Here is a 140,452-nt window from a genome sequence, read left to right on the forward strand (position 1 = left end):
GTCCCAGACTTGTACAGTCGTGGCCAAAAGTTTTGAGAATGACACAAATATTAATTTTCACAAGTGTGCTGCTTCAGTGTCTTTACATATTTTTGTCAGATGTTACTATGGAATACTGAAGTATAATTAAAGCATTTCATAAGTCTCAAAGGCTTTTATTGACAATTACATGAAGTTGATGCATTGTGTGAATATTTGCTGTGTTGACCCTTCTTTTTCAAACCTCTGCAATCCGCCCTGGCATGCTGTCAATTAACTTCTGGGCCACATCCTGACTGATGGCAGCCCATTCTTGCATAATCAATGCTTGGAGTTTGTCAGAATTTGTGGGTTTTTGTTTGTCCACCAGCCTCTCGAGGATTGACCACAAGTTCTCAATGGGCAATGGGATTAAGCAGTTCTCCTTTTATGGGATCAAAGAGAGATTCCCCCCCCCCCCCCCCCCCCAGCACTGAACACACCCAGGTCCCACAACTGCACTGCTCCTCCATCATTGAGAGGGATACATTCACAGAGATGGAGAGAGAGCTGGTCCACACAATCCAGACCCGGAGAGCAGAAGGTGGAGGTGGACGAGAGAGAGAGGAGGTGTCTGAGAGAGCTGGCTGCACTCTGAACTGAGGAGAGAGAACTTAAGGAGGAGAGAGAGGAACACGTGGCACACCTAACAGCAGTGACGGAGGAGAGAGAGACACATGGCACAGCTAACAGCACTGAAGGAGGTGGTGAGAAAGCTAAGGTGTGACAGAGAGCAAGCCAGCAGAACAGCCCACCTCAGACAGGCCAGCAGAACAGCCCAACTCAGACAAGCCAGCAGAACAGCCCAACTCAGACAAGCCAGCAGAACAGCCCACCTCAGACAGGCCAGCAGAACAGCCCAATTCAGACAAGCCAGCAGAACAGCCCACCTCAGACAGGCCAGCAGAACAGCCCAACTCAGACAAGCCAGCAGAACAGCCCACCTCAGACAGGCCAGCAGAACAGCCCAACTCAGACAGGCCAGCAGAACAGCCCACCTCAGACAGGCTAGCAGAACAGCCCAACTCAGACAGGCCAGCAGAACAGCCTACCTCAGACAGGCTAGCAGAACAGCCCAACTCAGACAGGCCAGCAGAACAGCCTACCTCAGATAGGCCAGCAGAACAGCCCACCTAAGACAAGTCAGCAGAACAGCCCACCTCAGACAAGCCAGCAGAACAGCCCACCTCAGACCCGGACCAAACTGCCCTGGAGCTGTTGTCAGAGGACAGACTATGGTCCCCCAGCCACATTATAATTCACACAGGCACAAATGACCTGAGGGCCCAGCAGGAAAGGGAGTGATGGAAAAAGCTTCTTCCACAACGCACAAGTGGTTATCTCCACCCTGCTACCACGAAAATGCATTCACCTTGCCACCATACAGCCGGTGAATGCAAGCATTTCCCGGGACTGTGCCTAAAAACCTGATGTCTACCTGGCCCACCTCTCCACCCTGGACTTGAACAGCCTTTATGACCAGTAATGTCTACCTGGCCCACCTCTCCACCCTGGACTTGAACAGCCTTTATGACCAGTAATGTCTACCTGGCCCACCTCTCCACCCTGGACTTGAACAGCCTTCACGTCCAAGTCCACCTCTACAAGGCAGCAATCAATGCCAGGACCCTGAAGGACTTCACCCTCAACCGTAGCCCCAGCACCTCACATAGGAGCAACAGAGCAACGGACACCCCTCCCGGACCAGCGTGACATCCTCCCAGACCTGTAAGACCCCCTCCTGAAGGACCTGCACCGAGAGAACCCACGCCAAGAGGACCTACACTCAGACCACAGCTTCACCAGCCACACCCCAACCAGCTGAGACCACCCCCCCAAAAACCTGGCCACACCCTATATAGGCCCCCCAGATCAGACCTATGCCCCTTCTGCCCCCCCATGCCCCTGCCCCTGCAGCAAGGACCTCAACATGACAGCAGGACATATGCCCAGGCTGTGAGCAGAGCAACAGGTCCAATCGCCACTAATACACCCAACCAAGCCCCATCCTGCAACCCAAGAGGTATGTATCAGATGCTCAACATGCTCTGCTCACACCTACTGTGACGGTCCGGGGCCTAAACCAAGCGAAAACAACACTAAACAATATGGAACACAAAGCTGAAGTGTCTAAGGTCTGAGGTCATCTGCCTTTGGCCTAAAGAGTAGGAACCCAGACTTCATCGAAGACATTGGGAATACAGACATTGTCATCCTACAAGAAACATGGTATAGAGGAGACCCACTGGTTGCCCTCTGGGTTATAGAGAGCTGGTAGTCCCATCTACCAAACTACCAGGCAGTGGTGGGGAAAAGTATTCAAAAGTAAAGATACTTTAGTAGAAAATGACAAGTAATTCAAATATTACTTGAGTAAAAGTCTAAATGTATTTGGTTTTAAATATACTTAACTATTAAAAGTAAATGGAATTGCTAAAATATACTTAAGTATCAAAAGTAAAAGTATTAATAATTTCAAATTTCTTATATTAAGCAAACCAGACGGCACAATTTTCTTGTTTTTAAAATGTATTTATGGATATATAGTAATAGTACTGTCATGTCTACACCTGCTCCTCCCCTCCAGTGTTCTACGTCGCTGGTTTACTAACCACCGCACCTGGCATCCATCAATAGGCACACCTGGACACCTGGACTCCACACCTGGACTCCATCACTAGGCACACCTGTGCACACCGTGCTTCTACACCTGCATTGCTTGCTGTTTGGGGTTTTAGGCTGGGTTTCTGTACAGCACTTTGAGATATCAGCTGATGTACGAAGGGCTATATAAATAAATTTGATTTGATTAGATTTGACCTGGACTCCATCAATAGGCACACCTGGACTCCATCAATAGGCACACCTGGACTCCATCACTCTACTGATAACCCCCCCTATATCTGCCACTCCCTTAGTTCGATTCCCCAGGCAATATTGACTATTTGTTGCATGTCTGTACGCTACTTGTATTTATTGTATTGTTCAGTTTATTATTAAACTCACCACTTGTACTTGCTTCCCAGCGTCCACATTACAGAATACTGTCTCACCAAATAGAGACAAGGAAATCAGGACATCTCCCAGACGTTCAACGAACAGTGGTACCTACTTCGTAAGCACCACAACCAGCTGCCGCAACTGGGTACGGCTATGGAAGAGGTTCTTCGCAGTCTTCAATGTCTCAAACATGCCCAAGAGGCGTTGCCTTCCACTAGCGGAGGATACTCTGCCACCAGTCGACCCAGCGAGCCAGCACATCAGTCCATTCAGCTCGGCGATGCCCAATTGTCCCTCCCGGATAAATATGACGGAACCTCATCTAAATGCCGTGGCTTCCTAAACCAGTGCTCCCTCTACTTTGCGCATCAGAGGGAGTCTCCACCACCGAGAGGTCCAAGATTGCTGCGGTTATTTCTCTGCTGACTGGGCGAGCGTTGGAGTGGGCTACGGTCGTCTGGGGGAGTGGAAGAGCTGGCTTTGTTTGAGGGGTTCATGGCTCTGTTAAGAGGTATTTTTGATCATCCACCAGAGGGCAGAGAGGGGGTGAGCGCCTACTCCAACTACGGCAGGATGACCAGACTGGTGCCGAGTATGCGCTCCCCTTCCAGACAGTAACAGCATCTAGCGGAAGGAATGAGCCGGCTCTCAGTACGCCGAAGAGGACTACGTGAGAAGGTTCAAACAGAACTGGCATGTCGGGATGACAACCTCTCCTTGGACGCACTCATCGCGATAGCCATCCGGTTGGATAATCTACTTTGGGAACGTCGGTACCCATAACGCTTCTCTCCCTCCCGCAGTGATCCATCTGTAGCAGAGCCTGAAACTATGGAGGTAGGGGTCACATGCAGTAGGGGTCACTCCGCGGCGGAGTTAAGCAGACGGAGATAGCTGAGGCTCTGTCTCTATTGTGGTCAGGGGGGACACCAGCTTCAGCAGTGTCCGGTACATCCCATCTCGGGATCCACGAGAGCAGAGCGACGGTCACGTGATCTTCCACCTCCTGGGGCAGGTGTGAGTATCCCATCTTCATCCGTTTCTGCTAAACCCTTTTTTAGTGTCGATCACACTAGCTGGATGTCCCTTGTGCTGTTTCTACAGTGCTAGTGGAGTTCATTGCTGGTGGGGAACTTTATTGACCAGACCATTGCCTCCTCTCCGTTTCTGGTTCAAGCCCTTGATTATTGGCCACTAGGATCCGGCACCATCACACACATCACCACACCACTCATACTCACCGTGGAGTCCATTCGTCAGGAAAACATCCCCTTCGTCATCACTGCACCAGCTCACAAGGTCACCCTCAGCCTCCCATGGCTCCCGCACCATAACCCCACCATCTCATGGTTGAGGATGAGAATCATGGACTGGTCACCTGAATGCCAGAGGACCTGCTTTCCTGTTCCCGCTTGTATCGCAGCCCCTGTGGTCTGGGACGTAGATGTGGACATTCGCCAGGCTCTGGAGAGGGAACCCGCTCCCACTACCTGTCCTCCTGAGCACATCTATGTTCCCACGGGGTTAAGTGAGTGGCCTGGGCACACACAGCTGTCATCGCTGGTCTTCTTGGGATCACCATACTATACAATCACTCTTTAAAAAATATTGGTGGCCCACCTTGGTGCAGGATGTTACTCACCATGTCAACTCCTGTTCTGTGTGTGCCCAAACTAAGTCTCCCCAACACGCTCCAGCAGGGAAACTCCTTCCCGTGCCTCAGCGTCCCTGGTCTCATCTGTCCATTGAGTTTGTTACCGATCTCACGTCTGCTGGTTTCACCACCATTCTTGTGATTGTGGACAGATTTTCTAAATCATGCCGGTTTATTCCTCTCTCTGGTCTCTCTACCTCTCTCTAGGTCACTGAGGCACTGTTCCAGCAGGTCTTCCGGCACTATGGCCTTCCGAAGGACATCGTCTCCGACCATGGACCCCAATTCATGTCACGGGTTTTGAGGGCTTTCATGGAGAAACTGGGGGTCACGGTCAGCCTCACTTCTGGGTACCAGCCTCGGTTCAATGGGCAGGTGGAGAGGATGAACCAGGACATTCTGGACCCCAACATTATCCTTGATTTCCATCGTTGCCGACCGGCCCGCTCCTCGTCCTCCGGGTCGTCCTATTGGCCGGCGTCGTCCTGCTGCTGTAGCCTCTCGTCGGGGGAGGGGGGTACTGTCACGTCTACTCCCGCTCCTCCCCTCCAGCGTTCGACGTTGCTGGTTCACTAACCACCGGTCCTAGCATTCATCATTACTCCCACCTGGAATTCATCATTACTCCCACCTGGCATTCATCATTACTCCCACCTGGTATTCATCATTACTCCCACCTGGCATTCATCATTACGGGCACCTGGCATTCATCATTACTCCCACCTGGCATTCATCATTACTCCCACCTGGCATTCATCATTACGGGCACCTGGCATTCATCATTACTCCCACCTGGCATTCATCATTATGGGCACCTGGCATTCATCATTACTCCCACCTGGCATTCATCATTACTCCCACCTGGCATTCATCATTACGGGCACCTGGCATTCATCATTACTCCCACCTGGCATTCATCATTATGGGCACCTGGCATTCATCATTACTCCCAACTGGCATTCATCATTACGGGCCCTTGGCATTCATCATTACTCCCACCTGGCATTCATCATTACTCCCACCTGGCATTCATCATTACGGGCACCTGGCATTCATCATTACTCCCACCTGGCATTCATCATTATGGGCACCTGGTATTCATCATTACTCCCACCTGGCATTCATCATTACGGGCCCCTGGCATTCATCATTACTCCCACCTGGCATTCATCATTACTCCCACCTGGCATTCATCATTACGGGCACCTGGCATTCATCATTACTCCCACCTGGCATTCATCATTACGTGCACCTGCGCTTCATCAATAGGCACACCTGGACTCCATCACTCTACTGATTACCTCCCCTATATCTGTCACTCCCATAGTTCCCCAGGCAGTATTGACTGTGTTTCATGTCTGTACGCTACTCGTGTTTCTTGTATTGTTCAGTTTATTATTAAACTCATCACGTGTAATTGATTCCAGGTGTCCACGTTACAAGTAAATTATTTTCTTTAGGAATGTAGTAAAGTAATCAAACATATAAATGGTAAAGTACAGATACCCCCCAAAAAAACGACTTAAGTAGTACTTTAAAGTAGTTTTTTACTTAAGTACTTTACACCACTGCTACCAGGTGTGAAACAGGGAAGAGACTCAGGGGGTATGCTAATTTGGTATAGAATCCCCATACTTTAACGATGACAGCTTCTCCATGCTGGAGGGGGAGATCAGCCATTTCCAGGCCCAGGGACATGTCTGTGGCGACCTAAATGTCAGAACTGGACAACAAACGGACACTCTCAGCACACAGGGGGACAAACACCTACCTGGAGGTGACAGCATTCCCTCCCCCATATGCCCCCCCCCCCCCTAGGCACAACTAGGACAACATAACAAAAACGGGTCACAACTCCTGCAGCTCTGTTGCACGGGGGAGGGGGGTACTGTCACGTCTACTCCCGCTCCTCCCCTCCAGGAGAAGCACAAGCATTTCGCTACACTCGCATTAACATCTGCTAACTATGTGTATGTGACAAATAAAATTGTATTTTATTTTATTTGATTTAGACAATGGTAGGCTTTGAGGGGACTCCTATGGTAGTTACACCTATAGCTCATCTCTTGGCAGTAGTACTGTAGACTACTTTATCACTGACCTCAACCCAGAGTCTCTCAGAGCGTTCACAGTCAGCCCACTAACACCCCTATCAGATCACAGCAAAAACAGTCTACCTGAACAGAGCAATACTCAATCATGAGGCATCAAAAGAATTGCACAATATTAAGAAATGCTATAGTGTCACGTTCTGACCATAGTTCTTTTGTGTTTTCTTTGTTTTAGTGTTGGTCAGGACGTGAGCTGAGTGGGCATTCTATGTTGTATGTCTAGTTTGTCTATTTCTATGTTTGGGTTTGTTGTTTGGCCTGATATGGTTCACAATCAGAGGCAGGTGTTAGTCATTGTCTCTGATTGGGAACCATATTTAGGTAGCCTGTTTTGTGTTGGGTTTTGTTGGGTGGTTGTCATCTGTCTTTGTGTCTATGCACCAGATAGGACTGTTTCGGCTTTTCCACATTTGTTATTTTGGTATTTTGTAGTGTTCACGTTTGTGGTCTTTATAAAACATGTTGAACTCTAACCACGCTGCGCTTTGGTCCGATCCTTCGTCCGCAGAAGAAAGATGTTACATATAGATGGAAGGAAAGTCGTGTAGAAACCTACCAAAATCAAAAAGGAAACAACAAATTCCATCCCATTAGGACAACTTCCTGGACAAAACGTTCCACTGTAACAGTGAAGGTGTAAACCTGGCAGTAGAATGTTTAAACAGTATATTTGACCTTTCAGCTTCCCTATCAAATCTAAACATTTCAAGTAGACAACCTAAGAAAATTAACAATTATAACAAATGGTTTGATGAAGAATACAAAAACCTAAGAAAGAAATTGAGAAACCTGTCCAAACAAAAACATAGAGACCCAGAAAACCTGAATCTACGCCTTCACTACGGTTGAATCACTACAACAACACAGAATTACACTACGGAGAAAGAAGGAACAGCACTACTCTGACTCTAGCCACCTCAACCTGAGTCTCTCTCCGGACACTTCCGATCCCCAGCAACGTGGACAGTTCAAAAATTCCAGACACAAAAACGGAATGGGGGGGAAAAAAATGACTGGAACCGTTACTGGGTTTTAACGCTAGGTTTTATGGGTATTATGACGTGTCCACAGTTTAACAGCGGTTGGCATCCAATATGTTGCATTACCGCTCACAACTGGACTATAACATAAATCCATTTAACTTTGTGATACAAAAGGGGAAAAGGAAACACTAAAAAAACTAAACGAATACTAAAAATACCCAACTAACCCCACACTCGTTAAAAATCAACTATCCCATTCCATTACTTTGACCCTATCTGCTCCTGCACCATGCCAACGGCCTGGGAGGACAGGACACCACCACTCAACACACCCTGTCACTCTTGCAACAGGACAATGACCCTAAGCACACAGCCAAGACAATGCAGGAGTGGCTTCGGGACAAGTCTCTGAATGTCCTTGAGTGGCCCAGCCAGAGCCCGGACTTGAACCCGATCTAACATCGCTGGAGAGACCTGAAAATAGCTGTGCAGCGACGCACCTCATCCAACCTGACAGAGCTTGAGAGGATCTGCAGAGAGGAATGGGAGAAACTCCCTAAATACAGTGGTGCCAAGCTTGTAGCGTCATACCCAAGAAGACTCGAGGCTGTAATCATTACCAAAAGTGTGTCAACAAAGTACCGAGTAAGGGGTCTGAATACTTATGTAAATATTATTGAAAAAAACAAAGAAACATTTACATTTGCAAAAAAATCTCTCTTTTTGCTTTGTCTTCATGGGGTATTGTGATGTCATTATGGGGTATTGTGATGTCATTATGGGGTATTGTGTGTAGATTGATGAGGGGAAAAAACATTTAATCCATTTTAGAATGATGCTGTAACGTAACAAAATGTGGACAAGGTCAAGGGGTCGAAATACCTTCCGAATGCACTGTATATCACCTGTTGGCCTCTGTGCTCGAACAGATCTACTACTCCTCTCAGGATCCCTCACCCTTGACCCCATCCTCCTCTACCTTCTTCACTGCCTCAGCATACGACACCTTCTGCACTACTCTGACTCTAGCCACCTCAACCTGCGTCTCTCTCTCTCTCTCACCGGACATTTCCGATCCCCAGCAACATGGGCACCCCTACTGTTGACATGACACACAAACTTTATCCACTGAAACGACACAATCCTCTATCCCAATGCCCTCTGTCGTAGCTGAATCAGAATTAGTTAGGTAATATTGATAAATAAGATGCTTTATTTACTTTCATAATATGCTTTTGTGAGATACTTGTCATTAGGATGTTTTTTTTGGACTATACTGTCGGCAGTTGCATTTTCCTCTCTTCTCTCTGGAAAAGTCACTTGGGGCCCAGAGAGGGGAGAGGTCAGGCTTGTCTTTTACATGTCTGGTAATAGGCAGAATATCAGAAAGGGAGAAGTCAGGTTTGAACACTGTCTTCATTATGAATATATCTGTGAAACCATGTGAAGGGCTCCACAATGTCTGTACTCCAGTCACTCCCTCCTTTTCCCATTGGGGGGAGGAGTATGGCAGTGTCTGGAACCATTGTATGTCCCCTCTGATGTTGAAACTTATCTTGACCTAGTATATGACCTAGAGGCTCACTCCCCTCAGTGAGCTTGTCCAGGAGTGGATTGTATTTGAGATGGGAGTATCTAGAATTGACAATTGATATATGCCATTGGATGAGGTAATGATTTTGGTAATAGGAAGTACCAAGAACGAGAAGTAGAACCTTGTCTTAGAGAGCAAATTGAACGATAATTTATAGCTAATGCTATCTGGCTATGGGATACTCCTCTCTCAAGTATAAGGCCTTTGTGCAGTTTTCCTATCATCTGTGTTTTGTCATGTCGACTAGGGGGTGGATCTTTGCTATAAAAGATCTCAGTTACCATTATGTTGACACAATAATTAATTTATAGACACTGAATTGATCTGAGAGTCAAAGGGCTATGGTGAAGATCATATTATTAAAAGATGAAGTTTAAAGTATAACTCTGACTTGTGTGTGGTTTGTAAATTCTCCTTTCACTTAGTAATGCAGGAAATTACCACGACACCTCCTGCACACTTCCCAACCTCTTGGAATCTCCGTCCTACACACCGCGAGGACACGACTATAAACGTGGCACCTGAAACACTGCTGTGGATTCGGCACAAAAGCTCCAACAGGATAACTGATATATCCTAAAGTGACACTGTCTGGTAGAGACTGACTTAAAAGGCCTGATAGTGACTCCTCTGTATTTCACCACACTCACCACCACGTCCTTGTCACACCAAACACCAGGAATCTTCAACTTCAATGGCTCCACCTCCACACTTAACACTACCCCAGAAAGCACTGCTTCCAATGGTACCCGCTCCTTCTGGTCAGAAGAAACATAAACAAATATCACAAATCAAATTACAGGTTACCTAGGTTACTTTCACTGATTCAACTACACCCAACTTCCTTTCTCATCCCGCCTGAAACCACAAATGGATCCGCCAAAAGGCAAGGATCCACTTTGTCCAAAAATGTCTGGACCAGATTCTTCTCATGTCCATTGAGGCTCAGGTGCCGAGTTCTTCACCACACCTTCCACCTCACTTAACTCGTCCTCATTCCCTTCCACGTCCAGAACTCAGTCTGGCTCACGGCTCATTCTGTTTGCACTTGACAGCAATCTTCTTTAACACCCCATCTCCATACCTACCTCTATAGTTGAGTTCAGCCATTGTGCTTTGACTGCCACCTTGTGGCCAGTAGAAGACATGACATGCAGCAACATTCTGGTAAATCTACAGTTTAAATGGCATAATGGTTCATTTTACCATGGTCACATGGTTAGGACTCCATAGCCGTTTCCACTAGATAGCCAATTTCGACTTTGTGGCTGTGCTATCGTAAAAATGAATAAGGTTAGGTTAGGATTATGCATATGATTTGCAGTGTGGTTAGGGTTAGGTTTAAAATCCGATTTTAATGAGAGAAATTGTAGAAATAGGCAGGGTTTATGACTTTGTTGCTGTTGTTACTAGGGACAACCCTCCAGAACCTTCTGCCTCAGTGGAATATCAGATTACTAAAACATTGACCCGGATACGGTGGTGTTTGACTAAGTGATCTTGCCTAGGAAGTGAGTGACCTAGCCTAGGGAGTGAGTGAATGACTGAGTGACCTAGCCTAGGGAGTGAGTGAATGACTGAGTAACCTAGCCTAGGGAGTGAGTGACCTAGCCTAGGGAGTGAGTGAGTGACCTAGCCTAGGGAGTGAGTGAGTGAGTGAATGACTGAGTAATTTAGCCTAGGGAGTGAGTGACCTAGCCTAGGGAGTGAGTGAATGACTGAGTGACCTAGCCTAGGGAGTGAGTGAATGACTTAGTGACCTAGCCTAGGGAGTGAGTGACGTAGCCTAGGGAGTGAGTGACCTAGCCTAGGGAGTGAGTGACCTAGACTAGGGAGTGAGTAACCTAACCTAGGGAGTGAATGAATGACTGAGTGACCTAGCCTAGGGAGTGAGTGACCTAGCCTAGGGAGTGAGTAACCTAGCCTAGGGAGTGAGTGACCTAGACTAGGGAGTGAGTAACCTAGCCTAGGGAGTGAGTGAATGGTTGAATATGTGTAAAACACAGTGGGGGCAGATGCATAAATAATAGCCCTGTACATAATTAACAAGGGATAATTGATCCTCCAATGATAATTGAGTGAATGGATTTGAATAACTACTTTGAAAACAAATCTATAATTGCACTGGACACGTTTTTAAAAAATTATATCACTGAGTGATTTTCTATCCTGTTGGTCTGCTGCTGTCTGGTTTGTGCCACACACACACACACACACGCACGCACGCACGCACACGCACACACACGCACGCACGCACACGCACACACACACACACACACACACACACACACACACACACACACACACTGTTGTTTGAGTTGTGCAAGACAGGTCTAATGGGCTTTGGTTGGGCATGTGACTATGGTAGAACACCAACCTTGTTGGGATGGGATTTATTGAGTCCCCTAGGGACATATTGGTGTTTGTGAAGGTTTATTTGAAACACACACTCAGAGAGAGAGAGAGAGAGAGAGAGAGAGACAAAGAGAGAGACAAAGAGAGAGAGACAGAGAGAGAGAGAGAGAGAGAGAGAGAGAGAGAGAGAGAGAGAGAGAGAGACAAAGAGAGAGAGACAGAGAGCGAGAGAGAGACAGAGAGAGAGAGACAAAGAGAGAGAGACAGAGAGAGAGAGAGAGAGACAGAGAGAGAGTAGATAAGCGGTTTGTGTGGGTTGATAGGGTATGTAGTAAGCCCAAACCAGAGGTGTGTTCCGTTGCAACAAGCCAGAGGAAACATTCCAAACATTTCAGCTAGAAATGCAACGAATAGAGCTGACAGGATTCCTGATTCTACCTGATCTGTTCTACTCAAATTCATTTTTCATTTCTCAGACCCCAGAATACCACCACACCCAGGGGCTAGTCTGGACACGTCACTGCAATCCTGTCTGTCTCTTTGACCCAGGGATGATTCACATTAGATAGCCTGGTAAAACCAGAAGAGTGAGAACAGCTTTCAGTCTGGTTTAAACAGGGTTTAAACAGATACACAGCACATCTCCACCACAGCCTCGTTTTTTTTGATACAACTTTTTTTTTTAAATTTTGTTTAACTAGGCAAGTCAGTTAAGAACAAATTCTGCCTGTTCAGGGGTAGAACGACAGATTTGTACCTTGTCAGCTCTGGGATTTGAACTTGCAACCTTCCGGTTACTAGTCCAACGCTCTAACCTCTAGGATACCCTGCCACCCCTTTGAGTTCAGTGTTTAGTTTTTGACTGGATTTATCAGAACAAATATGTCTGATTGAACTTTGATTCAATCTCTTGACAGTTTACAGTCAGAGTTTGAAACAACAACAAAAAAAAGCACAATTTCCACATAAAGCCGGATGGACATTGTTATCACTTCAACTGGAAAACCATTGTTTTCCCTGATTTACACACTGTAGCCTCTCCTGGGGGGTATGTAGCCTCTCCTGGGGGTATGTAGCCTCTCCTGGGGGTATGTAGCCTCTCCTGGGGGTATGTAGCCTGTCCTGGGTGGTATGTAGCCTCTCCTGGGGGTATGTAGCCTCTCCCCTGGGGGTATGTAGCCTCTCCTGGGGGTATGTAGCCTCTCCTGGGGGTATGTAGCCTCTCCTGGGGATATGTAGCCTCTCCTGGGGGTATGTAGCCTGTCCTGGGTGGTATGTAGCCTCTCCTGGGGGTATGTAGCCTCTCCTGGGGATATGTAGCCTCTCCTGGGGGTATGTAGCCTCTCCTGGGTGGTATGTAGCCTCTCCTGGGTGGTATGTAGCCTCTCCTGGGTGGTATGTAGCCTCTCCTGGGGTATGTAGCCTCTCCTGGGTGGTATGTAGCCTCTCCTGGGGGTATGTAGCCTCTCCTGGGGGTATGTAGCCTCTCCTGGGGATATGTAGCCTCTCCTGGGGGTATGTAGCCTGTCCTGGGTGGTATGTAGCCTCTCCTGGGGGTATGTAGCCTCTCCTGGGGGTATGTAGCCTCTCCTGGGTGGTATGTAGCCTCTCCTGGAGGGTATGTAGCCTCTCCTGGGGGTATGTAGCCTCTCCTGGGGGTATGTAGCCTCTCCTGGGGATATGTAGCCTCTCCTGGGGGTATGTAGCCTCTCCTGGGGGTATGTAGCCTCTCCTGGGGGTATGTAGCCTCTCCTGGGTGGTATGTAGCCTCTCCTGGGGGTATGTAGCCTCTCCTGGGGGTATGTAGCCTCCTGGGGGTATGGATATTTAATTGGCCAATTCTATATTTTATATGTAGTTTCGGTAGAGGAGCCAGAGATGTTTTTGGTCTGTAATAAACGGCGCCCTGCACTCAGTCAAGAACTAAGATGCCGAAAGATCGTGTCTTAGGAAAAGTACAGTATAACTGTTAACAGACACGAGGCAGTGGTGGTGGTGATGTATTGAGGCGACGCCATTCAGTCACAGAGGAAAAAAATATTCTTATGTTCAAATGAAGACAGTGGGTTTGGTATAAAGTCCCCCCCCCTTCTCACTGTTGTTGAGGGGGCGTAACGTAACGTATTTTCTATGAGTCTATAGCCGCATTCAGAACAACTGGGAACTTGGAAAAGAAATGGGCCAGTCTGGGGGGCCTGGAGGAAAGAAATGGGCCGGTGTGGGGGCCTGGAGGAAAGAAATGGGCCAGTGTGGGGGGCCTGGAGGAAAGAAATGGGCCAGTGTGGGGGGCCTGGAGGAAAGAAATGGGCCGGTGTGGGGGGCCTGGAGGAAGGAAATGGGCCGGTGTGGGGGCCTGGAGGAAGGAAATGGGCCGGTGTGGGGGGCCTGGAGGAAGGAAATGGGCCGGTGTGGGGGCCTGGAGGAAGGAAATGGGCCGGTGTGGGGGGCCTGGAGGAAAGAAATGGGCCGGTGTGGGGGGCCTGGAGGAAGGAAATGGGCCGGTGTGGGGGCCTGGAGGAAAGAAATGGGCCAGTATGGGGGGCCTTAAGGAAAGAAATGGGCCAGTGTGGGGGCCTGGAGGAAAGAAATGGGCCAGTATGGGGGGCCTTAAGGAAAGAAATGGGCCAGTGTGGGGGCCTGGAGGAAAGAAATGGGCCGGTGTGGGGGGCCTGGAGGAAAGAAATGGGCCAGTATGGGGGGCCTTAAGGAAAGAAATGGGCCAGTGTGGGGGCCTGAAGGAAGGAAATGGGCCAGTATGGGGGGCCTTAAGGAAAGAAATGGGCCAGTGTGGGGGCCTTAAGGAAAGAAATGGGCCAGTATGGGGCCTGGAGGAAAGAAATGGGCCAGTATGGGGGGCCTTAAGGAAAGAAATGGGCCAGTGTGGGGGTTTGGAGGAAAGAAATGGGCCAGTATGGGGGGCCTTAAGGAAAGAAATGGGCCAGTGTGGGGGGCCTGGAGGAAAGAAATGGGCCAGTGTGGGAGCCTTAAGGAAATAAATGGGCCAGTGTGGGGGGCCTGGAGGAAAGAAATGGGCCAGTGTGGGGGCCTTAAGGAAATAAATGGGCCAGTGTGGGGGGCCTGGAGGAAAGAAATGGGCCAGTGTGGGGTCCTAGAGGAAAGAAATGGACCAGTGTGGGGGCCTGTAAGAAAGAAATGGGCCAGTATGGGGGGCCTTAAGGAAAGAAATGGGCCAGTGGGGGGCCTGGAGGAAAGAAATGGGCCAGTGTGGGGGGGGGGGGGACCTGGAGGAAATAAATGGGCCAGTGTGGGGGCCTGGAGGAAAGAAATGGGCCAGTGTGGAGGGCCTGGAGGAAAGAAATGGGCCAGTGTTCTGTCTGTCTTTTGTTGAATGTATTTAACAACATTACAACTTTGCTTATCTAGTCCAATTGTGGCATGATTCCACTATTTTCATCAGTTTCAACGGGGGACTTTTATTTTGATGGCAACCCGCCGATTCCACTACTCTGGTCACGCTAATGTTGTTCATGACACACGTGTAGAGCAGGGGGACATACTGAACTGAGAGGGAGAGTGTGTCGGAATCTGGACATTTTTCGACGGAGCTTCAAAAAGCCGTCAGACGACAGCTAGACGTTTGGTTCTGGGAAACGGAGAACGTTTCAGCGGTCGGGGGAAAATAACGGGTGTCGTATTTCGCTCGTGTAAGTGTATTTATATTGCTCTGTGTGTGTCCGATTTTATCGTGTTGGTTTTCTGCTAAGGGTAAATTCTCTGAATCATATCCATCCACATGGTGGTCGAGCCTACAGGGCGATGCCTTCCACAACAGGCCTGGTAAGTGTCAACATTCGTAACAACAACAATAATCATACCATTATTGGGCACAATGTTGCCCATATAGCCTCAACTGGGCTACTCCGGAATACACGGAACGAAACTATTGATACATTGGTAGGAACGACATTGTTGCGACCAGGGTGAGTTATGTTGGCTATAATAGAGCCACTAGTCCTAATGATAATTAAGTCTATTCGGTAAATGGCTATAACACGTGTTCGGTTGTCATAGTCTACTAGTCTCATTCCCGCGGCTCTCTTTTTCTCAGCCGGATGGATATGGGCTGCTACCTGCTACTGTTATGCTTTAGGCTACTAATGTACCATTTTCTAAACTAGCGTAAACTAAACATTACACAAATGGCGACCGGGGACATTTTAAGTTGCCTAGTCATTGACTGGTCGGGTACGTAACTCCGTGGTGCGAGTAGCCATGATTTCCCGAGTGGAGGTGATCTGTTGTCGAGATGAGCTTTCAGCGTTTATGTGGCGATGCTCTTTCGACGGTCGACCGGACCTGCGCACTGGACTCCCCGGAGTGGCGATAACCCAGCGTTTCCCAAACTCGGTCCCCAGGACCCCAAAACCAAATGCACCTTTTAGTTCTCTACACAGCTGATTCACATGATCAAAGCTTGATTGTTGATTAGGTGACGTTGCTCGTCCATATATTTATATATTCTTAATTCCATTCCTTTACTTAGATGTGTGTATTGTGTATATGTTGTGAAATTGTTAGATACTACGTGTTAGATATCTTACAAGGAGGTAGAAACGCAAGCATTTCGCTACCCCCACATTAACATCTGCTAAACGCGCGTATGTGACCAAGACCATTTTATATAGATTTGAATCAGCTGTGTAGTGCTAGGACAACCTAAACGTTCACACCTCGGGGTCCCGAGGACCGAGTTTTGGGAAGCGCTGCGATAGCCTATCTCCAAATGTGGTTGACGCATGTGTATGCTTCAAATCACTGCCACCAGCTGGCCTGTCTCTCTGCCTGTGCCATCATTTGACGCCCAGCTGCGAGGTACAGACCTTGTCACTGGATCTCAATCTCTGCAGGGCAACTGGGGGTCCTTATTGTATATTCTATTGTACAGACTACTTCCCCTACGGTCTCTCTTTTTTAACTCACCCATGATTGAGTGCTTATTATCAGCCTTTGTGTGCATCTGGTGTGGCAGGTAGCCTAGTGGTCAGAGCGTTGGGCCAGTAACCGAGAGGTTGCAGGATCGAATCCCCCGAGCTGTCGTTCTGCCCCTGAACTAGGCAGTTAACCCCACTGTTCCCCGGTAGGCCGTCATTGTAAACAAGAATTTGTTTTTAACTGACTTGCCTAGGTCAATAAAAAAAACTCTGGGAGTTAATTGATAGAGATCCAATGTAAACATATGTTTCTCATGCCAATAAAGCCCCTCAAATTGAAATAAAAATGGATGGTAGACAGAGAAAAGAGGGAGATAGATGGGGGTTCTAATAGTGATGTAGGTAGCAAGAAGACAACCTAGTTAACGGTTTAACTGGCAGTGATACGATAGAGGGAGAGAGGGAATGATACGATAGGGAGGGGGAGAGAAGGAGATAGAGGGGGAATGATACGATAGTGAGAGAGGGGGGAATGATACGATAGTGAGAGAGGGGGGAATGATACGATAGTGAGAGAGGGGGGAATGATATGATAGGGGGAGAGGGGGGGAATGATGTGAGAGAGGGGGAATGATATGATAGGGGGAGAGGGGGAATGATATGATAGGGGGAGAGGGGGAATGATACGATAGTGAGAGAGGGGGAATGATATGATAGGGGGAGAGGGGGGGAATGATGTGAGAGAGGGGGAATGATATGATAGGGGGAGAGTGGGGGAATGATACGATAGGGGGAGAGTGGGGGAATGATACGATAGGGGGAGAGTTGGGGAATGATACGATAGTGAGAGAGAGGGGGAATGATACGATAGTGAGAGAGGGGGAATGATACGATAGTGAGAGAGAGGGGCAATGATATGATAGGGGGAGAGTGGGGGAATGATACGATAGGGGGAGAGTGGGGGAATGATACGATAGTGAGAGAGAGGGGGAATGATACGATAGTGAGAGAGGGGGGAATGATATGATAGGGGGAGAGGGGGGGAATGATGTGAGAGAGGGGGAATGATATGATAGGGGGAGAGTTGGGGGAATGATACGATAGTGAGAGAGAGGGGGAATGATATGATAGGGGGAGAGTGGGGGAATGATGCGATAGGGGGAGAGTGGGGGAATGATACGATAGTGAGAGAGAGGGGGAATGATACATTAGTGAGAGAGAATACTATAGGTGGAGAGGGAGGTAGGGATACGATTGGGAGAGAGGAGAGGGAGGTTTCACACAGTCCTGTATTACTGAGTAACCTATGGGAGCTGGCAAAAGGAGTGTGCTAGTATGCAAGGAATGAAGTGTTATTTAGGATGCTGACATAGTGTTGTGTCGGAGTTGCATGTAGGGCCAGTAATGACTGTGGGAGAGGATAGCTCAGGGCAATGCAGAGCTCGGCTGGTTTTCCTCTATGCGGAGTCCTAATGAATGAAGGTATGACCGGCATTATGATGAGATGGTAGATTAACTTTTCTGTTTACTACCATACTCTCTCTTAGTCGCGCACACACACACACACACGCCAGGGTTTCCGTTGGCCTATAAATGCTTGTTTTTGGCAGATTTTTAAATTAAAAGTTGCTAGATAAATTGTCCGGGGCTGCCTATCATACACCCTGAATTCGCACTTTTCTCTCACTCCTTGTGTGCATGCTGCTGCTGAGAGGGGGAGCCTTGGCCTAGGCTACCATTGATTGCGAAGACGATGGCCTTTTCCACTGAAGTTAAAACAAAAGTTAGAGAATATGGTCCTATATGTAAAAAAAAAAAAAAAAAAAAAAAACCTACAAGGGGAATTCCCTTCGTTTTTATATTGTAGTGGACAGAAATGAGAAGACCGTTGGCAAGGCTGCATGCAGGCTACTGCAACTCGCTATTCAAGTAGGATGCAATTTTGGAACTTTAGTTTATAATAATTTATTATTTGTTATTATTTATTATTGTTATTGCATGTCTATTTAATTGTTCTTAACCAGTTCTTTAAATATGCTAAACGTGTTTTTGTTTCATTCTGCTGAGACATTTTCGTAGGCTAAATTAAGTTCCATCTTGTCTTTTTTAATTGTGTGTCTCCGTATTTAGAGGCTCGAGAGGCTTTGAAGCCATTGGTCGGCCATATTGGCACATTATCATTATTATTATTATTATATACAGTATTTCAATTCAATGTTTCAAAGACAAAATTACATGCATTTCTATTGTTGTATGATATTTGAAGGAAAAAGTTTTTATAGACTTTATATATTTTGTTTAGCTAATATAATTTAAAAGTATGCATTAAAGTCTCTGTACTATAATAAATGTGGCAAAAATGAATGCAGGCGTTAATAAATTAATTTCTATAGATTCCACTTTTTTTTTTTTTTTTTTTTTTTTTTTGAACGGTGGGGGAATACCAAGATGGAGGTGCGGTGGCTTCAACACAGCGCCTCCTATCAGTCATCTAGTGTATTTATACATTTTTGTTTAATTTTGTATTATTATGTTGAGCCATTTTCCTTGTCTGAAAATACGTTGCAACTGTAATGTTGTGTTTGCTGCAAAATTATATCCTGCTCGTATTTTCCCTGTAGACAATGGTGTGACTTACTTTTTTTTAGCGTTAATGTGGTCCGCTGTAGCTCAGTTGGTAGTGCATGGCGCTTGCAAGTCGAAACGCGGTTGTGCGTCCCGATCTCTCTGACCTACTCTTCTATTGTATTATTTTGTAAATATTTTCTGTTAATAGTTCAAAAGAGTTTATTGCAATGTACTGGCCCCCTACTCGTTGTCTTTCTGCTGCTCATAGAGATCAATAGTAATGGTGTCTTTTTTTTGTAGGCACTAACTCAGCCATGGCTGAGTTTGGCCCCTGCTGCTTTTTGGCGATTTTGTTATTTTATTTTTATTTCAAAAATAATCATTTAGTTTGCAAATAAATGATGACAACATTGGATGAAGATGTTAAATCCTCACTACAGGAAATGATAGTTAGTGAAGAGAGCCTCCATTCTGGTGTAAAATATAAAAACTAATGTCAAATAACAATATGGTATTAAAGATGTTTATATAGGCTTACTGATGTGATTTAAAGTGTCGACAATGGAGTAATCAACTGCCGCTTTCTGTTTATTAAAGCCCATATTTAACACCTGCTTCATTCTTCAGTTATTCTTGTGGCGGCAGGTAGCCTAGCGGTTAGAGGGGGGGCGGCAGGTAGCCTAGCGGTTAGAGGGGGGGCGGCAGGTAGCCTAGCGGTTAGAGGGGGGGCGGCAGGTAGCCTAGCGGTTAGAGGGGGGGAGGCAGGTAGCCTAGAGGTTAGAGGGGGGGAGGCAGGTAGCCTAGTGGTTAGAGGGGGGAGGCAGGTAGCCTGGCGAGCCTGGCGGTTAGAGGGGGGAGGCAGGTAGCCTGGCGAGCCTGGCGGTTAGAGGGGGGAGGCAGGTTGCCTGGCGGTTAGAGGGGGGGAGGCATGTTCCTAGGCCATCATTGTAAATAAGAATTTGTTCTTAACTGACTTGCCTAGTTAAATAAAGGTTACGTTTAAACTCTACCGAATATCAAACATCCTGTCCCCTTCCCTGACAGTCCCACCCACTAGTGATTGATTGACAGGCCAAACTGTTAGAGAATTCACCCGAGTTACAAAACGACACATTGCTTTCTTTTTTTTTTTACCCAAAGTGTCCACCGCAGCTGAGCCAATCAAATTTGAAGAACAAACATCATGGCAATTGATATCTTGCAGTAAAGGTTATTTTACATGGAAAATATTCCTTGTCATATAGGCCTCGACCAGTGGTTCCCTACCAGGGGTACTAGGACCCCTGAGGGTACTTGGTCTCTCCACAGGTGGTACTAGGACCCCTGAGGGTACTAGGACCCCTGAGAGTACTTGGCCTCTCCACAGGGGGTACTAGGACCCCTGAGAGTACTTGGCCTCTCCACAGGGGGTACTAGGACCCCTGAGGGTACTTGGCCTCTCCACAGGGGGTACTAGGACCCCTGAGGGTACTTGGTCTCTCCACGGGGGGTACTTTAGAAGACTCATGAAACAATAGGCATACTGGTAAAATGTACATGAGTGGGTTCTCCGGTCAGAGCAACATTTAGTTGGTGGTACAGTAAGCAAAAAAAGGTTGGGAACCCCTGGCCTAGACAATATCCGAAATTACTTGCACCGGATTCCTACATTTTCGGTCATTCAACAGCTAATATTTTAATTTTTTTACCAATCCTCGAGGTAACATATTAATTCATTGAACTAACTGTGTATTTTACTGGTGGAATCAAGGCATTAGAATGTACCAGAGGTCACGAAAAAAAAAATAGAGCTCGTTTCAGCAAATGTCTGTGTTTGACCCAGTTAGGTACCCGTAGCTAGGAATATACCAGTGTTCTGTTCTGGTTTTGGCCTGGACTTTCTGGAGCTGCTTTTGCCTTCACTCTGCTCTAGTTTTGGCTCAGGTTCTTCAGCTTGTTCTAGTCTCGGCCCAGTTACCCCGTGGCCAGGTTGTCATTAGCCCTGATCCTGTGTTCTTTCCTGGTAGATTGTGTATTGAAGCATTGTGACACACAGTGTCTGTCTGTTCTCGTGCCCTGCTGTAAACTATGCTAATGACTATGGGGCTTAGCTTACCAACAAACTATGAGCTACTGTGGTTGTAGCTTTGGACTGATCCGACCCCCCCCCCCAGCCTCACTCTCCATCCCACTGGATGGGTTTTACACCGAGTCACGCAGTCTGCCGGAATTGTTCGTTTGGTATTGAGTTATTATGTTGCTGCTTTTAGTCATGTAGTCATTTAGGAGCAGAGAGAGAAGATTGCTGGGGCAAGAATGAGGTTGGTACGTACCTGTTCCAGAAACAAGCCCAAACCCTTTAGAGCAAAGCTTTCCAACCATGTTCCTGGAGAGCTATCGTCCTGTAGGTTCTCACTCCAACCCTGTTCCTGGAGAGCTATCGTCCTGTAGGTTCTCACTCCAACCAACCCTGTTCCTGGAGAGATGCCCTTCCGTAGGTTCTCACTCCAACCCCGTTCCTGGAGAGATGCCTTCCCGTAGGTTCTCACTCCAACCCCGTTCCTGGAGAGATGCCCTCCCGTAGGTTCTCACTCCAACCTTGTTCCTGGAGAGATGCCCTCCCGTAGGTTCTCACTCCAACCTTGTTCCTGGAGAGATGCCCTCCCGTAGGTTCTCACTCCAACCCTGTTCCTGGAGAGATGCCCTCCCGTAGGTTCTCACTCCAACCCTGTTCCTGGAGAGATGCCCTCCCATAGGTTCTCACCCCAACCCGGTTCCTGGAGAGAGACCCTCTTGTAGATTTTCACTTCAACCCCAGTTGTATAACTAACCAAATTCATATTTTCAACTAGCTAATTATTAGAATCAGATATGCTAGATTAGGGTTGGAGTGAGAACCTACCGATAGCTCTCCAGGAACATGGTTGGAGAGCCCTGCCCTAGAGTCTAGAGATCTGAGAGGATCTAGAGATCTGAGAGGATCTAGAGATCTGAGAGGATCTAGAGATCTGAGAGGATCTAGAGATCTGAGAGGATCTAGAGATCTGAGAGGATTGAACAGTTGTCAGCAATGTGGCCTGTCAAAGGGCAAGGTGCCATGCAGCCAACCAGTATAGCTTGTAGCTCAGGCTAGACAACCAGTATAGCTTGTAGCTCAGGCTAGACAACCAGTATAGCTTGTAGCTCAGGCTAGACAACCAGTATAGCTTGTAGCTCAGGCTAGCCCTTGTGAACCAGGAAGTGGTTCGAATGGGAGGATAGGTGTGAGAACCCTTCACTGTACAGTATGAAGATGGGGCTAAAACTGCTTCCGCCAATTGAAATCCCCGATCACACTTGTTGATGTCATGGCAACGTAGGCTAGCTAAACTCATGCGTAGAAACACGTCGTCAGCTCTACCGCCCGGCTCGCGCCGAACTGCGCACGTGCAGGACGGAAAATCAAAAAGGCAGTCCTTTCGATATCAAGTTTTTTTTTGTTGTTTTTTTACAAAAATGAAAACGTGTCAGTTTGTCACTTTCACAAGGTTGGAGTCATAACATGTTAAAACTAGTGAGGACGTTGTCTCCAGTCTAGGTGGCGTCTTTCCATTTGGAGAATATTAACTATGGGAGAATTCTTCACTTGTCTCATTGACTTGTCAAACCCTGGTGTGGTCTGTTTTTGTCTGTTTCGCAAGTGTTCCTAAAAGCTGGGAGAGGTCGGGCTGTTTAGACAGGTGTGTTTCTCTACAGGTTCAGAGAGGCTACAGAGGATTTAAAGGGATACTTCAGGATTTTGGCAGTCAGATGAACTCGCAGATTAAAAAAAAAAAAAAAAAGTCTCCGCATCCAGTAGGAAAGAAGTTAGTGGTCGTCCAGTCATGGCGCTATCTACTAGGATGCTAGCAGTTACCATAGACTTTATAGTCATTGCGCTAACGCTAGTTAGCAATTGCGCTAACTCTAGTGAGGAACTAGCTTCAAACTGCACACAGAGACATACAAATGGTATCCACGAGTTCCATCTGACTCATTTATAAAGGGCCAAAATCCTGAAATATCCCTTTTAAGGGCGTGTGAAGAGCATGAAGTGTGTGTGTGTGTGTGTGTGTGTGTGTGTGTGTGTGTGTGTGTGTGTGTGTGTGTGTGTGTGTGTGTAAAGCAGCAGGTTCCATGTAAGGAGGACATGCAGGCTGGATGGCTTTTTGGTCTCTGGTCGCCCTCATGTGACACGGCTATTTCTAGACCCGTCTCTCCCCTCTCCGTCTCCCCCCTCTCCGTCTCCCCCCTCTCTGTCTCACCCCTCTCCTTCTCACCCCTCACCCTGTAGCTATGGAGCAAACCACAGATATGTTCCACCTCTGGGCGGGGCATGTCTGTTGTTTTGCTTCGTGCTCCGCTGGTGACGTGCATCTGTTTATAATCTATAGGGCTGGTAACGTGTTATAATCTATAGGGCTGGTAACGTGTTATAATCTATAGGGCTGGTAACATGTTATAATCTATAGGGCTGGTAACGTGTTATAATCTATAGGGCTGGTAACGTGTTATAATCTATAGGGCTGGTGACGTGTTATAATCTATAGGGCTGGTGACGTGTTATAATCTATAGGGCTGGTAACGTGTTATAATCTATAGGGCTGGTAACGTGTTATAATCTATAGTGCTGGTAACGTGTTATAATCTATAGGGCTGGTAACGTGTTATAATCTATAGGGCTGGTAACATGCATCTGTTTATAATCTATAGGGCTGGTAACGTGTTATAATCTATAGGGCTGGTAACGTGTTATAATCTATAGTGCTGGTAACGTGTTATAATCTATAGGGCTGGTAACGTGTTATAATCTATAGGGCTGGTAACGTGTTATAATCTATAGGGCTGGTAACGTGTTATAATCTATAGGGCTGGTAACGTGTTATAATCTATAGGGCTGGTAACGTGTTATAATCTATAGGGCTGGTAACATGTTATAATCTATAGGGCTGGTAACGTGTTATAATCTATAGGGCTGGTAACGTGTTATAATCTATAGGGCTGGTAACGTGTTATAATCTATAGGGCTGGTGATGTGTTATAATCTATAGGGCTGGTAACGTGTTATAATCTATAGGGCTGGTAACATGTTATAATCTATAGGGCTGGTAACGTGTTATAATCTATAGGGCTGGTAACGTGCATCTGTTTATAATCTATAGGGCTGGTAACGTGTTATAATCTATAGGGCTGGTAACGTGTTATAATCTATAGGGCTGGTAACGTGTTATAATCTATAGGGCTGGTAACGTGTTATAATCTATAGGGCTGGTAACGTGTTATAATCTATAGGGCTGGTAACGTGTTATAATCTATAGGGCTGGTAACGTGTTATAATCTATAGGGCTGGTAACGTGTTATAATCTATAGGGCTGGTAACGTGTTATAATCTATAGGGCTGGTAACGTGTTATAATCAATAGGGCTGGTAACATGCATCTGTTTATAATCTATAGGGCTGGTAACGTGTTATAATCTATAGGGCTGGTAACGTGTTATAATCTATAGGGCTGGTAACGTGTTATAATCTATAGGGCTGGTAACGTGTTATAATCTATAGGGCTGGTAACGTGTTATAATCTATAGGGCTGGTAACGTGTTATAATCTATAGGGCTGGTAACGTGTTATAATCTATAGGGCTGGTGACATGCATCTGTTACAATCTATAGGGCTGGTAACGTGTTATAATCTATAGGGCTGGTAACGTGTTATAATCTATAGGGCTGGTAACGTGTTATAATCTATAGGGCTGGTAACGTGTTATAATCTATAGGGCTGGTAACGTGCATCTGTTATAATCTATAGGGCTGGTAACGTGCATCTGTTATAATCTATAGGGCTGGTGACGTGTTATAATCTATAGGGCTGGTGACGTGCATCTGTTATAATCTATAGGGCTGGTGACGTGTTATAATCTATAGAGCTGGTGACGTGCATCTGTTATAATCTATAGGGCTGGTGACGTGTTATAATCTATAGGGCTGGTGACGTGTTATAATCTATAGGGCTGGTGACGCGTTATAATCTATAGGGCTGGCGACGTGTTATAATCTATAGGGCTGGCGACGTGTTATAATCTATAGGGCTGGTGACGTGTTATAATCTATAGGGCTGGTGACGTGTTATAATCTATAGGGCTGGTGACGTGTTATAATCTATAGGGCTGGTGACGTGTTATAATCTATAGGGCTGGTGACGTGTTATAATCTATAGGGCTGGTAACGTGTTATAATCAATAGGGCTGGTAACATGCATCTGTTATGGTGTAATCTTTAGGGCTGGTAACATGTTATCTATAGGGCTGGTAACGTGTTATAATCTATAGGGCTGGTAATATGTTATAATCTATAGGGCTGGTAACGTGCATCTGTTATAATCTATAGGGCTGGTAACATGCATCTGTTATAATCTATAGGGCTGGTAACGTGTTATAATCTATAGTGCTGGTGACGTGTTATAATCTATAGTGCTGGTGACGTGTTATAATCTATAGGGCTGGTGACGTGTTATAATCTATAGGGCTGGTGACGTGTTATAATCTATAGGGCTGGTAACGTGTTATAATCTATAGGGCTGGTGACGTGTTATAATCTATAGGGCTGGTAACGTGTTATAATCTATAGTGCTGGTAACATGCATCTGTTATAATCTATAGGGCTGGTGACATGCATCTGTTATAATCTATTGGGCTGGTGACATGCATCTGTTATAATCTGTAGGGCTGGTAACATGTTATAATCTATAGTGCTGGTGACGTGTTATAATCTATAGGGCTGGTAACGTGTTATAATCTATAGGGCTGGTAACGTGTTATAATCTATAGGGCTGGTAATGTGTTATAATCTATAGGGCTGGTAACGTGCATCTGTTATAATCAATAGGGCTGGTAACATGCATCTGTTATGGTGTAATCTTTAGGGCTGGTAACATGTTATCTATAGGGCTGGTAACGTGTTATAATCTATAGGGCTGGTAATATGTTATAATCTATAGGGCTGGTAACGTGCATCTGTTATAATCTATAGGGCTGGTAACATGCATCTGTTATAATCTATAGGGCTGGTGACATGCATCTGTTATAATCTATAGGGCTGGTAATGTTTTATAATCTATAGGGCTGGTAACATGTTATAATCTATAGGGCTGGTAACGTGTTATAATCTATAGGGCTGGTAATATGTTATAATCTATAGGGCTGGTAACATGCATCTGTTATAATCTATAGGGCTGGTAACATGCATCTGTTATAATCTATAGGGCTGGTAACATGCATCTGTTATGGTGTAATCTATAGGGCTGGTAACGTGCATCTGTTATAATCTATGGGGCTGGTAACGTGCATCTGTTATAATCTATAGGGCTGGTAACATGCATCTGCTATAATCTATAGGGCTGGCAGGGGGGGGGGGTAGATGAAAAGGAACAGATCCCCAATCCATTACTGCCGCCACTGAAAGGGGATTTGATCTGGCAACCTTTCGGTTACTAGTCCAACGCTCTAACCACTAGGCTACGCTGCCACCCCAATTACTTGAGTCCACCAGGTCGGATGCGTTTGGGACGCCCCATACTGCACCGAGCCAAGCTGTACCGAGCTGGACTGGTTACACATCCACCATAGTTACTGGGTCTGTGCTGAAGAGGGCAATAATGAAAAGAAAATGTCTGAGCCAGCTCATTACGTTTCGGGTCAGCACGACAGTTAGAAAATGGTCTCTTGGATTGGCTAAAATTGGACTGGCGAAAATGACACATCCAGTCGTGCTGGTCTGATAGGCTGAAGTAGTCAGGCAACGAATCTGATAGGCTGAAGTAGTCAGGCAACGAATCTGATAGGCTGAAGTAGTCAGGCAACGAATCTGATAGGCTGAAGTAGTCAGGCAACGGGTCTGATAGGCTGAAGAAGTCAGGCAACGGGTCTGATAGGCTGAAGAAGTCAGGCAACGGGTCTGATAGGCTGAAGAAGTCAGGCAACGGGTCTGATAGGCTGAAGTAGTCAGGCAACGGGTCAGATAGGCTGAAGAAGTCAGGCAACGGGTCTGATAGGCTGAAGAAGTCAGGCAACGGGTCTGATAGGCTGAAGAAGTCAGGCAACGGGTCTGATAGGCTGAAGAAGTCAGGCAACGGGTCTGATAGGCTGAAGAAGTCAGGCAACGGGTCTGATAGGCTGAAGAAGTCAGGCAACGGGTCTGATAGGCTGAAGAAGTCAGGCAACGGGTCTGATAGGCTGAAGAAGTCAGGCAACGGGTCTGATAGGCTGAAGAAGTCAGGCAACGGGTCTGATAGGCTGAAGTAGTCAGGCAACGGGTCTGATAGGCTGAAGTAGTCAGGCAACGGGTCTGATAGGCTGAAGAAGTCAGGCAACGGGTCTGATAGGCTGAAGAAGTCAGGCAACGGGTCTGATAGGCTGAAGAAGTCAGGCAACGGGTCTGATAGGCTGAAGAAGTCAGGCAACGGGTCTGATAGGCTGAAGTAGTCAGGCAACGGGTCAGATAGGCTGAAGAAGTCAGGCAACGGGTCTGATAGGCTGAAGAAGTCAGGCAACGGGTCTGATAGGCTGAAGAAGTCAGGCAACGGGTCTGATAGGCTGAAGAAGTCAGGCAACGGGTCTGATAGGCTGAAGAAGTCAGGCAACGGGTCTGATAGGCTGAAGAAGTCAGGCAACGGGTCTGATAGGCTGAAGAAGTCAGGCAACGGGTCTGATAGCCTGAAGAAGTCAGGCAACGGGTCTGATAGGCTGAAGAAGTCAGGCAACGGGTCTGATAGGCTGAAGAAGTCAGGCAACGGGTCTGATAGGCTGAAGAAGTCAGGCAACGGGTCTGATAGGCTGAAGAAGTCAGGCAACGGGTCTGATAGGCTGAAGAAGTCAGGCAACGGGTCTGATAGGCTGAAGAAGTCAGGCAACGGGTCTGATAGGCTGAAGAAGTCAGGCAACGGGTCTGATAGGCTGAAGAAGTCAGGCAACGGGTCGGATACTATGGCATTTGACTGTAGGGTAGAGGTCACACACACGGTGAGAGGTCAGTGATATAATGGCGGGCGAGAGTAGTCTTTCCTCTGGGGGTTCCTCTCTTAACAGGTGGTGACATCTTTATAGAATTTCACACATTCCAGCCATGTCATTGGCTCACAGTGACCACATGTCCCCTTCCAGAAACAACACCTGACATAGGCCCTACTCCCTAGCCCCTACGCCCTACACCTTGGGCTGGGCGGTATACCGTATTTTATGATATACCAGTATTGATGCAGGGACCGGTTTGGGTTTTTACTTTACCTTCTATAAACGGTATTTGAATGTTTGGTTTGTTAAATGTGTGTAACATCTATTTTTATAGTTTACTCCGCTACTTGAGTCATTTCTCTCTGCTCTCTCTGTCTCTCTGTCTCTCTGTCCGTCTCTCTCTCCGTCTGTCTCTGTCTCTCTCTTTCTCTCTCTGTGTATATCTCTCTCTCTCTGTGTATATCTCTCTCTCTCTGTATATCTCTCTCTCTCTCTCTCTGTATATCTCTCTCTCTCTGTATCTCTGTATCTCCACACAGACCTAACCACGCCCCCTGTCAATCAAGGAGCACACGAGTCACTTGTGTTCAGTCTGCACGGTCAATGCAGCACATGCAACAATGTTGATGACAATGATGTTGTTTTCACTTTGCCTCTTCATATAAATCTACTAACATTCTATAATGACACTAGTAGTTTGTGTTTCTTACATCTACAAACAGCTACTTTGTCTTTTCTTAGCAAGTTGTGCCTATAACCTTGTGAGACGCTAATTGTTAGCTGCTAATGCTAGGTAGCTAGCTAATAAATGTACTAAGTCAGAGCAAACGTAGCTAGCTAATACAGCCTGATAATACCAGTGATGGTGTAGACCTAAATCAGCATGTCGTTTGTGCAACAGCATCTTCTAAATCAAAGAGGAATATGCAAAGCAAGAATATGTTAGCTACATGAAGTAGCTAAGAGAGAACACGCAATGTAGCCAAAGCTTATAGGATCCCCTAGGAAACACTTATCAACACTTTAGTTCCTACCCTGTCACAATAACTGCCTGGCATTTTCATTTGTTGTCAAACAACACTGTATTCAATGTGCCCACTATTATATTCCAACTATAGAATTAGAATAGTCATTTTATTTCCATGATTCCAACAGTTTCGCTCTAATTCGCAAGTCAGATTACAACCGCAACATTTGGTTAAAAATAAATCCTAGATTATTTGCCCGTATCGTGCAGCGCTACGAGGCAGTGTGGAAATTCTCTACTGGGCAGTGGTGCAAAGTTCTTCAGTAAAAATACTTTCAAGTATGACTCAAGTAGTTTTTTTGGGTGTCTGTACTTTACTCGTTTCTTTTGACTACTTTTACTTCTACTTCACTCCTAAAGAAAATACTGTACTTTTTACTCCATACATTCTGACACCCAGAAGTACTAGCTACATTTTGAATGATTAATTAACAAGACAGGAAAATGGACCAATTCACACACTTATCAAGAGAACATCCCTGGTCATCCCTGCTGCCTCTGATCTGGAGGACTCACTAAACGGAGAACATCCCTGGTCATCACTACTGCCTCTGATCTGGAGGACTCTCTAAACAGAGAACATCCCTGGTCATCCCTACTGTCTCTGATCTGGAGGACTCACTAAACAGAGAACATCCCTGGTCATCCCTGCTGCCTCTGATCTGGAGGACTCACTAAACAGAGAACATCCCTGGTCATCCCTACTGCCTCTGATCTGGAGGACTCACTAAACAGAGAACATCCCTGGTCATCCCTACTGCCTCTGATCTGGAGGACTCACTAAACAGAGAACACCCCTGGTCACCACTACTGCCACTGATCTGGTGGACTCACTAAACAGAGAACATCTGGTGTGGCCGGGTGATTAACAAAATTATTTCACCTTTATGTAACCAGGTAGGCTAGTTGAGAACAAGTTCTCATTTGCAACTGCGACCTGGCCAAGATAAAGCAAAGCAGTTCGACACATACAACAACACAGAGTTACACATGGAGTAAAACAAACATACAGTCAATAATACAGTAGAAAAATCTATACAGTGAGTGCAAATGAGGTGAGATAAGGGAGCTAAGGCAATAAATAGGCCATGATGACGTGCTGATAGAAGGGAGGAAATGATTTGAACCTTCATGATTGAGTTGCCCTCTGGAAAATCCCCTTCCCTCGCTGTCATCTCTCCTCCCCCCTCTTCTCCATGCCACTTCTCCTCTTTCACCCCAATCCTGTCCTCCTCCTACCCCCTGCTTTCCCTTCATCCACCCTCTCCTCTCCCCCCTGTCCTTCTCCAACCCCCTCCTCTCCTGTCATCCACCCTCTCCTCCCTCCTCCCCTGTCGTCCTCCTACCCCCTCCTCTCCCTTAACCACCTTGTCCTCTTCCCCTTTGCTCCTCCTCTCTCCTCTCCTCTCCCTGTCCTTTCCTCTCCCCCTCCTGTCCTGTCCTCCTCCCCTGTCGTCCTCCTACCCCCTCCTCTCCCATAACCACCCTGTCCTCTTCCCCTGTCCTCCTCCTCTCTCCTCTCCCTGTCCTCCTCTCCCTGTCCTCCTCTCTCCTCTCCCTGTTCTCTCCCTGTCCTCCCCTGTCATCCTCTCCTCTCCCTGTCCTCCTCTCTCCTCTCCTGTCCTCCCCTGTCCTCCTCTCTCCTCTCCCTGTCCTCCTCTCTCCTCTCCCTGTCCTCCTCTCTCCTCCCCTGTCCTCCTCTCTTCCCCTCCCCCTCTCCTCCCCTGTCCTCCTCCTCTCTCCTCTCCTCTCCTCTCCCTGTCCTCCTCTCTCCTCTCCCTGTCCTCCTCCTCTCCCCCCTCCTGTCCTCCTCCCCTGTCCTCCTCCTCTTCTCCTCCCCAGTCCTCCTCCTCTTCTCCTCCCCAGTCCTCCTCCTCTCCTCCCCATGTCACCGGAACACAGACAGACCACCTGTCACAAAGACTAGTCCTCACAGTCAAGCCTACTGCGACAGTACTGAGACACACACAGTTTTAAAACCTTGCCAGAACCTGGTCTGGACAAGTTACATCATAATATTAAGCTTCTTTCTATCATCTGATATGAAACAATGTCACAATTAATCCATGTCACACTTTGAGGGGCCTACAAATCCCTGGAAACGTGGAGATTATATTTACATTATCTCTCTCTCTCTCTCTCTCTCTCTCTCTCCTTTCTCTCTCTCTCTCTCTCTCTCTCTCTCTCCTTTCTCCTCTCTCCTTCTCTCTCTCTCTCTATCTCTTTATCTCTTTATCTCTCTCTTTATCTCTCTCTCTTTATCTCTCTCTCTTTGTCTCTTTATCGCTCTCTCTTTATCTCCCTCTCTTTATCTCTCTCTCTTTATCTCTCTATATATATATATTACACACACACACACAGTGGGGAGAACCAGTATTTGATACACTGACGATTTGCAGGTTTTCCTACTTACAAAGCATGTAGAGGTCTGTAATTTTTTTTTAGCATAGATACACTTCAACTGTGAGAGACGGAATCTAAAACAAAAATCCAGAAAATCACATTGTATTGTTTTTAAGTAATTCATTTGCAACCCCACCCCCCCTTCACGCCGAGAGGTTATAGAAGGGGAGAGAGAGCTGGAAATATTTTTCAAATACATTGAGGAATTATTGTAATTCTCAATGGATGTAAAAAACAGACTTTGATTAACTTGCTGTTTTGAGGTGAAAAAAACATTTACTTTGAGAAGCTAAAAACATAAGACCATCAGAAATACTAAAATCAGATCCACAAATGGGCACATTTATAAGCATACAGTTGCACGCAGGCCAGGTAGCCTATAGGCCTACTTCTATGTGTAATCAGGTGTGAGTCCTTACTAAACATTGACAGGAGCTCTCCAAACAAAACACAATGTACACATTGACAAAAACTCGTAAATGTTAATGAAATAAACCCAAACTCGTTTCTCACAAGTGTAGCCTAGGTTGTGCGCTCTGCAAACAAACAACGTGTCCACTCTGACAATGGCAACTGTAAAATACTGTAATATATTTAATGCATTAAGAGAAATGATGGTCAACAAACATTGTAGATCAGAAATGATGGTAATTAAATGTACTACTGGTGTGCCCATCCCCTTGACCTTTTGCAATGGACACCAGTGTTTTAGTTGTTGTTTTTTAGCAACTGATAAATTAGCGGTCCACCAACAGCCTATCGACCGGTTGACTAAATGGGGTCAGCCCTAGTTGGTTCGTGTCGTCATGTGAAATTCCCTACTGCATTGTGACTGCTCCCAGTGCTCCGGAACACCAACATTCCTGGTGCTTTTTTTTCCAGAACGACGTTGGCTCGGGCTCCGGCTTCTTAACGGCTAGCTGCTAATGCTAGCCGACATGTTTGGGAGTATTACCGCAGGTTTTGCCTTTGGAATAATAGGCCTCAGATAAGCCCCTGACTTGCCTACATAATCCTACATTTCTCATGGTGCACGCTGCACACCCTCTGTCCGAACTCGCATGTCTGATCAGTGATCTGCAGAGCCTCCTAGCAGTCTTGTGATGGTACAGCAGCATCCACAGGATCCAGACACCCATGCAGACCCCACAAGACATGCCACAAGGTCTCTTCACAGTCCCCAAGTCCAGAACAGACTATGGGAGGCGCACAGTACTACATAGAGCCGTGACTACATGGAACTCTATTCCACATCAAGTAACTGATGCAGGCAAGTGAAATTAGAAAAACATTAAAAAAACACCTTTATGGAACAGCGGGGGGCTGTGAAGCAACACAAACATTGGCACAGAAACACACACACCCACACACACACGATAACATGCGCACTATACATACACATGGATTTAGTACTGTAGATATGTGGTGGAGTAGGGGCCTGAGGGCACACAGTGTGTTGTGAAATATGTGAATGTATTGTAATGTTTTTAAAATGGTATAAACTGCCTTTAATTTTGCTGGACCCCAGGAAGAATAGCAACTGCCTTGGCAGCAGTTAATGGGGATATTTGAATAAAAACAAATGTTTCCTTTCTGTCCTCACTCTGTGGCCCCCAGCCTACACCAGCCAAGCAGCACAGCCAGTCAGTCAACAGTCAACAGCCAACAGCCAGCCAGGCAGAAATGCTGTTAGCTGGGTCATGTGCTGAAAGCCTGGATTAGGAGCAGGACACAGCCTGCCAGATCCAATTTAGGAAACACGCACGCGTACACACACGGGCGCACAGTAGGGTGGGCTGTATTCAGATTTTCATATCGTCATACCGTACCTTCTCTCCTCCCAGGATGTACGGAATTACCGGTTTAGTACGCTAGGGGGCGCTAAAAAGGCAAATGACCCAATGGGCTATTGGGTGTCTATTACCAGAATGCTAACAAAATTAGCACAGGTACAAGGTGTCTATTACCAGAATGCTAACAAAATTAGTACAAGCTAATTGCCATAGAGCCTGCTAGATAAATATGCTAATGAGCTCAAACTAAACTAATTGCAACAACGGGTAATCCAGCTTAGAAAGTTATACATGTATAAATTGTAACTACCGAATGTCATTTTTGTTAAGTTTGGACATTTACAAGTGAGTGTGAACAAGAGACATTGTGCAAATGAACAAAGTTTGGAAGCATGCCACATTTTACCTGCTAACTAACTGCAGATAGCACAACTGGGTGATCTGAAAAGTCATAGTCAATCGATCAATAATATAATAATACTTATAGCAAAAATGTTGTATTTTGAATATATAATCTGTAGAAACGATGAGAAGGGAAAGGTTCTGAATTTTTGTGAAACAGCACAGTTAAAGTATATGACAAATAGAAATCCAATATGGAAGATAGGAGGGATTGAGTGATGCTGAAGGGCGTAACTAATAACATGATAACTCATTAAAAAATATACTGTCTGTAAAATGTATCCAGTCAAAAGTTTGGACACCTACTAATTCAAGGGTTTTTCTGTACTTTTTATTTTTCTACATTTGAGTAGGTTTGTGTCCTAACTTTTGACTGGTACTGTGTGTTCAGAACTTTTGTGAAACCGCACAGTTAAAAATAATATATGTCAAACGGGGAAAACTGGAATAAATGGGAGGGGTGGAGGGTAGTGGAAAGATTAAAAACAAACGTGATATACAGTGCATTTGGAAAGTACTCAAACCCCTTTACCTTGTCCACATTTTGTTACGTTACAGACTAATTCTAAAATTGAATGTTTTTTTTTTCTCATCAATGTACACACAATACCCCATAATGACATCACAATACCCCATAATGACATCACAATACCCCATAATGACATCACAATACCCCATAATGACATCACAATACCCCATAACGACATCACAATTAGAGGTCGACCGATTATGATTTTCCCATACGGCTTTTTTTTGGTCCTCCAATAAATCGGATACCGATTAATCGACCGATTTTATCGGAAAAATAAATTAATAAATATATAACACACACACACACACACACACACACACACACACACACATACACACACACTTTTGTAATAATGATAATTGCAACAATACTGAATGAACAATGAACACTTATTTATTTATTTTTTTACATATTATGGGCTTTTGGATGGGTGTTCTTAAGGTGATTCCACAGGTTGGTGGTATTTTTTTATTTAGCCGTTGCTGACCCCATGCTGACATCTTTATCACAAATAAGACACATTGCCTTCCCTGGTGCCAATTCCATGTAATAGTCCCACATTGGTGCTCTGCTTTTCTCTGCCATCTGTAAAACACACACACAGCTCTGAAGTGACACTGATACTGAAGAGTCTGCTTAGGAGACAAATACTCTCAACTGTTTGAATAAAAATAGAGTTTAAGTTACCTGTGATGAATGTTGAAAACAAAAACTAGACTTTCTATATGCAGGAAATCCTATTTTAATAATGGGCATGGTAAGAATTGACTACCAAAGTGCGAGTCATAATTCCCATGACAACTTCTAGCAAAATCTGAAAAGCGGTTCTTTCATTCATTTATTCCATAGGATATTTTTAGATTCACTTAAAATAAGGTCTGTGTTTCGTGTAGGCTTACACCACCTTGCCAATTTTATAACTGTGTTGATACCTTGTCCTATGGATAACTCTGATCAATATTGGCTAAATATAAGCGAATATCTTTTTTTTTTGTAGAGTGGATTTCTGAAAATATGTTGACAAACGTTACCTTATCCTAGTGAGATTTACACGGGGATCAAAATGCAGAGGCGTTTAAGCCTGAACGAAACACAGTCCTTATCTGAAGTAGATCAAGACATTCTCTATGGAAGACATGAACGGTAAAATAAGGAGAAGGAACCCCTTTCAAGTTCAGCCACAAGTTATTACAGGAATTATAACGCGTCAACTATTTCTCTCTAAACCATATACCTTTAACTATTACGAGCCTGCTGCTGCCTACCACCCCTCAGTCAGACTGCTCTATCAAATATCAAATCATAGACTTATCTATAATAAACACACAGAAATACGAGCCTTAGGTCAAATCCGGGAACTATCACCACGGAAACAAAACGTTTATTTCGTTCCGTATTTTATCTAACGGGTGGCATCCATCAGTCTAAATATTCCTGTTACATTGCACAACCTTCAATGTTATGTCCTAATTACGTAAAATTCTGGCAAATTAGTTCGCAAAGAGCCATAGAATCTTGTTTCTCATGGTCTGAGAGTCCTTTAGGTGCCTTTTGGTTAACTCTAAGCGGGCTGTCATGTGCTCCTTTACCGAGGAGTGGCTTCCACAGGTGGACTCCAATCAAGTTGTAGAAACATCAAGAATGAACAATGAAAGGAAACAAGATGAATCTGAGCTCAATTTCAAATCTCATAGCAAAGTGTCAGAAATGTTTATTTTTTACCTTTTATTTAACTAGGCAAGTCAGTTAAGAGCAAATTCTTATTTACAGTGACGGCCTAGGAACAGTGGGTTTAACTGCCTTGTTCAGGGGCAGAAGGACAGATTTTTACCTTGTCAGCTCGGGGATTTGATCTAGCAACCTTTCGGTTACTGGCCCAACACTCTAACCACGAGGCTACCTGCCGCCCCTTTTTTAAATTTTTTAAAATAAATTTGCAATATTTTCTAAGCCTGTTTTTGTTCTGTCATTATGGGGTAGATTGATGAAGGGGGAAAGTAGTTTAATACCTTTTTTAGAAAAAGTCTGTCATGTAAAACATTTGGGGGAAAAAGTCAAGGGGTTTGAATACTTTCCGAATGCGCTGTATAAGCTGGAAGCTGATAGGCTTAAGTGTTCATTAGTTTACTCCCATTGGGGTGCCTGGCTACCCAGGCTCCTTGCTCCGGCCAAACGATACGCTGCGTTCGTGGAAGTTAGTTCCAGACTGTGGAAAAGAAACTGAGTACAACCCCAACCCTTCACCGAATGTGAACACATTGAGTTCGAGTTTAGATCGATCAGCTTTTCCAAACCCTCAAAGCAACAACAAAAAAAATCATAAATATTGATCACACAGGAACTGTGGCTCGATTTTGATTGTATTGAAAAGGAGATTAGTTGAGTATTGGTTGTGTCAAAGGGGAAATGATGACTGTACAGGTTTTTTTTAAGTAGAGACTACAGAATGTTGGTGTGATATGACTTCTAATGTCTTAAGGTGTCCGCATGCTTCCCAGCCATGCTTCCCAGCCATGCTTCCCAGCCAAAATAGTTCTGAAGAGTTTGTGCATATTTTATGCCGCAATTTTGTGATGTTTTGAGCTTGGTGAGTTTTTTTTGTGTTTTTTTTTTGTCTGTTTGGGCATTTTCTTTTTTTTGGTAATCAAGCCAAAGTTCAGAAGTCTACGCCCTTTTGTTGGTCAATTATAGGGATTCTTCAATAGTCTTTATTTTCATTCCACGAGAGACAACTCGTTTTCATGCATTTTTTTGTTGTTGTCTTGAAATACTGCACCCAAATCTTAGTTAGATGTAAAAATGTGCGACTAGGATCTTCTCGGCAAACACGTCAATTTATGACAGATTTCTGGAGTTAATCAATTCTGAATATTTTGTAAGATGTGTATATACTGGCTATGAAATAGTACGATTGCTGCTTTTTTGTTCCTTTATCAAGCAAAGGTCTTTTTTTTTTTAATGTAAAAAATGTATTTCACCTTTATTTAACCAGGTAGGCTAGTTGAGAACACCTTTATTTAACCAGGTAGGCTAGTTGAGAACACCTTTATTTAACCAGGTAGGCCAGTTGAGAACACCTTTATTTAACCAGGTAGGCTAGTTGAGAACACCTTTATTTAACCAGGTAGGCTAGTTGAGAACAAGTTCTCATTTGCAACTGCGACCTGGCCAAGATAAAGCATAGCAGTGTGAACAGACAACACAGAGTTAGTTACACATGGAGTAAACAATTAACAAGTCAATAGCACAGTAGAAAAAAAGGAGAGTCTATATACATTGTGTGCAAAAGGCATGAGGAGGTAGGCGAATAATTACAATTTAGCAGATTAACACTGGAGTGATAAATTATCAGATGGTCATGTACAGGTAGAGATACTGGTGTGCAAAAGAGCAGAAAAGTAAATAAAAACAGTATGGGGATGAGGTAGGTAAAAATGGGTGGGCTATTTACCGATAGACTATGTACAGCTGCAGCGATCGGTTAGCTGCTCAGATAGCAGATGTTTGAAGTTGGTGAGGGAGATAAAAGTCTCCAACTTCAGCGATTTTTGCAATTCATTCCAGTCACAGGCAGCAGAGAACTGGAACGAAAGGCGGCCAAATGAGGTGTTGGCTTTAGGGATGATCAGTGAGATACACCTGCTGGAGCGCGTGTTACGGGTGGGTGTTGCCATCGTGACCAGTGAACTGAGATAAGGCGGAGCTTTACCTAGCATGGACTTGTAGATGACCTGGAGCCAGTGGGTCTGGCGACGAATATGTAGCGAGGGCCAGCCGACTAGAGCATACAGGTCGCAGTGGTGGGTGGTATAAGGTGCTTTAGTGACAAAACGGATGGCACTGTGATAAACTGCATCCAGTTTGCTGAGTAGAGTGTTGGAAGCAATTTTGTACATGACATCGCCGAAGTCGAGGATCGGTAGGATAGTCAGTTTTACTAGGGTAAGTTTGGCGGCGTGAGTGAAGGAGGCTTTGTTGCGGAATAGAAAGCCGACTCTAGATTTGATTTTCGATTGGAGATGTTTGATATGAGTCTGGAAGGAGAGTTTATAGTCTAGCCAGACACCTAGGTACTTATAGATGTCCACATATTCAAGGTCGGAACCATCCAGGGTGGTGATGCTAGTCAGGCGTGCGGGTGCAGGCAGCGAACGTTTGAAAAGCATGCATTTGGTTTTACTAGCGTTTTAAGAGCAGTTGGAGACCACAGAAGGAGTGTTGTATGGCATTGAAGCTCGTTTGGAGGTTAGATAGCACAGTGTCCAAGGACGGGCCGGAAGTATATAGAATGGTGTCGTCTGCGTAGAGGTGGATCAGGGAATCGCCCGCAGCAAGAGCAACATCATTGATATATACAGAGAAAAGAGTCGGCCCGAGAATTGAACCCTGTGGCACCCCCATAGAGACTGTCAGAGGACCGGACAGCATGCCCTCCGATTTGACACACTGAACTCTGTCTGCAAAGTAGTTGGTGAACCAGGCAAGGCAGTCATCAGAAAAACCGAGGCTACTGAGTCTGCCGATAAGAATATGGTGATTGACAGAGTCGAAAGCCTTGGCCAGGTCGATGAAGACGGCTGCACAGTACTGTCTTTTATCGATGGCGGTTATGATATCGTTTAGTACCTTGAGCGTGGCTGAGGTGCACCCGTGACCGGCTCGGGAACCAGATTGCACAGCGGAGAAGGTACGGTGGGATTCGAGATGGTCAGTGACCTGTTTGTTGACTTGGCTTTCGAAGACCTTAGATAGGCAGGGCAGGATGGATATAGGTCTGTAACAGTTTGGGTCCAGGGTGTCTCGCCCTTTGAAGAGGGGGATGACTGCGGCAGCTTTCCAATCCTTGGGGATCTCAGACGATATGAAAGAGAGGTTGAACAGGCTGGTAATAGGGGTTGCGACAATGGCGGCAGATAGTTTCAGAAATAGAGGGTCCAGATTGTCAAGCCCAGCTGATTTGTACGGGTCCAGGTTTTGCAGCTCTTTCAGAACATCTGCTATTTTGATTTGGGTAAAGGAGAACCTGGAGAGGCTTGGGCGAGTAGCTGCGGGGGGGGGGCGGAGCTGTTGGCCGAGGTTGGAGTAGCCAGGCGGAAGGCATGGCCAGCCGTTGAGAAATGCTTGTTGAAGTTTTCGATAATCATGGATTTATCGGTGGTGACCGTGTTACCTAGCCTCAGTGCAGTGGGCAGCTGGGAGGAGGTGCTCTTGTTCTCCATGGACTTCAGTGTCCCAGAACTTTTTGGAGTTGGAGCTACAGGATGCAAATTTCTGCCTGAAGAAGCTGGCCTTAGCTTTCCTGACTGACTGCGTGTAGTTTAAGGAAGTATGCGAGCACACTCGTTGGGTTTCGGCTAGGCGCCAGCCAAACTGAAGCAGGCTTTTAGTAGTAAAACACACGTAGTTATGTGGTACAAACATTTTGTATTTGCATTTATTATGGATCCCCGTTTAGCTGTTGCCAAGGCAACTGGGGTCCAAACACATTAAAGCGTTTACATTACATTAAATCCCCCCAAAAAGATAGAACAGTACATCAAACATTTTGTGGTGTGTCCTGATTTACAAAGCCTTTTACAAAACAGTTGTATTTCCACATACAATGTCCTCCAGAGCAGAAAGTTGTTAGTGGGAGAACAGTCTCCTCAGACACCGGAGAGAGTTGACCTGTCATGTGTTTCAACACCAGGACCGGACTTACCCAACAGCACAGCGCAGGGCGCAGGAGAGGGTTGATTTGTTTCTTGTTCTAAAGGTTTTTGTTTTTGGTCATGTTAAGGCTACGCTGGAAATTGTGTTTGCGAGAGAGTGAAAGAGATGCCATTTGTACGTCCCAGCTGTTGTCAACCTGACTAACATTGAGATGATTTATGAAAGTGTGTCTGTGTGGGTCCTGCACAGACTTACTGTGTGTTTGTGTAAGAGCTTTTAAAGCAAGTTTCTGGCAGAGTTGTTGTCATTCCTGAGGCCCCCCCCATTGTGGTTAGCTGGAGTTTGGTGTGTTTGTCCTTCCTCGCCTTGCAAAGATGGTTACCCCCCCACCTTCCCCACCGCCGCCGGCGTCAAGGCAACAGGTGCAACGCACCCAGGGGTCCTGTGTTCTGATTGGTTCAATATTGCTGGACGCACACCCAACGTCCAACCATGGTCCATGAGCAAGCAATGTCTTATTTAACTACAGGATTAAAAATAGACAGAAATAGTTAGTGGTGGTGTTGTTCGTTTCATTGTTCTGTTCAGAGAAGTTTAAAAGCATTGGATTGGTGTGAGCTAGAGGGATTTTACACAACAGTTCACGAGGGGAAGGGAACAAGTGCACACTAACGAGTGAGTGAGAGGAGAAGGGAGACTGACGCGAGGAGAGGGGCAAGGGGAGACTGACGCGAGGAGGGGGGCGAGGGGAGACTGACGGGAGGAGAGGGGCAAGGGGAGACTGACGCGAGGGGAGACTGACGCGAGGGGAGACTGACGCGAGGAGGGGGGCGAGGGGAGACTGACGCGAGGAGAAGAGCAATAGGAGACTGACGCGAGGAGAGGGGCAAGGGGAGACTGACGCGAGGGGAGACTGACGCGAGAGGGGGGCGAGGGGAGACTGACGCGAGGGGGGGGCGAGGGGAGACTGACGCGAGGGGAGGGGCAAGAGGAGACTGACACGAGGGGAGACTGACGCAAGGGGAAACTGACGTGAGGAGGGGGGCGAGGGGAGACTGACGCGAGGGGAAACTGACGCGAGGAGGGGGGTGAGGGGAGACTGACGCGAGGAGAGGAGCAATAGGAGACTGACGCGAGGAGAGGGGCAAAGGGAGACTGACGCGAGGGGAGGGGCAAGAGGAGACTGACACGAGGGGAGACTGACGCAAGGGGAAACTGACGTGAGGAGGGGGGCGAGGGGAGACTGACGCGAGGGGAAACTGACGCGAGGAGGGAGGCGAGGGGAGACTGACACGAGGGGAGGGGCAAGAGGAGACTGACGCGAGGAGGGGGCGAGGGGAGACTGACACGAGGGGAAACTGATGTGAGGAGGGGGGCGAGGGGAGACTTACGCGAGGGGAAACTGACGCGAGGAGGGAGGCGAGGGGAGACTGACGCGAGGGGAGAATTACGCGGGGAGGGGGCGAGGGGAGACTGACGCGACTAGAGGGGCAAGGGGAGACGTGAGGAGGGGGGCGAGGAGACTGACGCGAGGGGAAACTGACGCGAGGAGGGAGGCGAGGGGAGACTGACGCAAGGGGAAACTGACGCGAGGAGGGGGGCGAGGGGAGACTGACGCGAGGAGAGGGGCAAGGGGAGACTGACGCGAGGAGAGGGGCAAGGGGAGACTGACGCGAGGAGAGGGGCAAGGGGAGACTGACGCGAGGAGAGGGGCAAGGGGAGACTGACGCGAGGAGAGGGGCAAGGGGAGACTGACGCGAGGAGAGGGGCGAGGGGAGACTGACGCGAGGAGAGGGGCGAGGGGAGACTGACTCGAGGGGGGGGGAGGGGAGACTGACTCGAGGGGGGGGGGGAGGGGAGACTGACGCGAGGAGAGGAGCAATAGGAGACTGACGCGAGGAGAGGGGCAAGGGGAGACTGACGCGAGGAGAGGGGCAAGGGGAGACTGACGCGAGGGGAGACTGACGCGAGGGGAGACTGACGCGAGGGGGGGCGAGGGGAGACTGACGCGAGGGGAGGGGCAAGAGGAGACTGACACGAGGGGAGACTGACGCAAGGGGAAACTGACGCGAGGAGGGGGGCGAGGGGAGACTGACACGAGGGGAGGGGCAAGAGGAGACTGACGCGAGGAGGGGGCGAGGGGAGACTGACACGAGGAGAGACTGACGTGAGGGGAGGGGCAAGAGGAGACTGACACGAGGGGAGACTGACGCGAGGGGAGACTGACGCGAGGGGAGACTGACGCGAGGAGGGGGGCGAGGGGAGACTGACGCGAGGGGAGGGGCAAGAGGAGACTGACGCGAGGGGAGACTGAAGCGAGGAGAGGGGCAAGAGGAGACTGACGCGAGGAGAGGGGCAAGGGGAGACTGACTCGAGGGGAAACTGACGCGAGGAGAGGGGCAAGAGGAGACTGACGCGAGGAGAGGGGCAAGGGGAAACTGACGCAAGGGGAGACTGACGCGAGGAGAGGGGCAAGGGGAGACTGACGCGAGGAGAGGGGCAAGGCGAGACTGATGCCAGGGGAAACTGACGCGAGGAGAGGGGCAAGGGGAAACTGACACGACTAGAGGGGCAAGGGGAGACTGACGCGAGGATAGGGGCAAGGGGAGACTGACGCGAGGAGAGGGGCAAGGGGAGACTGACGCGAGGAGAGGGGCAAGGGGAGACTGACGCGAGGAGAGGGGCAAGGGGAGACTGACGCGAGGAGAGAGGCAAGGGGAGACTGACGCGAGGAGAGGCGCAAGGGGAGACTGATGCCAGGGGAAACTGACGCGAGGAGAGGGGCAAGGGGAGACTGACGCGAGGAGAGGGGCAAGGGGAGACTGACGCGAGGAGAGGGGCAAGGGGAGACTGACGCGAGGAGAGGGGCAAGGGGAGACTGATGCCAGGGGAAACTGACGCGAGGAGAGGGGCAAGGGGAGACTGACGCGAGGAGAGGGGCAAGGGGAGACTGACGCGAGGAGAGGGGCAAGGGGAGACTGACGCGAGGAGAGGGGCAAGGCGAGACTGATGCCAGGGGAAACTGACGCGAGGAGAGGGGCAAGGGGAAACTGACACGACTAGAGGGGCAAGGGGAGACTGACGCGAGGATAGGGGCAAGGGGAGACTGACGCGAGGAGAGGGGCAAGGGGAGACTGACGCGAGGAGAGGGGCAAGGGGAGACTGACGCGAGGAGAGGGGCAAGGGGAGACTGACGCGAGGAGAGGGGCAAGGGGAGACTGACGCGAGGAGAGGGGCAAGGGGAGACTGACGCGAGGAGAGGGGCAAGGGGAGACTGACGCGAGGAGAGGGGCAAGGGGAGACTGACGCGAGGAGAGGGGCAAGGGGAGACTGACGCGAGGAGAGGGGCAAGGGGAGACTGACGCGAGGAGAGGGGCAAGGGGAAACTAACAGCTCCTCTCCTCTCAGACTAGCAGGCAACATGAGAGAGAGAGAGAGAGAGAGATGCAGCATGGCACCACGGCACACAGCAAGTCACCCACCGCTACCCCAAGTCTTAGCCTCACGACCGCACCAGACACATACCAGACTTCCAATGCATTCTCTTGTCAGAGGAGGTTGGTTTGATGTTGATGTTTTTCTCCTTGTAAACCAAATATGCCAGATACAGTTGTGGAGGGAGGCTGGAGGGAGGTGCTCATTTTGGAAGTGGGTTGCTCTTTTGACTCCCACACGCAGCAAACCTTTTTGCTGACAAGTTTCTGAAATACCAGCCCTTTGTCACGCCTGAACAGCCTTGTTTATCAGTACAAACCTGTAGAGCTTTGAAAAGTTTCGTAGAGATGTGCATAGATATTTGAATATGCAAATGGCTGTTAGTATTCGAGTGGGTGTAGAATGTGTGTATTTCTTTTTTTATAAGCCTATTTTAACCAATAATTTTTCGAAATTGAAATGTAAATATCCATGTGACGTTGTTACCTACAAGGATATACCATGACATGTTCTAATTATTAGTTTAATAAAAACAAACTTTTCAATGTGTTTTCGTTGTTGTTGTATTTTACCCCCTTTTTCTCCCCCCAATTTGTCTCTCGTCTCATCACTGCAACTCCCCAACGGCCTCCGGAGGTGAAGGTTGAGTCGTGCGTCCTCTGAAACATGACCCGCCAAACCGCACTCCTTAAAACCCGCCAGCTTAACCCTGAAGCAACCCCCACCAATGTGTCGGAGGAAACACCGTTAAACTGGTGACCTGGGTCTGCCTGCAGGCACCCGGCCCGCCACAAGGAGCCAACCCCCCCCCCCCCCCCCCTGGCCAAACCCTAGTGGTTAGTGTTGGGCCAGTAATCGAAAGGTTGCAAGATTGAATCCCCGAGCTGACAAGGTAAAAATCTGTCGTTCTGCACCTAAACAAGGAAGTTAACCCACTGTTCCCCGGGCACCGAAGACATGGGTGTTGATTAAGGCAGCCCCCCTGTACCTCTCTGACTCAGAGGGGTTGGGTTAACTGCAGGAAGACACACCTCTCTGATTCAGAGGGGTTGGGTTAAATGCAGGAAGACACACCTCTCTGACTCAGAGGGGTTGGGTTAAATGCAGGAAGACACACCTCTCTGACTCAGAGGGGTTGGGTTAAATGCAGGAAGACACACCTCTCTGATTCAGAGGGGTTGGGTTAAATGCAGGAAGACACACCTCTCTGACTCAGAGGGGTTGGGTTAAATGCAGGAAGACACACCTCTCTGACTCAGAGGGGTTAAATACGGAAGACATATTCAGTTGAAGGCATTCAGTTGTACAACTGACTAGGTATCCCCCCTTATCTTAACCCGGGCGACTCTGGGCCAATTGTGCACCGTCCTATGGGACTCCCGGCCAAGGCCTTGGCACAGCCCGGGGATGAACCCGGGTCTGTGCCACTCGGGAGGCTTCAATGTAGTTTTTATGTTTTTATGCCCCATAAAAAAAGACTGGTGCGCTTCAACGTGTGTAGCTTGTTGTTTATGTTGGAAAATTCTGGAATTTTCCAAGCTGTTTAAAGGCACAGTCAACTTAGTGTATGTAAACCTCTGACCCACTATAATTGTGATACAGTGAATTATAAGTGAAATAATCTGTCTGTAAACAATTGTTGGAAAAATTACTTGTGTTATGCACAAAGTAGATGTCCTAACCGACTTGCCAAAACTATAGTTTGTTAACAAGAAATTAGTGGAGTGGTTTTAAAAAAAAAAGAGTTTTGAGGACTCCAACCTAAGTGGTGGTAAACTTCTGACTTCAACTGTATTTTCACTGAGAGGGATGCAAATATGTATATTTATACGTTACTGCTCGACCCTCTGTCATAATCCTATTCGTCCAGAAGGCACAACTGATCCTGTAACATCACCCTGAGACTCTCTTCTCTCTGAACCATAAACTATACTCTAGTGGGAGTGACTGCTGATAAGACGATATGCCCCACCCCCACGCGACGACGATATCTCCCCCCGCGACGACGATATGTCCCACCACGAAGACGCGACGAAGATATGCCCGCTGCTAAAACATATATACAGTGGGGAGAACAAGTATTTGATACACTGCCGATTTTGCAGGTTTTCCTACTTACAACGCATGTAGAGGTCTGTAATTTTTATCATAGGTACACTTCCACTGTGAGAGACGGAATCTAAAAAAAATCCAGAAAATCACATTGTATGATTTTTAAGTAATTGATTCGCATTTTATTGCATGACATAAGTATTTGATACATCAGAAAAGCAGAATTAATATTTGGTACAGAAACCTTTGTTTTGCACTTACAGAGATCATACGTTTCCTGTAGTTCTTGACCAGGTCTGCACACACTGCAGCAGGGATTTTGGCCCACTCCTCCATACAGACCTTCTCCAGATCCTTCAGGTTTCGGGGCTGTCGCTGGGCAATACGGACTTTCAGCTCCCTCCAAAGATTTTCTATTGGGTTCAGGTCTGGAAACTGGCTAGGCCACTCCAGGACCTTGAGATGCTTCTTACGGAGCCACTCCTTAGTTGCCCTGGCTGTGTGTTTCGGATCGTTGTCATGCTTTAAGACCCAGCCACGACCCATCTACCATGCTCTTACTGAGGGAAGGAGGTTGTTGGCCACGATCTCGCGATACATGGCCCCATCCACCCCCCCCCTCAATACGGTGCAGTCGTCCTGTCCCCTTTGCAGAAAAGCATCCACAAAGAATGATGTTTCCACCTCCATGCTTCACGGTTGGGATGGTGTTCTTGGGGTTGTACTCATCCTTCTTCCTCCAAACATGGCGAGTGAAGTTTAGACCAAAATGCTCTATTTTGTCTCATAAGTCCACATTACCTTCTCCCATTCCTCCTCTGGATCATCCAGATGGTCATTGGCAAACTTCAAACAGGCCTGGACATGCGCTAGCTTGAGCAGGGGGACCTTGCGTGCGCTGCAGGATTTTAATCCATGACGGCGTAGTGTGTTACTAATGGTTTTCTTTGAGACTGTGGTCCCAGCTCTCTTCAGGTCATTGACCAGGTCCTGCCATGTAGTTCTGGCCTGATCCCTCACCTCCCTCGTGATCATTGATGCCCCACGAGGTGAGATCTTGCATGGAGCCCCAGACCGAGGGTGATTGACCGTCATCTTGACCGTCATCTTGAACTTCTTCCATTTTCTAATAATTGCGCCAACAGTTGTTGCCTTTTCACCAAGCTGCTTGCCTATTGTCCTGTAGCCCATCCCAGCCTTGTGCAGGTCTACAATGTTATCCCTGATGTCCTTACACCCTCTCTGGTCTTGGCCATTGTGGAGAGGTTGGAGTCTGTTTGATTGAGTGTGTGGACAGGTGTCTTTTATACAGGTAACGAGTTCAAACAGGTGCAGTTAATACAGGTAATCAGTGGAGAACAGGGGGGCTTCTTAAAGACAAACTAACAGGTCTGTGAGAGCCGGAATTCTTACTGGTTGGTAGGTGGTCAAATACTTATGTCATGCAATGAAATGCAAATTAATTACTTAAAAATCATACAATGTGATTTTCTGGATTTTTGTTTTAAATTCCGTCTCTCACAGTTGAAGTGTACCTATGATACAAATTACAGACCTTTACATGCTTTGTATGTAGGAAACACTGCCGATTTTGCAGGTTATCAAATACTTGTTCTCCCCACTGTGTGTGTGTGTGTGTGTGTGTGTGTGTGTGTGTGTGTGTGTGTGTGTGTGTGTGTGTGTGTGTGTGTGTGTGTGTGTGTGTGTGTGTGTGTGTGTGTGTGTGTGTGTGTGTGTGTGTGTGTGTGTATATTTAAACTAGGCAAGACTATATGACTGCTGCAATGATAATATGACTGCTGCAATGATAACCATGGTCACTGTAGTATAATGGTTGCTATGGGTATCATGGCTGTTGCCGTGTTAATGATTGCAGAAAAGCGAAGGATCAGGCAGACACACAGACTCGAAGAAAGACCGACGGAGTACTCCAAAAGGCTGTTCCTAGATCAGCCCAGAGTGAACAGACCGACACCAGTACACTGGATCGCATAACTCTTAACGGCTGGCCATAGATCAGCTTGGAGAGCGATCCCTGTTTTTGTGTCGTTGTTTTGTTGTGAGAGCTGGTGTCTGCCTGTGAGGAGAGGGCAGCATTAAACATACTGTTCACCTCCTCTTTAGAAACGAGGGATTGTGCCACAGAGAGGCAGAGAAGAGGCAGGAAAACAAACCAGATTGTGTGCATGTGTGTTTTGCGTATTGCAGACTCAGACCTGTGAGTAGTAGGCTGTGACGGTCAAGGAATTTTTTGGATGATTGTTATTGTCCAGCCAAATGACTGCGGTCACAGTAACAACCGTTTGAATAGCAGCAGCAACAACAACAACAACAACAAGTTGCGCTCGTAAAAAATGTTTTTGTCCTCTCCGCTCCTGACTGCGTATGTTGCCATGGAAACAGAATGAACAGGACGGGCGTCCCCATTCACGTCAATAATGGCTGGACTGACACCCGTTGCAAGTGCACAGGACCCATAGGAGCAAAGCAGGAAGTGGATGCTGAATATGTATCCATTTTTCTTTTAAATATGTGCCGTGATTTGTTGATTCAACTCAAACGACATGACAAAAATACATTCCGTTACATGTGGCACATCGGTTAACACCCATTTGAATGAACGTTCTGTATTACCATGGCAATGATTGCATCACAATACCAGGCAGCCATTGTGAGTGGACCCATGAGTTTACCAGTCAGATTGCTACTTCTGTTACAATGTGGTAGTGATGGAGGGAGTTACAGGATACTTCTGTTACAATGTGGTAGTGATGGAGGGAGTTACAGGATACTTCTGTTACAATGTGGTAGAATGAGGGAGTTACAGGATACTTCTGTTACAATGTGGTAGTGATGGAGGGACTTCTGTTACAATGTGGTAGTGATGGAGTGACTTCTGTTACAATGTGGTAGTGATGGAGGGACTTATGTTACAATGTGGTAGTGATGGAGGGAGTTACAGTCTTTCTGTTACAATGTGGTAGTGATGGAGGGAGTTCTGTTACAATGTGGTAGTGATGGAGGGAGTTACAGGAGACTTCTGTTACAATGTGGTAGTGACGGAGGGACTTCTGTTACAATGTGGTAGTGATGGAGGGAGTTACAGGAGACTTCTGTTACAATGTGGTAGTGACGGAGGGACTTCTGTTACAATGTGGTAGTGATGGAGGGAGTTACAGTCTTTCTGTTACAATGTGGTAGTGATGGAGGGAGTTACAGTCTTTCTGTTACAATGTGGTAGTGATGGAGGGACTTCTGTTACAATGTGGTAGTGATGGAGGGACTTCTGTTACAATGTGATAGTGATGGAGAGAGTTACAGGATACTTCTGTTACAATGTGGTAGTGATGGAGGGAGTTACAGGAGACTTCTGTTACAATGTGGTAGTGATGGAGGGACTTCTGTTACAATGTGGTAGTGATGGAGGGAGTTACAGGAGACTTCTGTTACAATGTGGTAGTGATGGAGGGAAGTACAGGAGACTTCTGTTACAATGTGGTAGTGATGGAGGGAGTTACAGGATACTTCTGTTACAATGTGGTAGTGATGGAGGGAGTTACAGGATACTTCTGTTACAATGTGGTAGAATGAGGGAGTTACAGGATACTTCTGTTACAATGTGGTAGTGACGGAGGGAGTTACAGTCTTTCTGTTACAATGTGGTAGTGATGGAGGGACTTCTGTTACAATGTGGTAGTGATGGAGGGACTTCTGTTACAATGTGGTAGTGATGGAGGGAGTTACAGTCTTTCTGTTACAATGTGGTAGTGATGGAGGGACTTCTGTTACAATGTGGTAGTGATGGAGGAAGTTACAGTCTTTCTGTTACAATGTGGTAGTGATGGAGGGAGTTAGTCTTTCTGTTACAATGTGGTAGTGATGGAGGGAGTTACAGTCTTTCTGTTACAATGTGGTAGTGATGGAGGGAGTTATGTTACAATGTGGTAGTGATGGAGGGAGTTACAGGAGACTTCTGTTACAATGTGGTAGTGACGGAGGGACTTCTGTTACAATGTGGTAGTGATGGAGGGAGTTACAGTCTTTCTGTTACAATGTGGTAGTGATGGAGGGAGTTACAGGAGACTTCTGTTACAATGTGGTAGTGATGGAGGGACTTCTGTTACAATGTGGTAGTGATGGAGGGAGTTACAGGATACTTCTGTTACAATGTGGTAGTGATGGAGGGAGTTACAGGATACTTCTGTTACAATGTGGTAGAATGAGGGAGTTACAGGATACTTCTGTTACAATGTGGTAGTGATGGAGGGACTTCTGTTACAATGTGGTAGTGATGGAGTGACTTCTGTTACAATGTGGTAGTGATGGAGGGACTTATGTTACAATGTGGTAGTGATGGAGGGAGTTACAGTCTTTCTGTTACAATGTGGTAGTGATGGAGGGAGTTCTGTTACAATGTGGTAGTGATGGAGGGAGTTACAGGAGACTTATGTTACAATGTGGTAGTGACGGAGGGACTTCTGTTACAATGTGGTAGTGATGGAGGGAGTTACAGGAGACTTCTGTTACAATGTGGTAGTGACGGAGGGACTTCTGTTACAATGTGGTAGTGATGGAGGGAGTTAGTCTTTCTGTTACAATGTGGTAGTGATGGAGGGAGTTACAGTCTTTCTGTTACAATGTGGTAGTGATGGAGGGACTTCTGTTACAATGTGGTAGTGATGGAGGGACTTCTGTTACAATGTGATAGTGATGGAGAGAGTTACAGGATACTTCTGTTACAATGTGGTAGTGATGGAGGGAGTTACAGGAGACTTCTGTTACAATGTGGTAGTGATGGAGGGACTTCTGTTACAATGTGGTAGTGATGGAGGGAGTTACAGGAGACTTCTGTTACAATGTGGTAGTGATGGAGGGAGTTACAGGAGACTTCTGTTACAATGTGGTAGTGATGGAGGGAGTTACAGGATACTTCTGTTACAATGTGGTAGTGATGGAGGGAGTTACAGGATACTTCTGTTACAATGTGGTAGAATGAGGGAGTTACAGGATACTTCTGTTACAATGTGGTAGTGACGGAGGGAGTTAGTCTTTCTGTTACAATGTGGTAGTGATGGAGGGACTTCTGTTACAATGTGGTAGTGATGGAGGGACTTCTGTTACAATGTGGTAGTGATGGAGGGAGTTACAGTCTTTCTGTTACAATGTGGTAGTGATGGAGGGACTTCTGTTACAATGTGGTAGTGATGGAGGAAGTTACAGTCTTTCTGTTACAATGTGGTAGTGATGGAGGGAGTTAGTCTTTCTGTTACAATGTGGTAGTGATGGAGGGAGTTACAGTCTTTCTGTTACAATGTGGTAGTGATGGAGGGAGTTATGTTACAATGTGGTAGTGATGGAGGGAGTTACAGTCTTTCTGTTACAATGTGGTAGTGATGGAGGGACTTCTGTTACAATGTGGTAGTGATGGAGGGACTTCTGTTACAATGTGGTAGTGATGGAGGGAGTTACAGGAGACTTCTGTTACAATGTGGTAGTGATGGAGGGAGTTACAGGAGACTTCTGTTACAATGTGGTAGTGATGGAGGGATTTACAGGAGACTTCTGTTACAATGTGGTAGTGACGGAGGGACTTCTGTTACAATGTGGTGGTGATGGAGGGAGTTACAGTCTTTCTGTTACAATGTGGTAGTGATGGAGGGACTTCTGTAAACAATGTGGTAGTGATGGAGGGAGTTACAGTCTTTCTGTTACAATGTGGTAGTGATGGAGGGACTTCTGTTACAATGTGGTAGTGATGGAGGGACTTCTGTTACAATGTGGTAGTGATGGAGGGAGTTACAGGATACTTCTGTTACAATGTGGTAGTGATGGAGGGACTTCTGTTACAATGTGGTATTGATGGAGGGAGTTACAGGAGACTTCTGTTACAATGTGGTAGTGATGGAGGGATTTACAGGAGACTTCTGTTACAATGTGGTAGTGACGGAGGGACTTCTGTTACAATGTGGTGGTGATGGAGGGAGTTACAGTCTTTCTGTTACAATGTGGTAGTGATGGAGGGACTTCTGTAAACAATGTGGTAGTGATGGAGGGAGTTACAGTCTTTCTGTTACAATGTGGTAGTGATGGAGGGACTTCTGTTACAATGTGGTAGTGATGGAGGGACTTCTGTTACAATGTGGTGGTGATGGAGGGAGTTACAGGAGACTTCTGTTACAATGTGGTAGTGATGGAGGGAGTTACAGGAGACTTCTGTTACAATGTGGTAGTGATGGAGGGAGTTACAGGAGACTTCTGTTACAATGTGGTAGTGATGGAGGGATTTACAGGAGACTTCTGTTACAATGTGGTAGTGATGGAGGGACTTCTGTTACAATGTGGTAGTGATGGAGGGACTTCTGTTACAATGTGGTAGTGACGGAGGGAGTTACAGTCTTTCTGTTACAATGTGGTAGTGACGTAGGGAGTTATGTTACAATGTGGTAGTGACGGAGGGAGGGGGTTCACAATGTGGTGGTGATGGAGGGACTTCTGTTACAATGTGGTAGTGACGGAGGGAGGGGGTTCACAATGTGGTGGTGATGGAGGGACTTCTGTTACAATGTGGTGGTGATGGAGGGACTTCTGTTACAATGTGGTGGTGATGGAGGGACTTCTGTTACAATGTGGTAGTGATGGAGGGACTTCTGTTACAATGTGGTAGTGATGGAGGGACTTCTGTTACAATGTGGTAGTGATGGAGGGACTTCTGCTACAATGTGGTGGTGATGGAGGGACTTCTGTTACAATGTGGTGGTGATGGAGGGACTTCTGTTACAATGTGGTGGTGATGGAGGGACTTCTGTTACAATGTGGTGGTGATGGAGGGACTTCTGTTACAATGTGGTGGTGATGGAGGGACTTCTGTTACAATGTGGTAGTGACGGAGGGACTTCTGTTACAATGTGGTAGTGACGGAGGGGGGGGTTCACAATGCCCTTGGTCTAACTGCATGGCTGTTCCTGGCTGCTAGATACACACACCACCTCTCCTCACCCCCTCAACATCCCCTGTTTTGTTCACTACCTCTGTCTCCATCTCCCTGGCCTCCCCTCATGCAATTGGCCAGTGTGTGGTGCTCTGCCTCCAAGCTGGTTTCTGATTGGCCCGCTGGTGCTGTGGTGCAGCTGCGGATGCCTTCCTTTAAGAGGCAGTCTAGAGTCTAGACTGCTGCGCTGTGGCCGCAACATCGACTCTCTCTCTCTCTCTCTCTCTCTCCTCTCTCTCTCTTCTCCTCTCTCTCCTCTCTCTCTCTTCATCTATCTATCTTCATTCCTCTCACTGCATGTTGATCTGATCCCTGTCTTTGTGTATTCTGTCCCTTTCTCCTCTGTTCCCTCTCTTTCTGATGTGAGGAGACTGCATGCTGAAGGTGAGTTGAGTTGACTGCGAGACCAGCTATATGTCTCTCTCTCTCTCTCTCGCTCTCTGTTATTCTGTCTCTTAAGTAGTGTTTGAGGATTCCATTGTAAGTAATCTGTTTTTTTTAATGTGTGTGCGTTTGTTGTATGTATCAAGCCTGTACACTGTTGAGGTGTCATGGAGGGTCTTTGATTATTTTCCTTGTGAGTCCTCATCAGATGATGGTGTGTCTGTTAGCTATGGGTCCTGATGCCATATGATGTGTGTCTGTTAGCTATGGGTCCTGATGCCATATGATGTGTGTCTGTTAGCTATGGGTCCTGATGCCATACGCCGTCTCTGTCTCTCTCCCTGTCTGTCTCTCTCCCTGTCTGTCTCTCTCCCTGTCTGTCTCTCTCCCTGTCTGTCTCTCTCCCTGTCTGTCTCTCTCCCTGTCTCTCTCTCTCGCTGTCTCTCTGTCTGTCTGTGTTGTTGGTCAGAGCCTGTTTCTCTCTGTCTGTGGCTGTGTGTGCTGTTGGTCAGAGTCTGTCTGCTATATCAGAGTCTGTCTGCGGTGTCTGTCTGCGGCCTGAGCCAGTGTCTGTCTGCGGCCTGAGCCAGTGTCTGTCTGCGCCCTGAGCCAGTGTCTGTCTGCGCCCTGAGCCAGTGTCTGTCTGCGCCCTGAGCCAGTGTCTGTCTGCGCCCTGAGCCAGTGTCTGTCTGCGCCCTGAGCCAGTGTCTGTCTGCGGCCTGAGTCAGTGGAGCTGCAGTGCCAAGGTTCATGTTACATTTTTAAAAAGGAAGACGTGTGGGACAACAGTGGGATATCTAATGGTGATTGGGTAATGCTAGAACTGACTGGTCGGATCCTAGATTGTTTCTAGAGAAGAAATGGCCATAAAAGTTGCATCATAATTTTTTTAATTTTACCTTTTTATTTAACTAGGCAAGTCGGTTAAGAACAAATTCTTATTTACAATGACTGCCTACCAAAAGGCAAAAAGGCCTCCTGCGGGAACGGGGGCCTGGGATTAAATCTATAAATATAGGATAAAAACACACACATGTTTGATGTCCTTGAAGACTGTCACGGTGGCCCACTTATTCAGACGACACTGTCTCGTGGCTTAATCATGGAGTACAGGCTGCTCTAACCGTCATCTCATTTAAATCACTTCAATTTTTATACTCTCTTTTTTTTGCCTGTATTTTTCATTGAACGCTACAGGAACAGGCCATGGCCATGGCCTGAACCATTAAATGCCCCCACTAGAGGGCAATGCCGCCCCCTATTTCGACATATTCCGTTCCTATGACGAATGACGCAGGCTTCTGATAAATATTCGACATTAGCTAGCTAATGTTATCTGTTGTTGCTACACTGTATTCAAAAGAATAGCCAGCTAGGCTAGACAATGGCTTGTTCTGGAGTTGGATTTGTCATAAACATTGAGGGAAAAACTTCACCACAGATGGATAGGGGAGACCAGTGTCTTTGACTTTCCATTATTGTTATCTCCAAAGATCTTCCAGAAATTGCGACCGCGAATCTGCCATAGAATAAGATGACGGTTTGGTAATATGGATAGCCTAGCTAGTGAACGGTTTGGTAATATGGATAGCCTAGCTAGTGAACGGTTTGGTAATATGGTTAGCCTAGCTAGTGAACGGTTTGGTAATATGGTTAGCCTAGCTAGTGAACGGTTTGGTAATATGGTTAGCCTAGCTAGTGAACGGTTTGGTAATATGGTTAGCCTAGCTAGTGAACGGTTTGGTAATATGGATAGCCTAGCTAGTGAACGGTTTGGTAATATGGTTAGCCTAGCTAGTGAACGGTTTGGTAATATGGTTAGCCTAGCTAGTGAACGGTTTGGTAATATGGATAGCCTAGCTAGTGAACGGTTTGGTAATATGGTTAGCCTAGCTAGTGAACGGTTTGGTAATATGGTTAGCCTAGCTAGTGAACGGTTTGGTAATATGGATAGCCTAGCTAGTGAACGGTTTGGTATTATGGATAGCCTAGCTAGTGAACGGTTTGGTAATATGGATAGCCTAGCTAGTGAACGGTTTGGTAATATGGATAGCCTAGCTAGTGAACGGTTTGGTAATATGGTTAGCCTAGCTAGTGAACGGTTTGGTAATATGGTTATTTGTTCAGTATATTTCTTTGGCCATTTTGAGGTCGAATTTGATGTAGCTCAGAACGTGTGTAATTTGGTTCCGTTCACTGTGTTGGTCCATGGAATTGAGAGCAGAACTGTAATCAACAAATGCAGGGAAGGCTGACTCCATGTTATGTGGTCATAAACCATTGGTTTGTCTAGATTGATCTCAAATGTTTTTTGACAGTAAAGAACCGTAGAGAACTTTAAATCCCTCAGATTATTCTGATTAAGGTTGGGATGGTTTTAAAAAAAAAAAAAATTTTAATTCAAGGACTGGCATTTGCTGAAGATTTGATTAATTTCCCATCAATATATTAGGTTAGGTACGCTGGTGTAGAACCTTCTTCTGAAAAAAATACTTTTAGTGTATGTGTGGGAGAATTCAAACTTGTCCAATTATTTCCTAAATTAAATTTGAACACTGGTATTTTTTAAAGCTGGCTACAGCTGCTATGTGCTTTCACAGAAGTTAAGTCTCTCTGGGGGTGGGGGTGGGGGGGGGGGTTGATTTGTGTCATAGGTGAGTGTTTGTATGTGAGCCTGTATGTAAGTGATGAGTGTATAAATAGAAGTGTTTGTATGTGAGCCTGTATGTAAGTGATGAGTGTATAAATAGAAGTGTTTGTATGTGAGCCTGTATGTAAGTGATGAGTGTATAAATAGAAGTGTTTGTATGTGAGCCTGTATGTAAGTGATGAGTGTATAAATAGAAGTGTTTGTATGTGAGCCTGTATGTAAGTGATGAGTGTATAAATAGAAGTGTTTGTATGTGAGCCTGTATGTAAGTGATGAGTGTATAAATAGAAGTGTTTGTATGTGAGCCTGTATGTAAGTGATGAGTGTATAAATAGAAGTGTTTGTATGTGAGCCTGTATGTAAGTGATGAGTGTATAAATAGAAGTGTTTGTATGTGAGCCTGTATGTAAGTGATGAGTGTATAAATAGAAGTGTTTGTATGTGAGCCTGTATGTAAGTGATGAGTGTATAAATAGAAGTGTTTGTATGTGAGCCTGTATGTAAGTGATGAGTGTATAAATAGAAGTGTTTGTATGTGAGCCTGTATGTAAGTGATGAGTGTATAAATAGAAGTGTTTGTATGTGAGCCTGTATGTAAGTGATGAGTGTATAAATAGAAGTGTTTGTATGTGAGCCTGTATGTAAGTGATGAGTGTATAAATAGAAGTGTTTGTGAATTTGGTCTCTTCAGAACGCCGTTCTGTTTGATTTGTATTGTTTGTATATCATTGTAGTTTAAATTTGTGTGACTTGTCCGTCAGTGTTTTTTTTGTGGACCCCAGGAAGAGTAGCGAATGGGGATACCAGGAGACAGGAATATTCTAGAATGAGCAGATGGGAGAGTTCTGTGAAGGTTCTAGAATGAGCAGATGGGAGAGTTCTGTGAAGGTTCTAGAATGAGCAGATGGGAGAGTTCTGTGAAGGTTCTAGAATGAGCAGATGGGAATGGTTCCGGTGTCTGTCTGCTGCAGCTGTCTCGTTCACTGTTTCCCTGTTTAGAATATCAGGCCTGACAATTCCCCCTGACACACACACACACACACACACAGCTATCTGGTTCTGTGCCACAGTTGAACCACCTTCTGAAAGATCCTTGTCAGTAGAACTGTCCCTTTCATCGCGCCACCTAAAAGCCAAGTCTAACATTCCCAAAAACCCTAACCCTAACATGCCCAAAAACCCTAGCCCTAACATGCCCAAAAGCCCTAACCCTAACATGCCCAAAAACCCTAACCCTAACATGCCCAAAAACCCTAACCCTAACATGCCCAAAAACCCTAACCCTAACATGCCCAAAAACCCTAACCCTAACATGCCCAAAAGCCCTAACCCTAACATGCCCAAAAACCCTAACCCTAACATGCCCAAAAACCCTAACCCTAACAAGCCCAAAAACCCTAAATCTAACATGCCCAAAAACCCTAACCCTAACATGCCCAAAAACCCTAACCCTAACATTCCCAAAAACCCTAACCCTAACATGCCCAAAAACCCTAACCCTAACATGCCCAAAAACCCTAACCCTAACATGCCCAAAAACCCTAACCCTAACATGCCCAAAAACCCTAACCCTACATGCCCAAAAACCCTAACCCTAACATGCCCAAAAACCCTAACCCTAACATGCCCAAAAACCCTAACCCTAACATGCCCAAAAACCCTAACCCTAACATGCCCAAAAACCCTAACCCTAACATGCCCAAAAACCCTAACCCGCCCAAAAACCCTAACCCTAACCCGCCCAAAAGTTCTAAAACCAAGTAAACAGTATATAATCTACCTCCGTATCCTGTAGTTTGAATAAACTAATTTGAATTGAATAATTCCCTAAAAATGCCTCTATCACTATTCACCATCTTAATCTATCCAATAATATCACCAACTCACCAAGCTTCTAAGTCACACATGCGTAGTACCAGGGTAATTCTCTGATCCTTTGATCAGACAATTGAGGAGGACGGAGGACGTCCTCTGGAAGTCATCATAATTACCATGTAAGTCTATGGAAGGGGGTGAGGAGCACAAGCCTCCTAGGTTTTGTATTGAAGTCAATATAGCCAGAGGAGGATGGAAGCTAGCTGTCCTCCAGCTACACCATGGTGCTACCTTACAGTGCTGTTGTGACTACTGTAGACCTTCATTGCGTAAGTGTACTATATAATCCCTATATACGGCATGACTATTGACCAGAACCATATGGGCCCTGGTCCAAAGTAGTGCACTATAAAGGGAATAAGGTGCCATTTCCCAACAGGTTATGTATCTGTCCATAGTCACTATGCAACATTGAGGATCAAGCAGCGGCCTGTAGCCATTGTTGGGACTACGTTGTGTGAAAGCTGTAGTTTAGTGGGTGTTGTGGTTGATGTTGGGCCAGCGAAACACACAAGGGTCTGATAGGGCACTAAGTAAGTGTTCTAGAGAGATCTGGGCTGTTGGACAGAGGGAGGGAGCTGGAGAGAGGATGGGACAGAGGGAGGGCACTGGAGAGAGAGGGTGGGCTGTGGGACAGAGGGAGGGCGCTGGAGAGAGAGGGTGGGCTGTGGGACAGAGGGAGGGAGCTGGAGAGAGGGGGGACAGAGGGTGGGAGCTGGAGATTAGGTGGGCTGTGGGACAGAGGGAGGGAGCTGGAGAGAGGGGGGACAGAGGGTGTGAGCTGGAGAGAGGGGGGACACTGGAGAGAGGGGGTGCAGAGGGAGGGCGCTGGAGAGAGAGGGGACAGAGGGAGGGTGCTGGAGAGAGGGTGGGAGGGAGCTGGACAGAGGGGGGGAGCTGCAGAGAGAGGTGGGCTGTGGGACAGAGGGAGGGAGCTGGAGAGAGAGGGTGGGCTGTGGGACAGAGGGAGGGAGCTGGAGAGAGGGTGGGCTGTGGGACAGAGGGAGGGAGCTGGAGAGAGGGTGGGCTGAGGGACAGAGGGAGGGAGCTGGAGAGAAGGTGGGCTGTGGGACAGAGGGAGGGAGCTGGAGAGAGAGGGTGGGCTGTGGGACAGAGGGAGGGAGCTGGAGAGAAGGTGGGACAGAGGGAGGGAGCTGGAGAGAGAGGGTGGGCTATGGGACAGAGGGAGGGAGCTGGAGAGAGGGGGGACAGAGGGAGGGCGCTGGAGAGAGGGGGGACTGTGTCTGAGTGGCACGAGCGCTAGTAGAGTGGGATGTTTTAGGAAAGAGATTCGTAGCCCACGTGCCCAGAGCACACAATCAGTAAATGTGTTACTCTGGCTTTCAAGCTGTTTACATTTAAATTCCCTGTTAGACAATAGGCTTTCTGTAGGAGAAAATGTGCTGCATTTACCTCCTATATAAATTGACTTGGATAATATTTTGGGGAAAACAAATCAGACCGTTCCATTGTGTATCAGGATGAGGTTTTTTTTTTTATCAGAAGGTGAGATTTCTCTGGGGGGTTTGAATCCTGTGTGGTGGACATGGGCATCGCAGGCAGGTTGCTTCTGTCCAAACACGGGTTGAAATACCATTAAAAATCATTACAAATACTGAATCTGGGCTTGATTGAGCTTCCCTTCTGCAATGGAAGCAATGAGAAAGTGCAAACCCTGTGCATCTGGCACTCCTGGTCAGGCTGAAGCAAATGCTAAAATAATTTGAAAGATTCTAAATGGTATTTGATACCAGGTGTGTTCCTTCATGTCCAGAAGCTGTTATTGTAGCGGACTCCACTGCAGTACACCAACCATCTGTCTGACACATTCTAACACATTCTGGCGGTGAGAGAAAATGGTGTTTGTTATCGTACCTACTCCCATAATCTTTTGCTAGTGTCTGGTTCTGCCGCTTTGTGATCAGTTGGGTTACCAGATAGACAGGCTGAAATTATATTGTTTGCCATGACGCTGTCCCTGTCTGCCCAAATACAGGCCTCCATTCGACTCATAAACAACATTTCAGCTCGCGTCTTCACACAAATATAGGTCTGGGTAGAGTTCATAAACAATGTGTCAGCTGTCTACAGTAGACGTCTTCACAGTTTTAAAGTTAGACCCGTTTAGAAATGGATCTGTGGCTTTCCCAACAGACCCGAAAGGCAATTTTTTTTTTACGTTTACATTTTTAGTAATTTAGCAGATCCTCTTGAGCACCTTACATGTTTTTGTACTTTTTCTAGGACGGTGCCACGTTGAAAGTCACTGAGCTTTTCAGTTTTCAGTAAGGCTGTTCCACTGCCAATGTTTGTCTATGGAGATTGCATGGCTGTGTGCTTGATTTTTTTATACACCTGTCAGCAATGGGTGTGGCTGAAATAATACCAAATCCACTCATTTAAAGGGGTGTCCACATACTTTTGTATATATATAGTGTGTATATATACACACCTTGACTTTCCACATTTTGTCGTGTTACAGCCTGAATTTAATCAATTAAATTGAGATTGTGTCACTGGCCTATACAGAATACCCCATAATGTCAAAGTGGAATTTTATTTTTTTGTTTTTAGATTATTATTATTATTTTTTACAAATGAATAAAACATGATAGCTTAAAATGTCTTGAGTCAATAAGTATTCAACCCTTTTGTTATGGTAAGACTGAAATTGTTCAGGAGTAAACATGTGCTTCATAAGTTGCATGGACTGTGTGTGCAATAATAGTGTTTTAACATGACTTTTTAAATGACTACCTCATCTCTGTAATGTCCCTCAGTCGAGCAGTGAATTTCCAAAATAGATTCAAGCGCAAAGACCAGGGAGGTTTCCCCTCTCAAAGAAGAGCACTTTCTGGTAGTTAAAAAAATAAAAACATCTTTAAAAAAAATAATAGGAAATTGAATATCTCTGAGCATGGGGAAGTTCTTAATTACACTTTGGATGGTGTATCAATACACCCAGTCACTACAAAGATACAGGTGTCCTTCCTAACTCAGTTGCCGGAGAGGAAGGAAATTCTCTCTTTTTTTTTTTCGACTGATACCCCATGTCATTGATCCACAATCCATAGTTAAGGATGCACAGTTTAATAATGCCCCCAATGCAATTCTAAAATATAATACATTCAGTGTGATTTCAACAGATTTTTGTCAAATTGACAAATTATTGTCTTTTGTTGATTTCATTCCAACCTTGTTTAGCATGATCTTTTCAATTATGGCATAATTCTGCTATTGTATTCATTTGCATCACTGTCAATGACATACTTTTATTTTGAAGGCAAACAGCAAATTCCACTTTTGTGCCTGATCCTGATTGTGACTAAGCTATACAACCCGGTCCGGTCGAGCCTCACAAGCCAGATGAAGCTAGCTGGCTGCTTATAACGTTCAATTTCAATAGGCGAACAACAAGTGGCTACCTAGCTAATACTTACAAGGATTCCTAAATCATTGCTATGAATAATGAAATTGACTGCAGTTTTAACTGGTCGTTGTGTTCAGGCTGGTTGTATTGGTGCTAGCTAGGAACCAAGCTAAAGCTAGCTACCCCAGAAGTTGCGCTCAAACAAATAATGTTTTATTACCAACACGGTATTGTAAACACATCGTTCGTGACCCGGTGTTTGCTTGTTTACAGACTTTTTTTTGTTGGTACAGCTTTTGACAGCGCTACTGATAGTAGTGGTGGCGCTTGGCTTGCACGTGCAAATTCAGAACACACAACATTCTATAATAGAACTGTGCTATTTGACATGCTAAATTAAAAACGTATTTAATTTGTCAACTAGTGCTATTTGACATGTATCTTTCTTGACACGCAAAGACCCAAACAGCGTTCCATAGTATGTCGTGAAGCTAATAGCAGTGACGCTAATACTGTGTTGCTCCGGTAGGGCAACATCTGAAAAATAGCGCACTTGGTAGTGTGTGTACCGGTGCTCGATCAGTCATTGAAAGCCAACATCACCCTCGAACAGAGAACGATTGATTGTCAAGGGCGAATGAATTCCATTATCTTGGCGTTACTGGATTTCGCCTTTGAGTTGTCTTGCTGAAATGTACTTACTCTTTTCAAATGACTGCTGGACTTGTTGTGACTGCTCGCTCCATACAGCAGACAGGTTAGGAATGCTGTGTTGCATGCTGGGAATGGTTAGGAATGCTGTGTAGCTCAACATTTTACTTTGCATCATTACGTCATATAGGTATGCACGGCAGCTTTGACATCGGTTTTCAAAGGTATTGTCCGTAGAGCTCCGAGACAGGATTTGTGCCGAGGCACAGATCTGGGGGAAAGGTACCAAAACATTTCTACAGTATTGAAGGTCCCCATGAACACAGTGGCCTCCATCATTCTTAAATATAAGAATTATCCTAGAGCTGACCGCCCGGCCAAACTGAACAATTGGGAAAGAAGGGCCTTGGTCAGAGTGGTGACCAAGAACCCGACGGTCACTCTGACGGAGCTCCAGAGTTCATCTGTGGAGATGGGAGAACCTTCCAGAAGGACAAGCATCTCTGCAGCACTCCACCAATCAGGCCTTTATGGTAGAGTGGCCAGACGGAAGCCAGTCCTCACGTAAAATTAAGATTTCCTCCTAAGTGTCCACAGACTGTTTCTAATGTACAGAAAACAGAATACGTAGCCTGTAGGTTCTAAACATGCCTCGGGTGAAATAAATACATTAATTCCATGTTACAGCAAATGCACATTATACCCCTTGTAAATGACATAGAAAAAGACGACAAATATCACAGTATGCCTCTAGTTCTACCAAACGAGTCCTTCATTTTGATACATTTGTTCAGAAACATTTGTTCAAATGTCACCGGCACTCTTGGTACTACTTCCGTTTGTTACAAGGTGCGGTGTCATAGTCTGACTCCTCCTTTCCCCCCCCCCCTTGGAATCCACATTTCTGGTGCCCAATAGTCTGGCTGGTAAACCCCAGTAATACGGTAGTCGTAAAAGATCGGTCGGTCGGTAGATCACCAGAGTGTCTGTCTTTTTGTGTCCTCGAACCTCCCCAGGGGACACGCAAAATCTTTTGTCTGGAGGGTGTGGCCTATATTGCAGCAATTACCAACAAATGACAACAATAGGCTAATGCTATTTATTTGACAACAGACCTACTTATATCCTATCTTTAAATAGACCGAACTTCATTTGGCCAACAAAAATGTCTCAACAAATGCTAGTATGAAATGAAACAAAACACTTTTTGCATATTAAAGAACTGGTTAATGATCATGAGAAAACAAATGATAAATGTGATAGTGAATTTAAAAAAAAATCTTTGTCCACTACAATATTAAAACTTGGCTCTTGTCGGTTTCTTTTCACTGTACTGTGTAACTTTAATTTTACTTGAATGAAAAAGTCGTCCATCTTTGTAATCGACAGTAGCCAAGGCTTAGCAGCAGTTGCGCAGCTGGAACCAGCTGGGCATTTTTTAAATATATTTTTTTTACCTTTATTATTATTTATTTTAAGAACAAATTCTTATTTTCAATGACGGCCCTAGGAACAGTGGGTTAACTGCCTTGTTCAGGGGCACAACGACAGATTTGAAACGTTGTCAGCTCGGGGATTTGAACTTGCAACCTTCCAGTTACCAGTTACTAGTCCAACTCTCTAAACCACTAGGCTACCCTGCCGCCCCATAAGCTGTACGTTTTATTGAGTTGCAATTGGCTGACACATAACAAGCTTGCGCTGCTTTCATCATGTCACACACATTAAATTAACAGAGTGCAGGTGCAATCGGGTCCAGTCGATAAATCCATTCACTTAACAGAAGACGGGTCCAGTCGATTTAAATACATTTTAATTAACAGTGGACAGGTCCAGTCGATTTAAATACATTTTAATTGCACCTACCGAGACCCGTGGCAATTATATCAGACCTGACCCAGGTCCTAGACAACAGTAAGAATTTGGGACCCGAACCTGGAATTTTGTGTCTCTAGAAGACATCTAACCTAGAGTATTCACCGAAATACAGATCTGGAGTCTGTTCATAAACAAGTGTCAGCTTAGAGCAATTTACTGTCTTCACCTAAGTACAGGTCTGGGTATAGCTCATAAATAATGTGTCAGTTACCTAGTGTCTATTGTCATCACCCAAATACAGGTCTGGAATCTGTTCATAAACAAGTGTCAGCTTTGAGCTATCTACTGTCGTCACCCAAATACAGGTCCGGGAACAGCTCATAAACAAGTTGTCAGCTACCTAGTATATACTGTTTTCACCCAAATACAGGTCTCAGGTCAGAATCTAAATATGTTTAGGCTGTTGCTAGTGTTAACTGGTTGAATCCATAAACATGTTTTGTTCATCTGAGAATAGCCCCTTAGCTGCCTGCCTGTCTCAGCCTTGGGAAGTCTGCATGTACTTATAGGCTCATTTAAAAAACCCTCTCGCTGCTTGTTTGTGTTGTGGTGGTGACTCTCTCACTAAGAACCTTTTAAGACGACAAGCTGCAGCAGGAGGACTAAAGCAGTGAGAGCAGGGTTCGGACTAGTCCTGACTACACTGTAAATAATGTTTGATGCCGTCTAAAGTGCTGGTGGTGTATACTGGAGCTAGCCTACTGGAAGACGGTAATGTTTTAATGCTTATTTTAATTACTACTTGCTTGGTAGGTATATGTTTTGTTTGGTCCTTCTGCTTGGTTTATATATTCCGCTTGGTAGTTATACTATGCAATTTGTTGAAAACTAGACATTAGCAGTAGGTTTTTTAGCTAGTGTAGGTTGCTAACCGGGAGGCTTTGTAGTGTCATCAGCCTTCTAATGTGGGGAAAGGGGATACCTCGTCAGTTGCACAACTGAATGCATTCAACCGAAATGTCTTCCCCATTTAACTAAACACCTCTGCGGGGAGCTGCCTTAATCAACATTCAATCCAGTTGTTGTGGGTGTGAACTGCTTTGCTCCAGGGCAGAACGGCAGATTTTTTTTCCCCACATCACCGGCTCGGGGATTTGAACAAGCAACCTTTCGTTTACTGTCCCAACGCTCTAACCAGCTGATAACTGGGAGACTGTTATAGTGGTATCAGCTAGGTGGTGGCTGGTAACTGGGAGACTGTATAGTAGTATCAGCTAGTGGTAGCTGATGACTGGGAGGACTAGGTGGTAGCTGATGACTGGGAGGACTAGGTGGTAGCTGATGACTGGGAGACTGTATCAGCTAGGTGGTAGCTAGTACTGGGAGACTGTATAGAGGTATCAGCTAGGTGGTAGCTAGTACTGGGAGACTGTATAGAGGTATCAGCTAGGTGGTAGCTAGTACTGGGAGACTGTATAGTGGTATCAGCTAGGTGCTGGCTGATGACTGGGAGACTGTATAGTGGTATCAGCTAGGTGGTGACTAACTGGGAGACTGTATAGAGGTATCAGCTAGGTGCTGGCTGACTGGGAGACTGTATAGTGGTATAGGCTAGGTGGTAGCTAGTACTGGCTGATAACTGGGAGACTGTATAGAGGTATCAGCTAGGTGCTGGCTGATGACTGGGAGACTGTATAGTGGTATCAGCTAGGTGGTAGCTAGTACTGGCTGATAACTGGGAGACTGTATAGTGGTATCAGCTAGGTGGTGGCTGACTGGGAGACTGTATAGTGGTATCAGCTAGGTGGTGACTGACTGGGAGACTGTATAGAGGTATCAGCTAGGTGGTAGATAGTACTGGGAGACTGTATAGAGGTATCAGCTAGGTGGTGACTGACTGGGAGACTGTATAGTGGTATCAGCTAGGTGCTGGCTGATGACTGGGAGACTGTATAGTGGTATCAGCTAGGTGGTAGCTAGTACTGGCTGATAACTGGGAGACTGTATAGAGGTATCAGCTAGGTGGTGACTGACTGGGAGACTGTATAGTGGTATCAGCTAGGTGGTAGATAGTACTGGGAGACTGTATAGAGGTATCAACTAGGTGGTGACTGATGACTGGGAGGACTAGGTGGTAGCTAGTACTGGGAGACTGTATAGTGGTATCAGCTAGGTGGTAGCTAGTACTGGGAGACTGTATAGTGGTATCAGCTAGGTGCTGGCTGATGACTGGGAGACTGTATAGTGGTATCAGCTAGGTGCTGGCTGATGACTGGGAGACTGTATAGTGGTATCAGCTAGGTGGTGACTAACTGGGAGACTGTATAGAGGTATCAGCTAGGTGCTGGCTGACTGGGAGACTGTATAGTGGTATCAGCTAGGTGGTAGCTAGTACTGGCTGATAACTGGGAGACTGTATAGTGGTATCAGCTAGGTGGTGGCTGACTGGGAGACTGTATAGTGGTATCAGCTAGGTGGTAGATAGTACTGGGAGACTGTATAGAGGTATCAACTAGGTGGTGACTGATGACTGGGAGGACTAGGTGGTAGCTAGTACTGGGAGACTGTATAGTGGTATCAGCTAGGTGGTAGCTGATGACTGGGAGACTGTATAGAGGTATCAGCTAGGTGGTGACTGACTGGGAGACTGTATAGTGGTATCAGCTAGGTGGTAGCTGATGACTGGGAGGACTAGGTGGTGACTGACTGGGAGACTGTATAGAGGTATCAGCTAGGTGGTGACTGACTGGGAGACTGTATAGTGGTATCAGCTAGGTGGTAGCTGATGACTGGGAGGACTAGGTGGTGGCTGACTGGGAGACTGTATAGTGGTATCAGCTAGGTGGTAGCTGACTGGGAGACTGTATAGTGGTATCAGATAGTGGTGACTGACTGGGAGACTGTATAGAGGTATCAGCTAGGTGGTAGCTAGTACTGGGAGACTGTATAGAGGTATCAGCTAGGTGGTAGCTAGTACTGGGAGACTGTATAGAGGTATCAGCTAGGTGCTGGCTGACTGGGAGACTGTATAGAGGTATCAGCTAGGTGCTGGCTGACTGGGAGACTGTATAGTGGTATCAGCTAGGTGCTGGCTGACTGGGAGACTGTATAGTGGTATCAGCTAGGTGGTAGATAGTACTGGGAGACTGTATAGTGGTATCAGCTAGGTGGTGGCTGACTGGGAGACTGTATAGTGGTATCAGCTAGGTGCTGGCTGACTGGGAGACTGTATAGAGGTATCAGCTAGGTGGTAGCTAGTACTGGCTGATGACTGGGAGACTTTTATATCATAATGAATATACTGATATGGATACTGATCCTAGCTGATCATCCTGCTCCAAGGCTCTTTGTGGATACTGGCCCAAATCAGATGCCATCTTATCCGGATGGGAGCCCAGTAGAGGAGAACGCAGTGAAATGTGATCAGACTTTTATAGCAGCTGTCAGCAGGGGCCTTGTTGTGGTGTCAATATGCTACTTCCAACGCTGAACACATAGCTCTCATCTCATTCACCACACACTCTTTTTATAGCCTTTTTATATAGTCTTTTTATAGCCTCGCTGCCGACAGTGTCCAGCTAACGGGGATGATTTGATTATTTTTAAAGTGCAGATGACCATACAATGATTTTTCCTATTGTGACTGGTTATCAGAGTTGTCCTCTGCTTACTTTGACATGCTTGCAAGCGCTCGTGCACACGCACACACACACACACACACACACACGCGCACACACACGATTGGGCGATATCAAGATGTTCATACCGTTCTTGTACCGGGGTATAAGGGTTAGCAGTGCACAAAAGGACGCTATTCCCTATTCCCATTCCCTATTCCCCATTCCCTCATCCTATTCCCATTCCCTATTCCCACTCCCTATTCCCTATTCCCATTCCCTATTCCCATTCCCTATTCCCACTCCCTATTCACTATTCCCACTCCCTATTCCCACTCCCAATTCCCATTCCCTATTCCCATCCCACTCCCAATTCCCTATTCCCACTCCCTATTCCAGTACCACCCAAGATGGCATAGCAGTTCAGACGTCTTTTGTCCTCGTCTTGTCGTGTCCCATATATATATATATATATATATATTTATTTATTTATTTATTTATTTATTTACAACTTTTTTCACATTTTTTTTTACATTTTCCATCAACTCATCTTCAAAACACTCTCCTGCAACCCGCCTCACCAATTTATATATATTTTTTATTTATTTTATTTTTATTTATTTTTTAATTTTACCCCTTTTTCTCCCCAATTTCGTGGTATCCAATTGTTGTAGCTACTATCTTGTCTCATTGCTACAACTCCCGTACGGGCTCGGGAGAGACGAAGGTTGAATGTCATGCGTCCTCCGATACACAACCCAACCAGCCGTACTGCTTCTTAACACAGCGCGCATCCAACCCGGAAGCCAGCCGCACCAATGTGTCGGAGGCTACACCGTGCACCTGGCAACCTTTGGCTAGCGCACACTGCGCCCGGCCCGCCACAGGAGTCGTTGGTGCGCGATGAGACAAGGAGATCCCTACCGACCAATCCCTCCCTAACCCGGACGACGCTAGGCCAAATGTGCGTCGCCCCACGGACCAATTTATATTGATAAAAAACTATTATTTACCTCAAATCTGTGGTCCTCCGGGAAGCTAGCCAGAAACTCCAAGAGGCTAGCCAGAAACTAGCCAGAAGCTAGCCAGGAGCTAGCCAGAAGCTGGCCCAGAAGCTAATCAGAAGCTAATCCAGAAGCTAATCAGAAGCTAGTTCAGAAGCTAGTTAGCTTCTTTACTGGCAAATCGTTAGTATTCAGCTAACCACGGTTTGTGGTCATCAGCTATCCTTTAGCTCGAAAATCTATCGCCGGTTTTGTACGGCGCGGCTCGGAGCGGAACATACCGGACCAGTTTCTCTCTCCATGTCCCTGGATTTTGGCCGCTGGCTCTGGACGTTCATGCCTGGGTCTCACAGCTGGCTAGCTGCTATCCGTGTGACTATCGACTTTCGTAGATTCCGGAGCAAACATCAATTATTCCGGAGCTAGCCAGCTCCGTCAATCACTCCTGAGTTCCATCAATCACTCCTGGGCTGCAGTCACCTATCCGGACCTGTTTTGCTGCCTACGCGGAGCCCCACCGGGCCTTCACAACTGGACTGCCGACGTTATCTACCCGAAGGAGTTATCCGGCTGGCTCCTCCGTTGCGACGTTACCTGAACTCTATAACTATATCTATTGTTCTTATTTTTGTTGTTGTTGTGTGATTTGGATTAATCCCCTCTACCACACGGAACCCCACTAATCTACTGACTGAGAGGTGGCTAATAACAGACCTCCATCCTATGCTAGCTTGCTACCGATGGCCTGGCTAGCTGTCTAAATCGCTGTGACCCCCAACCAACCTCTCCACTCACCGGACCCTTTTGATCACTCGACTAAGCATGCCTCTCCTTAATGTCAATATGCCTTGTCCATTGCTGTTCTGGTTAGTGTTTATTGGCTTATTTCACTTGTAGAGCCTCTAGTCCTGCTCACTATACCTTATCCAACCTATTAGTTCCACCACCCACACATGCAATGACATCTCCTGGTTTCAATGATGTTTCTAGAGACAATATCTCTCTCTTCATCACTCAATACCTAGGTTTACCTCCACTGTATTCACATCTTACCATACCTGTGTCTGTACATTATACCTTGATGCTATTTTATCGCCCCCAGAAACCTCCTTTTACTCTCTGTTCCAGACGTTCTAGACTACCAATTCTTATTGCTTTTAGCCGCACCCTTATTCTACTCCTCCTATGTTCCTCTGGCGATGTAGAGGTGAATCCAGGCCCTGCAGTGCCTAGCTCCACTCCTATTCCCCAGGCGCTCTCTTTTGACGACTTCTGTAACCGTAATAGCCTTGGTTTCATGCATGTTAACATTAGAAGCCTCCTCCCTAAGTTTGCTCTATTCACTGCTTTAGTACACTCTGCCAACCCGGATGTTCTAGCTGTGTCTGAATCCTGGCTTAGGAAGACCACCAAAAATTCTGAAATTTTAATTCCAAACTACAACATTTTCAGACAAGATAGAACTGCCAAAGGGGGCGGTGTTGCAATCTACTGCAAAGATAGCCTGCAGAGTTCTGTCCTACTATCCAGGTCTGTACCCAAACAATTTGAACTTCTACTTTTAAAAATCCACCTCTCTAAAAACAAGTCTCTCACCGTTGCCGCCTGCTATAGACCACCCTCTGCCCCCAGCTTTGCTCTGGACACCATATGTGAACTGATTGCCCCCCATCTATCTTCAGAGCTCGTGCTGCTAGGCGACCTAAACTGGAACATGCTTAACACCCCAGCCATCCTACAATCTAAACTTGATGCCCTCAATCTCACACAAATGATCAATGAACCTACCAGGTACCTCCCCAAAGCCTTAAACACTGGCACCCTCATAGATATCATCCTAACCAACTTGCCCTCTAAATACACTTCTGCTGCCTGCATCCGTAATGGGTCAGCGGTCAAACAACCTCCACTCATCACTGTAAAACGCTCCCTGAAACACTTCAGTGAGCAGGCCTTTCTAATCGACCTGGCCGAGGTATCCTGGAAGGATATTGATCTCATCCCGTCAGTAGAGGATGCCTGGATATTTTTTTTAAATGCCTTCCTAACCATCTTAAATAAACATGCCCCATTCAAGAAATTTAGAACCAGGAACAGATATAGCCCTTGGTTCTCCCCAGACCTGACTGCCCTTAACCTGACTGCCCTTAACCAACACAAAAACATCGTGATATGCAGCTGTTCAGGGAAGCTAGAAACCATTATACACAGGCAGTTAGAAAAGCCAAGGCTAGCTTTTTCAAGCAGAAATTTGCTTCCTGCAACACTAACTCAAAAAAGTTCTGGGACACTGTAAAGTCCATGAAGAATAAGAACACCTCCTCCCAGCTGCCCACTGCACTAAAGATAGGAAACACTGTCACCACTGATAAATCCACCATAATTGAGAATTTCAATAAGCATTTTTCTACGGCTGGCCATGCTTTCCACCTGGCTACTCCTACCCCGGTCAACAGCACTGCACCCCCAACAGCAACTCGCCCAAGCCTTCCCCATTTCTCCTTCTCCCAAATCCGTTCAGCTGATGTTCTGAAAGAGCTGCAAAATCTGGACCCCTACAAATCAGCCGGGCTAGACAATCTGGACCCTTTCTTTCTAAAATGATCTGCCGAAATTGTTGCCACCCCTATTACTAGCCTGTTCAACCTCTCTTTCGTGTCATCTGAGATTCCCAAAGATTGGAAAGCAGCTGCGGTCATCCCCCTCTTCAAAGGGGGGGACACTCTCGACCCAAACTGCTACAGACCTATATCTATCCTACCATGCCTTTCTAAGGTCTTCGAAAGCCAAGTCAACAAACAGATTACCGACCATTTCGAATCTCACCATACCTTCTCTGCTATGCAATCTGGTTTCAGAGCTGGTCATGGGTGCACCTCAGCCACGCTCAAGGTCCTAAACGATATCTTAACCGCCATCGATAAGAAACATTATTGTGCAGCCTTGGTTTCTCAAATGATTGCCTCGGCTGGTTCGCCAACTACTTCTCTGATAGAGTTCAGTGTGTCAAATCGGAGGGTCTGCTGTCCGGACCTCTGGCAGTCTCTATGGGGGTGCCACAGGGTTCAATTCTTGGACCGACTCTCTTCTCTGTATACATCAATGAGGTCGCTCTTGCTGCTGGTGAGTCTCTGATCCACCTCTACGCAGACGACACCATTCTGTATACTTCTGGCCCTTCTTTGGACACTGTGTTAACAACCCTCCAGGCAAGCTTCAATGCCATACAACTCTCCTTCCGTGGCCTCCAATTGCTCTTAAATACAAGTAAAACTAAATGCATGCTCTTCAACCGATCGCTACCTGCACCTACCCGCCTGCCCAACATCACTACTCTGGACGGCTCTGACTTAGAATACGTGGACAACTACAAATACTTAGGTGTCTGGTTAGACTGTAAACTCTCCTTCCAGACCCATATCAAACATCTCCAATCCAAAGTTAAATCTAGAATTGGCTTCCTATTTCGCAACAAAGCATCCTTCACTCATGCTGCCAAACATACCCTTGTAAAACTGACCATCCTACCAATCCTCGACTTTGGCGATGTCATTTACAAAATAGCCTCCAATACCCTACTCAACAAATTGGATGCAGTCTATCACAGTGCAATCCGTTTTGTCACCAAAGCCCCATATACTACCCACCATTGCGACCTGTACGCTCTCGTTGGCTGGCCCTCGCTTCATACTCGTCGCCAAACCCACTGGCTCCATGTCATCTACAAGACCCTGCTAGGTAAAGTCCCCCCTTATCTCAGCTCGCTGGTCACCATAGCATCTCCCACCTGTAGCACACGCTCCAGCAGGTATATCTCTCTAGTCACCCCCAAAACCAATTATTTCTTTGGCCGCCTCTCCTTCCAGTTCTCTGCTGCCAATGACTGGAACGAACTACAAAAATCTCTGAAACTGGAAACACTTATCTTCCTCACTAGCTTTAAGCACCAGCTGTCAGAGCAGCTCACAGATAACTGCACCTGTACATAGCCCACCTATAATTTAGCCCAAACAACTACCTCTTTCCCTACTGAATTTAATGTATTTATTTATTTTGCTCCTTTGCACCACATTATTTTTATTTCTACTTTGCACATTCTTCCATTGCAAAACTACCATTCCAGTGTTTTACTTGCTATATTGTATTTACTTTGCCACCATGGCCTTTTTTGCCTTTACCTCCCTTCTCACCTCATTTGCTCACATTGTATATAGACTTGTTTATACTGTATTATTGACTGTATGTTTGTTTTACTCCATGTGTAACTCTGTGTCGTTGTATGTGTCGAACTGCTTTGCTTTATCTTGGCCAGGTCGCAATTGTAAATGAGAACTTGTTCTCAACTTGCCTACCTGGTTAAATAAAGGTGAAATAAATAAATAAAATAAAAATTCCTATTCCCTATTCCCACTCCCTATTCCTATTCCCAATTCCCATTCCCATTCCCTATTCCCACTCCCTATTCCTATTCCCTATTCCTATTCCCACTCCCTATTCCCATTCCTAAAAATACCCCGGTATACGGAATGCTGCCCAGCCCCACACTCCCTTTAGTGGGCTTGTGTTCATCAAATACGACACCTCTCATCCACCTTTTGTCTTCACTCAATCCGTGTTAACAGTATTCAGTAGACTCACATGATATCTATCCTAATCATGACCTCTAACATCTCTCTCTTCTTCACTCACCCTGTGTTACCAGTATTCAGTAGACTCTCAGGATATCTATCCTGATCATGACCTCTAACCTCTCTTTCTTCTTCACTCACCCTGTGTTACCAGTATTCAGTAGACTCTCAGGATATCTATCCTAATCATGACCTCTAACCTCTCTCTCTTCTTCACTCACCCTGTGTTACCAGTATTCAGTAGACTCTCAGGATATCTATCCTGATCATGACCTCTAACCTCTCTCTCTTCTTCACTCACCCTGTGTTACCAGTATTCAGTAGACTCTCAGGATATCTATCCTAATCATGACCTCTAACCTCTCTCTCTTCTTCACTCACCCTGTGTTACCAGTATTCAGTAGACTCTCAGGATATCTATCCTAATCATGACCTCTAACCTCTCTCTCTTCTTCACTCACCCTGTGTTACCAGTATTCAGTAGACTCTCAGGATATCTATCCTAATCATGACCTCTAACCTCTCTCTCTTCTTCACTCACCCTGTGTTACCAGTATTCAGTAGACTCTCAGGATATCTATCCTAATCATGACCTCTAACCTCTCTCTCTTCTTCACTCACCCTGTGTTACCAGTATTCAGTAGACTCTCAGGATATCTATCCTAATCATATCTAACCTCTTTGTTTTGTTTTGTTTGTCAGATGAGGGAAGGGTGTAGATGGGACTGTCTCAGCTCTGAGCCATGGAATGTCCCCTCCGTCCGCCACTAGCCTGCTCTTCTCCACAGACTGACCTCCAGACACTCAGTTAGCGACACGTTGCTCCCCTCCATCTGAACACAACCAGGAAGGGGAAGAAGTCACAGCAGAGCTTCGTACGCACAGAGGACAGGATTTACAGCTCCTCTCCAACATATTAACAGCTAGCTCACCTTAGTTAGTTTGGCTTAGTTTTCCCTTGTTTTCTCTGTGGTTGGGATTTATTTTTATAGAGAGTCAAGATGGTGGATTTACAGGAGTACCTGTGGATGGTGATCCTGGGCTTCGTCATAGCCTTCATTCTTGCCTTCTCTGTTGGGGCCAACGACGTGGCCAACTCGTTTGGGACGGCGGTGGGGTCGGGGGTGGTGACGCTGAAACAGGCCTGTATCCTGGCGTCCATCTTTGAGACGTTGGGTTCCATGCTGCTTGGAGCCAAGGTGGGGGAGACCATACGGAAAGGCATCATAGACGTCAACCTCTACAACGAGACAGTGCCTGTTCTCATGGCGGGGGAGGTCAGCGCCATGGTCGGTACGTATACCATACCCTGTACTATACCATACCCTGTCATCCTCGAGTATCGCCATGGTCGGTATGTATATACCATATCCTGTCGTCCTCGAGTATCGGCCATGGTCGGTATGTATATACCATACCCTGTCGTCCTCGAGTATCGCCATGGTCGGTATGTATATACCATACCCTGTTGTCCTCGAGTATCAGCCATGGTCGGTACGTATATACCATACCCTGTACTATACCATACCCTGTTGTCCTCGAGTATCAGCCATGGTCGGTATGTATATACCATACCCTGTTGTCCTCGAGTATCAGCCATGGTCGGTACGTATATACCATACCCTGTCGTCCTCGAGTATCGGCCATGGTCGGTATGTATATACCATACCCTGTACTATACCATACCCTGTCGTCCTCGAGTATCGGCCATGGTCGGTACATATATACCATACCCTGTCGTCCTCGAGTATCGCCATGGTCGGTACATATATACCATACCCTGTCGGCCTCGAGTATCGGCCATGGTCGGTACGTATATACCATATCCTGTCGTCCTCGAGTATCGGCCATGGTCGGTATGTACAGTGCCTTGCGAAAATATTCGGCCCCCTTGAACTTTGCGACCTTTTGCCACATTTCAGGCTTCAAACATAAAGATATAAAACTGTATTTTTTTGTGAAGAATCAACAACAAGTGGGACACAATCATGAAGTGGAACGACATTTATTGGATATTTCAAACTTTTTTAACAAATTAAAAACTGACAAATTGGGCGTGCAAAATTATTCAGTCCCTTTACTTTCAGTGCAGCAAACTCTCTCCAGAAGTTCAGTGAGGATCTCTGAATTATCCAATGTTGACCTAAATGACTAATGATGATAAATACAATCCACCTGTGTGTAATCAAGTCTACGTATAAATGCACCTGCACTGTGATAGTCTCAGAGGTCCGTTAAAAGCGCAGAGAGCATCATGAAGAACAAGGAACACACCAGGCAGGTCCGAGATACTGTTGTGAAGAAGTTTAAAGCCGGATTTGGATAAAAAAAGATTTCCCAAGCTTTAAACATCCCAAGGAGCACTGTGCAAGCGATACTATTGAAATGGAAGGAGTATCAGACCACTGCAAATCTACCAAGACATGGCCGTCCCTCTAAACTTTCAGCTCATACAAGGAGAAGACTGATCAGAGATGCAGCCAAGAGGCCCATGATCACTCTGGATGAACTGCAGAGATCTACAGCTGAGGTGGGAGACTCTGTCCATAGGACAACAATCAGTCGTATATTGCACAAATCTGGCCTTTATGGAAGAGTGGCAAGAAGAAAGCCATTTCTTAAAGATATCCATAAAAAGTGTTGTTTAAAGTTTGCCACAAGCCACCTGGGAGACACACCAAACATGTGGAAGAAGGTGCTCTGGTCAGATGAAACCAAAATTGAACTTTTTGGCAACAATGCAAAACGTTATGTTTGGCGTAAAAGCAACACAGCTCATCACCCTGAACACACCATCCCCACTGTCAAACATGGTGGTGGCAGCATCATGGTTTGGGCCTGCTTTTCTTCAGCAGGGACAGGGAAGATGGTTAAAATTGATGGGAAGATGGATGGAGCCAAATACAGGACCATTCTGGAAGAAAACCTGATGGAGTCTGCAAAAGACCTGAGACTGGGACGGAGATTTGTCTTCCAACAAGACAATGATCCAAAACATAAAGCAAAATCTACAATGGAATGGTTCAAAAATAAACATATCCAGGTGTTAGAATGGCCAAGTCAAAGTCCAGACCTGAATCCAATCGAGAATCTGTGGAAAGAACTGAAAACTGCTGTTCACAAATGCTCTCCATCCAACCTCACTGAGCTCGAGCTGTTTTGCAAGGAGGAATGGGAAAAAATGTCAGTCTCTCGATGTGCAAAACTGATAGAGACATACCCCAAGCGACTTACAGCTGTAATCGCAGCAAAAGGTGGCGCTACAAAGTATTAACTTAAGGGGGCTGAATAATTTTGCACGCCCAATTTTTCAGTTTTTGATTTGTTAAAAAACGTTTGAAATATCCAATAAATGTCGTTCCACTTCATGATTGTGTCTCACTTGTTGATGATTCTTCACAAACAAATACAGTTTTATATCTTTATGTTTGAAGCCTGAAATGTGGCAAAAGGTCGCAAAGTTCAAGGGGGCCGAATACTTTCGCAAGGCACTGTATATACCATACTGTATATACCATACTATACCATACCCTGTCGTCCTCGAGTATCGGCCATGGTCGGTACATATATATCATACCCTGTCGTCCTCGAGTATCGGCCATGGTCGGTACGTATATACCATACCCTGTACTATACCATACCCTGTACTATACCATACCCTGTACTATACTATACCCTGTACTATACCATACCCTGTACTATACCATACCCTGTACTATACCATACCCTGTACTATACCATACCCTGTCGTCCTCGAGTATCGGCCATGGTCGGTACATATATACCATACCCTGTCGTCCTCGAGTATCGGCCATGGTCGGTATGTATATACCATACCCTGTCGTCCTCGAGTATTGCCATGGTCGGTACGTATATACCATACCCTGTCGTCCTCGAGTATCGGCCATGGTCGGTATGTATATACCATACCCTGTCGTCCTCGAGTATCGGCCATGGTCGGTATGTATATACCATACCCTGTCGTTCTCGAGTATTGTCTTAAAATGTTACTAGATGTTCAGTTCTTCCACCCGTGTTTCCTGAATTCCTCTAAGTGCATTGGAGGAGGTCTGAGGGAGGGACCGTGGATCCCTTTCCTCCAATGAGCTTTGAGAGAAATTGAGCTTGAAGGGATTTAACAGCTAGTAACCAATGTTTTCAGTCATAGCCTGTGTTTTAATTCTCACGGAAGGTTCATATCTCATAGCTTGTACGACGTCTGTCTGTCTCTGTCTGTCATCTGTCTGTCTCTGTCTGTCTGTGTGTCTCGCGCTATCTCTCTCTCTCTCTGTATCTCTCTCTCTGTATCTCTCCCCCTCGCTGTCTCTGTGTGTGTCTCTCTGTCTCTCTCTTTTTCCACAGGGTCAGCGATTTGGCAGCTCATCGCCTCTTTCCTCAAACTACCCATCTCCGGGACGCATTGCATCGTTGGATCGACCATCGGGTTCTCCATGGTGGCCATCGGCACCAAGGGTGTCCAGTGGATGCAGCTGGTCAAGATTGGTATGTCTATGACTACGTTACCCAGCATGCTCTGAAGTTGGGTTTACTATCTATGACTCTTTTAGCCCACCAAGGGCTAGTCTTCCCATGTCTGAGTAGGGCTGGGCTGTATACCATGTGATACTATATATACCCTACCATATGATACTATATATACCCTACAGTATGATACTATATATATACCCTAAAGTATAATACTATATATACCCTACCGTATAATACTATATATACCCTACCGTATGATACTATATATACCCTACAGTATGATACTATATATACCCTACAGTATGATACTATATATACCCTACCGTATGATACTATATATACCCTACAGTATAATACTATATATACCCTACCGTATGATACTATATATACCCTACAGTATGATACTATATATACCCTACCATATGATACTATATATTTACCCTACAGTATGATCCTAAAGACTCTCAGACCATGACTAACAAGATTATCTTATCTGATGAAACCAAGATTGACTGGGAGACTAGTTAGGATCGAGTGAAAGATGAACGGAGAAAAGTACAGAGAGATCCTTGATGAAAACCTGCTCCAGAGTGCTCAGGACATCAGACTGGGGCGAAGGTTCACCGACCAACAGGACAATGACCCTAAGCACACAGCCAACACGGGGCAGCAGGTAGCCTAGTGGTTAGAGCGTTGGACTTGTAACCAAAAGGTTGCAATTTCAAGTCCCTGAGCTGACAAGGTACAAATCTGTCGTTCTGCCCCTAAACAAGGCAGTTAACCCACTGTTTCCCAGTAGGCTGTCATTGAAAATAAGATTTTGTTCTTAATTAACTGACTTGCCTAGTTAAATAAAGGTAAAATAAAAATATATAAAAAAATTTAAAAAATACACTGCAGAAGTGTCTTTGTGACGAGTCTCTGAATGTCCTTGAGTGGCCCAGCCAGAGCTCAAACTTGAACCGGAGAGACATGAAAATAGCCTCGAGATTGTAATCGCTGCCAAAGGTGCTTCAGCAGATTACTGAGTTAAAGGGTCTGAATACTTATGTCAATGTGATATTCCAGGTTAATCTAAATCGCTAGTCAAATGGCAATTGCAATGTTTGGTTAAAAATGACATCTCATTTGCCCTACGTGGAAGTGTGGAAATGTTCTACAACGAGATCAACGTGTGGTTGAAGTTGTTGTTTTATACTGTTAAATCAATCAGATTTGAGAATGACCCATTACAATAATTGTGTGGCCGGGTAATGCATAACTCATAAAGCAATTTACAACCTTGATTATTCAAAAACATAAAAATATTGTCCCCAAATGTATTTATTTTTTGTTGTGATATACTGTATGTTGGCTGTATCGCCCAGCCCAATGACCGAGTCTAATATGGAACCTATGTTAGGTTGACTGTTTGTCCACATTACCCAGCGTGCTTTGGGATAAGGGTTGACTGTCTTATGACTTCATTGCCCAGCCTTCTCGGGTCTGTGGACTAATCCCAAATCAGTAGTTATTCGGGATACAAGGTGATTTGTACATCTTTCAGTTTGTGATCCGAATCAATTCTCTAAAACATGACCTATGACTACGTTACCCAGCCTGCCCCTCTCTTCCTTCCTCCAAGTGGCGTCCTGGTTCATCTCTCCCTTGCTGTCGGGACTGATGTCGGGGTTCCTCTTCTTCCTCATCAGACACTTCATCCTCAGTAAGGTGAGTTACCAGTAGTCACATTATACACTATTTGCAGTTCTCTGTGTGTGTGTACGTGTCTGTGCTGACCTGTGTTTGTGTGTGTATGTGTGTGTTTTCAGGATGACCCTGTCCCCAACGGTCTCCGTGCCCTGCCAGTGTTTTACGCCTCAACGATAGGCATCAACGCCTTCTCCATCCTCTACACTGGCGCTCCATGTAAGAACTGAGACTTAACCTAACCCTGGCCCTAACCCTTTAGACTGGTGGTCCATGTCAGAACTGAGACTTAACCTAGCCCTGGCCCTAACCCTTTAGACTGGTGGTCCATGTCAGAACTGAGACTTAACCTAACCCTGGTCCTAACACTAGACTGGCTCTCCATGTAAGAACTGAGACTTAACCTAACCCTGGCCCTAACACTAGACTGGTGGTCCATGTAAGAACTGAGACTTAACCTAACCCTGGTCCTAACACTAGACTGGCTCTCCATGTAGGAACTGAGACTTAACCTAACCCTGGCCCTAACACTAGACTGGTGGTCTATGTCAGAACTGAGACTTAACCTAACCCTGGCCATAACACTAGACTGGTGGTCCATGTCAGAACTGAGACTTAACCTAGCCCTGGCCCTAACCCTTTAGACTGGTGGTCCATGTCAGAACTAAGACTTAACCTAACCCTGGCCCTAACCCTTTAGACTGGTGGTCCATGTAAGAACTGATACTTAACCTAACCCTGGTCCTAACACTAGACTGGCTCTCCATGTAGGAACTGAGACTTAACCTAACCCTGGCCCCTAACCCTTTAGACTGGTGGTCCATGTAAGAACTGAGACTTAACCTAACCCTGGCCCTAACCCTTTAGACTGGCTCTCCATGTAGGAACTGAGACTTAACCTAACCCTGGTCCTAACACTAGACTGGTGGTCCATGTAAGAACTGAGACTTAACCTAACCCTGGCCCTAACCCTTTAGACTGGTGGTCCATGTAAGAACTGAGACTTAACCTAACCCTGGTCCTAACACTAGACTGGTGGTCCATGTCAGAACTGAGACTTAACCTAGCCCTGGCCCTAACCCTTTAGACTGGTGGTCCATGTAAGAACTGAGACTTAACCTAGCCCTGGCCCTAACCCTTTAGACTGGCTCTCCATGTAGGAACTGAGACTTAACCTAGCCCTGGCCCTAACCCTTTAGACTGGTGGTCCATGTAAGAACTGAGACTTAACCTAACCCTGGTCCTAACACTAGACTGGTGGTCCATGTAAGAACTGAGACTTAACCTAACCCTGGTCCTAACACTAGACTGGTGGTCCATGTCAGAACTGAGACTTAACCTAGCCCTGGCCCTAACCCTTTAGACTGGTGGTCCATGTAAGAACTGAGACTTAACCTAGCCCTGGCCCTAACCCTTTAGACTGGCTCTCCATGTAGGAACTGAGACTTAACCTAGCCCTGGCCCTAACCCTTTAGACTGGTGGTCCATGTAAGAACTGAGACTTAACCTAACCCTGGTCCTAACACTAGACTGGTGGTCTATGTAATAGCTTCACCATCTTTATTTTTAGCACTATACCAGTGTCTATCATGTGGAAACTGGGATTTCTTTCTACAATTATGTTTTGCATTGCTGGGCTTACCACTCTGTTTCGACGTGTGTGTCTCTCTCTCTCCCGCTCAGTGCTAGGTCTGGAGATGTTACCTGTGTGGGCTATAGCTCTGATCACGCTGGCGGGGGCTCTGGTCTGTGCTGCCGTGGTGTGGTTCGCTGTCTGCCCCTGGATGAGACGGAAGATAACAAGTAGGTGTCACCCCCTCTCTCTCTCTCTCTCTCTCACTGTTGTGTGTGTGTGTGTGTGTGTGTGTGTGTGTGTGTGTGTGTGTGTGTGTGTGTGTGTGTGTGTGTGTGTGTGTGTGTGTGTGTGTGTGTGTGTGTGTGTGTGTGTGTGTGTGTGTGTGTGTGTGTGTGTGTGTGTGTGTGTGTAAGATAATTTTATCCTCCCTAATACACATCATGAGGCTGCTACAACCTAGCCTACAAATTAAAGTTTATAACAAGGTGCACAGATTTCGAGAGACAAATTAGAGTAATCAAGGTGACAGTGACACATTCGATACCGCCTTGCACACTCTTGCCTGCACCTAGCTGATCCGGTGTGTAATCATTTAGTCCAACCGCTGCAAAACAGTTCTGTTTTTATTGGACAAATTCATGTTGGTCCCTCCTCCTTTCCGTTCCGTTTGCTTCCGTTTAAGGAAAAAGTTTTGCAACAGAATTGGGGGGGGGGAATGAATACACCCCTGATCAACCGCTCAGTCAGGTTTTTAACCTACATTTTTAAAGTTATAATAATAGAATGACAAATTTGAAATTGCATCAGCAGTTTTCCTGTCATGTCATTCATTGTATACCTTATAAATAGTTATCTGCCGTGTCAGAATGGTCCAGATCAACTAGCCCAATGCTAACTAGCTAATGTTGTTTTAGCCCATAGGTATTCTCCAATGATGGCCCCAGGGGGGAAAAGGTTTAGGAACCCCACTGCCCTTGACGGTGGAGTTGAGGCTACTGTTAGACCTTCATTGCAAAACAACATGTTTTAATCCGTTTTTTTGGTGACGTGAATGTATTTCGTATAGTTTTATCTAAAAAAAAAAAAAATTTTTAAAAGATCACTTTTAAATTTTTACTTTTTTATAGTTTTATTATTATTATGAAATTCACTGAGCAGGATGGTCCTCCCTAGCGGTGTAAAGTACTTCAGTAAAAATACTTGAAAGTACTGCTTAAGTAGTTTTTGGGGGGTATCTGTACTTTGCTATTTATATTTTTGACAACTTTTACATTATTTTCTTTAGGAATGTAGTGAAGTATTTTTTTTACATACATATTCCCTGACACCCAAAAGTACTCGCTACATTTTGAATGCTTAGCAGGACAAGAAAAGGGTCATGCGCACTGATCAAGAGAACATCCTTGGTCATCTCTACTGCCTCCGGTCTGGCGGACTCACTAAACACACATGCTTTGTCTGTAGTGTTGGAGTGTGCCCCTGGCTATCTGCAAATAAAATTAAATAAAAAAAAAACAAGAAAATGGTGCCATTTGCTTAATATAAGGAAGTTGAAATTATTTATACTTGTACTTTTGATACTTAAGTATATTTTAGCAATTACATTTACTTTTGATACTTTTGTTATCAAATACTTTTAAACTTTTACTCAAGTAGAAGTTTACTGGGTGACTTTTACTCAAGTAGTAGTTTACTGGGGGGCTTTTACTCAAGTAGTAGTTTACTGGGGGACTTTTACTCAAGTAGAAGTTTACTGGGGGACTTTTACTCAAGTAGAAGTTTACTGGGTGACTTTTACTCAAGTAGTAGTTTACTGGGGGGCTTTTACTCAAGTAGTAGTTTACTGGGGGACTTTTACTCAAGTAGTAGTTTACTGGGGGACTTTTACTCAAGTAGTAGTTTACTGGGGGACATATACTCAAGTAGTAGTTTACTGGGGGACTTTTACTCAAGTAGTAGTTTACTGGGGGACATATACTCAAGTAGTAGTTTACTGGGGGACTTTTACTCAAGTAGTAGTTTACTGGGGGACTTTTACTCAAGTAGTAGTTTACTGGGGGACTTTTCTTTTACTCAAGTATGATAATTGAGTAATTTCTCCACCACCTGTCCCCCCCCTTCCTCCTCTGAGGAGCCTCCACTGCCTGGAAGTATTTGAGAGCTCCTTTGTGTCTATTTCTCACGCCGCCTTCAAAGCCCTCTGGACACCCAGACTGACTGAACCATGCCAGACAAAAGACTTGAGTCCCCCGCTACAGAGCCCCCCCCCCTGGTCTCTGGCCTCCTCAGACTGTGTACCCTTCTGAAACCAAACAGCTTCTGCCAGCCGATGTGGACTTTCACCCCCCCCCCCCCCCCCTTGCCAAAAGGAAACATTTTAAACCCACTAACCCTGAACCCCAGCTAGCTAGAAAGAGTAAGACCTATTTAAGATTCTGGTTGGTTAGGGGAAATTAGGAACATTCTGGAATAGGTTTTTGTTTGGTTAGGTTAGGGTTTTGGTTAGGGTTTAGGTTAGGGTTTTGGTTTTGGTTAGGGTTGAAGTTAGGGTTTTGATTAGGGTTTGGTTAAGGGTTTGATTAGGGTTTGGTTAAGGGTTTGATTAGGGTTGGGACCTGTGTGATTCAGTTGGTAGAGCATGGCGCTTGCAACGCCAGGATAGTGTGTTCGATTCCCACTGTGCCATCCCTCCTCTTGTATCAGAGGAGGTATGGCCCTTTGTATCAGAGGAGGTATGGCCCTTTGTATCAGAGGAGGGATGGTCCTTTGTATCAGAGGAGGGATGGCCCTTTGTATCAGAGGAGGGATGGCCCTTTGTATCAGAGGAGGGATGGCCCTTTGTATCAGAGGAGGTATGGCCCTTTGTATCAGAGGAAGGATGGCCCTTTGTATCAGAGGAGGGATGGCCCTTTGTATCAGAGGAGGGATGGCCCTTTGTATCAGAGGAGGGATGGCCCTTTGTATCAGAGGAGGGACGGCCCTTTGTATCAGAGGAGGGATGGCCCTTTGTATCAGAGGAGGTATGGCCCTTTGTATCGGAGGAGGGATGGCCCTTTGTATCAGAGGAGGGATGGCCCTTTGTATCAGAGGAGGGATGGCCCTTTGTATCAGAGGAGGGATGGCCCTTTGTATCAGAGGAGGGACGGCCCTTTGTATCAGAGAAGGGACGGCCCTTTGTATCAGAGGAGGTATGGCCCTTTGTATCAGAGGAGGTATGGCCCTTTGTATCAGAGGAGGGATGGCCCTTTGTATCGGAGGAGGGATGGCCCTTTGTATCGGAGGAGGGATGGCCGTTTGTATCGGAGGAGGGATGGCCGTTTGTATCAGAGGAGGGACGGCCCTTTGTATCAGAGGAGGGACGGCCGTTTGTATCAGAGGAGGGATGGCCGTTTGTATCAGAGGAGGGATGGCCCTTTGTATCAGAGGAGGGATGGCCCTTTGTATCAGAGGAGGGATGGCCCTTTGTATCAGAGGAGGGATGGCCCTTTGTATCAGAGGAGGGATGGCCCTTTGTATCAGAGGAGGGATGGCCCTTTGTATCAGAGGAGGGATGGCCCTTTGTATCAGAGGAGGGATGGCCCTTTGTATCAGAGGAGGGACGGCCCTTTGTATCAGAGGAGGGACGGCCCTTTGTATCAGAGGAGGGACGGCCCTTTGTATCAGAGGAGGGATGGCCCTTTGTATCAGAGGAGGGATGGCCCTTTGTATCAGAGGAGGGATGGCCCTTTGTATCAGAGGAGGGATGGCCCTTTGTATCAGAGGAGGGATGGCCCTTTGTATCAGAGGAGGGATGGCCCTTTGTATCAGAGGAGGGATGGCCCTTTGTATCAGAGGAGGGATGGCCCTTTGTATCAGAGGAGGGACGGCCCTTTGTATCAGAGGAGGGACGGCCCTTTGTATCAGAGGAGGGACGGCCCTTTGTATCAGAGGAGGGACGGCCCTTTGTATCAGAGGAGGGACGGCCCTTTGTATCAGAGGAGGGATGGCCCTTTGTATCAGAGGAGGGATGGCCCTTTGTATCAGAGGAGGGATGGCCCTTTGTATCAGAGGAGGGATGGCCCTTTGTATCAGAGGAGGGATGGCCCTTTGTATCAGAGGAGGGATGGCCCTTTGTATCAGAGGAGGGATGGCCCTTTGTATCAGAGGAGGGATGGCCCTTTGTATCAGAGGAGGGACGGCCCTTTGTATCAGAGGAGGGACGGCCGTTTGTATCAGAGGAGGGACGGCCGTTTGTATCAGAGGAGGGACGGCCCTTTGTATCAGAGGAGGGATGGCCCTTTGTATCAGAGGAGGGATGGCCCTTTGTATCAGAGGAGGGATGGCCCTTTGTATCAGAGGAGGGATGGCCCTTTGTATCAGAGGAGGGATGGCCCTTTGTATCAGAGGAGGGACGGCCCTTTGTATCAGAGGAGGGATGGCCCTTTGTATCAGAGGAGGGACGGCCCTTTGTATCAGAGGAGGGACGGCCCTTTGTATCAGAGGAGGGACGGCCCTTTGTATCAGAGGAGGGACGGCCCTTTGTATCAGAGGAGGGACGGCCCTTTGTATCAGAGGAGGGATGGCCCTTTGTATCAGAGGAGGGATGGCCCTTTGTATCAGAGGAGGGATGGCCCTTTGTATCGGAGGAGGGATGGCCCTTTGTATCGGAGGAGGGATGGCCCTTTGTATCGGAGGAGGGATGGCCGTTTGTATCGGAGGAGGGACGGCCGTTTGTATCAGAGGAGGGACGGCCCTTTGTATCAGAGGAGGGACGGCCCTTTGTATCAGAGGAGGGACGGCCCTTTGTATCAGAGGAGGGACGGCCGTTTGTATCAGAGGAGGGATGGCCCTTTGTATCAGAGGAGGGATGGCCCTTTGTATCAGAGGAGGGATGGCCCTTTGTATCAGAGGAGGGATGGCCCTTTGTATCAGAGGAGGGATGGCCCTTTGTATCAGAGGAGGGATGGCCCTTTGTATCAGAGGAGGGACGGCCCTTTGTATCAGAGGAGGGACGGCCCTTTGTATCAGAGGAGGGATGGCCCTTTGTATCAGAGGAGGGATGGCCCTTTGTATCAGAGGAGGGACGGCCCTTTGTATCAGAGGAGGGACGGCCCTTTGTATCAGAGGAGGGATGGCCCTTTGTATCAGAGGAGGGACGGCCCTTTGTATCAGAGGAGGGATGGCCCTTTGTATCGGAGGAGGGATGGCCCTTTGTATCAGAGGAGGGACGGCCCTTTGTATCGGAGGAGGGACGGCCCTTTGTATCGGAGGAGGGACGGCCCTTTGTATCGGAGGAGGGACGGCCCTTTGTATCGGAGGAGGGATGGCCCTTTGTATCAGAGGAGGGATGGCCCTTTGTATCAGAGGAGGGATGGCCCTTTGTATCAGAGGAGGGATGGCCCTTTGTATCAGAGGAGGGATGGCCCTTTGTATCAGAGGAGGGATGGCCCTTTGTATCAGAGGAGGGATGGCCCTTTGTATCAGAGGAGGGATGGCCCTTTGTATCAGAGGAGGGATGGCCCTTTGTATCAGAGGAGGGATGGCCCTTTGTATCAGAGGAGGGACGGCCCTTTGTATCAGAGGAGGGACGGCCCTTTGTATCAGAGGAGGGACGGCCCTTTGTATCAGAGGAGGGATGGCCCTTTGTATCAGAGGAGGGATGGCCCTTTGTATCAGAGGAGGGATGGCCCTTTGTATCAGAGGAGGGATGGCCCTTTGTATCAGAGGAGGGATGGCCCTTTGTATCAGAGGAGGGATGGCCCTTTGTATCAGAGGAGGGATGGCCCTTTGTATCAGAGGAGGGATGGCCCTTTGTATCAGAGGATGGATGGCCCTTTGTATCAGAGGAGGGATGGCCCTTTGTATCAGAGGAGGGACGGCCCTTTGTATCAGAGGAGGGACGGCCCTTTGTATCAGAGGAGGGACGGCCCTTTGTATCAGAGGAGGGATGGCCCTTTGTATCAGAGGAGGGATGGCCCTTTGTATCAGAGGAGGGATGGCCCTTTGTATCAGAGGAGGGATGGCCCTTTGTATCAGAGGAGGGATGGCCCTTTGTATCAGAGGAGGGATGGCCCTTTGTATCAGAGGAGGGACGGCCCTTTGTATCAGAGGAGGGATCAGAGGAGGGATGGCCCTTTGTATCAGAGGAGGGATGGCCCTTTGTATCAGAGGAGGGACGGCCCTTTGTATCAGAGGAGGGATGGCCCTTTGTATCAGAGGAGGGATGGCCCTTTGTATCAGAGGAGGGATGGCCCTTTGTATCAGAGGAGGGATGGCCCTTTGTATCGGAGGAGGGATGGCCCTTTGTATCAGAGGAGGGACGGCCCTTTGTATCAGAGGAGGGACGGCCCTTTGTATCGGAGGAGGGACGGCCCTTTGTATCGGAGGAGGGACGGCCCTTTGTATCGGAGGAGGGACGGCCCTTTGTATCGGAGGAGGGATGGCCCTTTGTATCAGAGGAGGGATGGCCCTTTGTATCAGAGGAGGGATGGCCCTTTGTATCAGAGGAGGGATGGCCCTTTGTATCAGAGGAGGGATGGCCCTTTGTATCAGAGGAGGGATGGCCCTTTGTATCAGAGGAGGGATGGCCCTTTGTATCAGAGGAGGGATGGCCCTTTGTATCAGAGGAGGGATGGCCCTTTGTATCAGAGGAGGGATGGCCCTTTGTATCAGAGGAGGGATGGCCCTTTGTATCAGAGGAGGGACGGCCCTTTGTATCAGAGGAGGGATGGCCCTTTGTATCAGAGGAGGGACGGCCCTTTGTATCAGAGGAGGGATGGCCCTTTGTATCAGAGGAGGGATGGCCCTTTGTATCAGAGGAGGGACGGCCCTTTGTATCAGAGGAGGGATGGCCCTTTGTATCAGAGGAGGTATGGCCCTTTGTATCAGAGGAGGTATGGCCCTTTGTATCAGAGGAGGGACGGCCCTTTGTATCAGAGGAGGGACGGCCCTTTGTATCAGAGGAGGGACGGCACTTGATTATTGGACATTTTGAAAGAAAAATGATTTAATAAGTAAAATTCCCAGGATCCTCTTCATAGACATAATGTCATGTTTCTCTCTCGGTTAGGTGGCTATTTATTTGGCCTGTCAGAAGGGTAAGGTCAGCCCCCAGTTTGAAATCTGTAAAGCCTTGGGTAAGCTCCGTGACGCTCAATTATGAGCCTAATATCAGAGTCCAGTGGGTGTCAGGGAACTAGGGAGTACTGTGGTGTCAGTTTCAGACTGTATTCTTAAACTTTGTCTACTGAACATGACCGTTGTTCACAGCTCTGTTGGCTAGATGGTATCAGTGATCATGACTGTAGTCTCAGACAGCTCGGTAGGCTAGATGGTATCAGTGAAGCAGGCCTGTTAGTTCTAACCAGGGTGCCGTTCATTAGAGGACACAAACGTTATGCTACTGAAAAGGAAAACAAGTGTTTCTTATTGGACAAGGTCAGGTAGTCCCTCCCTGTTTTTGTTCAGTTTCATGCTTAATGAACACAACCCTGTTCCGGGAGCGAGAGCTCCCTACACTTCCATTGACAGTACCTGACTCCGGCTATATATTTGAGTAGTGGGCTTAGCCCACTAGATGCCTTCCTCTTGGCCGCAGACACAAAATACTGCAGTTTTTAAAAACGATTTTCTTGCAATTCTACACCTTTTGCCATAGCATAAGAACACGGTATAAGCCATCTGAGTGACTCAAACATTGACTAAGTCAATGGGGGCCCCGTGCCATGACGTTGACTAAGTCAATGGGGGGCCCTGTGCCATGACGTTGACTAAGTCAATGGGGGCTCCGTGCCATGACGTTGACTAAGTCAATGGGGGCCTCGTGCCATGACGTTGACTAAGTCAATGGGGGGCCCTGTGCCATGACGTTGACTAAGTCAATGGGGGCTCCGTGCCATGACGTTGACTAAGTCAATGGGGGCCGCGTGCCATGACGTTGACTAAGTCAATGGGGGCCGCGTGCCATGACGTTGACTAAGTCAATGGGGGCCGCGTGCCATGACGTTGACTAAGTCAATGGGGGCCCCGTGCCATGACGTTGACTAAGTCAATGGGGGCCGCGTGCCATGACGTTGACTAAGTCAATGGGGGCCCCGTGCCATGACGTTGACTAAGTCAATGGGGGCCCCGTGCCATGACGTTGACTAAGTCAATGGGGGCTCCGTGCCATGACGTTGACTAAGTCAATGGGGGCCGCGTGCCATGACGTTGACTAAGTCAATGGGGGCCCCGTGCCATGACGTTGACTAAGTCAATGGGGGCCCTGTGCCATGACGTTGACTAAGTCAATGGGGGCTCCGTGCCATGACGTTGACTAAGTCAATGGGGGCCCCGTGCCATGACGTTGACTAAGTCAATGGGGGCCTCGTGCCATGACGTTGACTAAGTCAATGGGGGCCTCGTGCCATGACGTTGACTAAGTCAATGGGGGCCGCGTGCCATGACGTTGACTAAGTCAATGGGGGCCCCGTGCCATGACGTTGACTAAGTCAATGGGGGCCGCGTGCCATGACGTTGACTAAGTCAATGGGGGCCGTGTGCCATGACGTTGACTAAGTCAATGGGGGCCCCGTGCCATGACGTTGACTAAGTCAATGGGGGCCCCGTGCCATGACGTTGACTAAGTCAATGGGGGCTCCGTGCCATGACGTTGACTAAGTCAATGGGGGCCCCGTGCCATGACATTGCTGGAAATGTTAGATTCTGTCACTTTTTTTATTTTAGTGATTGTTAGTTATCAAAGATAATCTTTTTTGAAAATATATAGCTTCATTATATTTTCTACATACTTATATATAGTTCCAAACTATCTATCTATATACACATTTTAAGTCGGAAGTTTACATACACCTTAGCCAAATACATTTAAGCTCTGTATTTCACAATTCCTGACATTTAATCCTAGTAAAAATTCCCTTGTCTTAGGTCAGTTTAGGATCACCACTTTATTTTAAGAGTGTGAAATGTCAGAATAATAGTAGAGAGAATAATTTATTTCAGGTTTTTATTTCTTTCATCACATTCCCAGTGGGTCAGAAGTTTACATACACTCAGTTAGTATTTGGTAGCATTGCCTTTAAATTGTTTAACTTGGGTCAAACCTTTCGGGTAGCCTTCCACAGGCTTCCCACAATAACTTCCATTCCTCCTGACAGAGCTGGTGTAACTGAGTTAGGTGTGTAGGCCTCCTTGCTCGCACAAGCTTTTTCAGTTCTGCCCACAAATGTTCTATAGGATTGAGGTCAGGGCTTTGTGATGGCCACTCCAATACCTTGACTTCATTGTCCTTTAGCCATTTTGCCACAACTTTGGAAGTATGCTTGGGGTCATTGTCCATTTGGAAGACCCATTTGCGACCAAGCTTTAACTTCCTGACTGATGTCTTGATGTTGCTTCAATATATCCACATACTATTGCTACCTCATGATGCCATCTATTTTGTGAAGTGCACCAGTCCCTCCTGCAGCAAAGCACCCCTACAACATGATGCTGCCACCCCCGTGCTTCACGGTTGGGATGGTGTTCTTCGGCTTGCAAGCCTCCCCCTTTCTTCCAAACATAACGATGGTCATTATGGCCAAACAGTTCTATTTTTGTTTCATCAGACCAGAGGCCATTTCTCCAAAAAGAACGATCTTTGTCCCCATGTGCAGTTGCAAAACTGGCTTTTTTATGGCGGTTTTGAGGCAGTGGCTTCTTCCTTGCTGAGTGGCCTTTCAGGTTATGTCGATATAGGACTCCTTTTACTGTGGATATAGATACTTTTGTACCAGTTTCCTCCAGCATCTTCACAAGATCCTTTGCTATTGTTCTGGGATTGATTTGTACTTTTCTCTTTTTTACTTTTCACCAAAGTACGTTCATCTCAAGTAGACAGAACGTGTCTCCTTCCTGAGTGGTATGACGGCTGCGTGGTCTCATGGTGTTTAAACTTGCGTACTGTTTGTACCACTGTTTGTACTACTGTTTGATGTCAAGCAAAGAGGCACTGAGTTTGAAGGTAGGCCTTGAAAAACATCTACAGGTACACCTCCAATTGACTCAGGCTAATTGACATAATTTATCAGAAGCTTCTAAAGCCATGGCATCATTTTCTGGAATTTTCCAAGTTGTTCAACCTTTCTGATCTCCCCATCCCGGATCCGGGATCGTGAATACAGACTCAAGCTCATTACCATAACGCAACGTTAACTATTCATGAAAATCGCAAATGAAATGAAATTAATCTATTTGCTCTCAAGCTTAGCCTTTTGTTAACAACACTGTCATCTCAGATTTTCAAAATATGCTTTTGAACCATAGCTACACAAGCATTTGTGTAAGAGTATTGATAGCCTAGCATTGCATTAAGCCTAGCATTCAGCATGCAACATTTTTCCACAAAAAACCATAAAAGCATTCAAATAAAATAATTTACCTTTGAAGAACTTCGGATGTTTTCAATGAGGAGACTCTGTTAGATAGCAAATGTTCCGTTTTTACAAAAAATATTATTTATGTCGACTAATCACTCCGTTTTGTTCATCACGTTTGGGTAAGAAAGAAAAAAGAAAAAAAGTTGTTAAAACGCGAACTTTTTTCCAAATGAACTAATATCGACAGAAACATGGCAAACGATGTTTAGAATCAATCCTCAAGGTGTTTTTCACATATCTATCGACGATAAAATCCATCGTGGCAGTTTACTTTCAATTCTGAAGAAATAGAACGCGCATGGACTTACTGATTACGCAATACAGGACACCGGGCGGGACACCAGGTAAATGTAGTCTCTTATGGTCAATCTTCCAATGATATGCCTACAAACACGTCACAATGCTGCAGACACCTCGGGGAATATACAGAAAGCGCAGGCTCATTCCTGGCGCATTCACAGCCATATAAGGAGACATTGGAACACAGCGCCTTCAGAATCCGGGGCATTTCCTGTATGAAACATCATCTTGGTTTCGCCTATTGCATTAGTTCTGGGGCACGCACAGATAATATCTTTGCAGTTTTGGAGACGTCAGAGTTGTGTCTTTCCAAGGCTGTCAATTCCATGCATAGTCGAGCATCTTTTCGTGACAAAATATTGCGCTTAAAACGGGCACGTCTTTTTATCCAATAATGACAATAATGACACAGCGCCCCTATAGGTTCAAGAGGTTAAAGGCACAGTCAACTTAGTGTATGTAAACTTCTGACCCACTGGAATTGTGATACAGGGAATTATAAATTAAATAATCTGTCTGTAAACAATTGTTGGAAAAATGACTTGTGTCATGCACAAAGTAGATGTCCTAACCGACTTGCCAAAACTATAGTTTGTTAACAAGAAATTTGTGGAGTGGTTGAAAAACGAGTTTTCATGACTCAAACCTGAGTGTATGTAAACTTCTGAACTTCAACTGTATATGGTTATAGTCATTTAAATTTACACATGCTTTACCATCCCAATTTTTATTTATTTTTCTAAACAATTGTATTTATTTATTTTTTATTCTGTTTTTGGGAGTTGCGGCAACGGGGGAAACACGTGTGTAACGATGCTGTCCCCCTGTCCCCTGGTCAGGTCGCATGAAGAAGGAGCACGCTGCCTTGTCACGTATCTCAGACGAGTCCTTAGATCAGATCCCAGAGGAGGAGGAGGACACTCCCGTGTTCAAGGAGCTACCGGGCGCCAAGATGACGGATGACTCTGTGCTGCCGTTAACGGGTGGCACCGGAGGAGAGTCGCGGAGAGGAGAGGCCACCGGAGAGCTCAACAGCCTGGCCAATGGAGGCACTGTCCTGCCCAACGGACGGGTCTACGGTCAGTTGGCCCGCTGAGCTAAAGCCTTAGCATTACCTGCCGGGGAGCTAATACAAGTCTTCAGGTCCCAGATGTACAGTATAGAGACAGGAGAGGCTTCTCGTTTCAGTTGTACGTCAGTATAGAGACAGGAGAGGCTTCTCGTTTCAGATGTATATCAGTATAGAGACAGGAGAGACTTCACGTTTCAGTTGTACGTCAGTATAGAGACAGGAGAGGCTTCTCGTTTCAGATGTCTGTCAGTATAGAGACAGGAGAGGCTTCTCGTTTCAGAAGTCCGTCAGTATAGAGACAGGAGAGGCTTCTCGTTTCAGATGTCCGTCAGTATAGAGACAGGAGAGGCTTCTCGTTTCAGAAGTACGTCAGTATAGAGACAGGAGAGACTTCACGTTTCAGATGTCCGTCAGTATAGAGACAGGAGAGGCTTCTCGTTTCAGATATACGTCAGTATAGAGACAGGAGAGGCTTCTCGTTTCAGATGTCCGTCAGTATAGAGACAGGAGAGACTTCACGTTTCAGATGTACGGTCAGTATAGAGACAGGAGAGGCTTCTCGTTTCAGATGTCCGTCAGTATAGAGACAGGAGAGGCTTCTCGTTTCAGATGTCGGTCAGTATAGAGACAGGAGAGGCTTCACGTTTCAGATGTACGGTCAGTATAGAGACAGGAGAGGCTTCTCGTTTCAGATGTCCGTCAGTATAGAGACAGGAGAGGCTTCTCGTTTCAGATGTCCGTCAGTATAGAGACGGGAGAGGCTTCTCGTTTCAGATGTACGGTCAGTATAGAGACAGGAGAGGCTTCTCGTTTCAGATGTCCGTCAGTATAGAGACAGGAGAGGCTTCTCGTTTCAGATGTCCGTCAGTATAGAGACGGGAGAGGCTGAGCCACTGGGTTTTAACCCATATACTTTGAGGGTCCACCACAAGATCATGTTGGCCCGCTGACAATAGTACTTCACCGCCAAACCACCTCTGATTTTAGAGCAGAGCAAAGTAGACCAGAGCAGTTCTGTCACGCTCATTCCTCCTGCTACCCAGGCCACTCCCACTCCATGACCTCATACTAACTTTTAGAGTTACTATATTAACGTTTAGTATTTCTTAGTTCTTTCTCTGCTCCCCAGACCAGACCACTATACATGTAGTATAATAGTATTAGTTTAGTATGCCTGATATATTTACTGTGTTATAAACTGGGCGGTTCGAGCCCTGAATTCTGATTGGCTGACAGCTGTGGTATATCAGACCGTATACCACGCGTATGACAAAACGTTTATTTTCCTCTCTTCTCCCCCAGGGCGGACCCACTCCATGACCAACGGTACCCTGTCCATGTCCAAGTCCCCACTGTCCAACGGCAGCTTCACCTTCGGTGGGGAACACATCCGCAGCGACGGCCAGGTGTACCACACGGTTCACAAGGACTCTGGTCTCTACAAAGACCTGCTCCACAAGATCCACCTGGGACGACTGGAGGACGACAACTCCGCCCCCACGCCAGACAACAACTACCGCCTGCTGCGTCGCAACAACAGTTACACCTGCTACACGGCCGCCATCTGTGGCATGCCGGTCCAGCCGCTGCTCCGCTCCGAGTCCCGCGAGGCCCGAGAGGACAGTGAGAAGCTGGTGGGGGAGGGGGAGAGGTCGGGAAGCGTGTCCTACACCAAGAAGAGGGTCCGTTACGATAGTTACTCGTCGTACTGTAACGCCGTGGCGGAGGCCGAGATCGAGGCGGAGGAGGGCGGCGTGGAGATGAAGCTGGCGTCTGACCTGGGAGGCGAGGAGGCAGGGGCGCCCGGGGCTCCCATCCCACTGGATGACTCCGCAGAAGAGGATGAAGGGGATAAGGACAAGCCGACCGTCTACCTGCTCTTCCACTTCCTGCAGATCCTCACCGCATGCTTTGGATCCTTCGCTCACGGAGGCAACGACGTCAGGTGGGTGCTGCCCCCCTGCTTCCGGCTGACTAGGGATAAGAAAGGTTGAAAACATTCTTAAAATTCACAGGTTTTCCAGAATTTGTTTCTCCACTGTTGGATTTCTGTTGGAGTTAGTTTACTGACATTTGCAACTCTACAGCAGACAAGATGACCTCTCAATATTAAGACCATTAAGATTTAGTGTTTGTCACACAAGTACAATTTTTATCAGCCCAGCATTCGCCTTATAATCCATCAAACTAGTCTCAAACAGAAAGCAACCAGCCTGACACCGACTTCCCTCTCAAACAGAAAGGAACCTGCCTGACACCGACTCCCCTCTCAAACAGAAAGGAACCTGCCTGACACCGACTCCCCTCTCAAACAGAAAGGAACCTGCCTGACACCGACTCCCCTCTCAAACAGAAAGGAACCTGCCTGACACCGACTCCCCTCTCAAACAGAAAGGAACCTGCCTGACACCGACTCCCCTCTCAAACAGAAAGGAACCTGCCTGACACCGACTCCCCTCTCAAACAGAAAGGAACCTGCCTGACACAGATTCCCCTCTCAAACAGAAAGGAACCTGCCTGACACCGACTCCCCTCTCAAATAGAAAGGAACCTGCCTGACACAGACTCCCCTCTCAAATAGAAAGGAACCTGCCTGACACAGACTCCCCTCTCAAACAGAAAGGAACCTGCCTGACACCGACTCCCCTCTCAAATAGAAAGGAACCTGCCTGACACAGACTCCCCTCTCAAATAGAAAGGAACCTGCCTGACACAGACTCCCCTCTCAAATAGAAAGGAACCTGCCTGACACAGACTCCCCTCTCAAATAGAAAGGAACCTGTCTGACACCAACTTCTTTCTAGATCTGAATTAATGAAATATTCTTATTAAATACTTTTTTCTTTACACAGTTGAATGTGCTGACAACAAAATCACAAAAAAATTATCAATGGAAATCAAATGTATCAACCCATGGAGGTCTGGATTTGGAGTCACACTCAAAATTAAAGTGGAAAACCACACTACAGGCTGATCCAACTTTGATGTAATGTCCTTAAAACAAGTCAAAATGAGGCTCAGTAGTGTGTGTGGCCTCCACGTGCCTGTATGACCTCCCTACAACGCCTGGGCATGCTCCTGATGAGGTGGCGGATGGTCTCCTGAGGGATCTCCTCCCAGACCTGGACTAAAGCATCCGCCAACTCCTGGACAGTCTGTGGTGCAATGTGACCATTTTTATGTTTTTGTCTATGGAGATTGCATGGCTGTGTGCTCAATTTTATACACCTGTCAGCAACGGGTGTAACAGCAACATTCCTGTAGTCAGCATGCCAATTGTAGGCTCCCTCAACTTGAGACATCTGTGGCATTGTGTTGTGCACAATATTTTAGAGAAATAAGCTGTTTTTGTGCGTATGGAACATTTCTGGGATCTTTAATTTCAGCTCATGAAACATGAGACCAAACACTTTATATGTTGCCTTTATATTGTTGTTCAGTGTAGTTCAGTTACCTTGGGAACAGGAACAATGGTGAACATTCAGCTAGCGTTCAGCATGTTATTTACACAACTACACCCCCCCCCTACAGTAACGCCATCGGCCCGTTGGTGGCGCTGTGGATGATCTATGACCAAGGCGGGGTGATGCAGGACGCCGCCACCCCCATCTGGTTGCTGTTCTACGGGGGAGTTGGCATCTGCTGCGGCCTCTGGGTTTGGGGGCGCCGGGTGATCCAGACCATGGGCAAGGACCTCACCCCCATCACACCTTCCAGGTGAGAGAGGAGTGGGGAGGGGGTGGGGAAGGGAGGGAGGGAGGGAGGGCTCAATGATCCAGACCATGGGCAAGGACCTCACCCCATCACACCTTCCAGGTGAGAGAGAGGAGGGAGGGCTGCATGTGACTGACTGGGAGGATGGGTAGGTGGGATGACAGACACGCGTATAGGTAACAGCCAAAATAAAGTAAATGACGGATACAAGGTGCATTCAGAAAGTATTCAGACCCCTTAATTTTTTCCACATTTTGTTACGTTACAGCTTTGTTCTAAAAATGGATTAAAAATATATATATCATCAATATATATCACACAGTGACAAAGCAAAAACAGTTTTATTGAAATTCTTGCAAATGTATTAAAAATCAGAAATACCTTATTTACATAAATATTCAGAACCTTTGCTATGAGACTCTTAATTGAGCTCAGGTGCATCCTGTTTCCATTGATCATCCTTGAGATGTTTCTACAACTTTGAGTGGAGTCCACCTGTGGTAAATTCAATTGATTGGACATGATTTGGAAAGGCACACACCTGTCTATGTAAGGTCCCACAATTGATAGTGCATGTGAGAGCAAAATCCAAGCCATGAGGTTGAAGGAATTGTCCTTAGAGCCCCGAGACAGGATTGTGTCGAGGCACAGATCTGGGGAAGGGTGCCAAAACATTTTTCAGCATTAAAGGTCCGCAAGAACACAGTGGCCTCCATCATTCTTAAATGGGAGAAGTTTGGAACCACCAAGATTCTTCCTAGAATCTGGCATAGTTTGGCCCGGCCAAACTGAGCAATCGAGGGTGAAAAGCCTTGGTCAGGAATGTGACCAAAAACCCGATGATCACTCGGAATGAGCTCCATAGCTCCTCTGTGGAGATGGGAGAACCTTCCAGAAGGACAACAATCTCTGCAGCACTCCACCAATCAGGGCTTTATGGTAGAGTGGCCAGATGGAAGCCACTCCTCAGTAAAAAGGTACGACAGCCCGCTTGGAGTTTGCCAAAAGGCATCTAAAGGACTCAGACCATGAGAAACATTATTCTCTGGTCTGATGAAACCAAGATTGAACTCTTTGGCCTGAATGCCAAGCATCACGTCTGGAGGAAACCTCGCACCATCTCTACGGTGAAGCATGGTGGTGGCAGCATCATGCTGTGGGGATGTTTTTCAGGAACTGGGAGACTAGTTAGGATCGAGGGAAAGATTAATGGAGAAAAGTACAAGAGAGATCCTTGATGAAAACCTGCTCCAGAGCACTCAGAACCTCAGCCTGGGGGTTCACCTTCCAACAGGACAAAGACCCAAAGCACACAGCCAAGACAATGCAGGAGTGGCTTTGGGGCAAGTCTCTGAATGTCCATGAGTGGCCCAGCCAGAGCCTGGACATGAACCTGATCGAACATCTCTGGACAGACCTGGAAATAGCTGTGCAGCGACGCTCCTCATCCAACCCGACTGAGTTTGAGAGGATCTGCAGAGAAGAATGGGAGAAACTTCCCAAATAAATGTGTGTCAAGCTTGTATCGTCATACCCAAGAAGACTGTAATCGCTGCCAAAGGTGCTTCAACAAAGTACTGAGTAAATGTTCTCAATACTAATGTAAATGTGATATTTCAGTAATTTCTTTTAATAGAAATTTGCCCAAAAATTCTTTACATATGTTTCTGCTTTGTCATTATGGGGTGTTGTGATGTCATTATGGGGTGTTGTGATGTCATTATGGGGTATTGTGATGTCATTATGGGGTATTGTGATGTCATTATGGGGGATTGTGATGTCATTATGGGGTATTGTGATGTCATTATGGGGTAATGATTGATGCGGAACAACCATATACATTTTAGAATACGCCTTTAATGTAACAAAATGTGTTTTCTACCAACATCAACAAATCACCAAATTATGGAGTTTCTCGTGGAAGAATGGTGTCTCATCCCTCCAATAGAGTTGCAGACACCTGTGGAATCTGTGCCCAAAGCTCATTGAAGTTGTTGGGTCGTAGTGGCCCATCACCCTATTAAGACACTTTATGGTGAGGTTTCCTTTATATTGGCAGTTACCTGTATGTAGCCTATATGAAATCCCAGATATGTCAATGCATACACATACTGGCATAGTGGACTTGGTGTTTCAGATTGATAGACTCATGCATGTAGAGTGGAATGCACAAACAAACTCATAGACTTCTTCTTCATACACTTTGTCTGACTGCTTGTCTGACTGCCTGTCTGACTGCCTGTCTGACTGCTTGCCTGTCTGACTGCCTGTCTGACTGCTTGTCTGACTGCTTGTCTGACTGCCTGCCTGCCTGTCTGACTGCCTGCCTGTCTGCCTGCCTGTCTGACTGCCTGTCTGACTGCCTGTCTGACTGCCTGTCTGACTGCTTGCCTGACTGCCTGTCTGACTGCTTGCCTGTCTGACTGCCTGTCTGACTGCTTGCCTGTCTGACTGCCTGTCTGACTGCCTGTCTGACTGCTTGCCTGTCTGTCTGACTGCCTGTCTGACTGCTTGCCTGTCTGACTGCCTGTCTGTCTGCCTGTCTGACTGCCTGTCTGACTGCCTGTCTGACTGCTTGCCTGTCTGACTGAATATCTGTCTGACTGCTTGCCTGTCTGACTGCTTGCCTGTCTGACTGCCTGTCTGACTGACTGCCTGTCTGACTGCCTGTCTGCCTGCCTGCCTGTCTGACTGCCTGCCTGCCTGTCTGACTGCCTGCCTGTCTGACTGCCTGCCTGTCTGACTGCCTGCCTGTCTGACTGACTGTCTGACTGCCTGTCTGACTGCCTGCCTGTCTGTCTGACTGCCTGTCTGACTGCTTGTCTGACTGCCTGCCTGTCTGACTGACTGACTGCCTGTCTGACTGTCTGACTGCCTGCCTGTCTGACTGCCTGTCTGCCTGTCTGACTGCCTGTCTGACTGCTTGCCTGTCTGACTGACTATCTGTCTGACTGCTTGCCTGTCTGACTGCTTGCCTGTCTGACTGACTATCTGTCTGACTGCTTGCCTGTCTGACTGCTTGCCTGTCTGACTGCCTGCCTGTCTGACTGCCTGCCTGTCTGACTGCCTGCCTGTCTGACTGCCTGCCTGTCTGACTGACTGTCTGTCTGACTGCCTGTCTGACTGCCTGCCTGTCTGTCTGACTGCCTGTCTGACTGCTTGTCTGACTGCCTGCCTGTCTGACTGACTGCCTGTCTGACTGCCTGCCTGTCTGACTGCCTGCCTGTCTGACTGCCTGCCTGTCTGACTGTCTGACTGCCTGTCTGACTGCCTGATGAGTCTGCGTGAACCCTTTGTCTTCTGAACTGAACCACTCAAACACCGCTGTAGAACCACTGCTAGGAACCTAGTCCTCAACCCTTCTCTACTCTATTGTCCTGATCCTCACTATAGAACCCCTCTACTCTAGAACCCTCTGGAATCTAGATCATGGATGGGCAACTTTGATGGGGGGGGTTTGGGGCCACAGAGGAAATGAAACTCATCGTGGTAGGCCGCAGTGGCTCGTGTACCCACATCCTATTTAACATGATAACTGAGGATCAATGGGCCCCGTCCTGGTTGGTAATTGGACCGTGATTACTACAAGTTTAGATAGCTGTCTGCTAGACTCATTCACCAATCTAAAGCATTTTATCTGACATGGACTGATTGAGTGACTGCTGATGCACAACCAAATGACCAAATTGCACCTTGTGTATTTCTATTATTCTAACTTTGAACAGTAAGTTGAGACTGAGTTCCCTAGTCGGGGGGGGGGGGGGGGGGGGGGGGGGGGATTGGTCTGCCTACAAAAAGGGGGCGTTGCCCATCCCTGTTCTACATCCTCAATAGAACCCTACTGAGGGGATTGATCCTAGTTCTGCTTCTTAGAACCTTGAGACTGCACTATTCCCCCTCACCATTCTTAGAACCCTACCCACCTCACTAGAACGCTGCTTTTTAGAACCCTACTCACCTCACTAGAACGCTGCTTTTTAGAACCCTACCCACCTCACTAGAACGCTGCTTTTTAGAACCCTACCCACCACACTAGAACGCTGCTTTTTAGAACCCTACCCACCACACTAGAACGCTGCTTTTTAGAACCCTACCCACCTCACTAGAACGCTGCTTTTTAGAACCCTACCCACCTCACTAGAACGCTGCTTTTTAGAACCCTACCCACCACACTAGAACACTGCTTTTTAGAACCCTACCCACCTCACTAGAACGCTGCTTTTTAGAACCCTACCCACCTCACTAGAACGCTGCTTTTTAGAACCCTACCCACCTCACTAGAACGCTGCTTTTTAGAACCCTACCCACCTCTCTAGAACGCTGCTTTTTAGAACCCTACCCACCTCACTAGAACGCTGCTTTTTAGAACCCTACCCACCACACTAGAACGCTGCTTTTTAGAACCCTACCCACCACACTAGAACGCTGCTTTTTAGAACCCTACCCACCTCACTAGAACGCTGCTTTTTAGAACCCTACCCACCTCACTAGAACCTGCTTCAGGATTCTCTGTAGTCGTCAGTAAACAAGTGTGTCTCTTCCTTGTCAACCCAGCAGAGCAGGGCTCATGTTAACCTCACTTTGACCCACAGACGGACACACATGGATCCATCTAGTAGAGGGAGGCCAAACTGATCCAACCCTTTGTGTAAATCCCTGAAAGAACAGAGAGCTCAGCAGCCTTAGTCCTCCATCTCTCTTTCTCTTCCTGTCTCGCTTGCTCCCTCGCCATCTCCCTTTCTCGCTCTCCGTCTCCTTTCTCTCTCTCTGTCTCCCCTCTCTCTCTCTCTCTCTCTCTAACCTCCCTGCCCCCCTATATCTCTCTCTTCTTTTCTCCTCACTAATTAGTAGAGTATAGAATGTGCCCTGGTCCTCGCAGATCAAACAGGATGGGGTGGCCTGGCAAGAACATCACAGAGCTGCAGGAAGTGGGCCAATGGTGTTGCATTCTGGGAAAGGGAACACCGCAGTGGGAGTCTGGCCTCTAGTCCGCCGAGGGATGCCAGCCAGACTTTATTTTTCTTTATCCCTTGCAATCACTACCCCCTCTTTTTCTCGCTCGCTCTCTCCCTCTATCGCTCTTATTTCTGTCTGCTTCTCTTCTCTTCACTTTTGCACAATGAGTTCATTCTCCCTCTCCCCTCTCTAGTCATCTCTCTCTCCCCTCTAGCCATCTCTCTCTCCCCTCTCTAGCCATCTCTCTCTCCCCTCTCTAGCCATCTCTCTCCCCTCTCTAGCCATCTCTCTCTCCCCTCTCTAGCCATCTCTCTCTCCCTTCCCTAGCCATCTCTCTCTCCCCTCTAGCCATCTCTCTCTCCCCTCTAGCCATCTCTCTCTCCCCTCTAGCCATCTCTCTCTCCCCTCTAGCCATCTCTCTCTCCCCTCTCTAGCCATCTCTCTCTCCCCTCTCTAGCCATCTCTCTCTCCCCTCTCTAGCCATCTCTCTCTCCCCTCTCTAGCCCTCTCTCTCTCCCCTCTCTAGCCATCTCTCTCTCCCCTCTCTAGCCATCTCTCTCTCCCCTCTAGCCATCTCTCTCTCCCCTCTAGCCATCTCTCTCTCCTCTCTAGCCATCTCTCTCCCCTCTCTAGGCATCTCTCTCCCCCCTCTAGCCATCTCTCTCTCCCCCCTCTAGCCATCTCTCTCTACCTCTAGCCATCTCCCCCCCACTCTCTCTCCCCTCTAGCCATCTCTCCCTTACCCTCTCTCCCCTCTAGCCATCTCTCCCCCCCTCTCTCTCCCCTCTCTAGCCATCTCTCTCTCCCCTCTCTAGCCATCTCTCTCTCCCCTCTCTAGCCATCTCTCTCTCCCCTCTCTAGCCATCTCTCGCTCTCGCTCTCTCGCTCTTTATTTCACTAGGCAAGTCAGTTATGAACAAATTATCTTTCACAAAGACTGCCTGTTCTCTGTTGCCATCTCTCCTTGTGTCCTTCCTTCCCCCTCTCCTCCTTTCCTGTTCTCACACCCGTCTGCCTCCATCAGCCGCCAGCCTGTCTGCTGGGGATAAAGGACAATTAGCTGTGGTTCTCTATCGCTCTAAAGACTCTCCTTCCTCTAGTGGCCATTACCATGCATCTTCCTGTCTCCTCTCTTTTGGAGGGGGGGGGGGGGGGGTGTGTGTGCTTTGATGTGTGTGTTTTTTGGTGTGTGTGTTAAATTTGTTTAAGCAGTGAGTCAGTCGTTTGAGCACCTAGTGTGTCGTCTTCGCCCTCCCCCCCCGTGTCCCCCCCATACAGACACACTTACGTGCTATATCCAGTCTATCAGGACCCCCCCCACACACACACACACACACACTCATGTTACATGTTCTGTGCGTGTCACATGACTCCCTGAAGTGGAAGTTGTAATTGTAAGGTTGTTGTTAAAAGGTTAAAGGTTATGTTATGGTGTGCTGAAAGATTACTGCTTTTTGAAGGCGTTTCTAAAAAAATCTGTTTTCTATTTCGGTTTTGAATATCATTATTTACATTAAATGCATAATGAAATGTATCTTTATAATGGAAATTCCACAGCCAAAAATAGTGAACATTCAGTTACCAGAACATTGAAAATGTTCCATTGTCTCTGTCAGGTCCACATTGGGTAGACATCAATAGAGAAATAGGAAATTACAATGAAATAGTATTTCAGTTGTGTATATTACTTAGTTTTTATGTCATGACTTTATTAATGTTCATTCCTTAAAGTCATCATCTCTGCTCAGGCAATATCAGCCAGTCAGATCATCTAGGTTATCTCTGTGCTCTCCTTAAAGTCATCATCTCTGCTCAGGCAGTGCCAGCCAGATCATCTAGGTTATCTCTGTGCTCTCCTTAAAGTTATCATCTCTGCTCAGGCAGTATCAGCCAGCCAGATCATCTAGGTTATCTCTGTGCTCTCCTTAAAGTCATCATCTCTGCTCAGGCAATGCCAGCCAGATCATCTAGGTTATCTCTGTGCTCTCCTTAAAGTCATCATCTCTGCTCAGGCAGTATCTGCCAGCCAGATCATCTAGGTTATCTCTGTGCTCTCCTTAAAGTCATAATTTTTGCTCAGGCAGTATCGGCCAGCATTGAAACCCATCGATACCCATTGGACAGATTTTGGTGAGAGTGAAAGCTTCTTCTCAGATCCCTCTCTGTCAGAGACTGAAAAACTAGCGCAATGGATTATGGTCATTGTAGTTAATTACCACGTTTCTGCACTGAACTAGGTTGAATATTTGCTTAATGAAAACTCCAACTCCCTTCAGCCCAGCATCCCACGTAGATTTTGACTTGATTTCTGTCGTGAATAATTTTATTTCCTTCTAAAGAAACCGCGCGTTTGGCTCACACAAAAAAAAACTGAACTAAATTAAATTCAAGTAACGGAATCGACGTCAGTTAATCACTCAGCAATAGTCACTGTGTCTGTCATATGTGAACGCCTGTCTGTCTGTCATATGTGAAAGCCTGTCTGTCTTATGTGAAAGCCTGTCTGTCTGTCTGTCTGTCTGTCTGTCTGTCTGTCTGTCTGTCTGTCTGTCTTATGTGAAAGCCTGTCTGTCTTATGTGAAAGCCTGTCTGTCATATGTGAAAGCCTGTCTGTCTGTCATATGTGAAAGCCTGTCTGTCTGTCTGTCTGTCTGTCTGTCTGTCTGTCTGTCTGTCTGTCTTATGTGAAAGCCTGTCTGTCATATGTGAAAGCCTGTCTGTCTGTCTGTCTGTCTTATGTGAAAGCCTGTGTGTGTGCTTCTGTGTGTGACTTGTGTGAAAGCCTGTCTGTGTGTGCGTCTGACTGTGTGTGTGAGCGAGTGAGGGAGATATGACTTCTGTGAAGGCCTGTGAGTGTGTGTGTGTGCTTCCGTGTGTGACTTGTGTGAAAGCCTGTCTGTGTGTGTGTGTGTGTGAGCGAGTGAGGGGGATATGACTTCTGTGAAGGCCTGTGTGCGTGAGTGCCTGTGAAGGCCTCCTGTGTGTTTTTGATTCTGTAGAAAGGCAGGACACTGACGGTTAAGGATGTCTCTCTACCCCCCTCTCTCCTCTTCACAGTGGATTCACTATAGAGCTGGCTTCAGCGCTCACTGTTGTGTTTGCTTCCAATATCGGAATCCCAGTCAGTACCACACACTGCAAGGTACGACCCAGGCTGGTGGACCGCCTACCAGCCACATCTCACCCTTACACTCACATGGCATGTTGGTGTGGTGTGGATTGTATTTCACCTTTTATTTCACCAGGTAGGCCACAGTTGAGAACATGTTCTCATTTACAACTGCGACCTGGCAGGTGTATAGGTGTGGTGTGTAGGTGTGGTGTATAGGTGTGGTGTGTTTGTTCCCACAGGTGTGCTGTTTGCTGAACGTCTCAAAAGGCTGGGCTGCCTCGCTCCTGCAATCTTACAACTCCTCCTTGTCTCACTTCTCTTCTCTGTGTTTTTGTACCCCTCCATCTCTCTCTCTCTCTCTCTCTTTTTATCTCTGTCTCTCTCTCTCTCCCTCTCTCTCTCTCTCTTTTTCTCTCTGTCTCTGTCTCTCTCTCTCTGTCTCTCTCTCTCTCTCTCTGTCTCTCTCGGTCTCTCTCTCTCTCTCTCTCTCTCTCCCTCTATTCCATCTATTCAGTGGTTTTTGCGTTGAAGTAATGAGTGCTCTGTCAGTGCTTGTTGCTTCTAATGTGGGCATCCCAATAAGCTCCACCCACTGCAAGGTATTGGCGTGCTGGTTGGTTAGTGAAGCCGTGTAGCTCCTCCCATCAGCTTCACTAGACTGAATCTGAGCCAATCACAACTCTCTGAGTTGCAGCTTTGACCCCTTGTGCACTTTTCCTCCAGCTGTGATTGGTTAAGGTCTGAGGGCTCCAATGAGATTACTTAATTCTTACCATCACACACAACGCATGGCAGAAGTTGCGAATATCCATCCATGTAATAGTTAGCAGAGTTCACTCACCTACCTGATATTGACATGTTTTAAATCATCCCAAGGTGTCTGAAACAACATTGTGTAGCTCAGTGGGATTGTGTTAAGTAATGACGTTACCTAATGCAACATTTTAGTGAAATCTTAGTTCCTGAATGAATGAAACGCGCCAGGCCCGCCTCAGGCAGACCAATCATAACACCACTCCTCTCATTTAATTAGCCACTCCAGTCTTGTGTTATTCAGTGGTGACTCGGGATTGTGTCCCAAATGGTATCCTATCCCCTATATAGTGCACTACATTTAACCAGGGGCCCCAGAAGGCTCTATGAAGGGAATAGGGTGCCATTTGGAACATATTGAGAAAAGAGTGTAGTTGCACACTCTAGCCAGCAGATCCAACTCACTTCCTGACTGCCGCGCTAGGGTCAAACGGACTTCCTGACTGCCCCGCTAGGGTCAAACGGACTTCCTGACTACCCTGCTAGGGTCAAACGGACTTCCTGACTGCCGCGCTAGGGTCAAACGGACTTCCTGACTGCCGCGCTAGGGTCAAACGGACTTCCTGACTGCCCCGCTAGGGTCAAACGGACTTCCTGACTGCCGCGCTGGGGTCAAACGGACTTCCTGACTGCCGCGCTGGGGTCAAACGGACTTCCTGACTGCCGCGCTGGGGTCAAACGGACTTCCTGACTGCCGCGCTGGGGTCAAACGGACTTCCTGACTGCCGCGCTGGGGTCAAACGGACTTCCTGACTGCCCCGCTGGGGTCAAACGGACTTCCTGACTGCCGCGCTGGGGTCAAACAGACTTCCTGACTGCCGCGCTGGGGTCAAACGGACTTCCTGACTGCCCCGCTGGGGTCAAACGGACTTCCTGACTGCCCCGCTGGGGTCAAACGGACTTCCTGACTGCCGCGCTGGGGTCAAACGGACTTCCTGACTGCCGCGCTGGGGTCAAACGGACTTCCTGACTGCCGCGCTAGGGTCAAACGGACTTCCTGACTACCCTGCTAGGGTCAAACGGACTTCCTGACTGCCGCGCTGGGGTCAAACGGACTTCCTGACTGCCCCGCTGGGGTCAAACGGACTTCCTGACTGCCCCGCTGGGGTCAAACGGACTTCCTTTGTAGATGAAGACCCTGAGGAGAAGACGGCACGAGATATGGCTCAGGGAAAACGTACGTTAATCCAGGGATGAGGTTTGATCTCCAAATGACCTCATTATCCCAACTGTTACTAGTGCAACTGTACGCATACGGGTCGCATCTGCTGGCTACTGTACACGCTAGAGCTCTGACTCAACTGTTTTATTGAGCAATATTTCAGCAACGGACTTGGCCAAGTCAGGCCATTCCTTTAGGTACATATGTCATCAGCTGGGGGAAAATGCTCAAGAAACAAAACTGTATTTTCAATTGATTTAAAAAAATAATAAAAAAAGCTAAATTCACTAAAATCAACCTGATGCTAAACCATTTCTCCTGATTTCTCTCCTCCACTCCCTTGGTAGCAGTAGGCCTTAACTCTCTTTAACATGCTAATAGCTAGCTATGTCTGTCGTATGATTGTGATGTCCGTATTGTCTCTCTGGTGATTGGTTGATTTGTTAAGACCACTGACCAATTAATCAGAGGTTGCTCTCGTCTAAACTCACGATCGGGGTCATATTCATTAGGGCACACCGTAGGAAAAAAAACAAAAACATTTTGCAACGGAAATGGAAAACTAGCTTTTCTTATTGCACAAATCCAATAAGTATAATTTTTGTTTTGTTCTGTTTGCATCCTAATGACTACGACCCTGATGTCACCAAGGTGGCCTCTACCAATACCTGTGTAGTGTGTGAGTATAGAAAAGATTGCAGGTTTTGGGGGGGGGGGGGGGACCATTCAGTTTGAACCCAGTTCAATAACGAGAAATTCCCTACTTCCGTTATTAAACTAATACAGGTCTGAGATGACTCCCTAACCCCTGTTAAAAATAACTGCTATGATGATGTGCAGTGACTAGTTCGCTGCTCAATTCCCGTCAGCGTCATATAATATCCGCGTTTCAGACCGACTACAGTGCCGGTCGTCTACCAGATCTCAACGCCTGGATAAGGGGTTTAACATATCAGCTTACCATATCATATGATACAGCCATTCGATGCCAGACTGTGCAGTTGATGACATCATGCAACCATTGGTTAATGGTCGTAGTGTGGCTGCAAATGTAATCTGTCTGGAACGCGCCCATTCTCACAACGCTGAGTTAGCTAGATTCCGACTAAGTTGCTCACGGCCACACAGATTCTCTGGTTGCTTTTACCGAGGCAGCCAAATTCTGTTCATCAGATCAGATATATATTTTTTTTTTTCAATAATTGGGAAAAGGATTGGAATTGGGCTGTGAAACATGGGCAGTCCCTCCTGACCCAGTCCAGATTTAGACTGCTACACACACACACACACACACACACAACCGATTTAGACTGCCACTCTTTGCGTCACAGGGCTGCTACCTCGGGTTACACTGGTCGTATAAGACCAGTCCTCTCTGCTCTCAGTACCTCCCCATAGAGGGCCAAACACACACACACACACACACACACTCTGTCCCGCCCTTCCGCCACACATATGGAGCATGCTTGGATGTGTCACTGTACATGTAAATCACATAATCCAGCACACTAATTCCACTGGGAATTACAGACCTCGAGTTGTTTTTATTGTAAGTTTGATCATAAAGTATTTCATGTAAATATGTGAGATCAGAAATGTGCTGTTGTGGAAACCTGAACATTGCATAAGTATGCACTGAAGGAAACATGCACAATCACACACACATTCAGCTATTTATTGATTTGGGTTGAGTCCATTTTGGGTGGATTCTATTTTGGGTGGATTCTATTTTGGGTGGATTCCATTTTGGGTGGATTCCATTTTGGGTGGATTCTATTTTGGGTGGATTCTATTTTGGGTGGATTCTATTTTGGGTGGATTCCATTTTGGGTGGATTCCATTTTGGGTGGATTCCATTTTGGGTGGATCCCATTTTGGGTGGATCCCATTTTGGGTGGATCCCATTTTGGGTGGATCCCATTTTGGGTGGATTCCATTTTGGGTGGATTCCATTTTGGGTGGATTCCATTTTGGGTGGATTCCATTTTGGGTGGATTCCATTTTGGGTGGATCCCATTTTGGGTGGATTCCATTTTGGGTGGATCCCATTTTGGGTGGATCCCATTTTGGGTGGATTCCATTTTGGGTGGATTCCATTTTGGGTGGATTCCATTTTGGGTGGATTCCATTTTGGGTGGATTCCATTTTGGGTGGATTCCATTTTGGGTGGATTCCATTTTGGGTGGATCCCATTTTGGGTGGATCCCATTTTGGGTGGATTCCATTTTGGGTGGATTCCATTTTGGGTGGATTCCATTTTGGGTGGATTCCATTTTGGGTGGATCCCATTTTGGGTGGATCCCATTTTGGGTGGATCCCATTTTGGGGTGGTGAAATCAGAAACTAAAATGGGTAACTTCAGTCTTCAACAGACTGATATGAAGAAACCTACAAATAGAAGTGGTAAAATCAACTGTCACTACTAACCTAGGAGATTTCACGTTAGTGGTCTGTCACCAACCAACACTGGTGCTTTTAGGCTCGCAGCAGGCTTTTGTTCTATCCCTGCATTAACTAACACACCTGACTCTCAGGTCAGGTCTTGAGCAGTTAGTTGTTCAGGGCTGCACAGTCTTCTCCTGGACCAGGTTTGGTGGACCAGGACCACTGGCTGAACTCATATAAATATATATATATGTAATACATTCTGTGCTGCCGTTAATTTTGTTCTCCCCCCTCCCCCCTCCATGGTGACCAGGTGGGCTCGGTGGTAGCGGTTGGCTGGATCCGCTCCAAGAAGGCGGTTGATTGGCGGTTGTTCCGTAACATCTTCCTGGCGTGGTTCGTCACGGTGCCAGTGGCGGGGCTGTTCAGCGCCGCGGTCATGGCCCTGTTCGTCTACGGCATCCTCCCTTACGTCTGAGGAAGCGAGGAGAGAGGGAGAAAAGACGAGATGGAGGGAGAGGGGATGGTAAAGAAAGAGGAGATGCAACGAATGGGGCGGTTAATTAAACTGTCTAGAGGGGAGAAGGAAAGAGTTAGATTACACGCCTGGGTTCTGGTCCTGAAGAGGGTTAGATCACACGCTGCCTGGGTTCTGGTCCTGAAGAGGGTTAGATCACACGCTGCCTGGGTTCTGGTCCTGAAGAGGGTTAGATCACACGCTGCCTGGGTTCTGGTCCTGAAGAGGGTTAGATCACACGCTGCCTGGGTTCTGGTCCTGAAGAGGGTTAGATCACACGCTGCCTGGGTTCTGGTCCTGAAGAGGGTTAGATCACACGCTGCCTGGGTTCTGGTCCTGAAGAGGGTTAGATCACACGCTGCCTGGGTTCTGGTCCTGAAGAGGGTTAAGATCACACGCTGCCTGGGTTCTAGTCCTGAAGAGGGTTAAGATCACACGCTGCCTGGGTTCTAGTCCTGAAGAGGGTTAAGATCACACGCTGCCTGGGTTCTAGTCCTGAAGAGGGTTAGATCACATGGGTTCTGGTCAAGAGACTTGTTGACTTCTATGCTGAAGAAATCTTGTTTTTATTTTTTTATTTTTTTGCATAAAAAAAACTAATATGTTCAATCTTATAAAACAACCTGCTGTACAGATGCATATTACGGACAGTCGCGTTGAGACACTAGGATTCTACTGTTTTACTGGCAATAATATGAAAAGACAAATGCAGTCAACACAATGTTTCGGTCATCACTAGTTAACACAGTTAAAACCATATTTTATCTTTATATATATATATATATATATATATATATTTTTTTTTTTTTCATTGCGTTAATAGCGGCTGCCTGCAGTAGGAGACAACAGTGTAGTCGGTTCAGTAGCTATCCTTAATGCCCAAAATATATATATTTTCTACAATATGCTTTAGCTTTAAAACAAAAGATGTGTGTTATTCAACCAAACCACTCTGACCCTTCATGGCCTACCTATACCTTTTACCGCCCTTACATGCTAAACAGGAAGGTAGGTCTTGTTGCCACGGCGACCATAAAACCCTCCCAGGGTGCTGGGATTGCAAAACATTTCTGTTTTTTCCAAATGTGCAGTAACAGTCTAAACTTTGGACACGCCTACTAATTCAAGGGTTTTTCTTTATTTTTATTATTTTCTACATTGTAGAATAATAGTGGAGACATCAAAACTATGAAATAACACATATGGAATCATGTAGTAACCAGAAAAGTGTTAAACAAATCAAAATGTATTTGAGATTCTTCAAAGTAGCCACCCTTTGCCTAGATGACAGCATTGCACACTCTTGGCATTCTCTCAACCAGCTTCACCTGGAATGCTTTTCCAACAGTCTTGAAGGAGTTCCCACATATGCTGAGTACTTTCTTCACTCTGCAGTCCAACTCATCCCAAACCATCTCAATTGGGTTTAGGTCGGGTGATTTTGGAGGCCAGGTCATCTGATGCAGTACTCATCACTCTCCATATTAGTGAAATAGCCCTTGCACAGCCTGGAGGTGTGTTGGATCATTGTCCTGTTGGGGAAAAAAATGATAGTCCCACTAAACACAAACCAGATGGGATGGTGTATCTCTGCAGAATGCTGTGGTAGCCATGCTGGTTAAATGTGCCTTGAATTCTAAATAAATCACAGACAGTGTCACCAGCAAAGCACCATCACACCTCCTCCTCCTTGCTTCCCAGTGGGAACCACACATGCTGATATCATCCGTTCACCTACTCTGCTTCTCACAAAGACACGGCGGTTGGGACCAAAAATCTCACATTTGGACTCATCAGACTAAAGGACAGATTTCCACCAGTCTAATGTCCATTGCTCACGTTTCGAAGCCCAAACAAGTCTCTCCTTATTGGTGTCCTTTAGTAGTGGTTTCTTTGCAACAATTTATCCATGAAGGCCTGATTCACGCAGTCTCCTCTGAACAGTTGATGTTGAGATGTGTCTGTTACTTGAACTCTGTGAAGCATTTATTTGGGCTGCAATTTCTGAGGCTGGTAACTAATGAACTTATCCTCTGCAGCAGAGGTAACTCTGGGTCTTCCTTTCCTGTGGCGGTCCTCATGAGAGCCAGTTTCATCATAGCGCTTGATGGTCTTTGCGATTGCACTTGAAGAAACTTTAAAAGTTCTTGACATTTTCTGTATTGACTGACCTTCATGTCTTAAAGTAATGATAGACTGTCGTTTCTGTTTGCATATTTGAGCTGTTCTTGCCATAATATGGACTTGGCCTTTTACCAAATAGGTTTATCTTCTGTATACCACTCCTACCTTGTCACAACACAACTGATTGGCTCAAACACATTAAGAAGGAAAGAAATTTCACAAATTATCTTTTAACAAGGCACACCAGTTAATTGAAATGTATTCCAGGTGACTACCTCATGAAGCTGGTTGAGAGAATGCCAAGCGTGCAAAGCTGTCATCAAGGCAAAGGGTGGCTAGAATCTCAAATATAAAATATATTTTGATTTGTTTAACACTTTTCTGGTTACTACATGATTCCATAATGTGTTATTTCATAGTTTTGATGTCTTCACTATTATTCTACAATGTAGGAAATAGTCAAAATAAAGAAAAACCCTTGAATGAGTAGGTGTATCCAAACTTTTGACAGGTACTGTATACAGTATACATTTTTTGTTGTATTTTATTAGGATCCCTACAAGATATTGCTGAAGCATCAGCTACTCTTCCTGGGCTCCACGTGAAACATGACATCATACAGAACATTCATTGACAAGAACAGATGTTACCATAGAAACCAGTTACCAGAAGATGGCCCAGTTGAACTGTGTTCTGTGTGTTTGTTTTAAAGATGGATACCCAGTTTTTTTTAATGTGTTTATATTGTCATTTGTACTGTAAACTATCATGGGGTTTTGCATATTTTAGATTTGTATTTTGTCTTTTATGAATACTTTTTGTTTTCACTCTGGGTGAGGTATAGAATACACCCGTTATTCTGTCTGACCGTTTCATTTATTATTTCACATTTTAACTGAGCACATGGGGGGGGGGGCTTTCTCATTTTGTTAATTTCTGAATAATATTTTACCAAAGATCCTGAGGAATCCCTTTTTTTTTAATCAGTTTCTGAACCATCACTTAAAAAAAAAAAAAAAACGATTTGACTATTTGCAGCAGTTTAACAAAACAACTGTTTCCTTCCTGTAGTGAACTGGATATTCTCTTGTGTTCCAAGTACAGTATTAGAGGTTGTGTGTGTGTGTGTGTGTGTGTGTGTGTGTGTGGTAGGACAGCTCAACAGGGTGCGTTACACCAAGCCAAAGTAAGCTGCCATACTTGCTGTCATAGCAACATGCCAATATCACACAGACACGTCAAAGTGTAGCAGCAGCCAAAATACTGACATACACACACACACACACACATACACACACACACATACACACACACACACACACACCGCCTTTATAAGCCCCCATACCAGCTAGTCACCTGTATTCAGACTACACACACACACTTCGCCTTTATAAGCCCCTATACCAGTTAGTCACCTGTATTCAGACTACACACACACACACACACACCGCCTTTATAAGCCCCTATACCAGTTAGTCACCTGTATTCAGACTACACACACACACACCGCCTTTATAAGCCCCTATACCAGCTATTCACCTGTATTCAGACTACACACACACACACACACACCACCCAGCAGTATGTTCAGGCCCACTGGTGTGGTCTGTTGTATATCCCAGCCCTCTGAGACAATACTGGAGGATGTATTTACTGTTAATATATGGATCAGGGTGACTGTCTGTTTGTTCTACGTTTCCTGTTTGTTCAAGTGAAATAACCTAAACTAGCAGGCGTAAAAAACAGACACCTTGAGCAGAGTCCCCACAGTTTTGTTTTCTCTCCAGGGGAAACAGAAGTTAAGTAGAAAAATCCAGTATCCGGTGACCAGTGTTCGAACCAGCTCAACAGTATAGTAGTCACACACCATCTCTGTCTAGACTCTAGATTGACCCCCCCCTCTCCCTATAGATGCAACCCCAAGGGGGGGGGGGGGGTTGGTCAGACATCATGTCATTGTGAGAGAAAGGATCATATCAGTGATGTCCCTTCCCCCCCTTTTTTCTGTCTTTGTCCCTGTCCCAAATGGTACCCTTAGTTACCTATATAGTGCACTACCCCATAGGACTCAAGTTAAACGTAGTGTACTATGTAGGGAATAGGGTGCCATTAGTCTTCCTCTGTTGTAGCTTCAGACCGTTGTTTTAAGGAAGACCCAACAGAACAGGTTATGAGATTCAACACCCCCCACCCCCCTCCCCCCCCCACCCCACCCCAGGCATCTGGGTAGCCATGTTGTTAACAAAGAGAATTTGATGATGTCATTGTGCTAGGGTAAGGTTCTATGGGAGAGGGGCAGAACTGTTATATCCTGGCAGTGTAGGAGCTGATATCAGTAGTATTATTAGGGGGGATGATGGGGATAATATCAGTAGTGTTATTGGGGGGATGATATCAGTAGTGTTATTGGGGGGGGGGGGGTATCAATAGTGTTATTGGGGGGGATGATATCAGTAGTGTTATTGGGGGGGGGTGATATCGGTAGTGTTATTGGGTAGGGGAAGATTGGGACGATATCAGTAGTGTTATTGGGGGGGATGATATCAGTAGTGTTATTGGGGGGGATGATATCAGTAGTGTTATTGGGGGGGATGATATCAGTAGTGTTATTGGGGGGGATGATATCAGTAGTGTTATTGGGGGGGATGATATCAGTAGTGTTATTGGGGGGGATGATGTCGGTAGTGTTATTGGGGGGGATGATATCGGTAGTGTTATTGGGGGGATGATATCAGTAGTGTTATTAGGGGGGGATGATGGGGGTGATATCAGTAGTGTTATTGGGGGGGGGATATCAGTAGTGTTATTGGGGGGGATGATATCAGTAGTGTTATTAGGGGGGGATGATGGGGGTGATATCAGTAGTGTTATTGGGGGGGATGATATCAGTAGTGTTATTGGGGGGGATGATATCAGTAGTGTTATTGGGGGGATGATATCGGTAGTGTTATTGGGGGGGATGATATCGGTAGTGTTATTGGGGGGTTGATATCGGTAGTGTTATTGGGGGGGGGTGATATCGGTAGTGTTATTGGGGGGGGGTGATATCGGTAGTGTTATTGGGGGGTTGATATCGGTAGTGTTATTGGGGGGGGGTGATATCGGTAGTGTTATTGGGTAGGGGAAGATTGGGACGATATCAGTAGTGTTATTGGGGGGGATGATATCAGTAGTGTTATTGGGGGGGATGATATCAGTAGTGTTATTGGGGGGGATGATATCAGTAGTGTTATTGGGGGGGATGATATCAGTAGTGTTATTGGGGGGGATGATATCAGTAGTGTTATTGGGGGGGATGATGTCGGTAGTGTTATTGGGGGGGATGATATCGGTAGTGTTATTGGGGGGATGATATCAGTAGTGTTATTAGGGGGGGATGATGGGGGTGATATCAGTAGTGTTATTGGGGGGGGGATATCAGTAGTGTTATTGGGGGGGATGATATCAGTAGTGTTATTAGGGGGGGATGATGGGGGTGATATCAGTAGTGTTATTGGGGGGGATGATATCAGTAGTGTTATTGGGGGGGATGATATCAGTAGTGTTATTGGGGGGATGATATCGGTAGTGTTATTGGGGGGGATGATATCGGTAGTGTTATTGGGGGGTTGATATCGGTAGTGTTATTGGGGGGGGTGATATCGGTAGTGTTATTGGGTAGGGGAGGATTGGGACGATATCAGTAGTGTTATTGGGGAGGATAGGGACAATATCAGGGGCTAATATGGAGGGTTCAGGGCTAATATGGAGGTACCTGTAGCTCATAGAGTTGAATAGAGGGCACATACCAATGTCTCTGCCCATGCTAAAACCAGCTTTGTGGCAAGTGAGCCCTCGATCCAACTCTATGGTTTATATCGAGGTTTTGGAAGTAGTTTTGACGGTCACCTGACTTGTAAATGAAGAAAAACGAACGAACCCAAGCCTGGCTTTGTTTTTCAAATTTGAACAAACCCCCCAATGCAAACGGTTTCTTATTTTATTTAGACGTTTTCTTTGTGGTGTGTGTGTTTTCTTTTTCTTCTCATTTTTATCTCATGAACCAATCTATGCTTAAGTGGCCATTTGCCTTGTAAACGTTATGTTTTACTGTGTGATGGATACAGTAAGTTATAAGTACTGTGGAGTTTACATCGTAACTAAGATATATTGTTGAGTAACTAAAAAATATATATATATATGACAAAAAAAAACGTGTTGCCTAATGATGCCAATGAAAAGACTAAACTATTATTATTATTGTTAACCATGAATAATGTAAGACGAAATAACCTGAAGTGTCTAGACGAAAGAGCGTTAATGACGTCTCCTTGTCCTCATGCTGTTCTTCTCTTGTAAGTAGAGCTAGTTATCCTGAACCCTCTACACTGCTGTGTTAACACTACATGTAATGGCTGCGATTCAATAATGAAGAGAATAAATAGACACATTTCATCAAGACTATATATTTTTCTACCATCTCTATTTTAACCCCCCCACCCCCCGAGTGAACCGCACCAGACGCTGTGAGGAGGCTGGGAACCTGGCACACGGTCACGAGACTGTGATGACATTGCTTGTAACCAGGAAGTGGTCATTATGATGTCATGATTTCCTCCATTCCATCGTGATTGGCCACGATCTGCTCTAACCCAGCGTGCTCTCGCCTTATGTTAGACTGTGTCGGTTGTCGATATAGATCGGACTTTTAAATTACCATTTTTATTTGGAATTTTAGATTTAAAAAAAAAAACACTTTGTAATTTTGTTTCCCTTTATCGCTTTGATGAGCTGCCAGACTGGGGTTACTTATTTATAGCAGGAAACGGAACGCTTATATTACACTTTTATCATCCAAGTCTAGCCAATAAGTTTAAACGCAGGCCTGAGACCAGTATCACTAAGGACAGAGCCAAGGCTAATAAATCTAAGGTCTGATTCCAAATCAGCTCTTAGAAAAAGCTCTGTGGACTGGTAACCTAACGTAGCAGGCGTAAAAAAAAGATGCCTGAGCGGGAGTTCCCAGGTTGAAAATACTGTATCCCTCAAAACCCGGAAACATCCGCTTTGTCAACCTGTCGGAGAGTGGTGGACAGGATCTGATATGGCTTTATGTCCGAGGCGAGATGACTGCCGCTCGCAGCTCATAGTCTTTGGACAAGCAGTGAGTTGTTATGGAGGCCCGTTCCTGCCAGCGTTTTGGCATTCATCTCCTTCCATAGAGTGATCCCCTTTGGAACTCACCTGGTCATTATTTTATTTTTTTATGCATTCTCAGTCCTGATAGGCTGTTAGGGATGCACCGCTCAAGGTAGCGAGAGAGACTCCATTTTGACTAATATTAGCTACTGATCATCAATCAATCAAAAACAACCAATGACTGGGCTGGTTGCCAATGGGGAGAGTTCGACAGTTTGTTACCATGCCGATGCTTGGTAATAGACAACCGAGCCCTCTTGACACGCTGCGGGAACATTCTGTGCAATAATAAATAAAGCAGTTTCTTGTGGTGTGACGGCGCCACTGTTTCGCTCTGTAGAGGCACTGTTCTTCAGGGTGGATGGATGTAATGGCACGGTGTCCCCACACGGTGGCGCTTTTGCTATAGCCCGGAATCACTACTTTTCAATATTGTAAGAAACTGAATAAATTTTGGATTTCCAGGCTAGCACTGCTGCTACTCCTGAGGAAAACTGTTCCATTCCTCACTTTGTCCACTAGGTAGCGCTAGATGTCTCTACCGAGGATGCAGACAGTGTGTCCTCATTTTCTATCTAGTCTATTCTGTGGTAGAATGTGCTCCTTACCTTAGCTGGCCTGCAGGTTCTCAAACTACTCGGTGTTGTCTTTATAGCGCTTCGTTGTTTAACCGTTTGATAACCGGCCCCACAAAGCCTGGGCTCCATCTAAGACTTAACAAAGTAAGCTCTTCTGATTTGCATAATACCTGTACTGTAATGTTTTATTTGTAAAAAAAAGTAAAATTATTATAATTGTGAAATGAAAAAAAAATGGTTGCATTTAACTAATTAAATTATGGGAATTAAAATTACAAAGAATACCAAATACAGTGTTGTGAGTGTGGTTATTTTGTGTTGTGGGTGTGGTCTCAGTTAAGAGGGGGTGGCCCCAGGGAAGGGAGACCCAGGGAAGGGAGCCCCAGGGAAGGGGAAGGGAGCCCCGGGGAAGGGAGCCCCAGGGAAGGGGGCCCCAGGGAAGGGAGCTCCAGGGAAGGGGGCCCCAGGGAAGGGGGCCCCAGGGAAGGGGGCCTGGCATAGCATTTTAAACCATTGTAAAAGGTAGACTCAGTGATACAGATATACACCGCGTGGCGATTTAAGACGGTACAAACCAAGAGGATATTCTCAACGTTTGTTGTCCACACGCAATGATAATGAGCAATGTTTTTGTGCAGATGCTTGGCGATTAAAAACGACCTGGTAATGAATGCAAACAATAACCCAGGCCAATGAATGTACGATATATAGTGCCTTGCGAAAGTATTCGGCCCCCTTGAACTTTTGACCTTTTGCCACATTTCAGGCTTCAAACATAAAGATATAAAACTGTATTTTTTTGTGAAGAATCAACAACAAGTGGGACACAATCATGAAGTGGAACAACATTTATTGGATATTTCTAACTTTTTTAACAAATCAAAAACTGAAAAATTGGGCGTGCAAAATTATTCAGCCCCTTTACTTTCAGTGCAGCAAACTCTCTCCAGAAGTTCAGTGAGGATCTCTGAATGATCCAATGTTGACCTAAATGACTAATGATGATAAATACAATCCACCTGTGTGTAATCAAGTCTCCGTATAAATGCACCTGCACTGTGATAGTCTCAGAGGTCCGTTAAAAGCGCAGAGAGCATCATGAAGAACAAGGAACACACCAGGCAGGTCCGAGATACTGTTGTGAAGAAGTTTAAAGCCGGATTTGGATACAAAAAGATTTCCCAAGCTTTAAACATCCCAAGGAGCACTGTGCAAGCGATAATATTGAAATGGGATGAGTATCAGACCACTGCAAATCTACCAAGACCTGGCCGTCCCTCTAAACTTTCAGCTCATACAAGGAGAAGACTGATCAGAGATGCAGCCAAGAGGCCCATGATCACTCTGGATGAACTGCAGAGATCTACAGCTGAGGTGGGAGACTCTGTCCATAGGACAACAATCAGTCGTATATTGCACAAATCTGACCTTTATGGAAGAGTGGCAAGAAGAAAGCCATTTCTTAAAGATATCCATAAAAAGTGTTGTTTAAAGTTTGCCACAAGCCACCTGGGAGACACACCAAACATGTGGAAGAAGGTGCTCTGGTCAGATGAAACCAAAATTGAATTTTTTTGCAACAATGCAAAACGTTATGTTTGGCGTAAAAGCAACACAGCTCATCACCCTGAACACACCATGCCCACTGTCAAACATGGTGGTGGCAGCATCATGGTTTGGGCCTGCTTTTCTTCAGCAGGGACAGGGAAGATGGTTAAAATTGATGGGAAGATGGATGGAGCCAAATACAGGACCATTCTGGAAGAAAACCTGATGGAGTCTGCAAAAGACCTGAGACTGGGACGGAGATTTGTCTTCCAACAAGACAATGATCCAAAACATAAAGCAAAATCTACAATGGAATGGTTCAAAAATAAACATATCCAGGTGTTAGAATGGCCAAGTCAAAGTCCAGACCTGAATCCAATCGAGAATCTGTGGAAAGAACTGAAAACTGCTGTTCACAAATGCTCTCCATCCAACCTCACTGAGCTCGAGCTGTTTTGCAAGGAGGAATGGGAAAAAATTTCAGTCTCTCAATGTGCAAAACTGATAGAGACATACCCCAAGTGACTTACAGCTGTAATCGCAGCAAAAGGTGGCGCTACAAAGTATTAACTTAAGGGGGCTGAATAATTTTGCACGCCCAATTTTTCAGTTTTTGATTTGTTAAAAAAGTTTGAAATATCCAATAAATGTCGTTCCACTTCATGATTGTGTCCCACTTGTTGTTGATTCTTCACAAAAAATACAGTTTTATATCTTTATGTTTGAAGCCTGAAATGTGGCAAAATGTCGCAAAGTTCAAGGGGGCCGAATACTTTCGCAAGGCACTGTATAAGGAGTATATACACTAAGTGTACAAAACATTAAGAACACCTTCCTAATATTGAGTTGTCACCCCGTTTTTCCCCCTCAGGACAGCCTCAATTCGTCTGGGGGGGGGGGGGGGGTGGACTCCACAAGGTGTCGAAAGTGTTCCACAGGGGAGCTGGTCCAGGTTGACTCCAATGCTTCCTACAGTTGGCTGTCAAGTTGGCTGGATGTCCTTTGGGTGGTGGACCATTCTTGATACACACGGGAAACTGTTGAGCGTGAAAAACTCAGCAGTGTTGCAGTTCTTAACACTCAATCTGGTGCGCCTTAGCAGTATATCAGCCTCTTCTTGACAACATCTGAAAGGTGTTTTGAGTTGCGGGTGCTGGGGGGGGTTTAGAAAATTATATATATATATATATTTAAACTCAGCAAAAAAAGAAACGTCCTCACTGTCAACTGTGTTTATTTTCAGCAAACTTAACTTGTGTAAAAATTTGTATGAACATAACAAGATTCAACAACTAAGACAGACACTGAACAAGTTCCACAGACATGTGACTAACAGAAATTGAATAATGTGTCCCTGAACAAATGGTGGTGTCAAAAGTAACACTCAGTATCGGGTGTGGCCACCAGCCGCATTAAGTACTGCTGTGCATCTCCTTCTCATGGACTGCACCAGATTTGCCCGTTCTTGCTGTGAGATGTTACCCCACTCTTCCACCAAGCCACCAAGGCACCTGCAAGATCCCGGACATTTCTGGGGGGGAATGGCCCTAGCCCTCACCCTCCGATCCAACAGGTCCCAGATGTGCTCAATGTGATTGAGATCCGGGCTCTTCGCTGGCCATGACAGAACACTGACGTTCCTGTCTTGCAGGAAATCACACACAGCGTGAGCAGTATGGCTGGTGGCATTGTCATGCTGGAGGGTTATGTCAGGATGCGCCTGCAGGAAGGGTACCACATGAGGGAGGAGGATGTCTTCCCTGTAACGCACAGCATTGAGATTACCTGCAATGACAACACACTCAGTCCGATGATGCTGTGACACACCGCCCCAGACCATGACGGACCCTCCAACTCCAAATCGATCCCGTCTGAAGTTTGCTAGAAAGCATTTGGATGATCCAGAAGAAGATTGGGAGAATGTCATATGGTCAGATGAAACCAAAATATAACTTTTTGGTAAAAACTAAACTCGTCGTGTTTGGATGCTGAGTTGCATCCAAAGAACACCATACCTAATGTGAAGCATGGGAGTGGAAACATCATGCTTTGGGGCTGTTTTTCTGCAAAGGGACCAGGACGACTGATCTGTGTAAAGGAAAGAATGAATGGGGCCATGTATCGTGAGATTTTGAGTGAAAACCTCCTTCCATCAGCAAGGGCATTGAAGATGAAACGTGGCTGGGTCCTTCAGCATGACAATGAGGGAGTTGAAAGTCCATGTTGCCCAGCAACAGCCCCAAAACATTGCTGCTCTAGAGATCTGCATGGAGGAATGGGCCAAAATACCAGCAACAGTGTGTGAAAACCTTGTGAAGACTTACAGAAAACGTTTGACCTCTGTCATTACCAACAAAGGGTATATAACAAAGTATTGAGATAAACTTTTGTTATTGTCCAAATACTTATTTTCCACCATAATTTGCAAATAAATTCATTATTAATCCTACAATGTGATTTTCTGGATTTTTCTTTCTCATTTTGTCTGTCATAGTTGAAGTGTACCTATGATGAAAATGACAGGCCTCTCTCATCAAGTGGGAGAACTTGCACAATTGGTGGCTGACTAAATACGTTTTTGCCCCAGCGTTGAGATGGCCTGCAATGACAACAAGCTCAGTCCGATGATGCTGTGACACACCGCCCCAGACCATGACGGACCCTCCAACTCCAAATCGATCCCGCTCCAGAGTACAGGCCTCGCTGTAACGCTCATTCCTTCGGCGATAAACACGAATCCAGCATCACCCCTGGTGAGACAAAACCGCGACTCCGTCAGTGAAGAGCACTTTTTGCCAGTCCTGTCTGGTCCAGCGACGGTGGGTGCCCATAGGCGACGTTGTGTGTGTATGTATATATATATATATATATATATATATATATATTATACATATATATATTTTGTGGGTGCTTATCAGGGGGTGCTACAGCATCTCTAGCACCCCTACTTCCTGCGGCTTTGTCCATCGCCGCCCGTGGTCACTTTCATATCGCTGAATCTCAATGTAAATTCATTCATTCAAATGCGAGGCCTATAGGCCTAATCCAGAGCTTTTCAACCCCTCAGATGTTTCACCATTTTGTTGAACTACCTCACCCCGATTCACCTAATCAAGGGCTTGATAATTGACAGACAAGTTGAATCAGGTGTGCTAGCTGGGAAATAGTAAAAATACATGGAATGGCTGAAAGTCCCCGAGGAGAGATTTGAAAACCTTTAATCGTCTCTTTTATGAGATGCAGGTTACTTAATGCTCTCATGTTCATGAGGCACGTATAATGCTTCTTATTTAAAAAGGTTGGCTTTGTCCCTCTGGGCCACCAGGGGAATGTTAAAACCGGGTCGTATTCATTAAGGCACTCCGTAGCAAGTTTTAAGTAGCGCCTCCTTGTTTATGCCTGTTTTCTCCTGTTAAGTGCCTAAAGTCACAATAATCTGATGTTCCTGGCAACCACTTGTCATGTATTTCTGATGAGTTCTTCTGGGAGTTCATTATGTGACCAGGCAAAATGTGTTCATGTTAATATATTTTTTATCTAATGCTGATGTCAAAAAAGTGAAGGTTATGTTCTAGCAACGGGAGTCCTAGGATGGACGCGCGCGCGCGCGCGCACACACACACACACACGCTGTGTTCTGTCAGTTATTCAAGAGTACCGTTTAGCATTTTTCTGCTGAGTTAGCGCTAGCCCTACATCAAAAGGAGGTCTTCATTAGTGTCCCTATGGTAACAGCATGGAACGCTGGCACCGTTCGCACCCGTTGCAGAGCAACGAGAGAGCATCACAAATCACACAGGTTCTGTCTCAAAGGGCTCCCTATTCCCTTCACATAGTGCACCCCTTTAGACCAGGGACCATAGGGGTCAAATAGTAGTGCGTTATATAATGACGCTAGGGTGCTATTTGGGGCGTATCCACACTGAATAGACAGTGAAGAGGAAATCTATGTTTCTTCCTCACTAAATGGCCATTATTCTTGTTGTTCTTGTTGTTCCCAGGCCGTCATTGTAAATGAGAATTTGGTTCTTAACTGACTCACCTGGTTAAATAATGGTTAAATGGAAATACAATAAATAGTCAAATCCAGGAGCCTCGTTCAATCTAACGTGCATTTCGGTATTTGCGCTGTAGTTTTTTTTCCCTGTGATCTTATACCATACGTGACCAACAGTATGTGGACACCTGCTCGTCGAACATCTCATTCAAAAATCATGGGCATTAATATGGAGTTGGTCCCCCCCCCTTTGCTGCTACAATAACCTCCACTATTCTGGGAAGGCTTTCCACTAGATGTTGGGACATTGCTGCTATAACAGCCTCCACTATTCTGGGAAGGCTTTCCACTAGATGTTGGAACATTGTTTGCGAGGACTTGCTTCCATTCAGCTACAAGAGCATTAGTGACGTCGGGCACTGATGGTGGGCTGATTAGGCCTGGCTCGCTGTCGGAGTTCCAATTCATCCCAAAGGTGTTCGATGGGGTTGAGGTCAGGGCTCTGTGTGGGCCAGTCAAGTTCTTCCACACGGATCTCTAACAAACCATGTCTGTATGGACCTCGCTTTGTGTACGGGGGCATTGTCATGGTGAAAAAAGGAAAGAACCTTCCCCAAACTGTTTCCACATTGTTGGAAGCACAGAATCATCTAGAATGTCATTGTATGCTGTAGCATTAAGATTTCCCTTCATTGGAACTAAGGGGCCTAGCCCAAACCAAAAAAAAAATTACGTCCAACGCGCTTCAGCACTTGGTGGTCTCTTTCTGTGAGCTTGTTTGGCCTACCAATTTACGGCTAAGCCATTGTTGCTCCTTCACAATTGCAGCACTTACAGCTCACCGGGGGAAGCTCTAGCAGAGCAGAAATTGAGTGAGAAGGGGAGAGGGGTGATGATAGCACACTGTAAACTTGCTACTGTATGGCAAGACGGTGAGTTTGATTGAATCCCAGCCTTAGTTTTCCTATCATTCTTTCTACAGAATGGATAAGTGGGTTAGGGTTATAGAGAGATGGTTACCTTCTGGGTTAGGGTTATAGAGAGATGGTTACCTTCTGGGTTAGGGTTATAGAGAGATGGTTACCTACTGGGTTAGCATTATAGAGAGATGGTTACCTACTGGGTTAGAGTTATAGAGAGATGGTTACCTTCTGGGTTAGGGTTATAGAGAGATGGTTACCTACTGGGTTAGGGTTATAAATAGATGGTTACCTTCTGGGTTAGGGTTATAGAGAGATGGTTACCTTCTGGGTTAGGGTTATAGAGAGATGGTTACCTACTGGGTTAGCATTATAGAGAGATGGTTACCTACTGGGTTAGAGTTATAGAGAGATGGTTACCTTCTGGGTTAGGGTTATAGAGAGATGGTTACCTACTGGGTTAGGGTTATAAATAGATGGTTACCTTCTGGGTTAGGGTTATAGAGAGATGGTTACCTTCTGGGTTAGGGTTATAGAGAGATGGTTACCTTCTGGGTTAGGGTTATAGAGAGATGGTTACCTTCTGGGTTAGGGTTATAGAGAGATGGTTACCTACTGGGTTAGGGTTATAGATAGATGGTTACCTTCTGGGTTAGGGTTATAGAGAGATGGTTACCTACTGGGTTAGGGTTATAGAGAGATGGTTACCTTCTGGGTTAGGGTTATAGAGAGATGGTTACCTACTGGGTTAGGGTTATAGATAGATGGTTACCTACTGGGTTAGGGTTATAGATGGTATGGATAGATGGTTACCGACTGAGTTAGGGTTATAGATAGATGGTTTCCTACTGGGTTAGGGTTATAGATGGATAGATAGTTACCTACTGGGTTAGGGTTATAGATGGTATGGATAGATGGTTACCTGCTGGGTTAGGGTTATAGATGGTATGGATAGATGGTTACCTTCTGGGTTAGGGTTATAGAGAGATGGTTACCTTCTGGGTTAGGGTTATAGAGAGATGTTTACCTACTGGGTTAGGGTTATAGAGAGATGGTTACCTACTGGGTTAGCATTATAGAGAGATGGTTACCTACTGGGTTAGAGTTATATAGAGATGGTTACCTTCTGGGTTAGGGTTATAGAGAGATGGTTACCTACTGGGTTAGGGTTATAAATAGATGGTTACCTTCTGGGTTAGGGTTATAGAGAGATGGTTACCTTCTGAGTTAGGGTTATAGAGAGATGGTAACCTTCTGGGTTAGGGTTATAGAGAGATGGTTACCTTCTGGGTTAGGGTTATAGAGAGATGGTTACCTACTGGGTTAGGGTTATAGATAGATGGTTACCTTCTGGGTTAGGGTTATAGAGAGATGGTTACCTACTGGGTTAGGGTTATAGAGAGATGGTTACCTTCTGGGTTAGGGTTATAGAGAGATGGTTACCTTCTGGGTTAGGGTTATAGAGAGATGGTTACCTACTGGGTTAGGGTTATAGATAGATGGTTACCTACTGGGTTAGGGTTATAGATGGTATGGATAGAAGGTTACCTGCTGGGTTAGGGTTATAGATGGATAGATGGTTACCTACTGGGTTAGGGTTATAGATAGATGGTTACCTACTGGGTTAGGGTTATAGATGGTATGGATAGATGGTTACCTGCTGGGTTATAGATAGATGGTTACCTGCTGGGTTAGGGTTATAGATAGATGGTTACCTGCTGGGTTAGGGTTATAGATAGATGGTTACCTGCTGGGTTAGGGTTATAGATAGATGGTTACCTGCTGGGTTAGGGTTATAGATGGTATGGATAGATGGTTACCTACTGGGTTATAGATGGTATGGATAGATGGTTACCTACTGGGTTATAGATGGTATGGATAGATAGTTACCTACTGGGTTATAGATGGTATGGATAGATGGTTACCTGCTGGGTTAGGGTTATAGATGGTTACATACTGGGTTAGGGTTATAGATGGTATGGATAGATGGTTACATACTGGGTTAGGGTTATAGATGGTAAGGATAGATGGTTACCTGCTGGGTTAGGGTTATAGATGGTTACATACTGGGTTAGGGTTATAGATGGTATGGATAGATGGTTACATACTGGGTTAGGGTTATAGATGGTAAGGATAGATGGTTACATACTGGGTTAGGGTTATAGATGGTATGGATAGATGGTTACCTACTGGGTTATAGATGGTATGGATAGATAGTTACCTACTGGGTTATAGATGGTATGGATAGATGGTTACCTACTGGGTTATAGATGGTATGGATAGATAGTTACCTACTGGGTTATAGATGGTAAGGATAGATGGTTACATACTGGGTTAGGGTTATAGATGGTATGGATAGATGGTTACATACTGGGTTAGGGTTATAGATGGTTACATACTGGGTTAGGGTTATAGATGGTATGGATAGATGGTTACATACTGGGTTAGGGTTATAGATGGTAAGGATAGATGGTTACCTGCTGGGTTAGGGTTATAGATGGTTACATACTGGGTTAGGGTTATAGATGGTATGGATAGATGGTTACATACTGGGTTAGGGTTATAGATGGTAAGGATAGATGGTTACATACTGGGTTAGGGTTATAGATGGTATGGATAGATGGTTACCTACTGGGTTATAGATGGTATGGATAGATAGTTACCTACTGGGTTATAGATGGTATGGATAGATGGTTACCTACTGGGTTATAGATGGTATGGATAGATAGTTACCTACTGAGTTATAGATGGTATGGATAGATGGTTACCTACTGGGTTATAGATGGAATGGATAGATAGTTACCTACTGGGTTATAGATGGTATGGATAGATGGTTACCTACTGGGTTATAGATGGTATGGATAGATGGTTACATACTGGGTTATAGATAGATGTACAGTACCAGTCAAAAGTTTGGACACCGACTCATTCAAGGGTTTTTCTTTATTTTTTACTATTTTCTACATTGTAGAATAATAGTGAAGATATAAACTAATGCATTTCAAATAACAGGTGTGCCTTCTTAATTTGTGGAATATCATTACTTTCTGATGCGTTTGAGCCAATCAGTTGTTACAACACAAGATAGGGGTGGTATACAGAAGATATCCCTATTTGGTAAAAGACCAAGTCCATATTATGGCAAGAACAGCTCAAATAAGCAAAGAGAAACGACAGTCTATCATTACTTTAAGACATGAAGGTCAGTCAATACAGAAAATGTCAAAAACTTTGAAAGTTTCTTCAAGTGCAGTCACAAAAACCATCAAGCGCTATGATGAAACTGGCTCTCATGAGGACCGCCACAGGAAAGGAAGACCCAGAGTTACCTCTGCTGCAGAGGATAAGTTCATTAGTTACCAGCCTCAGAAATTGCAGCTCAAATAAATGCTTCAGAGTTCAATCAACAGACACATCTCAACATCAACTGTTCAGAGGAGACTGTGTGAATCAGGCCTTCATGGTCGAGTTGCTGTTAATAAACCACTACTAAAGGACACCAATAAGAAGAAGAGACTTGCTTGGGTCTAGAAACACGAGCAACTGACATTAGACCAGTGGACATCTGTCCTGAGTCAAAATGTGAGATTTCTGGTTCCAAACGCCCCGTGTCTTTGTAAGTGAAGGGATTATCTATGCATGTGTGGTGGTGTGGGGGTGCTTTGCTGGTGACACTCAGCGATTTATTTAGAATTCAAGGCACACTTAACCAGTATGGCTACCACAACATTTTGCAGCGATACGCCATCCCATCTGGTTTGCACTCAGTCCCACTATCATTTGTTGTTCAATAGGACAATGACCCAACACACCACCAGGCTGTGTAAGGGCTATTTGACCAAGAAGGAAAGTGATGGAGTGCTGCATCAGATGACCTGGCCTCCACAGTCACCCGACCTCAACCCAATTGAGATGGTTTGAGATGAGTTGGACCGCAGAGAAGGAAAGTGAAGTGCTCAGCATACGTGGGAACTCCTTCAAGACTGTTGGAAAAGCATTCCTCACGAAGCTGGTTGAGAGACATGTCTTTAAAATGTTAGTAGGGGACTCCAATTGGGAATTACTCCGAAAACACTTGCTTTTAGGAGTAAACCCCGTCATCACTATATGGCCACGTGTTCTTTGTACCTCGACAATACCACACTGACCCTGTTCCACTCCACACCAGGACCCCTGCTGTTCTGGAGAACTAAGTAACTACTTGGTAGGACTACTACTGTGAATTTGTTCACCTTTCTTGTCATCCCAGGAGGGCAAGAATTAGTCAGTCTGAAGTTTGCCCGTATAAATCAAATCCAATTTTAATTATCTCATACACGTTTAGCAGATGTTATTGCGGGTGTAGTGAAATGCTTGTGTTTCTAGCTCCAGAAATAACACACAAACAAATGAAATACTGCAAAGTTGCTTAGGAGCTAGAAGCACAGCTGCCATCTTGCTATATCAGAATGATGTATGGTTTACAGTAAATTGCTACTTAGTCAACAGGGGGTCTGATAGGCCACTAGATCTACCGGTCTGTCTACTCTGGTCTGGTGGGGGAAGATTACACTCACCCAATGGTACATTGCTGGTCAAGACCTCAAATAGTTTGGGAAGTAGTATCGACAACTTGGCGGTCACTAAACTGCTGGTTGAATAACACATAAGCATAACAACAACAAAATATCCATAAACAGATTCCAAATCTGTAACAAACTTCATGCACATAAAAAAAAACACATGAGGAATACATTGGGGTAAGGGATTTCAAAGAACACCGAGGGGAAACGGAAAAAACGAAATAAATAAATCAGCTGGTAGAGAGTCACTCTAATCCCTGAGACGTGGTAGATCCAAAAGCAGGTGTCTGCTGTCATCTAGAGGGCATTTCTCGGTACTGATTGCCACATAGAGAATCAATAGAGGCTCGGGTTGAATGGCAGGAACCCGGTCACAGAGATTCCCCCCCCCCCCCGAACTGTCTCCAGTAAATTATAATACATTATTTATATGAACAACATGGCGTGAAATGGAACTGTTGAATTATGTGCGATGTGTAAATCTGGCTTCTCTGCGGCCTCTGCATGATGTCCTCATCCTGAACGTTCATGATTCAGACGGCCCATCTCAGGGTGGGGACAGACGGTCCATCTCAGGGTGGGGACAGACGGTCCATCTCAGGGTGGGGACAGACGGCCCATCTCGGGGTGGGGACAGACGGCCCATCTCGTGGAGGGGAAAGACGGCCCATCTCAGTACGGAATGCAGTTCACAATACATGCAGACCCATCACCTCATCATGGTAACTGCTTTTCTTGTGACAGGTAGGCCATCTTTTGCCATCAACTCCATTCAAATTGCATCCAAAATAGATCATACTGTTCTAGATCGATATATATTTTCGCGACGCGGATCCTGTGTTCTGCCTTACAAACAGGACAACGGAGTGGATCCTATGCAGCGACCCAAAAAAACGACTCCGAAAGAGAGGGAAACGAGGCGGTCTTCTGGTCAGACTCCGGAGACGGGCACAGCGCGCACCACTCCCTAGCATTCTTCTTGCCAATGTCCAGTCTCTTGACAACAAGGTTGATGAAATCCGAGCAAGGGTAGCATTCCAGAGGGACATCAGAGACTGTAACGTTCTTTGCTTCACGGAAACGTGGCTTACTGGAGAGACGCTATCCGAAGCGGTGCAGCCAACAGGTTTCTCCACGCATCGCGCAGACAGGAAAAAACATCTTTCTGGTAAAAAGAGGGGCGGGGGCGTATGCCTTATGACTAACGTGACATGGTGCGATGAAAGAAACATACAGGAACTCAAATCCTTCTGTTCACCTGATTTAGAATTCCTCACAATCAAATGTAGACCGCATTATCTACCAAGAGAATTCTCTTCGATTATAATCACAGCCGTATATATCCCCCCCCAAGCAGACACATCGATGGCTCTGAACGAACTTTATTTAACTCTCTGCAAACTGGAAACAATTTATCCGGAGGCTGCATTCATTGTAGCTGGGGATTTTAACAAGGCTAATCTGAAAACAAGACTCCCCAAATTTTATCAGCATATCGATTGCGCAACCAGGGGAGGAAAGACCTTGGACCATTGTTACTCTAACTTCCGCGACGCATATAAGGCCCTGCCCCGCCCCCCTTTCGGAAAAGCTGACCACGACTCCATTTTGTTGATCCCTGCCTACAGACAGAAACTAAAACAAGAGGCTCCCACGCTGAGGTCTGTCCAACGCTGGTCCGACCAATCTGATTCCACACTCCAAGACTGCTTCCATCACGTGGACTGGGAGATGTTTCGTATTGCGTCAGATAACAACATTGACGAATACGCTGATTCGGTGTGCGAGTTCATTAGAACGTGCGTTGAAGATGTCGTTCCCATAGCAACGATTAAAACATTCCCTAACCAGAAACCGTGGATTGATGGCAGCATTCGTGTGAAACTGAAAGCGCGAACCACTGCTTTTAATCAGGGCAAGGTGTCTGGTAACATGACCGAATACAAACAGTGCAGCTATTCCCTCCGCAAGGCTATCAAACAAGCTAAGCGCCAGTACAGAGACAAAGTAGAATCTCAATTCAACGGCTCAGACACAAGAGGCATGTGGCAGGGTCTACAGTCAATCACGGACTACAGGAAGAAACCCAGCCCAGTCACGGACCAGGATGTCTTGCTCCCAGGCAGACTAAATAACTTTTTTGCCCGCTTTGAGGACAATACAGTGCCACTGACACGGCCTGCAACGAAAACATGCGGTCTCTCCTTCACTGCAGCCGAGGTGAGTAAGACATTTAAACGTGTTAACCCTCGCAAGGCTGCAGGCCCAGATGGCATCCCCAGCCGCGCCCTCAGAGCATGCGCAGACCAGCTGGCCGGTGTGTTTACGGACATATTCAATCAATCCCTATACCAGTCTGCTGTTCCCACATGCTTCAAGAGGGCCACCATTGTTCCTGTTCCCAAGAAAGCTAAGGTAACTGAGCTAAATGACTACCGCCCCGTAGCACTCACATCCGTCATCATGAAGTGCTTTGAGAGACTAGTCAAGGACCATATCACCTCCACCCTACCTGACACCCTAGACCCACTCCAATTTGCTTACCGCCCAAATAGGTCCACAGACGATGCAATCTCAACCACACTGCACACTGCCCTAACCCATCTGGACAAGAGGAATACCTATGTGAGAATGCTGTTCATCGACTACAGCTCGGCATTCAACACCATAGTACCCTCCAAGCTCGTCATCAAGCTCGAGACCCTGGGTCTCGACCCCGCCCTGTGCAACTGGGTACTGGACTTCCTGACGGGCCGCCCCCAGGTGGTGAGGGTAGGCAACAACATCTCCTCCCCGCTGATCCTCAACACTGGGGCCCCACAAGGTTGCGTTCTGAGCCCTCTCCTGTACTCCCTGTTCACCCACGACTGCGTGGCCACGCACGCCTCCAACTCAATCATCAAGTTTGCGGACGACACAACAGTGGTAGGCTTGATTACCAACAACGATGAGACGGCCTACAGGGAGGAGGTGAGGGCCCTCGGAGTGTGGTGTCAGGAAAACAACCTCACACTCAACGTCAACAAAACTAAGGAGATGATTGTGGACTTCAGGAAACAGCAGAGGGAACACCCCCCTATCCACATCGATGGAACAGTAGTGGAGAGGGTAGCAAGTTTTAAGTTCCTCGGCATACACATCACAGACAAACTGAATTGGTCCACTCACACAGACAGCATCGTGAAGAAGGCGCAGCAGCGCCTCTTCAACCTCAGGAGGCTGAAGAAATTCGGCTTGTCACCAAAAGCACTCACAAACTTCTACAGATGCACAATCGAGAGCATCCTGGCGGGCTGTATCACCGCCTGGTATGGCAACTGCACCGCCCTCAACCGTAAGGCTCTCCAGAGGGTAGTGAGGTCTGCACAACGCATCACCGGGGGCAAACTACCTGCCCTCCAGGACACCTACACCACCCGATGTCACAGGAAGGCCATAAAGATCATCAAGGACATCAACCACCCGAGCCACTGCCTGTTCACCCCGCTATCATCCAGAAGGCGAGGTCAGTACAGGTGCATCAAAGCTGGGACCGAGAGACTGAAAAACAGCTTCTATCTCAAGGCCATCAGACTGTTAAACAGCCACCACTAACACTGAGTGGCTGCTGCCAACACACTGACACTGACTCAACTCCAGCCACTTTAATAATGGGAATTGATGGGAAATGATGTAAATATATCACTAGCCACTTTAAACAATGCTACCTTATATAAATGTTACTTACCCTACATTATTCATCTCATATGCATACGTATATACTGTACTCTATATCATCGACGGTATCCTTATGTAATACATGTATCACTAGCCACTTTATACTATACTATGCCACTTTGTTTACATACTCATCTCATTTGTACATACTGTACTCGATACCATCTACTGTATCTTGCCTATGCTGCTCTGTACCATCACTCATTCATATATCCTTATGTACATATTCTTTTTCCCCTTACACTGTGTACAAGACAGTAGTTTTGGAATTGTTAGTTAGATTACTTGTTATTACTGCATTGTCGGAACTAGAAGCACAAGCATTTCGCTACACTCGCATTAACATCTGCTAACCATGTGTATGTGACAAATAAAATTTGATTTGATTTGATTTGATTTGATTTTATATAGCTACCCCTTTCAGGTAATAAAGTCAATGCAGTATTAGCCTTATATTTAGCTAATTAATTATGGGTTATACATAATACGCTTCTAACGTATAGCCGCTGTCTCTTGAGCAATACGCATGCGCCTGTAATCCACTGGCTTTACTTTTAAAAAAACACTGTTTAGTTCCTGGACTAGAATAGCTTGCTGGACATTATTTGTTTAGCGTTCCTAATACTATTAAACTATTCGAAGAGGGACGAAAGCTCTTTTTTTGTTGTTGCTGAATGTTAAATACTGTACAGCAGTCAATATAACTCACATGAAGTTTGAAAGAGCAGACTGGCGGGAGACTACAGCAGTTATTTATTCCGATCATAACCATTCAATATTCTTGAAGAGCAGTGAAAGGCTTCTGCATCTAATTCTAGTCCTATATTATTCAAGGATGTCATTAGAATGATGAGGATGAAGACAAATAAACGTATTTCATTTTAACTGTTGAACGCGAGGAAGTAATGAAGCAACGATAAAGAGTTGTTAAACTAATAACAATAGGGGAATTATGAAAAGTATATATGCGTCACTCTATTAATTGTACAAATAGGCCCTGTTATATTTCAGAATTAAATTCACATTTGTTAGCCTACACTTGTAAACTTTGTAGGCCGCACGTACTGCACCAGAATCGCATGTTCTCTTCAGTTTTATCATGGTTTGAACAATGTGCGTAATTCCAATCCGTATAACACACAGTTCACACTCTACTAGAGCTAGTTTCATTTATTTAGCCAAGAGAGCATATCGTTAGTTACATCTATGGGCTTTTATGTTTTTCTGTCGTGCGTAATGTGCAGTAGCCCATATCTAGAGTTGAGCAGGTTACTCTCTAAATGTAAGCCGTTAGTTACTAATTACCGGTCCGAAAATTGTAATCAGTAACGGATTACAAAAATGTTGTAACGTAATCTGATTACATTCCGTTGATTTTTAAAAGCGACATTAGAAGAAGACGAATGTATGTTATCATTTGAAATGAAATCTATTGCAGGATAAATCAATGTTAAAGTTTACATAACTGGCCATATGGATGTTACATTTTACTGTATGGTTTGGTTATGTAGGCTTCTTCTAACCCATCGCTTTCAACTACATATACTAATATGATTAAATTATATCTTTACATTAAAAACCAAAGTCATCAGAATTCCAGTCATCCCAATAAATGTTATACCTCTTGATCTTCAAGAACAGGACTTGGAAATATGGAAGTATAGATTAGCCAAATAGTTTTACCTGAGAATAACCCCAAAACGAAGGACTTATTAGCCAGCCCTACTTTGTTGTTTATGATTTTGTTGTCATGGAAGACTGATTGGGCTCATTGAGTTGAGTTGAAAAATAAACGCTGCGCTCATGGAATGGCTTTGAGCACTACTGAAAAGTGCTATTTACATGTGAGAAATTAATAGCATATGCTGCCTTTGCTAAAGGCCTATTCTGACCTACCAAGCAAAAAGGCAGTAACAGCTCATTTGGTCGAAAATGAGTTTGACATTTTTGCGACATTAAATACATGCTTAATCATGTGGACAAGCCTCTGCCTCCTATTGTGTTTTGGAGATAATGGGGGTAATGTTACTGTGAAACCAAGGTACAGTGCCTTGCGAAAGTATTCGGCCCCCTTGAACTTTGCGACCTTTTGCCACATTTCAGGCTTCAAACATAAAGATATAAAACTGTATTTTTTTTTGTGAAGGATCAACAACAAGTGGGACACAATCATGAAGTGGAACGACATTTATTGGATATTTCAAACTTTTTTAACAAATCAAAAACTGAAAAATTGGGCGTGCAAAATTATTCAGCCCCCTTAAGTTAATACTTTGTAGCGCCACCTTTTGCTGCGATTACAGCTGTAAGTCGCTTGGGGTATGTCTCTATCAGTTTTGCACATCGAGAGACTGAAATTTTTTCCCATTCCTCCTTGCAAAACAGCTCGAGCTCAGTGAGGTTGGATGGAGAGCATTTGTGAACAGCAGTTTTCAGTTCTTTCCACAGATTCTCGATTGGATTCAGGTCTGGACTTTGACTTGGCCATTCTAACACCTGGATATGTTTATTTTTTAACCATTCCATTGTAGATTTTGCTTTATGTTTTGGATCATTGTCTTGTTGGAAGACAAATCTCCGTCCCAGTCTCAGGTCTTTTGCAGACTCCATCAGGTTTTCTTCCAGAATGGTCCTGTATTTGGCTCCATCCATCTTCCCATCAATTTTAACCATCTTCCCTGTCCCTGCTGAAGAAAAGCAGGCCCAAACCATGATGCTGCCACCACCATGTTTGACAGTGGGGATGGTATGTTCAGGGTGATGAGCTGTGTTGCTTTTACGCCAAACATAACGTTTTGCATTGTTGCCAAAAAGTTCAATTTTGGTTTCATCTGACCAGAGCACCTTCTTCCACATGTTTGGTGTGTCTCCCAGGTGGCTTGTGGCAAACTTTAAACGACACTTTTTATGGATATCTTTAAGAAATGTCTTTCTTCTTGCCACTCTTCCATAAAGGCCAGATTTGTGCAATATACGACTGATTGTTGTCCTATGGACAGTCTCCCACCTCAGCTGTAGATCTCTGCAGTTCATCCAGAGTGATCATGGGCCTCTTGGCTGCATCTCTGATCAGTCTTCTCCTTGTATGAGCTGAAAGTTTAGAGGGACGGCCAGGTCTTGGTAGATTTGCAGTGGTCTGATACTCCTTCCATTTCAATATTATCGCTTGCACAGTGCTCCTTGGGATGTTTAAAGCTTGGGAAATCTTTTTGTATCCAAATCCGGCTTTAAACTTCTTCACAACAGTATCTCGGACCTGCCTGGTGTGTTCCTTGTTCTTCATGATGCTCTCTGCGCTTTTAACGGACCTCTGAGACTATCACAGTGCAGGTGCATTTATACGGAGACTTGATTACACACAGGTGGATTGTATTTCTCATCATTAGTCATTTAGGTCAACATTGGATCATTCAGAGATCCTCACTGAACTTCTGGAGAGAGTTTGCAGCACTGAAAGTAAAGGGGCTGTATAATTTTGCACGCCCAATTTTTCAGTTTTTGATTTGTTAAAAAAGTTTGAAATATCCAATAAATGTCGTTCCACTTCATGATTGTGTCCCACTTGTTGTTGATTCTTCACAAAAAAATACAGTTTTATATCTTTATGTTTGAAGCCTGAAATGTGGCAAAAGTTCGCAAAGTTCAAGGGGGCCGAATTCTTTCGCAAGGCACTGTATATAAAAGCAAATTTTCTCAGTTCCATGCTATGAATAAAATCACATTTATTTATATAGCCCTTCTTACATCAGCTGATATCTCAAAGTGCTGTACAGAAACCCAGCCTAAAACCCCAAACAGCAAGCAATGCAGGTGTAGAAGCACGGTGGCTAGGGAAAAACTCCCTAGAAAGGCCGAAACCTAGAGAGGAACCAGGCTATGAGGGGTTGGCCAGTCCTCTTCTGGCTGTGCCGGGTGGAGATTATAACAGAACATGCTATGAGCAGTTACTGCCTTTTTTTGCTTGGTAGAGCAGTACTCTTGACCTTTTTGTTGGTGACACTTTGATCTCTTGATAATATGCAGCTGTTTAAAGGTCAAATCCACAGAAGAAACGATAACAAAACGCCCTCCTCGCCTGTTTTGGTAAAAAGATGAGGTTTTGGCCTGGAGAAATGTAACCATTCTCAGATTAATAGACAGAACTATGGATGTCAGGACTGACCATCCATGATATCAACATGATAGTTGTAACCATGTTATGAGGATATACAGGACTGACCATCCATGATTTCAACATGATAGTTGTAACCATGTTATGAGGATATACAGGACTGACCATCCATGATATCAACATGACAGTCTTAACCATGTTATGAGGATATACAGGACTGACCATCCATGATATCAACATGACAGTTGTAACCATGTTATGAGGATATACAGGACTGACCATCCATGATATCAACATGATAGTTGTAACCATGTTATAAGGATATACAGTGTTTGTTTACATTTACAATGTTTAAACATTGGAGAAAAACAAGCTGATATTTTGGGTTCTCATGGAGTGCATTAGTTGATCTAAACTCATGAGGCATTTATATATTCCTCAAGAATCAATGGATATAAATATATAATTTATAAGTCCAAAAATGCATGTAGCAACTATAGATTGCCCCTATAAGTCTTATCAAAAGTGTACAAATTTGAGGATGTGTCATTTAGTTAAATAAAGGTTAAATAAATCAATTAACGATTAGGCCTATGGATATTTTATCAACATGAATTAGATTGACAGCCAGCTTAAACTTTTTGAATTAAACCATTATTGGGTTCAAATACACATTTAGATTTGTGAACAGCCATCCACAACAACCACAATCCGTAAGGCACAAATAGCGACATGAGAGAGCAGCAGTGTGATTCACATCAATGTGCTATGTAAATATTAATGAATAAGTGATATCCGTATCGCCGTAGACTACACCACTGATGTCATCAACCTTACCTCCAAACGTTTATTCAAGTTGGAGAATGTTTGGATGCCGACAGCAGTTGTACCATTGGAAGACATAGCTTGGACTGTAGCCTAGAAAATACTATTCCTGCTCTTTTCCCACAATCCATCAAACACGTTTGGTGTATCATCATAGTGGTCTCTGACATCATAGTGGTCTCCGACATCATAGTGGTCTCTGACATCATAGCGGTCTCTGATATCATAGCGGTCTCTGACATCATAGTGGTCTCTGACATCATAGTGGTCTCTGACATCATAGTGGTCTCTGACTTGTGGTCAGACTCTCTCAGGTGGAACAAACTGAAATTTGCGCCTTTTTTCAATGCTGATTTGAATGTCATTGAGAAAACAGAGAAGTGTTAACAAAAAATTTTCCCGCAAACATCCTTAATGAATTTAAAAGTAATTCTCTAAGTAATCATCTAGTTTTTAATCTGATTACAATATTTTTGCTGGTAAGGTAACACATCACGGTTACCGATTTTGTAATCCTTTAGTCATCCGCTACTCCCCAACCCTGCCCATATCATATAGCCTATCCTGTTGGATGACCGCACAATATATGTTTTTATTTTGGGGGGTTTGGCTCTTAAAATGTCTTTAAAGTAAGGGGTCATAAAATATATTTAATGTATGGCTAATCAGACATGAATGTTCGATTAAATCTCTTTTCAAATCCAGACATAGTTCTATTTATATGTTTTATAATGCTTTTGAATTACGCTTCTGGTTTTTGGCGATAAATACCGGAGAGAAAGGTGATTTATTCTCGGGATGGATCATTTTGTAAAATACTGGGAAATGATTCAATCCTAATAGAGGCCCAGTGCAAGTCACAAACAATTGTTTGTCAGGCTGGGATCAAAAAAGCAGTATTAGATCCCAACTAATATTAATTCCCTTTTCTTTAGAGCTTCAAATTGAGATTGTGAAAGAAAGAAAAAAATCTTCAATGCGCACACGTTGGATTCTCCAGCTTTTGCTGGAAATTGTCCACTGTTGGCATAAATGTATTTGGTCCCAAAAACTGTGCGGAGGATTCCATTTGTCTAGTTGTACAAGTCTCCAGTTAAAATCCACAAGGTTCATTTAAAGTTTCTAGAAGTCAATTGAAAAAGGCCTAGGTTTATAGTTAGATGGTTAAATGCTGGGTTAGGTTTATAGATAGATGGTTACCTGCTGGGTTAGGTTTATAGATAGATGGTTACCTGCTGAGTTAGGTTTATAGATAGATGGTTACCTGCTGGGTTAGGGTTATAGTTAGATAGATGGTTACCTGCTGGGTTAGGTTTATAGATAGATGGTTACCTGCTGGGTTAGGGTTATAGTTAGATAGATGGTTACCTGCTGGGTTAGTGTTATAGATAGATGGTTACCTACTGGGTTAGGTTTATAGTTAGATGGTTACCTGCTGGGTTAGGGTTATAGATGGTATGGATAGGTGGTTACCTACTGGGTTAGGTGTATAGATAGATGGTTACCTGCTGGGTTAGATTTATAGATAGATGGTTACCTGCTGGGTTAGGTTTATAGATAGATGGTCACCTGCTGGGTTAGGTTTATAGATAGATGGTTACCTGCTGGGTTAGGTTTATAGATAGATGGTTACCTGCTGGGTTAGGTTTATGGATAGATGGTTACCTGCTGGTTTAGGTTTATAGTTATATAGATGGATAGATAGATGGTTACCCGCTGGGTTAGGTTTATAGTTATATAGATGTTTACCTGCTGGGTCAGGTTTATAGTTATATAGATGTTTACCTGCTGGGTTAGGTTTATAGATAGATGGTTACCTGCTGGGTTAGGTTTATAGATAGATGGTTACCTGCTGGGTTAGGTTTATAGATAGATGGTTACCTGCTGGGTTAGGTTTATAGATAGATGGTTACCTGCTGGGTTAGGTTTATGGATAGATGGTTACCTGCTGGTTTAGGTTTATAGTTATATAGATGGATAGATAGATGGTTACCCGCTGGGTTAGGTTTATAGTTATATAGATGTTTACCTGCTGGGTTAGGTTTATAGTTATATAGTTGGATAGATAGATGGTTACCCGCTGGGTTAGGTTTATAGATAGATGGTTACCTGCTGGGTTAGGTTTATAGATAGATGGTTACCTGCTGGGTTAGGTTTATAGATAGATGGTCACCTGCTGGGTTAGGTTTATAGATAGATGGTTACCTGCTGGGTTAGGTTTATAGATAGATGGTCACCTGCTGGGTTAGGTTTATAGATAGATGGTTACCCGCTGGGTTAGGTTTATAGTTATATAGATGGTTACCTGCTGGGTTAGGGTTATAGATGGTATGGATAGGTGGTTACCTACTGGGTTAGGTTTATAGATAGATGGTTACCTGCTGGGTTAGGTTTATAGATAGATGGTCACCTGCTGGGTTAGGTTTATAGATAGATGGTTACCCGCTGGGTTAGGTTTATAGTTATATAGATGGTTACCTGCTGGGTTAGGGTTATAGATGGTATGGATAGGTGGTTACCTACTGGGTTAGGTTTATAGATAGATGGTTACCCGCTGGGTTAGGTTTATAGTTATATAGATGGTTACCTGCTGGGTTAGGTTCATAGTTGTATAGATGGTTACCTGCTGGGTTAGGTTTATAGTTAGATGGTTACCCGCTGGGTTAGGTTTATAGTTATATAGATGGTTACCCACTTGGTTAGGTTTATAGTTAGATAGATGGTTACCTGCTGGGTTAGGTTTATAGATAGATGGTTACCTGCTGGGTCAGGTTTATAGTTATATAGATGGATAGATAGATGGTTACCCGCTGGGTTAGGTTTATAGTTATATAGTTGGATAGATAGATGGTTACCCGCTGGGTCAGGTTTATAGATAGATGGTTACCTGCTGGGTTAGGTTTATAGATAGATGGTTACCCGCTGGGTTAGGTTTATAGATAGATGGTTACCCGCTGGGTTAGGTTTATAGATAGATGGTTACCTGCTGGGTTAGGTTTATAGTTATATAGATGGTTACCTGCTGGGTTAGGTTTATAGATAGATGGTTACCTGCTGGGTTAGGTTTATAGATAGATGGTTACCTGCTGGGTTAGGTTTATAGTTATATAGATGTATAGATAGATGGTTACCTGCTGGGTTAGGTTTATAGATAGATGGTTACCTGCTGGGTCAGGTTTATAGTTATATGTATGGATAGATAGATGGTTACCCGCTGGTCATCTCTGTCTGCCTGTTGCACCTCCAACAATGTAAGCCAGCTACTGGTCATCAGAGCAGTGACAGGGAGGTCGGCGCATTAAGTTGAGTCTTGAGACATTCACAGCAAGATCGGTGTGGTTATTATTTTTTTACATCCAAAACAATTTTATTGTTCTCCTCCAGGTTGAACAGGTGACCCTGTCTTTTGACCTTTTCCCAAACACCCAAACCATATCATCAGACAGTACATTGCATTTGTTAAGGATGTCCTTCATTCTCTCTCCTCCGTGACCCGGAAACCGATAAGTGGTGGAAGAGTGTCAATTCGTTAACGGAAGACGGTCCTCCCCTCAATAGGCTCCTTTTGGCAAGGACGCAAAAGTGTATCCTACCCTGAATCCTTCGTGGAAGTTTTGAAATCCCCCCCCCCCCCTTCGAATCAGCTACTGTTTTCATCGAAGAAGAAAAGCATGCAAACATTTAAAACTATATTCTACTTATCCTTTTTATCTATAAAATGTTTTGCACAACTAGCTTTCTTAGTTATCAGTTTATACATTTTATTTTGGGATTCCACCCTGTAAACGTAATTTGCCTGATGACGCGTGATTGGAGGAGTCATTTTATACAGGCGCATTTTCATCCACTTTCCCCTCTCCTCGATTACCTTTGACCTTTTTCAAAAGGAGGCCAGAGGATGATGGAAGAGGGAGGACGCAAGAGTTGAGCAAATCCAATTGAGAAAAGGCCTATCAGTCCAGCAAAAAACAAACAACAAAGGAAACTGTCAGGAGAGAGAATAGAATCAGGTTAGTCGTCATGCGATTGTCCATTGGCCTTCCCATGTCTACGATCTCTTTATGTAGTGCATATGCAAACTGTACACAGCTTCTCTCGATGTGAAATTCAAAAGGGGACACAGTTCAGTTGGCACAAAGCAAGGCAACATGGCCCCATAAAGTGATGTCATCCTGGGTATGGGGGAGGAGCTAAAACATGGATTAAAACCAATCAAAACAGTCTTAAGGAAAATAATAATTAGTGTAGAATTGGAAC

The 140,452-nt window shown here is 45.7% G+C and overlaps 1 protein-coding gene across 5 annotated transcripts; it reads left to right on the forward strand.

The window, feature by feature from the left end:
* The first annotated feature begins 15,203 nt into the window (after positions 1 to 15,203).
* LOC139389357 (sodium-dependent phosphate transporter 2-like) lies at positions 15,204 to 112,812 on the forward strand. 5 transcript variants are annotated; one of them, XM_071136051.1, is made up of 12 exons: positions 15,204 to 15,380; positions 73,160 to 73,750; positions 76,820 to 76,960; positions 78,570 to 78,655; positions 78,757 to 78,853; positions 80,318 to 80,437; positions 91,744 to 91,983; positions 93,279 to 93,921; positions 95,508 to 95,693; positions 103,704 to 103,788; positions 108,432 to 108,644; positions 111,311 to 112,812. In XM_071136051.1, the coding sequence occupies exons 2-11, from the start codon at positions 73,459 to 73,461 to the stop codon at positions 108,594 to 108,596; spliced, it is 2,055 nt and encodes a 684-aa protein (XP_070992152.1). In that variant the 5' UTR covers positions 15,204 to 15,380; positions 73,160 to 73,458; the 3' UTR covers positions 108,597 to 108,644; positions 111,311 to 112,812. The 5 variants fall into 5 exon arrangements, with proteins under 5 accessions (XP_070992152.1, XP_070992147.1, XP_070992148.1 ...); XM_071136046.1 differs by lacking the exon at positions 111,311 to 112,812 and having other exon boundaries at positions 15,219 to 15,380; positions 108,432 to 109,739; XM_071136047.1 differs by lacking the exon at positions 111,311 to 112,812 and having other exon boundaries at positions 15,231 to 15,513; positions 108,432 to 109,739.
* Positions 112,813 to 140,452: the final 27,640 nt, after the last annotated feature.

This window comes from Oncorhynchus clarkii, chromosome 30 (assembly GCF_045791955.1).
Source record: "Oncorhynchus clarkii lewisi isolate Uvic-CL-2024 chromosome 30, UVic_Ocla_1.0, whole genome shotgun sequence".
NCBI lineage: Eukaryota > Metazoa > Chordata > Actinopteri > Salmoniformes > Salmonidae > Oncorhynchus > Oncorhynchus clarkii.

Coding starts and splice junctions, on each gene's coding strand:
- LOC139389357 (XM_071136051.1), top strand. CDS start 73,459: ATGGTGGATTTACAGGAGTACCTGTGGATGGTGATCCTGGGCTTCGTC. Junction 78,854..80,317: donor CCTCTACACTGGCGCTCCAT/GTAAGAACTGAG, acceptor TCTCCCGCTCAG/TGCTAGGTCTGGAGATGTTA. Junction 93,922..95,507: donor CACGGAGGCAACGACGTCAG/GTGGGTGCTGCC, acceptor CCCCCCCTACAG/TAACGCCATCGGCCCGTTGG.